The following is a 126323-nucleotide window of genomic DNA, read 5'->3' on the forward strand; positions in this document are numbered from 1 at the left end:
GGAGCAGCCATATTGAATTCCTTTCAGAAATGAAAATGAGGAAAGAAAAATAAGGCTTGAAGACTGCATCTTTTAACTCTGCCAATTTATGGAGGAAAAGTGAGGGCTGACATAGAACTGGGTTCACAGTCTCACAAGCAAGTTGGTCCTGAGCCAGCAGACCTCACGTCTCCTGATGTTCAAGGCAGACTTCAAAACAGTTGATTGCGTGAGTCTATCGAGAAATACTGGGAGGGCTGTTGAGCAACATTAAATGCTCTAAGTCCTCCGAATGAGTGGACTAGACCCACTGAAGTCTGCTGCTCTTGCATTGCATAGTTCTTCATCTTGCTGCCTTCAGATTAAGAAACTTCCCAAGGAGATGACTCCCCAGATAGAGTACTTAACCATACAAGCATGAGGACCTGAGTTCAAATTCCCCAGAGCCCACATAAAGACAAGGTGGGCAATGGAAGGGAACCTGAAATTCCAGTCCTCCAAATGTGAAGGTAGAATCTCCAGAAGCTGGCTGGCTAGATGAGCCCAATCAGCAAGTTCCGGCCCGGTTCATCTGAGAGTACCTCCACAGAGGAAGAGACCAGATCTCAGCTTCAGACCTTCACTTGCACACACACACACACACACACACACACACACACACACACACACACACACACACCCCGTGTGTGGGGGGGTAATGCCTATTTTTCTTTCCTTCTACTCTAAGCTTGGTGCACTTGAACTCCTAAGTGGCCCTCTCAGTCAAAAGGGAAAATAAGAAACGGAATGGTTTTCTTTGTAACTGGATGCTAGGACAGCTGAGGTGATCGATCGCAAGCGCCCACTGGAATCTATGACAACCTGAAACACTTGCTTCCCAAATGCTCGGCTGAGTATTTCTCAACTGTTGATTCTTCATACATTTCATAACTTGAGTCAGAAGTGTGGAAAGTGAAGGGGGCCCTTTCTTTTCAAGTTTTCCCAATAAACCAGCACTGGACCTGACCATTAAACCTTTGGAGAGAGGCATCTACCTTTGAGTTGAAAAGTAATCATGGTTGTTTCTCATTCTTCCTGGAGCTTTGTTTCTGGAAAATCTTGTGTAAAAGACTTCAAGGTGCCATTAGACTGAAGAAACGGCAGACAGATCCAGGATGTGCACAGTCAAGCTTATGGGGACTTGCTGACAGAGGGAGCAGAGAGGGTGGTGGCAAGATTGGTGGAAGTTAGAGGGAGGGTCAGGGTCAGGACAAAGTGACTTTCATCCAAGGTGCAACATAATGTGGTTTATCTTCAACTAACATCAAAACTGCTAAGCAGGTTCTTGGTGCCAGGGCCAGCACAAAGCGCTACATACCATGCTGGTAGCTTTGCTTATCTTAGTCTACTGAAAAACTGTGTAAGAAGATGGGCCAGAAACACTCAGGGACAATAACCTAAAATTTCTCACTCTCAGGCTGCTACATCCCTAAACTTAAAAACAGTAAGAAAGAAAATCCTACCAGGTGTGGTGGTGCACGCCTTTAATCCCAGCACTCAGGAGACAAAGGCAGGAGGATCTCTGTGAGTTTGAGGCCAACCTGGTCTAAAATTGAGTTCTAGAACAGCCAGGACTGTTACACAGAGAAACTCTGTCTCAAAAAAACCAAGAGAAAGAAAGGAAGGAAAGAAGGAAGGAAGGAAGGAAGGAAGGAAGGAAGGAAGGAAGGAAGGAAGTTCTAATGTTATTTCTTTGCTTGGTTTATTTTTTAATCAGCTGTTAAGTATTTGCAGTGTGCATATAGGACTTGCAAAAGCAGTAGTGCTCTTAATCATTAAGCCATTCTCCCATTTTTTTGTTTTGTTTTTGAGATAAGATCTCACAATGCTTCCCTGAGTGGCCTCGAACTTGCAGAGTATATCAGAATGGTCTTGAACTCACAGAGATCCATCTGCCTCTGCCTCTCAAGTATTAGAAGTTCAGGTAGGTGCTACCACACCCAGATCTGGGTGGCATTTTATAATGGGGTTACCTGGCTCTTCCAGGAGAAGAAAATTTGAGAATTTCTTTTCCCCCTTGAAGAACTTTTTTTTTTTTTTTCACATAAAGTTTGTGCCTAGGAGGCCTTAAGAAGAAGGATACCACACTCAACAGAGTGTTTCTGGAGGTAGAGTTGTCAGCATTCTTAGTGAAAAAATAAAATCCTCTGGCACATTGACTAGACCCAAAGGCTGGGTTTCCAACAGATCAAGATGGAAATGAATTGTGGTGTGGGCCAGGCTTTCCTCCAAAGGCTGAACCACAGTGTGGTCTCTAGAATCATGAAAGGTGTTTTAAAATCAGAATTGCATGGTAAAGGTAACATACTGATTCCTGCCAATCATCTTAACTTTAATTACAGACTTACCGGCTGCACAAATCAGGCATTCTTGTTGACGTTCTATTTTAAAGTATAACTCGGGATGTTGAACACATGCTCTTAGGAAATACTTGTCTCCTGGCACTCACATGGGTCAGGCAAAATCCGTGGTCCAGACCATGGAAAATACAAATATGCATCTTCTTGTGCTATTTGGCATGGCCCCATGTCTCCTGACAGCACTGAAGGGCCTTGGCAGCGTTTCTCTGAAGGGAGGCCAGCAATGTACATCACAACCCCAGGCTGCTTATGCAGGGGTACGTCCCAGACCCTGCATATACCTGCCCAGTCAAGCTCCAGAATGGGTACTGCTCTCTCCTTCCGGTGGCCTTCCTCCCCTTGGGTTTCACTTTTCAGCAGGAAACAGAACGAGTCTAAGATTGTCTTTGCACTTGGGCCCATTTCCTTTGCTGATGGGATTCAAGAATGGCGTTTTGTGCTGTGACTGTGGGCCCAGTGAATAGATCCCTTGTGTTCTAGAAGAAACACGGTGCCTGGTTGCTCATCATCACCATTGGCCCCAGCAGTTCTGAGGGGAAACCAGCTTGGATTTCTGCCTGGGGGATTAATACCTCAGAGGCACTTAAAACCAACTGAAAGTCAAGATGAGGCAGGGTAAGGATGCACTGGGCTGCTTGTGTGGTAGGTTGGTTAGTCTTTTGCCATTTGGGGCACAGCAGCTGAGGCTGATGAAGTGCAAGCAGTCACAAGCAGAACCCACTGAGATGCTTTCCTGGAGAGTGGAGGCCCCTGAGCCACTGCCTGCCCTCTCGAGGTCAACTCCACACGGCACGTGGAATCATGGAGAAGGAAGTTCACCTCTTCCCCTCTTATATGTAGTGCCTGGGAACCTGGAAATTAAATTAGTAAAAGGAGAAAGCATGCAATCTACTGACATTTTAATGTAATAGTAATGTGCCTGGAAGCTTCAAACACACAAAGTCAAAAGCCAGACAGAAATCTCAGCACTCAGGAGACTGAGACAGGAGAATCCAGAGTTCAGGGCCTGTGTGGACTACATAGCAAGTTACCATCAGGTCTAAGCTGAGTAGTGACACTTGTCTCAAAAAAAAAAAAAATGGATGAATAAAAATCAGTGAATCAAGACCGACTCTCTCTCTCTCTCTTCTCTCTCTCTCTCTCTCTCTCTCTCTCTCTCTCTCTCTCTCTCTCACACACACACACACACACACACACAGAGAGAGAGAGAGAGAGAGAGAGAGAGAGAGAGAGAGAGAGAGAAATAGCCAAGGGCAATTAGGTTGAGGGTGGAGGGACTTATTTATCTTTTTGACAGAAGGCATTGTTATGGAGTGACTAGACATAGGGACATGGATTGGGACCATTGGAAAGTGCCTGGCACAGATATTGGAGAAAAGCATGGAGGACAAGAACTCTGTTATTTGTTTATACAGCCAGCCACATCTCAGGATGAATTACTTCCCTGCACCAGTGGGAAGAGTCCTGCCTGGCTGGACAGGTGACATCCTCCTGTTATCCAGAAGAAAAGAAGAGAGACATAGAAGTTCCCTGTACTACAGCTGCTCCTCAATTTACGGCTTAGAACAATCCTCCTTGTAACTTATTGGGGTGAGGGTATATCCTGATGTCTTGGTAACTTATTGGGGTGAGACTGTATCCTGATGACTTGGTTAACTTATTGGGGTGAGGCTGTATCCTGATGCCTGGGTAACTTATTGAGGTGAGGCTGTATCCTGATGCCTGGGTAACTTATTGAGGTGAGTCTGTATCTGGGTTGTCTTCTGGGTCATTAGCAAACCAGTCAGAAAGAGACTGGACTGACCCAAAAGGATGTTTGGGGGGTCATTTTTATTGGTGCTAACAACTCTTGAAGAGGCTGCTCTCTTCACTGCTACACTACTGGGAACTAACTAATGGGGAAGCTTGAGAACCTACAGGAAACTAGATGGCAGAGCCTATGGACCCACCAGATGGAAGAGCTAGTTCTGCAAGAACACAATATTAGTGAAACTCAGACCTCACAGTTCAAACGGCTGAAAACTATATCATTTTTAAAGCATCTTGGTATGTAGCAAAGCCTTGTCTTCCAATGAGTCCAATACTATGAATAATAAGTAATAAACAAGTCTTGGTCATTCACAAGCTTCCTCGTTGGTCTCCAGCAATTCAGAGTGAAGATGGCAGCCCCTCCAAGGATTACTATTAGCAACAACAAAAATGCCCTAAACCTCCGGACAGTGGTGGTACACACCTTTGATCCCAACACTCAGGAGGCAGAGGCAGGTGGATCTCCATGAGTTTGAGGCCAGCCTGGTCTACAGAGTGGTTTCCAGGACAGGCTCCAAAACTACATAGAGAAACCCTGTCTTGAAAAACAAAAAACAAAACAAAACAAAAGCCCCAAAACATTCTTTCCAGAGCCAAGCTTGCTTCTTTGCAGCCAGCTGTGCAATTGTTTCAGGAGAGAATGAGGGGACGCCTCTCCCAAATGCAAGGAAATCTCTACCATTCACTAGAGGGCAGTATGGTGACTAGCTTCTAACCCCTTCTCAGGAGCACAGAGGAAGGGAATTTGCTATCAGTATTTTTGAGATGAGAGCCACTCTGAGAAAAACAAACATCAAACACCGTCTTTACTACAACAGGTGTCTCGATGTGATGTGAAACTTGAAGGTTCAGGGTTGGTGTTTTTTATTCTCGACGATATATTTTTAAAAAGCAAGCTGCCAGCCTCGGGAGGTGGGCCAGCTGTATTCGGTTGTTGCTCTGTTGCTATGCAATGTAGTAGAAGCTACAAACAAAATCAAGATCACATTTCCTCTGCCTCAGCCGTTGGAAAAGCTTCCCACACGTAGGGAGGCTGTCTCCCGTGGTGCCTGCAGCTCCAGGGTTTGCAGGGCAGTTAAATTGGGAAAGAGGACGACCGTGGTGGTCAGCTTTCTTGAACTCTGTACAGGGCTGCTTACCTCTTCAATAGTAAGGGCAACTCGGTGAGTTAGATGTTATTAGTGACATCTTCATTAGACAGAGAAGGAAACAGCCCCTAGAGGACTCTTTACCCACCGGACACAAGAGATCTTTGGTGACAGGGTTGAGATTTAAACTGCTCTGTTGGGAGCTGAAGAAATGGCTCAGCAGTTAAGAGCACATACTGTTCTTGCAAAATACCCCAATTCAGTTCATCAGGCAGCTCACAGACTCCTGTTAACTTCTGTTCCAGGAGAGCCAGTGCCCCCTCTGGTCTCCATGGGCACTCACACTCGTGTGTACATTCCCACACACAAAACCAATTTTTTTATAATTTATTTTTTTAATTTTATGTACATTGGTGTTTTGCCTATATGTATGTCTGTGAAAGGGTGTCAGGTTCCCTGGAACTGGAGTTACAGTTGTAAGCTATCATGTGGTTGCTGGGAATTGAACCCAGGTCCTCTGGAAGAATAGCCAGTGCTTTTATCTGCTGAGCTCTCTCTCCAGCCCCCACAAAAGCAATTTTTAATAAAACATTTTTAAGAAGCCAGGTGTGGTGGCGCACATCTTTAATCCCAGCACCCAGGAAACAAAGGCAGGGCATCTCTGAGTTTGAGACCAGCTGGGCTACCTAATGAGCTCCAAGACAGCCAGGGGCTACACAGAGAAACCGGGTCCAGGGTGTGGGGAAGAACCTAGCTGGATGAACTGTAGATATTTCTAGGCAATTGTAATGAAGACTATATAGCCCAGTTGCTTTTGTTACAAGTGAGAGTGATTTTAACATTGTAAAAGAAGAGCTGGGATGAGTAAGAGAAATTTTTAGTGAGGGAGAAAATGGACAGACACTAAGGGATGATTCGACAAGATCATGTCAAAAAACAAGAACATTCCAGGTGGAGCTTAAGCCAACTAGCAAGTGAAACAATATAATAGCAGCCAACACCCAGGGAGAATGGGTCTTCTCCCTCACCAAGGAATCCTCAGAGCCTGGAGCTTCAGGGACTGGTGGGCTTCCAAAAAACAAAAACAAAACAAAACAAAAATGTCTGCAAAAGGCTGCCTCTGGCTTTAGGGCCTGAGTCTAGGACATACAGAATTTTGCCCAAGTCCCCAGAGTTCTTAAGGTCATCCCAGGATTTTAAGAATCTTTGTAATTACTGTCACTAGAATAGTCAGATGCCAAGTGCTATGCAAAGCATTTCACTTGGATTAGCTTATGACAACTCTATGTAATGGGTGCAGTGTCCACCCCCTGGGAATGTCATGGGTTGGCCCATCTCCTGGGAGTTTCACCATGGGCATGAGCAAACTTGAGAGGGAAGATGAATCTTGCCCACCCTTCTTTGAGTAAGACAATCAATTCTGGTTTTAAAATGCAACCCCGTCTGAGTTAGCATGGTGTGCTGCTTACCTTCTAGAATCCTTATAGAGCTCTGGCAAATGGCAAATAAAGGCAAGAAGGATACATGAGCCCATGAGAGAATAAAATGAGGAAAGGGATGAATGTGGCCAAGAGCCTGTACCTCCAGCTCCAGAGCCTCTGCAGACACTGCACGTGTGTGTGTGTGTGTGTGTGTGTGTGTGTGTGTGTGTGTGTGTGGTGTTTACAAATGTGTATGTGCATGTTTACAAGTGTGTATGTCTGTTTACAAATGTGTGTGTGTATGTTTACAAATGTATGTGCATATTTACAAATGTGTGTGTATTCATACATACATTAGTCCTCCTCAGGGAAGATCATGCCAATTGCTTACCCATTACCAAATGGTTATCCCTGAAACTATACACACAAGTAGCATTATGCAAACTGAGATAGTTTATTTATTTGGGAACACACACACACATTTGTGAAAACAAAGAAAAAGAGGCCATGAATTTTAAATGGGAGGGGTTTAAGGGAGGAAAGGGAAGGGGGAAATGATGTAATTATAATCTTGAAAAAATTAAAAAGCCAACTTTCTACCCAGAGTTTGGTTCCTAATGCTCCCCCAAAGGCCTGTCTGTAAAGACTTGGTCTCCAGTCTGTGGCACTGTGGAGAGGCAGTGGAACCTTTAGGAGGTGGGACTTGACGGAAGAGGTCACTGAGGACATGCCCTTGAAGATGGTTTCAGAGCCCTGGATCCTTCCTCTCTCTGCTTCACACCTCCATGCAGCTCCACATGCACCACTGTCAGAATGCATGTGTCACACCTCCATGCACTGCCATCCACATGCACCACTGTCATAATGCACTGTGTCACACCTCCATGCAGCTCCACATGCACCACTGTCAGAATGCACTGTGTCACACCTCCATGCAGCTCCACATGCACCACTGTCAGAATGCACTGTGTCACACCTCCATGCAGCTCCACCATGCACTGTCATAATGCACTGTGTCACACCTCCATGCAGCTCCACATGCACCACTGTCATAATGCATTGTGTCACACCTCCATGCTGCCCCCCTATGCACTGTCATAATGTATTGTATTGCTCCAGGCCCAAAGTAACAGGACCCAATGACCAAGAAGTGAAACCTTTGATATTATGAGCCAAAATAAACCTTTTCTTATTACAAGTTGATTATCTTGGGTATTTTGTCACAATGACAGAAAGATGACCAACACAATCTACATCTTGTGGTGGAGACATTAATATTCAGATTGAATATGCCTCATCCAAAATGGTTAGACTGAAAATGTTTTAGGGGGGCCTTCATATTTTGGAATATTTGCATTGACTTGTTGACTAAAAATCCCTAATCTAAATTATTAAAACATAAAATGCCCCAATCATTCTGAGTGTCATGGGGGCTCTAATGCCGGATTTCAAACTTTCAGGTTAGGCATGTTCGACTTTTTACAGCTGAGAACAGATAACAATAAAGAACTAGCCAGGCGGTGGTGGCACACACCTTGAATCTCAGCACTCAGGAGGCAGAGGTTGATGGATTGAGTTTGAGGCCAGCCTGGTCTACAGAGTGAGTTCCAGGAGAGCTAAGGGCTACCCAGAGAAACTCGGTCTCAGAAAAAAATAAAAATAAAATTAAAATAATCACCAAGAAAGTCCAATTCCAACTAAAAATATTTTAATAGAAGAGAAAAAATGAAGGAAGGAATTATAATAAAGACAGTATTTAAACTGCATTGTTGTGAAGCAATTCCAACAGAGAACACACACAGGCACCCTTAAAGCTGAATAAAAAGTTTGTATTGCTGCATTCCTACATGGGGAATTTGCCCAAATCATGCCACCCTGTGCCTCACCAGGTGTTGAGGTCTGTGTGCTGAGTTCTAAGATCTGAACAGTGCCTCCAACATGGCTTCAGTTGTGCTACATACTGGAGACGTATTAAATTATTTCCCCCAAACTAAAAATACCCAGAAACCTCCAGATTGAAAGGCCCTACTATGTGGCTGACACACTTAAATGGAGACCCAAATAAAGACCAAGAGGTATGAGTACAAACTTCAGAGTACCCAAAATGAAGAAACGCTTTTAAAACACCAGAGAGGAATATACCAACAACCAGGAATCGGCTGGTGCTGGCCTTCTCAGTGGCCACACGGAAGTTAGAAAATTATCCTTTCAAAACTCAAGTTCGCAAACTCAAGTGCGAAAATTGTTTCCAGCCTAGAATACTTTTAACCAAATGATCAGTGTACTGTAAAGTGTGCACCCGTGGCAGGGTGATAAGCATAGGTGTTTCGTAACAGAATATGAAGGTGGAATAAAGCATTTCATGAAGCTGGAGAGACGGCCCAGTAGCTAATGGAAATTGCTGCTCTGCAGAAGACCCGGGTTCAATTTCCCAGCACCATTAGGCTGCTCACAACTGCTGGTAACTCCATTTCCAGACGATCTGATGCCCTCTTCTGGCTGACACAGGTACTGCATGCATGCGCTGCACATACAAATAAGCATACACACATACAAATTAATAAATAAAAATAATTTCATCAAAAAAGCTGCTGCAGGATGTGCACCAACAACATGAGAAAGTAAAGTAAGAGTGACTGCATGATTAAGGGTTGCTGGGCTATCACACCAAAGAGCAGTGAACTCTTTGGATGACAGCAGATAGAGAGCAGCCAGTCCAGAGGGGCAAGAAAATAGCAAATACCAGAAGAGAAGTGGCCAAGAGATTTAAGAAAATGACCTGTTTGAAGTGTAGGAGGCAGTACCCAGAAATGTTTAAATAATCTGGGGGTAGAATGAACAACTGACAATATTCTAGGTAATTTTTTAAGCAATAATAAAAAATAATTTGGGAAATACAGGCTAAAATTAACTCATACATAGGACCTAACAATGAAACAGGCTTAATGCATTCAAGGACTGTCAGGGAGGAGGGGCTGGGAATGACTGGGAAGGAGAGATGAGGGGTAAAGTCAGAGATCTGAGAGGCTAGATGTGTGCAGACCACAGTGAGACATTGTGGGGGACCAAAATAGTTCCCCTATGTAATATTTTGAGATCCAGCCTCCGGTTTCACCAAACAGGAGCACCTGAAAGCTCCGGCCCACTATTGTATTGCTAATGCCAGCAAGTCTACTATTGTTTGCCATGGCCTCAGTATAGGATGCCTCCTAGTTTGCATCTCTACAGGCCTAAGCCTCTGAAGAGGCCTGTACTTGGGCGGAGGTGCTAGGTGTGTAAGTAACAAGGACAGAGGGTTAGAAGCAATTGAGCAGAGAGGAAAAGAGAGGGACAGAAGTGATCTCCTTGTGGCCATGGAAGCACGGTTAAGAAACAGCTGAAAAGATGGTAAATAAAGAAAAGACTCTAGTTTTACAACATGGAACTGAGGGCTCTCTAAAGATGACAAGATGCCTATGTTTGGTCTTTATCGCTGCTGGGTTGCTAGGAGGTTCCAGGACCACGCTCCCCAACTCAGGCAGAACCTCATGGCTGTCGTGGCTTAGAGCTGAGACTTGCCGGGTGGAGTCAAGGCATTCTCTCTGAGATGAGAGCCACTGCAGTTGTGTGCACAGGGGTGATGTGACATGTTTAGAAAATACTCCAAGAGAGACGGGTGCAGCAGAATGTTGCAGATAGATGAAAGACGATAATGCTGTCTCAGTTGGATGATGGCAGCTTGGAAAAAGTTGCTAGCGTTGGAGAGAGGGAGATCCATAGATTGCCAATTGACTTTTAAAGGCAGAATCAAAATATTTTTTAACATATGGAGTGAGGGAAGAGTATGGACAATAGAGAGAAATGAGGGAGAGTATGAAAGAGAAAAATCAAAAATGACGTGAGCGAAAAGGATGGCGCCAGTCAAGGGAGATGGCGCGGCCACGGTTAGAGCTGTTGTTCCTGTTACCTGTGGATGAAACGATCCAAACTGAGAGACATAAAATGGAATCCGTGGTGACTGTTAGCTCTTATGGTCATGGCAGGTGCTAGGCAGTTGTCAGGGGAAGTAGGGCTGGGTCTTCTCAGAGCCTTTCTCATTCCCATATCTGATGTCACCACCAGAGAGTCTGGGAGCCAAAGGCAGGCCAGTGGGGCTCCTGGAGCATCTTTGTATCTTTATGTGATCTCCACCCATGACAACTCCAGTCTGATGGCTTCCAGGGAGCCAGACTTCTTCCCAGTGGCTCAGAACTCCAAACCAGCCTCTTAAAACCTGGTGTCCATCAGAACAATGCTACTTCAGCAAGATTCTGTCCCTCAGGATCCAGTGACCATGTTGAAAGGAGGGGACCAGATTCCCCCTCCAGATGGAGAATAGACACAGAACATGACGTGTTTTTAAACCAGCAGTAGCAGGTTTGGGGGAGAAGATAAGAGTTCCGTTGTAGGACATTTTGAAAACTCATAATAAAGCAAACACTATCAAATGAACCAGTGTCCTGATAGGACCACGGTTCGGGGAGCTGAGCGGAAGGAAGTGATGGGGTCACAGTGTAGGAGAGCCAAGCTCTCATCCCCCACAGCAGGAAACCAATGGGCGTCTACAAAGGAAAAACGGAGAAACACAAATAAAATAACATCAGCTGGACACAGGAATAACTACAAAGGCAAACACATAGAAAAGGTGAGACCAGCTTTTTCTAGGGCCCAGGTGAGAGAAGGAGAATAAAACGTTATTGTTTAATGTCTTCTGGCACTATTTTACTTCTATGTGCGTTATGAGTTTGATTTAAAAAAAACCTTAGTTTACGTGTTTGTTTTTTTCCTGCATGTACATCTGTGCACTGTGTGCATACCTAGTACCAGAGGGGGTCAGAAATGTCAGATCTCCAGGAACTGGAGTTACAGATGGTTGTGAGACATTGTATGAGTGCTGGGAATTGAATCCCAGACCTCTAGAAAAGCAGACAGTGCTCTTAACCACTGAGCCATCTCTCCAACCCCCAGATAATTAGTTTTTAAAAGGGTGTAAATTTTATATCTATGCCTTGATGCTGTAGATGGGGGAGGGTTTCAGGAATGGTTCATAGTGGTGGAACACTTGCCTAGCATGTGTGAGGCCTTGGACTTGATTCCCAGCACTAAAGACAAAAATAGAAGTAAATGATGAAAAACTGCCCCACCCACATGACAGGTATAATTTTGAGAAACAGCCCAGCATGACCTCCTTTCCAACTCTGTACTTTCCCTTTTGTATCTCTGGCCTAAAAAAGTGCTCAGACCACAGAGAGGCCACCCTGCACACACCAGGGACCTGATTACTTCGTGGTCTCCCAAGGAAAACCTCTGCCCTCCCAGGTCCCTGAAGCATCTCAGTGATGTCCTCCAGACAGTCCTGGAGGCTGGCGAGGCGGAGGCTCTTGGCAGGCAGGAGGGAACCATGGCTCCATGAGTTTACACGCCCATTAGGAGCTGAGGTAGAGATCAGAAGCCTGGCCTCCTGGTTTAGGGTTTTATAGTTCTTCTACAACCAAAATGGTGGCTGCCATCACCAGTGAGACAGACTGGAAGGATGGGGGAGGGAGATGTTTTGGAAGGGAAATCTAGCCTTCTAATTTCAGGGCTCTGTTTTTCCTGAATAAAAACACACCTGTCCTGAAATCCAGGGCACCAAAAAGACACTTGATCCAGCAACGATGATGGTCCCTGGCTGAAAATACTCCATTTCCCTTAGTCACCCTCTCCAAGCTGTGTAAGCCGGATAAAGTGACAGACAGAACCCAACAGATGGCCGGTGGAATGAAGCGCCTTGGCTAAGGGGGACTTTGGGGAGGGGCAGGGTGCAGGGGGGTGGGATCTGAGCCTCCCTCTTGCTCTCTGGGTGAGCCAGCTCTCCGGGTGAGCTAGCTCTCCGGGTGAGCAGCTCTGGAGCCTAGAGAACCAGATGCTGGTACTAGGGGTAGCCTGGGAGGGCAAAGGGAAACCTTGTAGCTGAGTATCCCAGTGCCATTAACCCTTTGCAGACCAGGAATCACACCACTGAGCCAACTAACTCTCAATTTGTGGTTAGTTGTGCCCCAAATCGTGTTCTGGTTCTGACAAAGCCCTTTTAAAGTGACTTCAGTGGGCTGGCAGATGATGTCTCACTGTTGCCATAGCGTGGGACAGTCTTATAGTGGATGAGACAATCATACAGGCCCCAGGATCCACAAACCAGCCACTCTGAACAAGCTGTGTTCCAAGACCCGGGTGGGCAGACATGAGCGAAGTCCACACCTTCGCCACACAGTGTGGTCTCTGTAGAATGAGGCACCTTCCCAACAGTCCCAGGTTGTATGCTCTGAGTCTGTCATGTGACTCAGCGTGGGACCCTCTTGTTTACTGGGCTAGGCAATGTTCTATCCACGAGAAAATACTGGGGCTGGAGAGACAGCTTGGAGGTTAAGAGCATTGGCGGCTCTTCCAAAATGCCTTTGGTTCAATTCCCAGCACCCGCACAACAGCTCACGATCATTAGTAACTCCGGTCTCTGTGGATCTGATGCCATTTTCTCGATCCTCAGACACTACGGGTGGGAGGTGCACAATGCATTCAGATGCATACATTCGGGCAAACATTCACATAAATAAAATTAAAATCAAAAAAAAAGAAGAAAGTGCTTCCCTTGTGAACATTCTGTGGTTCCCTAAGATGTGGGAGGCTGTCCTGCCCCCACTCCTGGGGGTGGGGGGCCGGGGGAGGTCTGTTTGCTGGCAGACCGTGGCAGTTTTCTGTAAGGTCTCTCACCACCCTTTTTTCTAAACTGAACTTGATTCCCATTCCCCCACTCCAACCTCATACGAATGATTGACGGGAGCAGGACTGGTGGTTTCTCTGGTGACTCTAATTGTACCTCCTGTCCACAGCCATGATGCTGCACTTTGGAGCTGAAATCTGAACCGTTTAGCTAGTGGGGTTCTGCCCAAGCATTCAGCAGCTAAGTTACAGCCTCTCCCACCCTCAGTTCCACTCGTGTGTACCTGCTGCGGGGACCGCCACTCGGATCCCCGGGAGCCTCCTCTCATCTCTCAAAACTCTCTGGCGGTTGGGAAGGAAGCAATATTGAACAAGACAGTCACACTAGAAAGAAACTAGATGGCACCTGACCAATTCTGAAAATGAGCATTTAACTTTCAGAAGGTCCAGCTGGGTCCTAGGCCAGTCAGAACACCCCATTCATTCTCTGCCTCCTGCTGTTGCCTGGCACCCAGCAATCTGCCGAGGGGAACGTGCTGGTCATCTGTTACACAAGGTTTAGAGAACTAAGCAAGAAAAGGTGCTTGCCAACAACCAAATGACCTAAATTAGATCCCCAAGACCCACATGGTAGAAGGAAAGAACCGATTCCCACAAGCTGCCCGTGGCATGAGCACCCCCTCCCAGATAAATGTTAATAATAGTAATAAAATCACTCGTTCAAACCCCCAACGCAGACCGGGGCGGGCGGGGGGGGGGGGGGGGGAGGTCCAGGTCAAGCAAATGACAGGAGACCAGGAGGAGATAATAGTTCTGACCCATCTGAGGGGTGGTAAGAGCCAAATCAGTGACAGCCAGTTTCCTAGTTTGCTTTCTGTTGCTGCGATAAACAGTAGCCAAAGGCAAGCTGAGGGAGGAAAGGGTTTCTTTAGCTTACAGGTTACATACAGTCTATCATCTAGGAAAGGCAAGGCCATAGCTCAAGGTGGGAATGTGGAGGCAGTAAATGAAGCAGAGACCCGGAGGGGAACACTGCTTACTAGCTTGCTGCCATGCTCACACCCTCTTATACAGCCCAGGCCTACCTGCCTAGGGATGGTACCACCCACCGTAGGCTGGGCCCTCCCACATCAACCAGCAATCAGAAAAATGCCCCCATAGACATGCCCAATGGCCAGTCTGATGGAAGTAATTCTTCACTTGAGATACCCTCTTCCCTGGTTTGTGTCAATAGATAACTGAAGCTAACAAAGACAGGCAGCATGGAGGGAGGGAGCTGAGCTCAAGAAGTACAGAACTCTCCAAATAAAAAAGAGCCTTGAAAATCAAAACAATGGACAAAAGCAAATGGTCCATTAAAAAAACAACCCCCCCACAAATATCCCATATCCATGAAAACACACATAGGAGAAATACAAATGACTATGCTGAGGCACCCATTAGCAGCAGGCCTGGAAACACCCACCACAGAGAGAAGTAGACTCTCCTATATTACTGGTGAGGGTCCAAAATGGTCCAACTCCTGTGCAGAGAATTTGACAATATCTAACAAAGCACTCAATTTTGGAAGTTAAACCTGACGCCTCCTCCCACAAATGCACAGCAACAAATGCAGAAAGCTACTCATCTCAGCACTGTTTGTCTGGTCAAACACTGGAAACAGGGGTTGGAGAGATGGCTCAGTGGTTAAGAGCACTGTTTGCTCTTCCAAGGGGACCTGGGTTCACTTCCCAGCACCCACATGGTGGTTCACAACTGTCTGTAACTCTAGTTCCAGGAAGTCTGATACCTTTTTCTGGTTTCTGTAAACACACATGTGGTGCACACATATAACACCCATACATACTTTTTAAAATTCAAAAGAAAAGGGCTGGAGAGATGGCTCAGAGGTTAAGAGCACCAACTTGCTCTTCCAGGGGTCCTGAGTTCAATTCCCAGCAACCACATGGTGGCTCACAACCATCCGTTATGAGATCTGGTGCCCTCTTCTGGTGTGCAGATATACATGGAAGCAGAATGTTGTATGCATAATAAATAAAATCTTAAAAAAATATAATAAACCTTTACAAAAAAATTCAAAAGAAAAAAACCATTGGAAACAATTAACCTAGAGACTTTCCACAGGTGACCGGGTGGATAAACTGCACAGTGGCACACACCACAATGCTGTAGGGGCATTGCCTAAAGATAACATGCCATTGTGATGATCTCACTGGTGAATAAGTAAGTATTAAGGGTCAGTTGCTATGGTTTGGGTCCGCATGCCCCTGAAGGCCTACATGTTAAAGACTTGGTCTCTGCCCCATGACACTAGTGGGAGGTGACAGAACCTTTAAAAGATAGGGCCTAATAGATCCTTCAGTCACTGGGTTTTATCTCTGGAAGAGGACCATGCAGCTGTGGCTCTTGCAGTCTCTGAGATGAGGGGCTCTTTTCTCCTTCAAGTCGTCCCTGCCATGATATGCTGTCTCCCCATAGACCCAAAAGCAGTGAGGCCAACTGGCCAGTGGCATTAACCATGGCCTAAATAAAACCTCCTCCAAAACTGTGAGCCAAAATAATCCCTTTCACTTCATAAATGTATTTACTCGGGCAACAGAAAGTTGACGAATACAACTGTCAGAATTAGTTGTCAGGGTGGAAGAAATGGCTCAGTGTTTAAGAATAAGTACTGCTCTTCCAGAGGACCAAGGCTTAGTTCCTAGCACCTACATCACAAAGCTTACAACTGCCTGTAACTCGGGCTCTGTGGAATCCAATGACCTGGTTGTCTAGGGCAACTATTCCAATGGGCATCTACTTGCATGCAAATACATACATATACATACAATTAAAAATAAAACAGAAAGAATTCAGTCATATCTTAGTTACACAGTGCCATTGAATTTGTTCTCTTCAGATCCTCAAAATCCACAGATCCACAAATTCCTTATATAAAATGGGGTAATATTTGCCTGTGACCTACACACAGCCCCATATACTTTAAATTGTCTATAGATTCCTTATACTACCTAATACCACGTAAATGTTATGCAAATAGTTGCACAATATTGTTCAGTGAACAACAAGGAAAAATGCTTAAATATGTTTGATACAGATAGAATTTTAAAAATATTTTCCGCCCATGTTTGTTTAAATACATGGATGCAGGATTCTCAGGTAACCACCTGTACCTATGCTGTTCTTTTATAAGGTTTTTTAAAAGTAGAAGGGAGGAAGAGAAAGGCACAGGATAAATCAGAGGAAAAGCAGAGGGTGGAAACAAACTGAGGAATGTGAACTCAGTGTACCTTCTGATAGCACTTTAACTTTGGGGGTAGTAAAGAACTCACACATACACAAAATAAATGATAGAGGTAATCCATCAGTAGACTAAATAGACACAAATGAATTTAACTGCATACCAAACTGCATACCAAGAAAAAGATGTCTTGACTCCACTATCCTGTGCACCTTTAGGGAAATAGTCTAAGGGAGTGGAGAGGAAAAAAAAAAACCCTCACATAGTAGGTGTGTTGTTAACGGTCTAACACTAAATCAGGTATGTTGGTGTAGGCCTATAATCCCAGAGACTTGGGAGACTCAGGCAGGAAGACCACAACTTCAAGTCTTGCCTGGGCTACCAAACAAGTTCAAAGCCAGTCTGGGTCATTTATCAAGACCGTATCTCAAAATGTTAAGACAATTTTAAGCCAGTGAGAAGGTTCAGAGGGTAAGAGTGCTTGCCACCAAGCCTGACCACCTGAGTTCGATCCCTAGAACCTCGTAGTAGAAGGAGAGAACCAACTCTTGCAAGTTGTCCCCTGACTTTCCATGTGTGCACTGTGGCCGGTGCATTTGCACACATACCCACCCACACACATAAATGCAAAAAATAGAAACATTTTTAAAAGGCTGACTACGTGGCTCAGTGGGAGAGTACTTACCCAGTAAGTGTAAGGCACTGAGTTCCAATACCACTAAATAAAAATTCCGATACCATTGTTGCGTGTTATAGCAGAAATTCATAAATGGAGGGAATCTAAATTATTGTAGAAAAAGAACAATAAACTGAATAAAATACAGATGAAGTATTGGGGTTGTTGCTGTTGGTCCATACACTTGAAACCTTTCTATATAAAATATCTTAGCTGTATTCTCCCATGAGCATGAATCGAAGTGGAAATGAGTACACCTAGGTCTTTGGGTCTTAATTCCCCAGCAAAGGACGCTAGGGCTACTTGATAAAATGGCTGGTTCCAGGGAGGGGCGAGGAAAGGGCCAGCCCAGAGCATCTTAGAAGGGCTCATAGAGTCAAGAGGACATGGCAAAAAGCACAAGATCTGTCTTTTCTCACTGGACCAACTTTAGACATGTTTTAGCATCAAGAAGAATTGACAATAGGATATTACAATACAAAATAAAAAATAAGTCCACAGGGCCAGCAAAATAGCTCTCTTGTAAAGAAAACCCCTTTCTATGCAAAGGCCTGATGATCTGACCAAGGTCAGAACCCATCTAAAGACAGGAGAGAACCAACTCTACATAGTTGACCTCTGACCTCCACATGCATGTCATGACACACACAAACACCCACACAATAATAAATAAAAATAATCCACTAGAAAAAATATAGAATTTTTAAATAATTCTAGCTAGCTAGCTAGCTAGCTTTTGTTTGTTTTGTTTTTGAAGACAGGGTTTCTCTGTGCAACAGCCTGGGTGTCCTGGAACTAGCTTTGTGGATCAGACTGGCTTTGAACTCACAGAGATCTGTCTGCCTCTGTTGGAACTAAAGACTTACACGACCACACCCAGCTTTTAAATCATAATTTTCAACCCCCAATATAACTCTAGACTCAGGCAAACAATAAAAACTGATGGTACTGGTTGAAAGGTTATTGGAGAAAAAGGCACAAGGTCTCAAGCCTCACAGGGTCAGGGTTCTAATCACAGGAGAAAGGGTACATTGAAGCAAGGCTGAGCACACTCAAGTGACCAGGCAACAGCAGGCAAATCCACCCTGTCTGTGCCTCATGTGCTACTACAGAAATACCCAGGGTCTGGGCAGTATTGGTGTCCAACATGGTCACCCAAATCCATGTATTCTGGAGGAAACAGACAAATACAGTGTGGGATGATCTACAGGGCACCAGGCTAGAGTTCTACAAGAGTCCAACTCTGGCCGGGCATTGGGGGTGCACACCTTTAGTTCCAGCACTCAGGAAGCAGAGGCAGGGGGATCTCTGTGAGTTCAAGGCCAGCCTGGTCTACAGAGTGAGTTCCAGGACAGGCTCCAAAGCTACGAAAAAAACCCTGTCTTGAAAAACAAAAACAACAACAAAGAGTCCAACTCTGAGTTCAAAACCAGCCAGAATTACATGGTAAGAAAGGATCTAATCCAGATTAAAAGAAAATAAAGAGTTATCACAACCAGTGCATTGTGTACACTCCGCTTGGATCCTAGACATTCTAACAGCCATAGTTACATGTAGGAATAACTGGAGCAGTTGGCACATTAAAAGACAGTGTTGGGGCTGAAGAGATAGCTCAGTGGTTAAGAGCACTGGTTTCTCCTACAGGGAACCCAGGTCCTATCCCCAGCATCCATGTGGTGGCTGATAGCATCTGTAACTCCAGTCCCAGGGGGGGCAATACCCTCTTCTGCCCTCCCTGGACAATACATGCATGAGGTAAACACACACACAAAACAAGCAAGCAAACAAACAAAAAAACACCCATATACATAACATACAGGTTTTTTTTAATTTAAAGATTTTTAATTTTTTTATATTTAAAAATTTAAAGGATGTTTGGGGCTATTCCATCAGAGGACCTGAGTTCAGATACCAGCACCCACATCAGGTGGCTTACAATCAAGGGATCCGACATCCTCTTCCAGCCTCCAGAGGCACTATAGACATATGCATAGTCCCACATACATATACACATAACTAGAAATTAAACTGTTTATAAAAAAACCTTGGTTTTAAAAAAAAGAACAGATGTTCAGTTTCTTAAATACAAGGATACACTGCTTGCATGAGGTGTGTGTGTGTGTGTGTGTGTGTGTGTGTGTGTGTGTGAGTGTGTGTGTGTTGTGTGTGTGTGTTGCTAGGGATTAAAGCCAGGGCCTTGTACTTGCAAGGCAAGCATTGTATCGTTGAGCTGTATCTCCATCCCAGACAACACTGAGTATCTTTGCCAACACACCCAGAGGTGAATTTCATGATGTCTGTATTTTACTTCCAAATAGCTCAGTAAAAGCTGACAAGACAGCTGTATATTGAGAAACAGAACACAAATCAGCAGAATGTGAACTATAAGACAGAGATGTTTGCGACATGATTCAACAGTTCTGTAAATCACAAATGTCACAATGAAGTCTTGAAAAATGCAGTTGGCTTGGATGCTTCAGGACTTCAGAAGCCCATGTCACAGTGCACAGAGGCAAACACAGTGCACAGTGCATAGAGGCAAACTGTCTTGGGAGCAGGACCAAGATGCCCAGGTGACAAGGAACCTGCAAGGTCCCATCATGGACACCCAGGCAGTAATGTTGCTGCCACTGGCTGAAATGATGACCCCTGGAGGAAGCCAGGATTTAGGTACGATGGTGGAGAGGAGGAGATAAAATATTCAATTTAGGCATTAACAAACTCCCCAAAGTTCACATGAAGAATGAGTTATAAACCCTTGACCTAAGAGAAGCACAAGCCTGGGGAGGGGGCAGCAAGACAGCTCAGTGGATAGAGATGCTTGCTGCAAGCCTGAGTTTGATTCCTGGGACCCACACTGGAAGAAGAGAACTCCCATGGTCGTCCTCTGACCACTCTCCCAAAACACACATAGATACGATTTTTAAAAAAGATGAATCAGAGAGAGAGAAATGTACAAAACTATGGGGTTTGTGAGAACTAGATTTTACCTCTACCTATGTGGTAGTACAAAGCTAGGTTGCCTTAGAGGAGGGAAGAGAGAATATGAACAGCCTTGGCAGCAGGACCAAGATACTCAGGTGACAAGGAATCTCCAAGATTCCAGCATGGACACCAAGGCAGTGATGTCTGACTTGTCTCTGGTGCTGTGGACCACAGCACTGGCCCCCCTAGTCCCCACTCTATCTGCTTGGACCTCCCCTCAGATGCCCTGGGGAACACAGATCGGAGCACCCTTAGATTCCATCTTCCCAGATGCTCTTCCCCAACTGGAGCTTTCCAGGGAGAAGGTGAGCCTTAGGATTTTTAGCATGCTCTTTCAAAGAAGGACAAGGGCCATTTGGTGTCCAAACAGCAAGAGATAAGCGATCAAAGGCTCCAAAGGCAAGTCCAAACCTAACATTAAAAGCAAGAAAGATCAGAAATGACCATATCGGACACATCCAGGCAGATATTGACCTCAAAGATATGAGAGTACAGCTGGGAAGGGGAAAGTGGGAATCAAGGTGCAGCCCAAATGAGTGTGATGTCACCAGGACAAAAACAGATTGTCACCAACTGGAGAAACCCAAACTACAGTGGGCTCTACACCATCAGTAGATGCACCATCCTGAACAGACCGACCAAGTCAACACTTTCACCTTTCTATCAAGCTGATTGCAGACACATCAACAGATCATCATGGCAGAAATAAAATGTTCTCTCACACTGGTCTCCTCCGGTTACAGAAGTTACAGAGTCTGACCACACCAATGGGAAAGCCGAGAACTTTTCATCATCGAACACATTTGCGAAACTCGTTGGCTTTAACAAACTGTTCCCCACACACCTGGCCTACGTGGTCTCCTCTGACCAGAGCATGCTATATCATATCCAGAAAGCGCTTATAGGCTCCCACTTGCAATGGAAAAACACTAGCAGCTGACAGAAAACTGAAACCCCATCTTGGCTTTGGAGAAATGGTCCCGCCAGGGAAACACATAAGACTATTTGATCAGATTTAATAAGCTTTAACAAAATCCAGGTGAGGGCTCTATCTGAAGAAAAAAAAAAAAAACAAACAGATGACTCTAGTGAACAGCTCCAGGAAATCATTCAGGAAAGGAAAAAGGATGCAAAGCCCTGTGTCACCACAGGAAAAGGCAACCAGGCATCAGTCTCCACAAATAGAGAATTGAAGATGCCTGTCTCAAGTGTCATGTTTTCTCTCGAGTGTGGTTACTGGATTTTACTTAGTCACATAAAACCATGTGTGTACATACTAAATGAAGGTAGAAGTGAAGCTGCCTAGGGAATCGATGGAAAGGGGTGGGGGTAAAAAGAGGAAGGGAGGAATATACTCAACACACGACATAAACAGTTTTAAAAGACAGAAATCTCAGAATGTCTTAAGGTTGAGAGGATTTTTTCCATTTCCCTCCATGCCTTGAAGCTTCATGCTTTGTCTTTGATGTAATCAACTTTAAAATCTCCCTCTCCAGGGAGAAGGCGGTGTTGACACACCCTTCAATCCCAGCACTTGGGAGGCAGAGACAGGAGGATCTCTGTGAGTCCTAGGCCCATCTGGTTTACAAAGCAAGTTCCAGCACAGCCAGAACTACTCAGAGAAACCCTGTCTTGAAAAACAACAAAAAATACCCACTGCTTCTCTGAGACACGGTCTTAATATGTAGCACAAGCTGGACTGAAACTCAGAATCCCCTTTCTCTATCTCCTGAGTGTTGGGATTACAAGTGTGCACCACCATACCAGACCCAAAACATTATTTTATAATCCTTTACACACAAACTGTAAAGAAGATCATCATGGAACCAAGCCTAAATATATCTAGTCTGTAATATTCTGAAGGTGGGGTATAGGGACACCATTCCTGAGAAGCAGTCCCAATAAGACCTGCTGTTATTTTATGTGCAAAGGTACAAGGCCATGTCTGCCACTCAGGAGCGCTTGGTTTGCCATGTGTGAGTACTCAGCAACATATAGGCATGCTGTTTATAGAGCCCTAGTGTGCCCTCATTGGCTTTAAGTTTGAAACTCTATGCCCCAGAATGTGTCTCTGCTAAGAATAGGGCTCTCCAAGCCTACAAATGCTGAGAGCCAGGAAGGGAATGGTTCCCACTGTGGGAAAACCCAAAGGATGGACCAAGGCTGCAGCCTGAGCAAATAGATGCACTGAAAATACTATTCAAGTCATCCACAAGTTCTGCCATAGAGCCCCAGGGGTCCTGAGGACATTCTGTCCTAAATACCCAACACCTGGAACACAGGGGTGACCCCACAAAAGCATACTGACACTTAGAGGGGGTTGCAGAAATGAGGGAACAGTATTAGGTCCTTCAAGGAAGGTTTTAAAGTTTGTGGCTAAAATCCAACTCAAGTATAAAATGATTCTTCACTCTTGGGGAAGAATAAGCTAAGGGCTGCAGTGTTATGGAATCTAATGGTTTTTCTATTCAAATTCCACTGCCACACATCTGTGAAATGAAACCAGCACTCCTTGATGGGCTTCCATGAAAGGGACCACCCCAGGTGTAAGAGGTGGGGCTCAGTGGTGAGAGCTTTCCTGCATTGTCAAGGACCTATGGTTCCCACCCTCCAGCCCCAGCCCCCAGCCCCTTACATTGTAAGAATAAAACAAAAGAAACACACAAAAAAACAACCATCACTCAGAATCATCATCAACCCTGGGCCACTTTTTATTTGCCAACATCTAAGGGACAGATCTGCAGGGGGTAAATTTTCTGTTCACAATCCTTCAACAACATAGAGATGGCTGAGGGACAAGCACATTGGTAGACAGAAAATGTCATTTTTCAGCCTCCCAGGTAAGTGGTTTTAAACACATAAACAATTAAGGTATGATTTCAGTAGATCTTTGTTTAAATCTATACAGTCTCTTATTGCCCAACCCTCCTCCCATCTCCCCAACAGAAATAACAAACCCAAGAGAAGGTTGACACATCTTTTATGTACAAACAGGCTGGTGATACATATGAAATTCTTCTTATAAATACCTCGAGCAAATGGGAACTCAGTGAGTGCGATGAATCTAACATTTCCTCCCTGGTACTGCCCAGGTAACCTACTCTTAACAGAACACTTGTGGGGTCTCCTGGGAATCCCTGAAGCCCCTCTGGACCTAGGCAGGAACCTTGTCACTTCCCCACAGAGGAGAGGTGACATGAAGGCCATCTGCTACCCAAGACCTGGGCGTGATTAACTGTTCTTCCCCAACAACTTGAGTCTGTTTCCTAGCAACGGCCCAGACGGAGGGGGAAAGGGGACCCAAAATAGTGGAGGAAATAAAAAAAAAACTCTGGGTATTTTGATTAAAAAAGAAGAAAACTTGATAATCAGTGAAACCCTGTCAAGCCAATGTATTAAATTCATCAAAGGGAAAAATACTAACATTCCCTGTAGGAAGATCATCACTTAGCACCAATTTCTCTGACTCTATAGAGTTTTTCCTTTTCCTTCGAGCCCTTGGCTGTGAGAGGCTGTGGGGCTCAGCTTAGCCTCATCAATACTTTTAATCAGTAACTGAGCGTGAGAGGCAGTGGTCACATGCCATAGAACAAATAGCAGCTCACACCACAGAAGCCCTGGGGTGTCATGCTGCCTGGGGGAAGTGAATGACCCCACAGTCTTCTTCCTGGCCTCTCCAGGCTTCCAGCTTCACTCAAAGCGACGCAGGTGGTTGTAGAGTGACTGCACGTAGGTGAAGACACACATAGGGTCCGGCTTGCGGCCCATCACCATCATATCCTCCACTTCAATGAGACGCTCACAGTTGGCCAGATTCCTGAAACATAGAAGACGCATCAGACCACGGTCCCAGTGAACAACCAGCCCAACAACAGGGCAGTTGTCACTGTCCCCAAACTGAATTTGCCAAGAGCCTGAGAGGTTCAAGGGCACACCAAAAGAGAGTATGAGTACTCCAAGAGAGCTTTGGGAGCTGCTGAGTTCACGCCTCATTTCCCAGAAGCCCATATCCACAAACCCCCTAAGCAGTTCATATAGAAGGAAGGATCTTACCCATGTATCACAGGGCAAATTGGCAAGAACTGTGAAAGCAAATGTAAAAGCAAAGCAAAATTTAGTTAGTTTTGGTTTTTTGAGATGGGAATTTGCTGTGTAGCCCAGCCTAGACCAAAACTCTGATCCTCCTGTCTCAACCTCCTAAACGATGGGATCATGATCATGTGCCTTCATGCCTAGCTCTGAAATAGTCAAAAAAAAAAAAAAATGACCCAGGGACCCCGGAATAGAGAAATGGCTCAGAGGTTAAGAAAATTTACTGCTCTTCCAGAGAACCTTAGCTCAATTCCCAGTGCCCACATCAAATGACTCAACCATCTGTAACTCCAGGGTATCTGACTGCTTCTGGTCTCCTGGGGCACCTGCACTCATGGGCACATAACCACATGCAGACATACACACAAACACATCTATACATAATTTTAAAAAATTAAAAAAAACCAAAAACCTTGATCCAGCCAGGCATTGTGGCCCACAACTTTAATCCTAGCACTTGGAAGGCTGACACAGATGGATCTCTTCTAAGAATGAGACCAGCCTGGTCTACATAGTGAGTTCTAGACCATCCAGAGTTACACAATGAGACCCTGTCTTAAAAAAAAAAAAAAAAAAAAAACGCACATGACTCTCAGGGCTGGAGAGATAGCTCTTTCAGTGCTTGTCTTGCAAACACAAGGACCTGCTGAAATCCCCAAAACCCACATTTAAAGAAAAGACCAGGCATGGTGGTGCACACTTGTAATCCCAACACTGGAAGGGGGGATGGGAGAGGAGGTTAGAGACAAGCAAATCCCTGGGGCTCCCTGGCCAGCCAGCCTAGCCTGCGTGATGAGCTCCAGGCACCTGAGGAATGATAACAGAGTTGTCCTTTGGCCTACACACATGCGTGCACACACGCACACATGCGCGCGCGCGCACGCGCGCACACACACACACACAACCCAGAGTGAGGAAGGTGATTTTAACCATGATTCAGCAAACACATAATGCTATTGACCCTCTGTAACCACAGACTGTGCATTCAAGGTGTCAACACACCTTATATCAAAAATACTAAAAACACTAAAGATACCTGATGCCCTCGTCTTTGGGCACTTGCATACATATGAGCAGGCACACACAAAGACACATACATGCACATAAATAAAAATAAATCTAAAATACATATATTAAAGAAAAAACGTATCAGTACTAAAAAATGTAAACCCATTAAGAATAGTTCCTGGGGAGATGGCTCAGTGGCTAACAGTTTTCTATGAAAGCATGAAGCCCTGAGTTCAAATCCCCAACACCCCATCTGAGCAAAGACAGGCAGATCCCAGGAGTTCATTGTCTAACCAGCCTAGCTGAAACAGTGAGCTGGCAGTTCAGTGAGAGACCCTGTCTCAAGTCACTAAGGCAGAAAGTAATAGAGGAAGACACCATTATCTACCTCTGGCATCTGCATGCACACACGTGGGCACACACAACCATACATTCATATGCATCCCCTCCTCCTCTCTCTCTCCTCTCTGTGGAGCAGATAATGGGAGAAAGAGGCCTGGATGTGAACTATAAACTGCTAGCTCAGATGCCAACGCTGACAAACCTTCCACCTGTCAGTGTCCATTTCCTGGGCAGTTGGTCAGAATGCACCTCTGCTTCGCCCGACTCCCAGCAGGCTTGTTGGGAAGCTATGATTTCATATTGTCTTTATGCACCTTGCTCCCCAGAGCCCAGCCAGATGGGAGACCCCAGCAGGCAAGCCGGGGATCCTCAGACCCAGCCCAGAACTTGCAGCCAGCTCAATACAATTCATGCAATTCTTTTACAGGACAGCTCCCTGAGCTGCATGACCCCCAGACAAAGACTGTAACATTAGCACCACTGGGCTCTGCTCTGGAAAGCTGGCCAGAGACCAAATGTCAAGGCGAAATGGAGACATCTGTCCCGGATCCCATTCCCGCCTCTCACCTTCCCCTAGGGCTGCAGAGAGTGGCTTGTATGGGAACCCAGAGGTTACATGGAGGTGACAAGTGAGTTTGGCACCCTTTCTCCCAAAAACAGACAAAGGCTGGGCTTGGTGTCAGAGAGGTAGGCATGCAAGGGTGCTCTGTGGCCAAGAATTGAAATTCTTGGGTTCTTCAAAGGCTGGAGACCTGAGTTCACCTTTCATAGCCGCTATCACTTGTCATCTGGTGCTCCACCCCCATGTTGCAGGGAGAACCCCAGCTTCCTACACTCTCTCTCTCAGGTCTGCTGCGCAGAAACTCGCAGGGGCATTCAGGTCATCCCTGCATGCATCCATAGGGTCATCACTGTCAGTGATAGCTTCAGTGGCCACTGTGGTGATCACTTTGATGATCTCTCATGTTAAGTGAAGACAGCCCTAGAATCCCAGGACCTCTGCTTTGGAGGAGAACTCACACACTGCCTTGTCCCCACAAAGGTTCTCCCTCCATGTGTTCCCCCTCCCCCAGGACTGGACTGACCCCTACTGCAGGAAGCAAGCTTTAGCCACCAGAACTTGCCCCTTAAGGCACGGATGTTCCTTTGCTTCCTTGTACATTTTACCTCTTACTCCCAAAGACTGTTCTCGGCTAACTTTCCCCTACCACTAAAAAGTCCTTCACATGTTGGAAGGACTTCACCTCTGCACCTGTGTCATTGTCCCTCACAGGGCATGGAGGAAACTCAGTGCCTTCTGACTCCTCTCTAGCCCACTTCGGGATTATTCAGAGTTGCTTGTTTGTTCCAGATGTTCCTGACCTGTGCAAAATACACCAAGCAAACCCCTCCTTCCTTCTTGGGCTTCGAACACGCTCCAACCAACACCCCCATGCCCTGCCCAGGAAGCAAGTCTTCCAAATAAGGGTAGCCACAAAGATAGAAGGGGAGGCCTCACCCTGGTGTCACCCTCTACTGCCCTGATGGGAAGTCACTGACAAAATGCTGGTCTTTCCTGCAGGCAGGCAGAGGACCAGTCCCCACGCCATTCCACTGTTGTTTCTAAGTTGAACAGATGAGGGTGGGTGCACTTTCTAAGAGAATCTCAGCATGCAACACCATCTCTCGGGACTCTTTCCTGGACCACCTCTGCCCTTCACTCACTTCCTTCTCTGAGGAGTCCCAAATTCTCCAGCTGCCAGGTCCAACACCCTTAGAGACACTCTGCTTTCACCCCAATTTGTCCCTGCTGATAGAACATGGTCCTTCAGAGATACTGTGGTGCCAGCTACAATGGCAACAATACTCCCTGAACTGCCAAATAGGAAAGCACAGGGACACTTGATTGTGTGTCCATCCATCTGTCTCTCAGGAGACAGAACTCAAGATAGTGATGGTCACCTCTGACTTTTATCAAAAGATGCAAGACTCAAAATATTAGAGAGGCCCCAACTGGCCTTTACATTTAAAAAAAAGAAAGAGAGAGAGTGATTTGTTAAAATGATCCAGGCTTCTTTTAAATAATCCAAACTACATGGAGAAGTCCACAAAGCAAGGATGATTTCAAATCATCCCCACAGCCTGAAGCAAGGATGACACTGGCTTATTAATATGCACTTTGAAGGGTTTCTTTTACTCTTTATTGTATCTTCAGCTACCTCGGGCCATGGAGGAGGGGCTGGGGGTAATTTTTAAGACTGTCCTAAATGCAGACCAGGGGTGGGACTGCTGCCTCCTATCTTGTTTTAGACAGAGACACATGGGCACTACAAATAGCGCTCAAGCCCCTTCTGCTGGGTGTAACTGGAGAGCAGGCGCATTCCGCACAGGGCAAGTGGGACGCCTTGGGCTTCGAGATCCTTCGGCTTCCTGTGCTATGGGCAGGGTGGGAAGGAAAGGTGCAGAAGGGTCAAGCACCCGCCCTACTTTGCCCCTTCCATAAAAGGAACTACTCTGCCCTTGTTCCAGGCCCTAAACACCTGTCAGGCAAGGGACGCTTTTGCTGTCAGCAAGGCATCACTCACACAGATTAGGAGGACACAGGAACCTCTGGGCCCAGAAATTACGGCGGGGAGGGGCAGCATACACATTTACTCCCAGGGTTCCTGGTGCATTTTGTGCCCTGAAGATACTTGCTCATGGAAGGATCTGGAAGCATTCCTTTCCTGGATGAATCCTTTGAAAACATGATGAGGTCCTTTCTCTTCTAAAGGTCATGCCGTGGTTGGACACCAGGCTCCTCTCAGCTCAGGCTGTCTGCTCCCAAAACAGTTTTTTTGGGCCACCCTCTGTACTAGCGGCTCTTGATGACTTTCAAAGGTACCATGTATCCACCCAGATGTTGCTGGCTAACCTAAGATGCTGACATTGGCTCCAATATCCTCAGGCAGGTGTCCCATGAAGCTATTCTAGCCAGTTATTTATTGTCCAAAAACCAGGGATCCAAGCAGCTGCCTTCCCAGCAGGCCCTGGGGAGAGAGCCCACCTCCACAGCCCTCTCTCCCTTGTACCTGAGAGATAATCTCACAGATGACTCATAAGGGGAGGTACCGGCCCGGGCTCTGAGTAAGCTCCCCACACAGACTCTGATGGCCCTCCCTACTCTTTATAGTCAATAACAACAACAACAAAAAACAGAACTCACCTAGAGGCCCCATCATACCCTGAATCTCTTCCCCAACTGGGAGCAGACTCAGGCCACAGGGAAGCAGGGCCAAGGTCCTATCCTGCTGTTTGCTTGGGGAGAGAAGGGAGCCAAAGCTTGGCCCAGCCACTACCCTCCCCCCAGGTTGAGAATAGAAGAAACATCTGTGTGGAGTCTGGAGACTCTAGGCTCGAAAACCTCCTGCTGGGAAAGCACTTCCTGGAGGCATTCTGCCTTAACTGCCTAGGGAAGCTGTGCTCCTTAGAACCAGGGGCACAGGGCCACCACCACAATGCCCATCCCTCTCCCAACTACAGGCCAGTTGGATCCTGGGCTATAGGTGACCAGGGCTTAAGCTGACATTGCTTAGACTTCTAGGCTTCAAGAATTCTGTAAGCCAAGCCTGGACTCTCTGACTGGGGTAAGTTTTGGGGTACCAAAGTGGGAGCCCTGATCCCACACATTCTAGTCTGATGTTTGACAGCCGCCATTCCTGAGTTTCAGGCAGCTGGGCCTCTTCCTATGAACCAACCCCTCCCGACATCATGCCGCGACACTTGGCTTGAGTCCACCATCGTCTGGATCCAGTTGCATAACACACTCGTCCAAGCTGTTTCTGCTATTAGGATGACAGCTAATCCCAAGCAGCCAAGAAAGGGAAGGCTTTGAAAGTACACAAGGCGTTCCCCTGACCCCAAAGGGACCTAGAATTCAAATCAACACAACAAGCATGGACCCCTTTCCCTAAGCCTCAGGTTGAGGATCTCCAAGCCAGAGCTCCCATTCTGCCCGTATAGTGAGTGAGCACTTCTACCCTAGAGAGGGACAGCGGCTGTGGCTCCAAGCAGGCTTCCAATACCAAACATGGGTTATGAGACCTCTTGTCTCCACTTTCTCCTTCCCTAACCAGGCTCAGGTCCTAGTGTGAAGAACCAGGACTGGGTGCTTGGGCTGGAAATAGGATGAAGATAGCAAGAAAAACCTGGGGTGGGGCCTCCTTCAACCCCATCACTTGAGGACAAGTAAAGATGGGGGACCTGAAAGCTCAGTCAGGCAGGACAAACATGGTCCCTCAGAGGCTGCAACATGCAGCACAAAGGCATAATGAATAGTAACTTTGGAGCTGCCCTTCCTTTCCTCTCTGCCTCAGCAGTCTGTGACACTGTCCTGACCCTCTTGCCCTCTGACTGGGGTTAACCAACAAGAGGCCCTGGGGCAAAGACAGGAGGGGCAATGAGGTCAGAGGTTTATCTGGGCAGGCTCCTCCCAGCCAGGTCATACTGAGCTGGATGCATCCTCATGTCCACAGCTTAGATTGTCTCAGGTAGCCTCAGCACCAACAGGCCCAAGGCTTGTAGCACTCTTCCCCAATTTACCCCTAGGAGTAATACATAAAAGGCTGGTGCCAGAGTTTGCATATGGCTTGTGTTCGCCCAAACGGTGTTGAGGGGTAGTGTGGCTTTTGAGAAGGTGCTGCCCCGCCACACCTGTCCCTGTCTCGTGTTCCTGCCCACACCCTCAGAGTCTTTATAAGAAACACCCCGGGGACTGTTCTTCCCTGCTGTTAACTTGACTGGATTTAGAATCCCCACGGCAGCACACCCCTTTGAGTGTGTCTGTGAGAGTGTTTCCACAGAGGTATAAATGAGAAGGGAAAACCCATCCTGAAAGAGGGTGGCTCAGCCTCATAGGTTGGGGTCCCAGTATCAAGTAAAAAGGAGAAAATGCACCAGCTCTCTCTCTCTGCTTCCTGCCTGTGGATACAATGTTATCAGCTGCCTCATACTCCTGGTTGCCTTGCTTCCCTCAAACTGTGAGCCACTTAATAAATAAAAATTTTAAAAAAGAAGTTCCTTTAAAACCTTCTTTAAAAAAACAAAAACAAAACAAAACAAAAACACTTCTTTCCTTGGATGCTTTTATCAGATATTTTGTCATAGCAATAAAAAAAAAGTAATACACACCCTGCTCACCTGGAATACACGCCCTACCCAGCTGGAATACACACCTGTATCCCACAGGGTCCTGACAACTCTCAACATCTGAGGGTTGCTCTTAGCCATAAACCAGATCCCAAACGGGTTTTCCAGGCACATCCTGATCCCAGAACTGCACTCCCTCCCCCCGATCCTCTCCCTATGAGTGGGACATACAAGACAAGTGTCCTGGTTTGAATGTGGCTTGCCCCCACCCAAACACGTCGAGGCCTGATCCCTGCTATGATGGTGTTGAAAGGCAGTGGGCCCTTAGGAGTGATTTAGATCATCAGGAATCCACCCTTATGCAGGGATTAATGTGGTTCTCACAGAGCTGGTTAGTTATCTCAAGAAGAGGTTGTTATAAAGTGCCATGTGCCCTTTGTCCCCTCCTCTCTGGCAGAGGTGACACCTGGCTTTCCGCTTTCCATCATGAATTGAAGCAGCATGCAACCCTCATCAGAAGCCAAGCAGACCCCAGCACCATGATCCTCAACGTCCAGCCTACAGAACCAGGTACCAAAATAAACCTCTTTATGAGTCACCTAGCCTCTAATGTTCTGTTACAACAACAAAGAACAAGCTTTAGGCCAGAGGTAATTTCACAGTCCGTCCTATGACAGTATTTCAGGAAACACAATCTACTTTTAAAATATACTAGGCAATCCCAGCTTTCTGCTGAGACCCTGACGACAGTGCTTCTACCCCACTGCCCCCCAGGCTCTGTCTGTGGCTGGTTTCCCAAACAGTAGAGCAGAGGCTAAACACCCAGCAAGCAGGCAGGAACAGCTTCAGCACTAAGTAAAATGTGACCCTGGGCACATCCTTCACCAGCCTCAGTCTTCCCATTCATATAAGAGAAAGACAGACAGACTGGATGGCCTCACGGTCCCTCAGCTTACTTTAAAGTACTGTCCTGTGTGCACTGACTTTACCCAGGGCAGAAGCTGTGCTCAGGGTCTGGGCTGGGACCAACAGCCAGTGGGACCTGCCATACTTACTCAGCCATGGTAAAGGCCAGTTCAAAGTTCTTCTGCCGCTGTGTGGGGCTCAGGGCATTATAGTCAAAGGCATCAGGGAAGAATGAGTGCACCAGGGCACAGAAGGCCATTCCATCACTCCAGCTAGAGGAGAAGTTCTGCAGGTCCACATGCTGCAAGCAGAGAAAGTGGAGGTCAGCAGGAACCCCCACCCCTGGCACCCAATTCACCTCTCTGAGCAGATTTTTCCAGGCCTAACTCACTGAGCAACAAACCATTGCTGCTGGACCTCACCCCTTGAGGTACACAGCACCAGTCTGCTCAGGCAGAATTTCTATGCACATGTTGTGGGTGGCTTGGGTACCACTCAGAAGGCATGAGCTCCCTGGCTCCCAACCCTCGCCAGCCTGGCTTGCCTTGGCCCACTCACCTGGTAGCCCACAGTCTTGCTTCGGCACCACTCTAGCAGGATCTGCTTGATGCTGCTGGCACTGGCCACACCGAAACTCTGCGACCTCTTTAATTTGGCCCTGGTCTCACCTTTGCCCCTGTGGAGAGAGGGCAAGCCTGCTGTGGGAGCCAATGGAGAGAACATTCCTATACTTTCTGGTCAGTACTCAACCCACATGCTACAAGCTGAGTCCACAGCACAGTGCCACACACCAGCCATGCAGCCTCCTAACCACACCCAGCATTCTAGGACCCCCGTGAACAGTCCCACGTGAAACAGGGATCACTGGGTAACCCTAAGACAGAGCATGTGAATGGCATGGACCTCTCATCCTCTTCCTGAACACCCTTTCCAATCCCTTCCACCCTGCCTTCCTTCTTGGCTTCGGTAGCATCCAAGGGCAGGTTGCTGGGGCAGTGGCACTTCCTGGACCTGATTCTTTCTTTCCCTAGAGTTGAGCATCATCACAGAAGCACGAGCAGCCACATGTACTCTGAAGGCATCAATGCCGTGCACTATCTAGAACACTAAATAAATCTGCATTAGAGGCTGTAGTCTAAGGACCTCATCTCTAATAAGGAGTGAGTGGTGAGCCCTTGAGTCCACCGAGTCATTTCTTCAATCCTCAAGCAAAACCAGCCCCACAGCTAGACCTCCCCTGTCATGCCCAGAAAATGAAGAAGCAACAATTTAAGTACAAGGTTGGCCTAGGAACACTGGAGGAGCAGAAGACTGGGGTACCTGCAAATGGAGGGGAGTATCTCTCACTAGCCTGGCCTGGTCCCAAGCCCCACAGCCCTCTTCTCCCTAGAAAAGGAACCCCTCAACCTCAGTCAGGCCTATGAAACAGCCCTGACCTTGAACTCTGCATGACAGATCTGATCTTCTGAACACCCCAGTGGGAAATAGCCAGGGCCCAGCTAGCCTTGCTCCACCATGCCTGCATGACCATGACTGTGGCTGGGCCTGCTCTGGGAGCCCATCAAGCTAGTTTGGAGGCGAATATAATATCCATACTTGCTTGCTGTATCCTGCTCCCACTTCTCAAACAACGCCTTCCGAGCCTGTGCCCCTGAGGTACGAGGCAGCGTCTGCGACCTCACCAATTCCCTTCGACGCTCTCCCTGGCGAGGGGCTTGAGTCATAGCTGGAGGCTGCGAGGATGGGGGTGACTGTGGTGGGGTCACCAATGGAGGGCTGAGGAGAAAATCATGAAGTCAGAAACACAGAACTGGTCTTCACTAGGCTCTCCCCTGGGCCCCAGATGGAACATACATACTGAGAGTGCATAAGGCAGTGGGGTAGACAAACCCCTAGACCTTGGAGGGGCAGTGGGGGAGCAGGTCCCACCTGCTCAAGTCCCAACTGGTTTTGCAGGTTTTCTGAACTGAGCTGCAGCAGCTGCTGGTGTACCTGGCAAGTGAGCCTAACTGGGGAGGCAGAGTGGGCCCCTCTCAGGGCACAACAACCACCCCTTGGTAGATGTCAATGACTGGGGAGGGTAAGGGGTATACCCATTGCCAGACCCAGGCCCCTCCTCCACCACATCTAGATAGGACCCTCTTTGTTCTCCCCCTGGAACAATCTCCTTTTATTATTTTAAAAAAAAAAATTGCCATCTTGCTACCCTGCCTCCTTTCTCATATCCAGTCAGTCAACTGAAGTTAGGCTCACCCCAAGGTAAGGCCCTGCTATCCACCTAACCCTGGGCCTCTCTAGGCACCTGCTCTTCCTATGGCAGAAAGTACCTCACTCAGAGGTCCCCCAGCCAGAATGGAGAACAGAAAGTCAAATGTCATCCAGCCCAACTTCCTCCCAGAGAGGCTGAGACTCCCCCCCCCCCTCACACACACACACCTGCAACTTTTTAATGGCCTTGCTTTGAAGGTGAGAGAAGCAGACCATGCTGTAACCAAGCATCTACATACTAACCTCAGTCTCCTCCCTCCTCAGCTCCAACCCTGTCTGCCAGCACACTGCTCTAGTTCTGCAGAGTCCCTAGACAGTCATCCCAGAGAGAGACCCTTGCAGCTCAGTCCCAGGCACAGCAGAGCAGCCTGGAGAGCCACAGACTCACCTGTCCTTGTGCTTGCCTGCTGTCACTGCTCCATACCCAGAGCCAGACAAAGACCGCATGAAAGAGGAATTTTTCTCTACAGGACCAAGGAAAGAAAGAAACAAGGGGGAATGTGGTGGCAGACATGGGTTGGGTCTCACCTGGGTGTCCTGAGTCTCCTGCCAACCCCCACCCAGTCCCTGTCCTCTCTCATCCACCCTAAGGTGGGGTTGGCCCCATACCGCCATCTTGTCATACCAGTGGGACTAGGAGTCCAGGGGCTGATGGCCTCACTAGGGCTTGGGCTAAAGCCCCCCAGAATGGCAGCAGATGTGGGTGATAGAGCTGAAGCTGAGGTCTCCCCAGAGAATTTCTCAGACACTCGGGTGACAGCTGTGACCGGCTGGTGGGGCTGCCGCAAGGAGAGGCTCTCAGGGCGTGGCCTAGGGGGATCCGGGGAGGTTTGAACCTCAGACGCTCCATTGGCTGAACCTGTAACCCAATGATCAATCAGGATCAGTCAGCTATGGCAACCACATAAGTCTCAAATTCCCCCACATTCAGGCAAGGAGGGCTCTAGGCTCCCTGAGCCTTCCTCCCAGCTCCTTCAGGAAGCCTCCCTGACACTCCAGCCTCCTTTACCTCCATTGCCACCTAAGTCTTACTGCACCATCCAGACCTGATTCTCCTCAAATTCCCCAGATGCCAGCGCGGTAAACCCTAAATTGCCTGTCAGTCCACCCACATCCATGAATGGGTGATTTCTCAGCCTCTACTTGCTTTCTTCCAGAAATAGGGAAGCTCACTCCCTTGAATTCCCATTTCTTTGTGCATTTTATTTATTTTGTTTTGTTTTGCTTTGTTTGGTTGAGATAGGTTCTTACTATGAGGTCCTGCCTGCCCTGGAACTCGTTATGTGGACCAGGCAGGTTCAAACTCACAGAGATCCATCTGCCTCAGCCTCCAAGTGCTGGTGTGTACCACCATGCCTAGCTCTCTTTATTTTAAAAGTTTTCCCCTGCAGTCTCTCTGCCTGGTGGGGTTCAGTCTCAAGCACTTGTTCCCACAGGCAAGAGATGGCTGGCACATACACCTGGCTGAGGCCCTGAACCTCAAACCTACCCAGCCACCTCCCTTCTGCCATAGGCTCCTACCTGCACCCAGCTGGTGTCCATTCTCCATGGTGCATGAGTTCGAAGTTCGTCTCACCTCAAGATCACCGACTTCATCATGTTCCAGGCTCTGTGGAGTCACCAACACCACCACCTGTCAGTGGGAGCCAGCTTCCCACCCCAAAACCCCATCAATTGCCCACCCTAAAGGCACTTCCCAAATCCCTTCTGGCTCTGGTAGTGAAAACCTCCCTCATTTGGGGAAGAAAGGATTCCCCGGGAGGTACAATGGTGAGCAATGGTTCAGAGAAAAATGATGAACCCACCTAGCTCCAGGAACTCCAAAAACCTGAGAGGCTGGTCTCAGAGCCCAAGAAGGCTGAGGATAAAGGTTGTTCAGAAGCAGTGTGTTAGACAGACAGACAGACAGACAGACAGACAGACAGACAGACAGACACACACACACACACACACATACACACACACACACACCAGACCTCTGCCTGCCACAGTTAGGACTGTCCACATAGAAGAAGCAGATATGGTGAGGTGCAAGGCCTTTGGGGCCAAAGATGGACAAGGAGCCAAGTAACCCCGAGGCTTTTCTACCAGACACAGCAACGCAAGAGTTCCCCAGAGATACGGTGTGTGCAGATCTGGTTGCCTCTACACACCATCCAGCCTCACAGGGCTACATCAGGGCTGGGACATAGAAACAAACACCAAGAGGGGAGTGTCAGGGGAAATCCTGGGATCTTGGCTGAGCTACATGGGCCCTAGCCCATCTCCTCTGGTTCACAGATCAAGAGCAGGGACAGGCTATCTATGTAAGTGGCACTTGGATATCTAACAAACATCAGATCCATTTTACAGATGCTACCCTCAGGGTTCAGAGAGGGTACCCACTGCCTATGGAAGTTATTGGGGGTGGGGAGACAGCCAGAATGTGTAGTCAGAGGAGAATGCCCCCACCTCTTCCCAGAAAAGGTGTGACAGGTTTAGAGTGTCTATGGAGCTGAGGATAGCGAGATCATCCTAGCAAAGGGGGACAGAAGCTGTCCCTAACCTGGAGTTCTGCTAAAATCCCATACTGGGTAGCTTGAGTGGTTGGTTGGCTATGCCTCTCCGATCCTTCCAGGCTATTTCTCTGATCCACAAGTGTCCCAGACAACAGTTTGTCCCTGACTCCAGATAAATCAGGTCCTCCTAAAGCCAGTGTTGGAGGTGCCCACCCATCCAAGTGGGGAACTGGGCGAGCAGGTACACAGACAGACGGTACTGAGTCAGCATGGAATACCCAAGGCAGTCTGTCTCCCAGGGGCCAGGAGGGTTCTCTGAAGCAATGTACCCAAAGTGAGTCCTCAGTGAGCTAGGTACCCAATGACAGAAGCTATCCCCAAGAGAATGACTGGTGGCAACAGAAGCAAAGAAGCAAAAAGACCCCAGTATTGTGACCCCACATAATAGTGTAGCTCAAGCTACTTGTCTGGGGCCGTTGGACTTAAATAAGGAGCCTGCAGTGTGATTTAGGAGCATACTTCAGAAGCCAGCAAAGGCAGCAATAAAAAAGACAGATAACAAGTCAACATCATGGTCCCTGAAGGAGAGCTGGGGGGCAAAGGTGTGAGAAGGCCAAGGGCAATGTGCTCTGTGCTTTGGAGAAAAAGGAAACTGGCTGGCAGAGTGAGCAGATGTGAAGGGAGGAAAGACAGCAAACTTCTTCCAAGCTCAAGCTTCGGGCCTGCTTGACAAGAAGGTCTACTGAGGAATACCGGGAGGGGTGGGCCAGGATTTCTATTCTGGGCAAGATGGCATAAGGAGCACCTGGGACATCAGGTAGCATATCTGAGACCAAGTGTAAAACAAAGGAAGGATGGATGATAAGGAAACGACGATGGCCTCCACCAGCTCCCGGGAGCCTTGCAGATAAGCACCTGCATCTCCGGGAGCAGAGAACCTGCCTGCCAGAAGAGAGCACAGCCAAGAGGTGGGAAGAAACGCAGCAGGAGGTTGAGAGAGCCAGGGAAGGAAGCCGTCCAAAGGGAGCCTGAGGTCAAGGAAAAGAAAGTCAAGCTGAGAAAATGTGTTCATTGTGTTTAGCCAAGGAGAGGTCACTGGTGATGGTAGAAACTGAATCAGAGGTATGGAGGGCAGGGAAAGAGACAGGCTGAGAGTCACACTGCCAGACTCTGGGAAAGTGAGGCAACCATCTGTAGGGTGAGGTCTTGGGAAGGCAACAGAGGGCAGAACCCAGAGCCCCGGGTTTTGGACAGGAGGAGACCCCTCAATCTCTGACCTAAGATGGGAGAGGCAAGCCCACCCTCAGGATCACAGAATTTGGCATCTCTTGCACTCCAGAACTTGTGGAGAAGGGCGCCTCTAGAAGCCTGGTGCTAAGTCAGCAGTGGGAAGAGAACCAGCCATTCCAGCTGGAAGCCCAGCCTCCAGTCACCAAGGCCAACCAAGCAACAGCTCTGGGGTCTCTGTATCCCCCACCCCGACCCACCCCACTCTTGTCCAACAGGTTCCACAGGTCTAGAGAGGGGCCTCAAAGGACAGACTGGTGGTGAAATCATTTTCCCAGGAATGAAAGTATCTACAACCCCCCCCACCTATACACACCTGTCCCTGCACATTACAGGTCCCCAACCCCCATGGTACCCCAGGGGATTGAACAGAAGTAGCTCCTACATCTCAGTATTGGCCAGATTCCTGCTAAAGGGTCTCTACAAAGAGGAGGGTGAAGTATAGGGCTGAACCAGGACACCCAGGTTCCCCTACTTCTGACTCCTCTAGTCCCAAACTGCAACCACTTCTGGCCTGGGGAAAGGGCTCTGCTATGCTTCAGACCGAGGAGCTATTCTAATACAACCTCTCTAATCCATCACCACACAGAGGGAACTCAGCCTGGTGTAGTAGAAAGAGGCTCTCAAACTTACACAATGGCTGAGGGCAATGATCAAATTAACATCTGAGACCAGGGGTCCCTTCCCGCCATCCAGGGCTCGGTCCACAAAGCATTCTGGCCTTGCAGAGGATAACTTATGACAAGTGTTATATCCCAGGGGATGAGCCTCACTGGATGCATCCCAGCCAGATGGCAGGAAGAAAAAGGCATAAAGCCTGAGATGAACACCCAGTGGGACTTTCACAGATGGCAGAGCCCTGAAAGGAAAGGACTGAGCCCAGCTGCGCTGGAGCAAGCTCTTCTCCTAAGCCCTTGCCTACTCTGAGGCTGCTAATCTGTTCAGTGGGTAGCCACTGCCTTCCACTGTTTGAGGCAGCCTGACCCAGACATAGCTGGGAGAACCCTCTGTGTGCTTACACCGAGGCAGAAATCACACTAGAGCCCCAGGGCTGGGGATGGGTCCTGTTGAGCTGGCCTCCTACTCCCACAGTCTCAGTTCTGTTTTAGTGAAGGGGAGGTGCCCGGTAAGGGAGCCCAGGCCTGGGAATTCAGCGGGGGAGGCAGGGGATGAGGAAAATGTGGCTTCAGAGACTTAGAGATGGGACCCCTCTTGTTGGAAAGTTTTGACATTTTTTTCGAGGGAAGCAATAGCATTGCAAGACTAATCCACAGGGACACAGGAGCTCACATGTGGGCTCAGCCCAACCCACATAGGGCAGAACCCCTGTCTCGGATGGCTAAAGCTGCTGCCCCAGCCCATCTCCACTCACACCACAGCTTTTGAGGACTCAATCCAAACTTCTCCCCAAAGCATTAAGCCCCTTATCACACTGGCTCTGGGAAAGGCGGGCAGATAAGGTGAGTCTGCTTTCTCTCACCATGGGGCCTCTGACACCCGGCTCTTGGCAGTTATTACCGAGGGACTGTATTGCTTTGACCATGGGGACCCAGAGGCTCCAGCTTAGCTGAGGATGACATCTCTAGGGAACAATTCACTGGCAGCCTCCTGGGGCCTAGGTCTGACCTCAGGCTGCAGCTATCCACCCCAGTCTCCTGGTTCCCTCCTCTGGGATGGACAACAGCAATGGTTCTTCAGAGAGTTTTGTTAACCAGATCCACTAGCCTGTTCACTGCACTGGGCCAATAGGCTGGGCCAATTCCCCTCAGTTTATTATTTTACTTTTAATTATATGTAAGGGAAGGAGGAGGTGCCAGTGCCTGCAAAGGACAGAGCCATTGGATCCCCCTGGAGCTAGAATTACAGGCAATTGTGAGCTGCCTGGTATGGGTACTGGAAACGGAAATCAGGTCCTTTGAAAGAGCAGCATGTACTCTTTGTTTATTCTGTTTTGTTTTTGTTTTTGAGACAGGGTATCTCTGTGTAACAGCCCTGGAAATCCTGGATCTCACGTTATAGACCAGACTGGCCTTGAACTCACAGAGATCCACCTGCCTCTGCCTCCTGAGAGCGGGTACTAAAGGTGTACGCCATCACTGCCCAACTCACACCTTGGTTTAAACATTGGGGAACTGAGGCCCCGTGACAGCAAATGTTTCAAAGTCCCTCCTGTCTTCTCTAAGCAAAGTGCTTGTCTCTCAAACCTCCTGCAGAGTCCTCCCTAGTCATTTCAACAGACTGCCCAGTCCTCTCCCTCTTCCAAGGCTTCCTTAACGGCCTCACAGTCTATTAATCACATGCCCCCATTGCTCCTATAAGAGGGATGGTAGAATATCTGCCTCCACAAGGTCTGGTCACTAACCAAGAGGGGCAGCCACCACTGGCTTGTAGTTACAGGATGAGACCCTCACACCAAGGCCCCTTGACACAGACACGGAATCTGAGAAACCACACAGCCCTCCTTCAGACACCCATCTGGGACTCACAAACACCCATCTGGGACTCTGTCTATCATCCTTGTTTATGACCAAGCTGTACTCTCTACCACCAACTAGCTCAGAGCCTGTGTGGGTGCTCCTGTAAGGATGGACAGCCATAGTACATCTGGGGATCAGACAAAGGGAAGTAGCCTCAGCCCCAAAGAGCTGGTGACCAAGGTCTGTGCAGCCTCTACGGTCATCCTCCACCCACAATGCACAGCTATACTTTCTGCTCACCGCCCCAGGGCCTTTCTCAGGTCCTCAGACTGCTCTGCAACTCCTGGGCCTTTGTCCTCAGTCCCAGCAGGCTGGAGCATCCCTGCAGACCTCAGCTTCTTCCATAAGTCTCTCCAGCACAAGTCTCTGCCTCTGTTTCATGTCCAATAAGCACTTGCCTGCTGACTCCTACTCTGGAACTCCTGCCCCAGACAGTTCACCCACACAGCACAGCCCCAACTCAGACCCATCCTTTCCGCTTGGACCATCACAGTTAAGTTGCCTATAGGGGCTAATTCCCCAGAATTGAGACATTCCCTCTTAGAGGGAAGGGGCTCATAAACCTCCTCTCTGAACATAGGAGGCTTGGAAGCTAAGGAAGTTTCCTGAGGTTATTATATGAACAGTAAACAGCTGATGGAGAGAGGACTCTCTGGTGGAGCTGCCTGCAAGCTGCTGGGAACCTCCGTGGAAGCAACTTTTGGGAGTCATCACCCAAGCTAGCGTGGGTTTTTGATGTCATAGCTGCCTTTGAGTCACCCATGCTCCTGTAAATAACCTCAATAAACTAACTTGTTCACCGCCAGTCTCGGGTGCTCTCTGGAGTGAATAGATGTTGTTCACATCTTCTGGGGAAAAGTCACAGACTCATCTCCATTCACCCTCTAACCCACCATCCATCCCTGAGGGAGGAACCAGGTCCAGAGGACCCCACCCAGCTCCCTGCTCCCCTACTTGATGAATAATGGCAAATCCCCATTTTTTAAAAAAGTCATAGCTGAGCTGGGTGGTGGTGGTGTACACCTTTAGTTCCAACACTTGGGAGGTGAGGCAGGCAGATCTCTGTGAGTTTGAGACCAGCCTGGTCTACAAGAGCTAGTTCCAGGACAGCCTCCAAATCCACAGGGAAACCCTGTCTCAGGAGGGGAGAAATAAGTCATAGCTGGAGAAACACACACAAGTGTTCTTGCACACACACTCATACAGAACTCAGATTATGTTTCTTAACAGCTTGAACAGCTGTCTTTGTAAGTTACAAATGGGTGTTAAAACTTCCGAAGCAAATGATGGCACAGTATAGTAAGCACATGTGAACTCATGGTAGCAGTTTTATACCAGGGACATGTGACTCATATTCATAGGACAGATTTAAATGTTTCCATGTTTCTAGACACTTCATATGGAACACTGGGACACCAGTTCTGCCTCCAGGAAGTCTATCTCCTCTGCCTATCATCAAGGGCTTTCACAACCCATACCTCCCTTATATACCCGAAGGCTCCACTCCAGCTTGTGAGCACTTTTGGCCACTCTGAAGCAGCATGCACAGTGCCCCATTTGCAGCAGGAGAGCAAGACCAGAGCCTCCATCACCAAGCCCTCCTTAAATACCCACTGCAAAAGGACCAGAGTCTAGATCAGGGCATCTCTCTGCTCACACTATTGCCACTGCTCGGTCTGGGGCCATCTCCACCCAGGCTGAGACCTCCAGGGGCAAGGACTTATCTGATCCCCTCCTCCTGCGACCCACAACAGATCTGAGGGCCTGAGAGAATGCACTGAGGCTGGGAGCAGGTACAGGATACTCACACCAAGGCCCTGGAAATCCACCCCCAGAGCACATACCGGGTCAAGATGGAAAATCCCACCTAAGGGCCACTGCACACACCATGGAAACATTCTAACCAGGCTCTGTCACTCCAGGAGGCCATGCCCAAGGTAGTAAGACTGGTCCACACCGGCCTCTGCCCAGTCACTGACCCCAGAAACCTAGACACAGCTAAAGGCCAGTCTCCCCCCCCACCACACCCCCCCGTTCCCAGTAAAGGATCTGCCCCCTGCAATGTGAATTCCCAAACACAGTTGCTGAACAGCCTGGACCAGACTGCACCCACATGCATACCCACACACACCGGCAACTCAATCGAGGTTAATCTACAACCCAAGCGGTCAGGCCTCAGTGAAGCAGCAACACCGGACGCGTGAATAGAACCGGTGTAGGGGGCAGGTAAAGGGGTGCTGACCATTCCAGGCTCAGGCGACAGTGAACCATCAAAGACCGAACCTTGGCGTCCAATTTCTTAAAGTCTTGGGACAGAGGGGTGAGGGCAGAGATCTCAAGGCAAACACCACCTGGCTCCAAAGAAAGAAGCGGTGCAAGACAGGTGCAGAGGGCCAACTAAAACAATGTTTCTCCTGTTCTTTCCAGTTCTGGAGTGCTGGTGTAACCCCTGTTACCATGTCCTAGCGGCAGGTGGAGGCATAGCTCTCAGACCAGAGGACGCTCGCTGGCGCACGCACTCGTAGCTGAGAGGCGGCACTTACCAACCCAATCCCACTCCCCCAGGCACGCTCTCCCGCTACGCTCACACCCGGCGCGCTGCGCCCCGGGAGCTCACCTGGCTGCGACCGGACAACGAGAAGGTGGCGTGGCTGGAGAAGCGTGCGGTGCCCAGGCGGGGCGCGCGCTCTGTAACTGTGGCCGCCGGAGGGGGACTGGGCGTGCCCGGTGCAGGGGACACACCAGTCGCCAAGCCCAGCGCCTCCACCTGGCGCGTCAAGCGTTCGAGCTGCGCCTGCAGCCGCTGGTTGTCCCGCTGCAGCTCGGCCACGGTGCGAGCCAAGGGGCCGGCCAGGCGCAGAGCCTCGGCCACGCGCCGCTCCACGCCGCGCTGCAGCCCCTGCATGTCCTCGTGCAGCGCACGCACCGCACCCTCCAGCGCCGCCTCGTAGCGGCCCAGCGCCTCGCGCACCGAGTGCGCCTCCTCGGCGTCGGGGGTCGGCTCCATGGCCAAGAGGCGCGCACCGATCCGACAGCAGGTAGGACGCGAGGAACGACGAACGATCTGAAGCTCCTAGCGGCGACTGGAGGGCCGCGGCTGGCTGCGCCTGAGGGGCGGCCAGAGGGGCGGGAGCAGGGCGGGGCAGACCCCGAGAGTCCCGGGACTGGGTGCCGCGTGGGGAGGCGGGGCCGAGGGGGCGGGACAGCCCGCTCCCGGACATCCCGCCCCTAAGGGACTCTTCCCCCCCCCCGCCCCCCAGCTGATAAGGGATGGCTGGCCCTGGAGGCACCGATGGAGAGCTTACCCTCTCTCTTTTGCACGGATGCGGATCCCTGGAGGAGTAAGGAATACTATACTCCCTTGCCCCAAGAGGAGTGGTGTACGACCGGGGGAAAGAACTGAGACCCACCGGAAGAAGGTCCTCAAATGGACGTTACTCTAAGAACCCAACCAAGAGAGTTAAGCCTTCCCTCTAGATTCTCACCTGCAGGACATGGATTCTGTTTTGGTTGGTACCTTTCTCCCTGTTCAGGTAACCGAAGCAGCTGTACACACACACACACTCCCCGAATAACCTCTCGGACTCACCTTTGTATACATCTCCAATCGCCACCCGGTACCATCAGGTTAGCAAATATCTGTGAGAGGTCTGTTTTTTTTTAATATTTATTTTATTTTATGTGTATAAGTGTTTTACCTGTTTGTATTTACACAGCGTGCGTGCCTGGTGCCCACAGAAATCGCTAGAAAGTGTCAGAATCCTCTGGAACTGGAGTTCCCAACAGTTGTTTGCGGCCATGTGTGTCTTGGGAGTCGAGCTCAGGGGGTTCTCTGCAACAGCAACAGTGTTCTTAACTGCAGAGCCATCACTTCAGCCCCTCACCTATGAGACTTTCGCCTGGAATTTCTTTCACCAGTTCTGAGATTTCAGGGAGGGGGAGGCAGATGGTGAAATGCCCTCTCATCTTTACAGGCTGAGGATAAACTGGGAGCAGGTTAGGAACATGTTTCCAAAGTCTTGCTATGAGGGAGGAGCTTTGAGACCAAAAGCCAATCCATGTCCTCCCAATCCATGCGCGGCAGAAGTTAGGGGCCCACCATCCAGGTGTCACCTTTAACCTCTCTTTTTCTTCAATACTCTTATCCCTGATTCCAAAGAGTCCAGTTACTACAAACCCCACCAAAAGAAGGAAGGATGGCAGCAACTGTTGCTTGGGATAACAGTATGATAGACACTGTAAACATTTAAAATAAATGTTTATATTTAACATTGAGAATGAACATCTCATTCTCATTTTATTTAACAATGAGAATGAAACATCTCATTCTTTGTAGGGAAAGGCTTCCCTAATTAGCTGTCTCGGGCCTGGGCTGTGGAAGGAGGCCCAAAGACTGGACAGGCTTAGTGAGATGATCCACAGGAATAGGCTGGAAGGCTTGTTCCCATAATCATGTTCTGTTTCCAAGGATGTCTGGGAGCCTCCAGATCCTCCTGAACTGGCCTTTTCCTCCCCCTTAGGAGCTGGGTCAGCCTACCAGATGCTAAAGGCTGATCCCCTCCCCCGAGCAGGGACAGGAAGGAACACTGGGTTACCTAATCCAAGGAGCTTTCCAGCAATTATTTCATGGGAAAGTCAAGTGCCAAAAGGCAAGCATGTTGCATGTCTGTGTGTGTGTTCCAAGCAGCCGTCTGGACAGGGTGAGCCAAACCACTCCTTGCATTCTTTCGCTGGGTGTAATCTTTGATAGAGACCTGGAGAGGGGCCACTACAACAACTTATGCCCCAGATAGAGCTGCCCACCACACAGGTCTGAGCTCTGGAGTCGGAGAAGTTCCTTTGCAGAACCCAGGCAAAGAGAGAATGTTTTGGAAGGACCCAGACAGGTTAGTCCCTGACCTCCTGGGCATGCCTCTGGGCAGCAGCATAGACGGCGTTTGGGAGTAGGAGATGATCAGGGGTCCAGGCTTCTCTCCAACCTTCCAGGAGAAAGTGAATAGGCCTCTTTGGTGGAAACCCTAACCAGGAGTAGGTCAAAGATGTAGAGATCTGCCACAGACCCAGACATACTATGCAACCTCAGCTAAGTTATCTGGTCCCTCCGAGACATTGTGAGAAGACCTAAGAGTTGCTTGGGTAGGAGGGCAGAGCAGGTCTTCTCCTGGGGACAGAAGTAGGGGCTCTGCCAAAGGCAGAAATTAGGGCTCACTGTAGGTTAGAGGGTACAGGACTCAAATCATTGTCCCCACCCTCCAGAGTCTTGTCCCTCAGCAAACTATCATCAGTAGTCAGTAATTAGAGATAAGTCTGGGATGTTAGTGGGGTGAAGAAGATGGGGTGGGGGTGAGGGAGAAGTGAATCTTGAGCCTGGACAGAGGACCAACACCACCCTAGAACCTGGCTCCAACCCAGATGGGGGAGGCAAAGTTCTGATCGCAGCCCTAGGATCCTCTCAATCCCTCCTTGGAAGCCCCTCTCTCACCCTCCCCTGGACAGCTCCTGGCCTGTACTAGGCTGTGAGGGAGGTGAGGGCAGACCTTTGTGGCTGAATTCCTCCACATTCACCAGCCCTGATGTCAGAGCCATGGAGGCCAACCTCCCACAGAGTGCCCTGGTACCTGCCCTCCATCTCCCCTCACTGACCCCACAGCCTGTTATTCCCTCGCTCAGCTCAGGCTCTAGGCTGCATCAGAGCTCCTATCAGTCACCTCACAAAATCAAATCCTTGCCAGGCCTAAACCACGAAGTTAGAGAAGTTAGAGAAGTTAGAGTCATGGACCCAATATGGGGAAACTGAGGCCAGGAGATCGGCAGAGACTGGCGCAAGACAAAGACACAGTAGAACTAAGAAGGACCATAGCTTAATTGAATTACTTTCCCCTCGCCTCTCAGGGCACAGATTCAGTGGGTTCTAAGCATCCCTTCTCTCCTCTCTGGGTCGCCTAGAAGCTCAAATCCCCTGAAGTTGTTCCTCTTAGGTTTCCTAGGCTTTTTCTCCACCTGGTGGCACTCCTCCACCCCAGCTTCTGTATTCATGGGTGCATTTATATGCACAGAAATAGGTCTTCCAACATTTCCTCTGCCTCCACACCTGGTGTGGCAACTGCCAAAAATAAGTGCTTTAAAAGCATTGGATGATGGGATGTCTGGGAAGAGGGGACCCAAATTCTGGCTTTGGTGATATAGGGACAACAGTCACTCAAATGAGGCCCAGAGAAAGTGTTGTGTTCCAGAGATTTGTAGAGGCCCTTGAGCCAGTCTCCAAGGTCACACTCAGCCTTAGCACAGGGTCAGAGGCAGTTGTATGTCTCACTGGAGTACTCCCGAGCCCCACTGCTAGGGAAGACTCTGGAGGATCATGGGCCAGGCTAGCCTTGTTATATGCCCCACTTAACAGCTAACAGCCTAAGGAGCAGGCTTCACACCTGGGAGGTACATGCAATCAGCCAGGCCCCACTCCTCACAACCTTCTGCTATATTAATGCCCCAAGCGTAAAAGCAGCCAGCTCTAGGGCTATGCCCGTCACACCTGGCAAATATACAACCCCCATTCCTCCTGAATCCCCAAATCCAGCCTCGGCCCCTGGAGCCCATTCCTTGTTATATGATCCATACTGATTGGGAGGTGGGGCTTCCATTTATCTTTTCCTGCCAGGCTGCTGGGTTCAGGAGCCAAGTGGAGGGAGATAAGGAGGGGGTAGAGATGTGGTGGGCTGAAGAGGCGGAGGCCTCCACATGGGAAAATCTTGGCGTCTCCAGGTCTTATCACCCTCCGGGGGTGGGGGGAACCTAGGCAGTATACTCAGGAGAGAGATACATGGGCCACTGCTCTCTTCCCCTCAGCTCTACCTACCTAACACAGAGCCCTGGAGACTCAGTCCGGAACCCATAGACCTCCAGCCAATTGGGAAGAGACCCTCCTACCCTACCTAGCAAACCCCACCCCTCCCACCAAACTCTGCTTAAATCTCACTCCTTTCTCCTGAGAAACACTCTGCTACACACTAATGGACATTTTTAAATATTTATTTTATTTTTAATCTCTCCCTCCCTCTTTCCCTCTCTCCTTCCCTCCCTCCCTCACTGGTTTGTGTAGATGAGTGTAGATGAGTATAGTGCCCCTAGAGGTCAGGTCTGGAGTTGAAGTTACAGGCAGTTGCCTGATGTGAATGCAGGCAAATGAACTGTTTCTCTGTGTAGCCCTGGCTGTCCTGGAACTCACTCTGTAGACCACGATGGCTCGAACTCAGAGCCTCTGCCTCCCAAGTGCTGGGATTTAAAGGCATGCACCACTATCCAGCTAACAAAGTTTTTGTTGTTTTAAGTCGGTTTTTTTGTTTGTTTGTTTGTGGGTAGACTTTTGTTTTGTTTTGTGTTTTTTAGGCTTTTGGACTTTTTTTTTTTTTTTTTTTTTTTTGAGACAGGGTTTCCCTGTGGCTTTGGAGGCTGTCCTGGAACAGCTCTTGTAGACCAGACTGGTTTCGAATTCACAGAGATCTGCCTCCTCTGCCTCCTGGGATTAAAGGTGTGTGCCACCAACACGTGGCACTTTTGGACATTTTTACTGTTCATCTTTTTCCCATATATCTGAGGGTGTGTCTGCATGTATCATGGGTAGAGGAAAGATGAGGGAATTGTGCAGTCTACCATCTTCACACATGTCTGCTCATATATGTGGGATGTGGGTGTTGAACACATTTGTAAGAACACATATTTGTAGGAGGATTTTTTTTTTCCTTTTGAAACAGGGTTTTATGTAGTCCAAGCTGGCCTCAAATGCTCTACACAACTGAAGATAACCTTGAACTCTTCTTGGTCTTTGCTTCCTAAGTGCTGGGTTTAAGCAAATCTCACCATTGCCCACCTTTGTAGGAGAGATTTGTTCATAGGTGGTCAGTGTAGGTTGATACACACACATATGTAGGTAGGTCAGCATTACATAAACCAGTATAAACATGAGATGTGAGGACATATATGGCCTATATTGCCCATGTGTTTGGACATATGTGAAACACACACACACACACACACACACACACACACACACACATATGCATAATTATGTGCTTGCTTGTCTATCTTCAGGTGAGTCTGCCTTTGGACAAACATTCTTCATTCCTTCTTTCTGGCTGACTCTAATCAAATCTAGAAGACTCTCTGGAAGGCAAAGATTTTGAGTTCTATGGGACCTACCTGCTCTAAAGAGATTCTGGTGTATCAAATTCTGAGGGAAAACATGTTTTGGGAAGGGGGTGAGAGAGAATTGAACTTCGCTGCCCTCCTGAACCAACACTGGGCTTCTTGACCCAAAAAGGGAAGAATTTCCTATAGGCCTCTCCAGACACCCAGGTTACACTGAGGACAAACACCACTCATTCCAGCCTGAAGTGTGAGGATTGCAGTACTGTGCCACCCCACCCCTGGCAAGCGCTCTCTGGAGCAAGCACACACACACACACACACACAGAGAGAGAGAGAGAGAGAGAGAGAGCTGCGCAGGGTGTGGAGACAGCTGCTTCCAGCCCAGATAAGGCTGTTGGGCTCACATTTTCCACTTCCAAGATCCTCCACTTGGTCCCAAGCCCCGGCTCTGGCCCCCTGGCCTGGGGAGGTCCCAGTACTGATTTACCTCATTTCCTCACCCTCACCACCCTGAGAACACGAGAGCCAGGAACGGAAACTGAGGTACAAGGTCAGCAAGCCATGACCTCAGCAAACAGGTGGGGCAGGCACCTACTGAAAGTCGCTCTGAGCCTGAGGACTGGGAAAGGGGTCTCTAAAGCAGGCCAAGCCTAGACTAAAAGGACCCACAGCTCATATCCAGACTCTTGGGCTTCTTGGAAACCTGCCCAGATACTCATCAATAACTCCTGAGTATACACACTGCTTGCCCACCCAGACGGGCTGCCTTAGCCAAGAGGCCCCGAGACCCAAGATCCAAGTGGTCATTGGTTGAGATCAGAACTAAACCTCAAACTCTAGGCTCCAATTCCCTCTCAGCCTTTTCTACGCCCTCCACAATGTCCTACAAAGAGGCCTGGTCCCTCTAGTCCCACATTAGCCTGTCTCCCCTCCCCCTTCCCAAGGAAGGGGCAGGGGGAGGGGTTATTTATAGGGCCTGGCTCAGTAGCCTCCAAGACAAGAGGAGCCAGGCTGCAGAGCTCCAGCTCACCAGGCCTTCCCTAGGGGCCCAGCAGGACGGCCAGTGTCTGCTTTCAGCCCAGCAAAAGGCCATGTCAGTCAGAATGGGCAGTGGGGGTAGGGAGGCCAAAGCAGGGGGCTGGGCCTCAGCATGGTAGGGTCACTAATAGCCCTTTACAGAGGGTAGACAAGTTGGTCATGCTTGGATGCCTTTGGGGAACTCACTGGAGCTGGGAGTGGGAGTTAGGAAGAAAAGTCTAGAGGACACAGACCCATTCTCAGCCACTATACAGTCATTCATTTCCCCAACAAGCCATCTAAGGACCCCTCCTCCTGACCCATGTTTCTCTCTGGCTACATGGGTCTCAGGAATCCACGTCAGGCTCTTCTGACCAGCCCCGAGTGCCCCTCTCTCAGCTGCCCTTATGGAACTCTGCCATAGTTCTGTGCCTATCTCTGAGCCAGTTCCTATGTGCAGAAGCAAGCCTTCTGCTTGTCACACTGTGTGACAAACTGCCACCCATCTCTCAGGGTCCCAGAGCCTCTCACTTTAACAACCTCTAACCTACACCCTTACTCCCTCCGGTCTCCCTGCCCCTGTATTTCTCTCTAGCTGTTGTCTGTTTCAAATGTGGTTGGATGCTTTGCCATAGGATGCGCCTAAAGGTCACTAGCCTGTCTCACTTGTACCTCTGTCCCTATCACTTAGCAGAACCTGCCCTTAATCCCCAACAGTGCTTGTTGGGTGACTGAAGGAAGAAGAGCAGAAGGAAGGAGTGAACGAGGCCATGAATGAGTGACTTGGAGAACAAGGGAGTTTGGGGAAGCAAGAAAGCCCCCCTCTGCTGCCCTCCTAACCCATGGCAACTGCTTGGTGTCCCATGAGTGGAAAGGTAACAGGGGCAGCCCAGGCCAGGTCTCAGTGACACGGCTGGGCCTTGGGCAGCAGCCAGATCGGTCATTCTCATTCTTTCCAGATCAAAGTTCCCCCAGGGAACTGCCTGGAACCTGACACTAGCATGTGGGGGGGGGGGTGGCCTTGCACAGGGGAGGGCAGAGAGAGACTGGGCACCTGTCCTCTGCTGCAGGGATACCAGCAGACACGTTTACATTCTCATCCAGCCCCAGCCCCCAAAAGGAGCCACACAGTGGGTATGGGATCCTCTACTCCGTCTCCAGGCCTCCAAGCCCCCGGGCATCCCCAAGGTACAGTGCCTTGCACTGGAGCCCTCCTGTATGAACCTTGATGCCTCCTAACCCTGCATCCTGGCCATTTTACTACTAAGTCATCCTCTAGACACCTTCCTGGGTCTCCGAAGCCCAGAGTTTTTTATTTATCTGCACTTTTTTATTTCTGCATATTCATCGTTCCTCTCTGGATCCTTGTGCCCCAACTTTGTTTCTCTGAGCACTGATAAGTGTGTTGTTTGTGATTTTGGTTTTGGTTTAGGGTTTTGTTGTAGGAGGTAGGGGGGGTTCAGTGCTGGGTGAGGGCCTTGTGCATATACAGTAGACAAATGCTCTATCTTAAAGCTATACCCAGCACATGAGTGTGTTTCTGTAAGAAAGGAACTTTGTGCACACTCCCCCTCCTTTCCAGCCCTGGTACCCTCGTGTGCACAAGGACTTTTTCAGATAGTAGGGTGTGTTCAAAAGAGAATGGAAAGAGCAGAACCTAAGGCCTCAGCTATAGCTAGGCTTCCTTTATACCCTCCAACAGATAGGTAGAATGCAGGCAAAGTTGGGAGTTGGAGGTTGGTGCCACTTGGTGAGTTCCTTGATTCTTCCACCCTCTTTTCTTCACTAATTCAGTCCTGGATATAGAACAACACCCCTCATCATGGTTCTGATTCCAAGGTTTCAGCTACCTACTGTCAACAAGAAGGTTGAGACTGGGTGGGGTGGCACTGCACTGTAATGCTAGCACCAGGATACTGAGGCAGGAGGGTCATGAATTCAAGGCCAGCCTGGGCTCCATAATGAGGCGCCGTCTCTATGAAGTGTTATTGTCTAGGGGTCTTGATCCAGTTCATTTTCTCTGCCAGCTAAAGAATTAAAAGGCAGGAAACATCTCACACTCAGCAAGTAGCAGCAGGGAGATCTCAGGCACAGCAGACAGCATCAGCTGGTAAAGAAAGGCTTTTATTGGGGGTAAAGAAACACACAGCAAGTCAGGCAGAGAAGGAAGAAAGACCGGGGGGTGGGGGGGGATTCAGGCAGAGGATAAGGAAGAGGAGGAAACAAAAAGAACAGATACAGTATCATATTTTGAAAGACCATATTCATATAAATTTTTATTACTTTATTGTTCTATTTTATGGCTAGCTGTTGTTATTAATCTGTTACTGTATCTAACATAAATTATATTTTATTATAGAAAAACAGGATATAGAAACTCATTGGGTAAAGTGCTTGCCAGGTGAACATGAGGACCTAAGTTTAGATTCCTAGCACCCATGAAAAGCTAGTGCTTGGGGTAAGGGGGCAGAGACAGGCAGATCCTAGGATTTTGCTGACCAGTTAAGCTAGCCAAAATGGTTCAGTGAAAGACTGTCTAAAAAACAATAGAGAGTGATAGAAAACACCCAATGTTGATCTCTAGTTTATACTCTCACGTGCACACATACATGGCACACAAATAAAAAGAAGAGAAAACAAAACATAGGACAGGTGTGGTAGTTCATACCTGTAGGACTAGCACTAAAGCCTAGAGGTGGTGGCAATTGCCTTTAATCCCAGCACTCGGGAGGCAGAGGCAGGCGGATCTATGTGAGTTCGAGACCAGCCTGGTCTACAAGAGCTAGTTTCAGGACAGCCTCCAAAGCCACAGAGAAACCCTGTCTCGAAAAACCAAAAAAAAAAAAAAAAAAAAAAAAAAAAAGACTAGCCCAGGGCAGGATGACTGCCATGAGTTCAAGGCCAGCTTATGCTACATAGTAGACCCTCTCTTAAAGAAAAGCAACCATCTAGAATTCAGTACAATCCTTGTGGGTATTTTTTTGTTGTTACTGCCATTTGTTTTTTGTTGTTGTTGTTTTTGTTTTTCACAATCCATGTGTTTTTAAGCACCCACTGACAACAACCATTACAGATAAAAGGGGACTTCCATATACATATGAAATGGGGACAGAGTGTAACCCAGTACAACTTCCCTAGTGTGCCTGAGGCCCAGGATCTAGCTAGCCCCTTGCACCACTAAAAGCAGAGGTCCTGTTGCCTGGGACTAAGCAGTACCCTAGTCAACAGCAAGTCCAAACAGGCTTGAGGTGAGTAATTGTAAAGACAAAATGTCGCAGGGGTGACATCAGCTCAAGGATTACTAGGAGCTGAATTACATGTAGAAAAGTCTCACTGATTCTGGTCAAAGATGATTGAAGCCACCTCCTGCTTCAAGCACAAATAAATAAATAAATAATAAATAAATAAGCAAACGAATAAATGCAATAAAGTTTGAAAAGGGCTAATGAGATGGCTCACGAGGCAAAGGTGCTTGCCACCAAGTCTGAGCCCAATCCCCAGGGCCCATGATGGAAGGAAGAAACCAAACTCCACAAGCTGTCTCTGACCTTCACATACATAACTGGTGTGTGTGTGTGTGTGTGTGTGTGTGTGTGTGTGTGTGTGTGTGTGTGTGTGTGGACATACACATGCAAAAAGACACAAATGAATGTAATAGTTTTGAAAATAATAATGATAGATACATGTATACATAAGAAGTGGCGATTTCTGTTTTGTATTTTGAGACAGTTTTGATATACAGCCCAGGTTGACCTCAAACTTGAAGCAATCCTTCTGTCTCAGCTTCCCACTTGCTGGGATTAAAAAAGAGTTGCTACCACACCTGGTGAGAGATGTCTTAAAAGGAGGCAGAAGCCCTCAGGAGAGGTCAGAGACAGGCATAAGAAGGCTGAAAACACAGGGTATGTATGGGCTACACTACAAATGAGAAGCAGGCCTGAGGCCTGAGCCTGGCTAGCTTGGGGACCTTGCTGTCACTTGGGGAGCATAAACCAGAGTAGTCCACAAGTTCACCACAAAAATTAAGCAACGTGCCTGCGGTTGGATCCACCACTAAGCCACCAACCTCATGGGAACTGTCCCAGAATTGGATTATTCACAGGAGGTGGAGGCCACAGTAGACACTTCTGAGAAAACCCTAGTCTGGAGTTCAGCCCAACAGAGACAAGTCAAGGCCATTAGCAGCCAGCCTTGAGCTTTATGGACTCTATAGACAACTTTAAAATGAGGAACCAGAGTCTCCGAGATGGCTCAGCAGGTAATGGTGCTTGCTTCTAAGCTCTATAACCTGAGTTCAATCCCCAGGACTCACATGGAAGAAGGAGAGAAGGGATGGCCATGATTTGCCCTCTGACCTCCACCTGTGCACGGTGATAGGCACACACCTATCCAATGCCTTCATGCACACACACATACACACGTAAGTCAACTCAAAGGTTTTGTTTGTTTTTTAATTAAAAAAATAAGATCAAGGGCTAGAGAGATGGCTCAGCAGTTAAGTTTAGGAGCTAGAGAGATGGTTCCACAGGTAAGAGCACTGGCTGCTCTTCAGAGGCCCCTGGTTCAATTCCCAGCACCCACATAGCGGTCCATAACTGTCTGTAACTCCTGTTCCGAAGGATTTGGTGCTCTCTTCTAGCTTCCTCTGCCACCAGGAATGCATGGGATACACAGACATATATGCAGGCAAAACATCCAGACATATATAAAAAGAAAAATAACTTTAAAAAAAAAGTACTGCATACCTGAGTGTCTCCTGTACTCAAGAGGCAGAGGCAGGTGGATCTCTGTAAATTCAAAGCCAGCCTAGTCTACATAGTGAGTTCCAGAACATCCCGGGCTATGCAGAGAGATCCTGTCTCAAAACCAAACAAATGGAAAAAAAGGTAAGGGAGAAAGCATGTACACAGCTGTGAGAATTTCTTTCCTTTAAAAAAAAAATATGGCCAGGCAATGGTGGTACGTACCTTTAATCCCAGCACTTGGGAGGCAGAGGCAGGCGGATCTCCATGAGTGTGAGGCCAGCTGGTCTACAGAGCTAGTTTCAGGACAGCTAGGGCTGTTACACAGAGAAACCCTGTCCCAACAAAACAATACAAAAAAATTAAAGATGTATTTATTTTTATGTGTATTAGTGTTTTGTCTGTATGTATGCATACCACATGCATATGGTACCCACAGAGGCCAGAAGAGAGCATCAGGTTTCCTGGAGTTGGAGTTATAGATGGTTGTGTGTTACTTTATGGATTCTGGGAACTGAACTCACGTCTGCAAAGGCAGCAAATGCTCTTAATAACTGAGTCACCTCTCCAGCTTTTTCTGAGCCAGTGAATCTATTGCTGTAGTTCATCACTGACATCAACCCCAGATTCTTCAGCCTTTCCACACAGGCTCAATACAGAAACTCTCCAAGGAGGTTCCAGGCTTTTAGTACCTGACTGGGCTACCTGGATCCAGAAGCTCCATGGTTCTTGCCACTCTAGATTGTGGGTGGACATTGTTGCATTATTCAGCCCTTATCATGTAAGCCAACATAAAAAAAAAAAACTTTTATAGCATACATACATACATACATTCTGTTGCTTATATTCCTCTAAAGAATCCTTCATAAGGCTGGAGAGATGGCTCAGAGGTTAAGAGCACTGGCTGCTCTTCCAGAGGTCCTGAGTTCAATTCCCAGCAACCACATGGTGGCTCACAACCATCTGTTATGAGATCTGGTTCCCTCTTCTGGTGTGCAGATATACATGGAAGCAGAATATTGTATACATAATAAATAAATAAAATCTGTTTTAAAAAAGTATCTATTGTCACACTTAATTAAGAAAAGCATTACATTTAAAAAGAACCCTTCATAATAGAGTGCTCAAAGAAATATAGGGAGAATAGCAACCATGAAACAAGAAGTGAAGGTAGTGAGATAAAACAGGACAAATGACAAATGTCATTAAAAATCTGAGGAATTAAAATTATAGTGAAAAACAAAAATCTCAGGGCTGGAGAGATGACTCAGTGGTTAGGAGCACTGGCTACTCTTCCAGAAGTCTTGAATTCAATTCCCAGCACCCACATGTCAGCAAAAAACCATCTATAACTGTAGTCCTGTGGGATCTGATGTCTTCTTCTGGCATGCAGACATACATGCAGGCAGAGCACTCATGCATTAAAAAAAAAACATAAGTAAATAACATTTAAAAAAAAAAAAAAAGGATAAACACCAGTACCCAGGAGGCAAAGGAAGAAGATCAGTTTGAGGCGGGTCTTGGTCTGCCTGGCAATTTCAGGGCAGATGATTGCGTGCACAAGGCTCTGGATTTGATCCCCTATGCTGCAAAAAAAAAAGAAAAAAAGCCACTTCTGTTTCACACATTACTGAAATTTAAGAACAGAAAGGAGTGAGGGGAGATTAAAATTATAGTGCCAGAGGCAGCGGTGGGGTAGGTAGATTATCTAAAGGCAAAAGATAAGAATCTAACATCTGAATCTTTATCAGCAATATTGGAAGAAAAGAAAATAATATTTATGGAGCTAAAGGAAAATAAACTCACACTTAGAGCTGTATACACAGCTGTATGCTCCAAGAGCAAATGGCAAATTAAATACATTCTCAGTCATCACTGAGAAGAATCTAGAAGGAAGCAAGGAACTGCAGAAGCAACTGAGTGAGGGCCTCCGTTGAACACATGGGCAAGGCTCAGTACCTGCCAACTGGGATTACTGATTTGGGGGTTTGTCTGCTGACTCTAAAACTGCAGCATGTGGGAGTTGGGAGGACAGTCAAGGTCCCAGCCTAGCGTAAGCTGCAGGAGTCCTAACACACATTGTCTCAGCTTCACCCCTGGTTTCAGCCAACATTCCTGGAGACCATGCTTTCACTTTCTGCTCCAGGATTTAGGGTAAGGCCCCAGCTGAGGGGTTTGACTACTCTAGAAAGGAACTGCATAATATTTGTGTTTTCGTAGCCGGCTTACTTAGAATAATATTCCCAGCGTTAGCCCATGTTGCCTCAAAGGACAGGATGTCTTCCCTGTTTAAATCTAAGTGACCTGCCACCCAGTTTTTCTATTATCAACCAGTGGTCACTTAGGTCACATCCGACCCTTGACTGTTGTAAGGGCACTGCTGTGACCGTGGGCATACTTGAACATATTAGTTAACTTAGTCACCAATCATTTACAGAACCCTTACTGTCTTCTAGGGACTGTAACAAGGTCTGGAAAAACGGCAATAAACAAGACAAACACATTGGCTTTGAGGAGCTTGTGCTCCAGTGCAGATAGGCCATGTTCATACAAGTCACTATCCTCTGAATGCAAGTGCCCGGTAGTGACATGCCAAGATGGGGACAGGATATGTGGCTCATAGTAACAGGAAAGGTGAGACCTGCTTTACCCAGGGTGGTCTCAGCAGGGATGTCCACAGGTGGATGTAACTGGAAGAAACAACATAAGGCTTGAAAGGTTTATGGTTCATGATTTCGTGGGATTTCACGTGGCAGGGAAGGCATGGCTGTGTTCACAGCAGCAGGTGCATGAAGTAGAAGCATGACATCATAGCAGGTGACCCCTATTAAGCTAATTCTGCCATGTAGAACTCACCTTCTAATGGCTCCACGACCTCCCAAAAACAGTACTATCAGCTTGGCAACAAGTGCTCAAAACATGAGTCTGTTGGGGACATTTCACATTCAAGTCCTATAGCTCAGGACATTTTCCCACTTCCCAAATGGTCTGTTACATTGCCTGCTCAAATATGTGCACAGAACAGACAAGGTTTGAGGCACACTCTATCACCTCTAGACCAAATGACAAGGAAAGGTGTAGTCCTCCAGCTCTCACACTTCCCACCCCCAGGTGGGACAGCCCATCTGGCAACCTATGAAGATCTCAGCAGTTGTAATTCACACAGCCAGAATGAGTGTGGCATCTGCTGTGTAGAGGGACTGTGGCTTTGTAAATGGGCTAGCCTTATGTTCCCCTTTTCCCATCTATTCCATCATTACCCAGTGCCCTCGATGCCTCTCTCATTATAGCCAGGTCCCCTAGTTCCTCCTAGTCCTGCCCATGCTCTCAGAAGGACTTCCCAGCTTCTCCTCCACCGGTGGAGCACTCCTCCTTCCCTCCCTTCAACACCTTCACAAAGGACAAGGACATCATGCCTTAAATTTTCTTCTATATAAGAGGAAATATAGAATAGAGGTGACCAGGGGCTTAATAGGCAAGAGAGGATTCTTTTTGATGCTTACAGAACTCATTATATTGGTCTCTGGTTCATGTCTCAAAAACCTATTGAGTGACTTCCACGTCTGGTTTTGAAGAATTAACTGCTTTTGGAATCTTCCAGCTGCAAGAAATTACAAAGCTAGAAAAAATGTTTACCACTGAAAGAAAGAGAAAAGGAAGGAAATCTGGAGAAAATACATGAGCCATGTTTTTAGAGACTGATTGAACAACAGGTAGCCCAGATCCCTGTTAGAGAGGAATTAATTGTGTGAGACCCTAGCTCATAGCCTCACAGCCTCAGGGAATGCTTGATCACAATACAATGAGGAAGACCCCAAATCAAGCATGGAAGTCTCACTGAGCTATGGGGGGAAAGACTGGAGTTCTAAATGTAAAGCAGCTTGTAAGACAAAAAACTGAGAAAATACAAGCATCATAGACTAAAGCTCCAGATGTCTACAGAAGAGTATTGACAGCCTCCAAAGCCACAGAAAAACCCTGTCTCAAAAAAAAAAAAAAGTATCCTAGAGGGCTGAACCAAGAACCGATACATTCAGGTGTGAACAAAACATATCCAAGGCCAGGAAAAGGGCTGACATGAAGTACTAGGCCAAACAATGTGTGGGATTCACACAAGACTAGAAATAGTCTAATGAAAAGCTCTTGTCACCCATCAATCACTAGATAGAATCTTCAGAAAGATCACACATTAGTAGCAGAGTTAATTAACCTCAAAATAGAGTCTTCCAACCATAATAAGGCTTCAAAGGAAGCCTACATGGATCAAGATTATTCACAAGTGTTTTACTACATGCCAGAACAAAATCCAACACTCCACAAGGGAATATATCAAAATACAGCACTCAACAACATAAAATTTAGAGCATCTAGTACCCATTTAAAAATTACCAGATAGGGTGAGGATATAGCTCAGTTGGTACAGCATTTGACTAGTGTGCACAAAACTCTGCATTATGGGCTGGAGAGATGGTTGCTCTGACAGAGGACCCAGATTCAATTCCCAGCACCCACATAGTGGCTCACAACCATCTGTTCATCCAGTTCCAGGGGATCCAATGCCTACGTCTGGCCTCTGTGGGCATAAGGTACCTATAAGGTGCACAGATATACATGCAGGCAAAGAACACATGGACATTAAATACATTTTAAAGCATTGCATTCATTCAATCCCCAATTCATCATCTGAGTGTAGGGACACTTGTCTGTAATCCCAGGAAATGGAGGCAGGAGGATTAGAGTTCAAGATCATTCCTGGCTACATTGTGAGTTTGATTCCAGCCTGGGATAAAGGAGATCCCATCTCAAAAAGGAAGGAAGGAAAGAACCACACACACAAAGAAGAAAAAAGGTTTACCCATTACCTGGGGAAAATACAATGTCTGGGTTGAAGAGATGGCTCAGAGGTTAAGAGTATTTGCTGCCCTTGCAGAGGGCCTGAGTTCAGATCCCAAGACCCTCACTGGGCATCCCACAAACACCTGTAACTCCATCTCCAGGAGATCCAACAGGCACCTACACGCATGTGCACACACATATACAGACACACATAAATAAAACATGTTTTTAAAAATACATTCCAGCAGGCGGTGGTGGTGCACACCTTTAGTCCCAGCACTAGGGAGACAAAGGCAGGCAGATTTCTGTAAGTTCAAGACCAGCCTGGTCTACAAGAGCTAGTTCCAGGACAGCCTCCAAAGCCACAGAGAAACCCTGTCTTGAAAAAACAAAACAAAAAAAAGAGAAAAAAGAACAAATAAATAAATATACATTCCAGAGCTACTACCAAAAAATATTTCATTAAAAACAACAAACAAAAAACAATTGACCGTGAGTGAAAAGCCCATTTCTGTACTGTCACATTCCATTGTCATCTCTGTCCACAGGTACTTAGCAAACACACTGCATCAATTACTAAATTTTGTAATGTCAAAAAATCAGATGGCTTTGATCTCACATATTTCTTTTTCAAAGACATTTGGGACTGGACTTTAGAATCAGCTTGTCAACTCACATGAATTTTTATCAAGACTATGATTCCCTACTGACAATATTGAGTTTCAAAATCCATGAACATGGTATGTCTCTTCACTCATTTAGGTGTTTTATTTTATTTTATGCAGCTAGGAGTTGATTGTTGGGCCTCACTTATACTAGGCCAGCACTACCACTGATATATATTTTTTTTTCTTAAAGACTTTATACTAATTGCAAGAAACCAGATATACACAAGCACACATTGTATGACTTTTATAATATTCAAGCCCTCAAAACATGATTCCTATAAGCATATAGGAATAGAACTAAGATTAGCAGTTTTCAAAGGTTGGAAATATTAATAAAAAGTGAGGAAAACAGTATGAGAAACTTTGTGGATGTTGAAAATGGCTGTGGAGTTGATTGATACAGGTGAATGCTGAATTTTACATTATGCAAAGTATACTTTAATAAATTTGATTTTAAAAACCCAGGTCAGGTGTGGCACATACCGTTAATCCCAGCACTCGGGAGGCAGAGGCAGGAGGATCCCTGTGGGTTCGAGGACCGGCCTGGTCTATATAGTAAGTTCTACCAGCCACAGGGTTGAGAGCATCTGAAAAAATAAACAAAAACTCCAATCAGTCAAATACTTGTTAACTAATAATGGCTTTGATAATAAAATGAAGAACGTTGCCTGCCTGATTGAAAACTGGTACCCCTAAAATCTGTCAGGGTCTGAAACGTGATTGTAGCCTACAAAGCAAATTTGAGCTAGGGGCCCTAATAAAGGCTTCTCGAGAGCGCCACCTGGAGGCAAAGTAGACTCAACAACAGCCTCCAACACCCGGGGAGTTCTGAGTAACAAACGTTTGTTTTCCTCGTGAAGGTTGGGGTTGGGGTCCTGGAAGAAAGCACCGAAGCGCCCACTAGATAAAGAGTCCACCCCACACATGCGCAAAGCACGAGAAGACGCTGTGCCAGCTCACACGGGCCTGGGCTTGGCTGCCCGTTCCTCCTTCTGCCAGTCACTGGGGAAACAAAAGACCCAGGTAGAATCCCAGAACAGATAAACAAATCTGCCCCCCTCTTCTCCTCTCTCTCTCTCTCTCTCTCTCTCTCTCTCTCTCTCTCTCTCTCTCTCTCTCTCTCTCTCTCTCTCTCTCTCTCTCTCTCTCTCTCTCTCTCTCTCTCTCTCTCCTCTCCCCTCTACCTCCCTTTCTTTCCATTACCTGCTGCCTGCTCAAACAGAGCAAATAATTTTTTTAACTTTAATTAATCACAAGTTTGGGAAGATTTGGGCAATTTCTTGGCCTGTTGTCGTTAAATTGTTATTTATTTTCCTTGCGCTTTTTGTTGTTGTTGTTGCTTGTTTTATTGTGGTAAATATACACAGCACAAGCTGTTCTGTTCTAACCACACAACAGTTCTACAGAGCCCAGGACACTGCTGCCCTTGAGTTCTTTCTCTTCACCCAGACGTGGAATTCCCTCTCTGATCCCTCTCTTCCCTTCTCTTCACTTTCTGGATGGTGGCCCTGAAGTGCCTTCTCTAGAAGGTTGCCTGCTGGGAGGGACTTCTCTTGGACAGTCAGGTCCAAGCTCCACCCAAACCAGGCCTCACTGTGTGCCACTGCCATCTTGTGGCCAATTTCTAGCAATTTCAACTCTCACCTGGGTAAAAGAAGAATCATCAGCCAGGCAGTGGTAAGGCACCCCTTTAATCCCAGCACACAGGAGACAGAGGCAGGCAGATCCCTGTGAGTTCGAGACCAGCCTTGTCCACAAGAGGGAGTTCCAGTTCAGGTTCCGAAGCTACACAGAGAAATCCTGCCTCGAAAAAAAACCAAAAAAAAAAAAAAAAAAATCATCTTTGTAAGCAGATCTTGCTTCTGACAGAGAGGAGACCGTAGAGGAGGCTGCCAGAAGCCCAACAAACAGCTACTTCCATAGTGTTCATATCAAAAAGAAAGACGTGAGCCAGGCATGGTAGGGCACATCTGTAAACCCAGCCCTCAGGAAGTTAATACAAGAGGATCACGAGTTCAAGGCCAGCATATGCTATCATAGTGAGATCCTTTCTCAAAAGAATAAAGGAGGACCTGAAGACATGGCTCAATGGTTAAGAGCACTGGCTGTTCTTCCCGAGTTCAATTCCCAGCATCCATATGGCAGCCCACAACTGTCTGTAACTCCAGTTCCAGGAGATCCAACATCATCACACAGACACACATGCAGGCAAGATACCAATGCATATAAAATAAACATAAAAAATAAAAAAGATGGTTCAGTGGTATAAACATACTGCTCTTGCAGAGGACCCTAGTTGATGGGTGGCTCCTAACCATCTGTAACTCCAGCTCCAGGATAACCTGACACCTCTGGCCTCAGGCACTCACACTTACATGTGCATGCACAGAGAGACATACATACATGCACAAAAAACAAAATAATAAAAACAAATCTTAAATAAGTAGTCGGATAAGATGGCTCAGTGTATATATGGGGACCTGAGCTCAACCCCAGGAATCCATGTAAATATGAAAGGAGAGACTGGTCAAAGTTGTCTCTGGCTTCCCCCCACACACGCACCTCCCCACATATGCATGTGCATATACACACAATAATAAGTAAGAAAGAAAAGGCAACTTGGAAGCTTTAGATAAGAGATAAAGCAAGGCTGGAAAGCCAGGCAGTGGTGGCACACACCTTTAATCCCAGCACTTGGGAGACAGAGGCAGGCGGATCTTTATGAGTTCAAGGCCAGCCTGGTCTATAGAGCTAGTTCCAGGACAGACTCCAAAGCTACACAGAGAAACACTGTCTCAAAAAACCAAACCAAAAGAAAGGAAGGAAGGAAGAAAGAAAGGAAGGAAGAAAGAAAGAAAGAAAGAAAGAAAGAAAGAAAGAAAGAAGGAAAGAAAGCCATGTCTTGCCTCCTCCCCCAAAAAAGCAAGGCTGGAGATGGTTCAGTAGTTAAGAGCACCAAGTTCAGGTCCCAGCACCCACATGGTGGCTCACAATCATCTGTAACTCCAGCTCCAATGGATTCAATACCATCTCTCAGCCTTTTTGAGTAAACACACGCACACACACACACACACACACACACACACACACACACACACACACTAAAATAACTCTTTTTATATATTTTTAATTTTTTGAGATTATAATATAATTACATCATTCCCCCTTTCATCCCTCTAACTCCTTCCATGTACTCTCTGTACATCTTTAACAATGAATGAAGAACTAGGTACTACTACTAGGAGAGGCTCATGGGTGGGATGGGATCACCCCTTCTGCTTTAGACTTATGAAGAAGAGAAATTGACAATGTAATACCTCCTTACTGGATTTGAACTTCCATCCTGTATGGGTCTAACACACACATTCAGGAAACAAGCAAAGGCAGGGCAGGACAATGTCTTTTCTGCCCTCTTGAAATTCTCAAGGACCTCAGCCATGGTCAAATGTGCTAAGATACTGTCTCTACCTCCCATATGTGTATAAATTTGTGTGTGTATCAAACTGTGAAAGAATGTTTTTAATAACCAGGTATGGTGGTTCACATCTATAATCTCAGCACTCAGCATACTGAGGAGGAAGACTATAAATCCCAGGCCACTGTGGACCATGCAGTGAGTTGCTCTCTCTCTCTCTCTCTCTCTCTCTCTCTCTCTCTCTCTCTCTCTCTCTCTCTCTCTTGGATTTTTTGTTTCTTTGTTTGTTTTTTTTGGGGGGGGGTTGAGACAGGGTTTCTCTGTGTAGCTTTGGAGCCTGTCCTGGAACTAGCTCTTGTAGACCAGGCTGGTCTCGAACTCACAGAGATCCGCCTGCCTCTGCCTCCCGAGTGCTGGGATTAAAGGCGTGTGCCACCAACACCCGGCTGTTTTTGTTTTTTGAGACAGGGTTTTTCTGTAGCTTTGGAAGCTGGCTGGCCTTGAACTCACAGAGATCCCCTGCCTCTGCCTCCTGAGTGCTGGGATTAAAGGCATGCGCCACCAATGCCCGGCCTGGGTGCCTCTTTTATGTGTATGACTGTTTTGCCTGTATGTTCATATGTGTACATCTGCCTGAGCATAACCTCTCAGGAGTTATACTGGTTGTGAGCCACCATGTGGGTGCTAGGAACTGAACCCAGGTTCTCTGCAGGAGCAAGTGTTCTTAACTTCTGGGACTACTGACAAGGTCTCTGCATAGCCCTGGCTGTCCTGGGACTCATTCTGTAGATCAGGCTGGCCTCAAACTCACAGATAACTATCTGCCTCTGCCTCCAAAGTGCTGGGATCAAAGACTTGCACACCATAGTTGGCTATTTGGGAAGTTTTGAGACAAGTTCTTATTATATAGCCCAGACTGACCATGAGCACATAGCCTTCCTATTCCAATCTTCTGAGTGCTGGAGTAACAGGCATGTATGAAAACATTGGAAGAAACAATTTTTTTTCTGGAGCTCAGATTGAAATTCAGGGCCTTGTGCATTTGAAGCAGAGCACCCTCTGCCTTGTATTTACAACCCCAGCTTGCTTTTGTTTGTTTTGTTTTGAGACAATGTCTCAGACAACCCAGACTGGCCTTGAACTCCTGATCCTCTTGCCTCCACCTCCTCAGTGCAGGGATTATATGCCTATGCTACTATGCTTTGCTTCCCAAGCCTACTTCCTTTTTATTTTAATTATGTGCACATGTGTATTTGGGTATGTGCCTATGTGTTCAAGTAGGTACATGTGTCCTCAGAAACCAAAAGAGGGTGTTTGATCCCCTCAAAAAACATTTTAATTTACTAAACATTAGTAATAGGTTTTTTGTTTGTTTGTTTTTTAAAAAAAGGATAAGACAGCCAGGTGTAGTGACATACATGCCTTTAATCCCTGCACTGGGAAGCAGAGGCAAGTGGATCTCTGTGAGTTAAAGGTAAGCCTGGTCTACATGGTGAGTTCTAGTACAGCCAGAGCCATGTAGACCCTGTCTCAGAAAAAGAAACAAAGAAGGACAGAAAATATGAAGGGAGGAGGAAGGGAGAGAGGGAGGGAAGGAGGGAGGGAGGGAGGGAGGAAGGAAGGAAGACATCTCCAGCTTCCCAGATGCCCTGTTCCTAGTCCCTACTCCAGCCACATTGACTCTTCTAGTCCTGCCCAGTTTTAAGCCTTGCATAAAACACACAATGTGTGCCCTTTCCTGCCTGGCCTCTTTCACTCACCGTGTTCCTTCTGATTCATGTACAATATTACACATGGCTGTAGCTTGCTCATTCTTTCTGCTATAGATACCTCATTGACTGAATAGTGGCTGACATGGTTCATTTCCCGGCAATGGGTGTTTGAATAGTTTCTCCTGTTGGACTATTGCAAATAGCACTGCTTTCCCCTGGAGCACGACCTTGGTGTGAATTCCAGGGAGACGGAATTGGAACCATGTTTCCCCATGGATGATGTCTCTAATGCTGCCTGCTGGACAGGAGCCACATGACAGATCCAGGGGTGTCCTTCAAAAGAGTTGTCTCAAGATCTCACAATAGCATAAGACTGGACCATGACCCTACCTGGAAGCCACACCCCTGACAATATAACCTGGTTGATGTTGCTAAGCCAACACCCAAGCCACCCTTGTACTTCTAATTCTAATTCATGTCCATGGTCCCTAGAGACCTGGGTAGGTTAGGGATCTCAAAGGTCAAGAGGGAGCGCCACCCCCCATCCCCCTACCCCGTGGTCTATGGCTATGGTGTTGGGCTCATCCTAGATCTGGATAAACTGTGACCCCTGTGCGGCAGCTGCTTGGGGAACTTTTATGAGAGCCTCATGTCCTGATGAGGCAGGCTCATAGCAGCCTCCCCAGTCCCCACCCTGCCCAGACCTGTTCTCTGTTTCACCACCTCCCTTCCCCAAGGCCACACAGCAGCCGTCACAGCCTGCTTGCCTACCTACCTGGCAGTCTCAACTGCCAGGGCTCTCAGCAGAGAGACCTGAGGCAGCACAGGCCATGGATACCACCACAGAAGCTGTGCTCTACCACAAGCTGCAACTCTGGGAGCCTGGCATGGAGTCGGAGGAGGAGGAAGAGGAAGAAATAGCAGAGCCACTGGTCCTCTCCCTAAGGAGATCCCAAAACACCCCCCGGTGAGTCATCAAGGGGCCTGGGAACCCCATAACTCAGGCTAGAAGGCTGGCAAGGTCCTCTCTCTGGAACCCCTAAGCTGGGTCAGGCAATCCCGTACTCGGCTGAGCTCCAGGGACTTTCTAGATGAGTAGGGGAGAGGGGCTCTGGGCTGCAGATCCAACCTGGGACTGAAGCAATCAATCAAAAGTCTGTATATCTGAAGGGACATTTGTATCAAGCCGGTCCCTATCCTGTCCCAGCTTTGCCAGCCACACCCCACCCCCATGCCATAGCACCTGCTAGGCAGGTTGGGACCTGGTTACACCTGGCTGAACCCTGCTGCTCAGCCTCCTCTCTCCCTCCCTTATGCCAAGCTCCTTCCAGGCCTCTCTCTGACTGATTGGCATCTGCCTCCACCAGCTGTTCTGTAGACATGCCCTCCAAGCCAGCCTCAGTTTTTCCAGCTTTTTCCTACCTCTGTGTTTTTGCCAACGCAGTGTCCTGGGCCTGGAATCTCTCTGCTTAGCCAATTTATACTCTTGCAAAATCAAACCTTTTGGGGAAAGATTCCTTGGATCCTCTTGGGGTTCTTGGGTGCTCCTCCACCCCATCCCTGGCTCAGGACTCCCCTTTCTGCAGGAACAAGGTGAGTGGGCTGCCAGGAGCCTGGGCCCGCCTGCTTGCAAGCCTGCTGTTGCTAGCTGTTAGCAGCTCCCTGACTCTGAGGCAGCTGCACAGTAGGGACAGTCCAAAAGGAAACTTGGGCTCTGCAGCCCCTCCAGCCAGCAGACACTCCCATCACCCTGGTGTGTACCACCATGGAGCCATTATCAGCCCTGCAGGTCAGTGCTTGGGAAGGGGCTAGGGGTCAATGGTCCAGGGTGCCTCCCCATCACACATAGACCTTTTCTTACTGCAGCCACATGTTCTCAGCTGGGCCAAGAGCTACTTGTCGCTGGGGGGAATGTCGTGGATGCTGGAGTTGGAGCAGCTTTGTGTCTGGCAGTGGTACATCCTCATGCAACAGGGCTAGGTTAGTGGGATCTGTGTGCCCTGGACAGATACTCCAACCTGGGACCTAATCAGTGGCCATTACCTCAAGACTAGCTAGTGAGAAGGGCATAGTATCTGAGCACCAGCCCTAGTCTTGAATGACTTCTGACACCAGGCTGGTCAGTAATTCCTGATTCTCCACCTGGGACTGTGGGAGGATCCTGACCCTAATCCTGGCCAATGCCTCTGACCCGTGTGTGGTCTCGTTGTCTCCCAACAGGTGCCATGTTCTGGGGCCTCTTCTACAACAGCTCCTCAGGAAACACAACTGCCCTGACAGCAGGCCCAGCCCAAGCCCTGGCTCCTGGCCTGGGGCTGCCCACAGCTCTGCCTGCCCTTCATTTGCTTCACACACGTTTCGGCCGCCTGCCCTGGTCACACCTCCTGGCCAAGGCCACCATGCTGGCTCAAAAGGGCTTTGAGGTAGATGCACCCCTGGCAAGTGCACTAGCAGCCCGGGGCACAAAGGGGCTCTGTCCACTATTCTGCCATACCAACGGGACCCCACTGGGTCTTGGGGCTCAAGCCACCAACCCCAACCTGGCAGCTGTGTTGCACCGGGAAGCCCTGGCCTCCAGCCCAGATCTTGCTGGGGATGCCTTGCTGAGTCTGCTGGTCAGAGACCTGGGACTAAAGGAGCCCCCTGCTCAGCCCATGCCCTCCTTAGAGCCTGCACTGCAGCTTTCCATACCACAGGGTGTCCTCTTTACTACTCCTGGTCCCTCAGCTGGCCCAGAACTTCTGGAACTGCTGGAGTCTGCCCTTCACTCCAGGACACCCAGCCCTACTTCCTGTCTGTCTCTCCTGCAAACAGCCATGACCTCAGTGAATAGTGCCCTGGCCACCGTGGACAGCAGTGGTTCTATGCTCCTTCTAACCTCTTCAATCAACAGCACCTTTGGTTCTGGACACCTGTCCCCAAGCACTGGTGTTCTGCTCAGCGACCTGGTGGCCAGATCTGAACCTAGTGCCTGGGCCTGCCCACTCATTCTCCGTGGCAGCCTGGATGACACAGAAGCCGATATGTTGGGGCTACTGGCTTCAGGGACGCCCAGAGGAGCCAAAGCCATGGCTTGCACCTTGCTCAATCATCTGGCAGCACCCCAAATCCAACAGCAGTCCCAGCATCAAGCTCAACAAAGACCCACAGAAAGCCCTGGAGGATGTGGCCAAGGGAACCTACTCCAGGTGGTAGTCCATGCAGAACATGCCCATGTCTCCAGTGTCCCCAGTGGCTGCTGTCCTTTCCATGGGTATTAACAGAAGGACAAAGTCTGGAGAGGGCAGAGTTGTCTGGAGCCTGAGTGCCAAAACAGAGAAGGCCTAGCAGCAATGAGTGCATAAAGAGAATGTATCTGTGATGTGTTCACTGCTCCATCAGCCTGCCCTCCATCGTGTTCTGTCACCTGGCATCCAGGGCTAGTCCAACCGTGTTTCCAAGAACCCACACTGATGGAATTATTGGTTTTTCTATCAGATAAGGACCTAGAGAGGATGATGAAAACGAGACTCAGTGCAACTCACCTTCAGGAAAGTCCAGTGGAGCGTTGTTGGCAGTCTTTGGGCGGGGCAGACAGCGCCACCTTCCATTGGACCATTCCCTGTTCATCTATATCAGTTGGAATGGAAGCTTATAAAGTCCAAATCTTCTAGGAACCAAGGACATTCCTGGTTTTTGGTTAACTTTCCCATTACCCCTTGAGATCTCTAATGCCAAGGTATCCACCATGTGCAACACAAATGATGAACAGCAGACACAGGTGGAGCCTGGACTGGTGTCTTTCAACTTTCCCCTGCTCCACCCACCTTCTGCCTCCTGGGGTTCCATCTGTGCAAGGTAAATCTTAGTTTCACATGTGGAACAGATGGCAGAGCAGAGAAGGGTTGGGAAAGTGAGTAAGAGGTGCTGCTGGTTACAAAAGGGCTGGAACTGGGTTGGCCATGACCTTCCCTCTAGGATTGAGATCTCTGGGCTTCCCTCTAGAAATAGTTCCTCAGGTCAACGGCAGGGACAGTCAATAGCACTTCCCCTACCTGACAAAGTAAAAGGCAATTCTGATGTAATGTTTTGAGGGTTTAATTTGGGGGGGGGGCAGGGACAGGTTTGAGACAGGATTTCTCTGTAGCTTTGGAGGCTGTCATGGAACTAGGTCACAGAGATCCTCCTGCCTCTGCCTCCCGAGTGCTGGGATTAAAGGCGTGTGCCACCACCACCCAACTTAATTTTTTTAATTAAAAAAGATATTTTTATTTTATGTGAGTGTTTTGACTTCATATGTGTATATAAACCACAAACATCTTGTGTTTGAGGAGGCCAGAAGGGGGGCTTTGGATCCTCTGGAACTGGGGTTATAGTTGTGAGCTGCTATATGGGTTCTGGGAACTGAACTTAGGTCCTTGGCAAGAGTAGTAAGTGCTCTTAAGCAATCAGCCATCTCCCAGTCCCCATAATTTGTTTTTTAAGGCAGTGTCTCACTAGGTAATCCAGTCTGACCCAGGCACATGGACCACCACACACTCAGCTAATTGTTTTGTTGAGCTGGGATCAAATTTAGAGCTTCAAGTGCTCTACTACTGCTCCATATCCCCAGTCCCAAGCCAGTAGAACTCTTGATTTCACCACCTCCATCTCTGTCTCAAACAAAACACCCCTAAGCTCAATTATCCCACTACCTACTCAACTATTTTAGATTTCGACTGGTATCCTCTCCTTTGACCCAGTTCATCAGCCGCCACGACCAGCTCCAGATTAGGCCAGCCAAATTCACTGTCTCTGTACTTAGAGCCACAGGCCATGCCCACTCAGCCAACAGTTGATCTTTTAAAAATGTAAATCCGATGTAAATCTTTCCCTGCATACTCAGAAGAAAGTCTGAACTTTTGACCCTGGCCTGGGGTCCTATACAACCTTGCTTTCCCTTCCTAGCATCTGTGTCCCTGTGCCCTCATTGGCCTCATTCCCTTATCTTTGAAGAAGAAATGTCCTTGGTCTGCTCTTTTGTCCCCTCTTCCCAGTGGGACAGTTGAGTCCATCTTGTAACCTCAGCTGTCAAACCCACATGTCACAGTTTCGTTACAGTCTCATCGAGTCTCATACTCTTCTTAGCGGGCTCTGCTCCTTACAGTCCTTATTTTCATCATAATTACCGTTTTAAATGTATTTGGCTATTTGTTCATCAACTATCTCCTCCCACAAGAAAGGAAGTCCTCGGAAGCCGTGACTATGTGCCCAAGCTGCACGGGTATCACGGAATAGCTGGCGAGCAGACAGAGGTCTGGGAGGGGGCCGTACCGCGGCTTTTTAGTGGATTTGTTTGAGCCGCGCGGGCCGTCAAGGACGAATCCAGCGTAAAGAAAGGTACCAAAGAAGCAGCCACCCAACACGCGTGTGTGAGAACCGGACGCTGCTCCACCCACAGCCAGGCCGGAAAGGCGGGACGTCCCGCCCCGACCCCACCCCATCCCACCCAGGACCTGCCAGACCCCGCCCTCAGCAGGCCGGCCCAGTGCGCACGCGCCGGGACCTGACCTGGAAGAGACCGTCTTCCGAGCCCACGTGTTCCGTGTAGCATGGCGGAGATGAAGAGCCCCGCGAAAGCTGAATCTGCGTCTCCCACCGAAACGACGCAAGATGAACGCCGTGGCCTGCTGGAGCACAGCCGCGAGTTCTTGGACTTCTTCTGGGACATCGCGAAGCCGGAGCAGGAAACGCGGCTCCAGGCCACGGAGAAGCTGCTGGAGTACTTGCGCACAAGGCCGAGTGTATGATGGCGGGGCCCAGACACAGTCGTGGCTCTAGATGCAAGGGGGCAGGGGCGGGCCCTCAGGTCACTGTTGAACACGAGGGATGCTCTTGGTTCCACAGGGTTCAGAGATGAAATATGCCCTGAAGCGTCTGATCACTGGGCTTGGGGTGGGCCGAGAAACCGCTCGGCCCTGCTACAGTCTGGCGCTGGCACAGGTAAGGCGGTGCGTCTGGTAAGGGCTTAACAACGCTGGGCCAAAAGGTGGGGTGTAAGGATAGGGGGGCACTGCAGCTGCTGGGTAAGGAGAAATCCGAGAGTCTCCTTAAGTTTACTTTCTGATACCTGTTTAGCAAGCGTGTTTGCTACAGTTACTGGAAGTAGTGAACTTTGAGGTTGGCTTCTGGAAGGTTGGGGACCCCTCTCTAGGTTAGGAAAATAACTGATGACAGGCCACTCAGATATTTGTATAACAAAGAGCGGTGAAGACTATCCCTTAGGGTCCACCTCAAGGCATCTTGGAGCAGGTTGTGTGGATAGGATGGGTTTTTCAGGAGGTAAAGATGAGCAGTCTAGGCCTTCAAAAGTCCTGGTGGAGATGGGGCTGAGTGCAAGATTTGGTCCAATGAAAGCAGTAGATTATCCTTACCACTTGTGAGAGATGGGAGGAGTGACCAAGATTATGTCGAGGGAAAGCTGAAGAAGGGAAGTTGACTTGTCTTAGTGTCACTTCCCTGAACCTTTCCTGTGAGCTCCTTTTGGTTTTGCTGGCAGCTGTTGCAGGCTTTTGAAGACATTCCTTTGTGCAGCATCCTGGGTCAGATCCAAGAAAAATACAATCTGCAGACAGTGAACAAGGTGAGTGTGGTCCCAGACAGACTAGCCTGCCCCTGAAATGGGTGTGGGTGAGGTGATGGATCCTCCTCACCAGTGTTTGGGATCTTTTTCTAGGGGATGATGAGACCTGCTCTCTTTGCAAACCTATTTGGAGTGCTAGCTCTCTTTCAGTCAGGCCGCCTGGTGAAGGTAAGAAATATGGGAACAGGAGGCAAGGGGACTAGTTTTTGGGCTGGTGGGGGACAGACAATAGTGTGCCCTCTTCACACTCTTCTGTTTTTTTGTGGGCACTAGGACCAGGAGGCTCTGATGAAGTCGGTGAAATTGCTGAAGATCCTGTCCCATCACTACAATCACTTACAGGGGCAGCCAATAAAGGTCTTGGTGGACATCCTCTCCCAGGTAAGGGGTCATACATGGGTCATGACATCTGGTTTTGGAAACATTAAGAAGAGTTGGGTTAGAAGTATTTAACTGGGCAGTGGTGGCACACGCCTGTAATCCCAGCACTCGTGAGGTAGAGGCAGGTGGATCTGTGAGTTCGAGGCCAGCCTGGTCTGGACAACCTCCAAAACAATACAGAGAAACCCTGTCTCAACCCCCCAACCACCAGGGGAAAAAAAAAAAATCCAACTATTTGCTGGGCGTTGGTGGTGCATGACTGTAATCCCAGCACTCGGGAGGCAGAGGCAGAGGATCTCTGTGAATTCGAGACCAGCCTGGTCTACAAGAGCTAGTTCCAGGACAGCCTCCAAAGCCACAGAGAAACCCTGTCTCAAAAAAACAAAAACAACCCCCCCCCAAAAAAAAAACCAAAAAAACAAAAAAAAAAGAGTTGGGTTAGAACATAAGAACACCAAGACAGATGGTTTGACTATACAACTGGTTTAAAGAGCTATGGAGATAGTTTTGGTTTCCTTTCTTTTTGGTCACCAGATATCTTAAATCCTGCCCGTCTTTGAGGTTACACCCTATCTCCATTCAGCTAGGCACTTCAAATGCTCCATAGCTCTATTGTGGTTTCTGTGTTGGATAGTGAGGGTCTGGAACAGTATTTGTCAATGCCTGAATGTGCAGAAGGCAGTCCAAATACATTTGCCAACCCTGGGTCTGTGTTGTCCTACTTGGGAGATGGAGGCAGGTTCAGATTTAGAATCATTTGCTACTAGCTCATCCCTGTTTGGGCCTTTCTGCATGAATAGAGAAGGACCAGAATTCAAGTTGCAATTCCTCTAAAAAACAAAAGGAATAATTTTAAATATAGCCCCAGGCTAGTTAGCCATCTAAGGTGCTAGGCATGGGTAGCCAGCACTTTCTTACAGGTCTGACACTCAGTTGGCTGACTGGAGCTGTATCAAAAGCCCATGGGTAGAACAAAACCCAGAGGAGAAATAAAGGTGCTAAGAGCCACCCTCTCCTATGCTCCCACTCCAGGTCCCAGAGTCCATGTTCCAGGAGATCCTGCCAAAGATCCTCAAGGGTGGTGACTTGAACGTGATCCTCAGCTCCCCTAAGTACCTGGAGCTCTTCCTCTTGGCTCAGCAGAGGGTGCCAGCGAAACTTGAGTCACTGATGGGCTCGGTTGACCTGTTCTCAGAAGAGAATATTCCCAGGTTTGAGGAGAGTGGGTGGGCTCACCCGGGGGGTGTCCTGAACCCTAGACCTCTAGGCAATGTTGACTGAGGCCCCTCCCACCCCTCCATAGTCTGGTGAATGTGCTGAAGACAGCAGCCAACTCCGTGAGGAAGGAGCATAAGCTGCCAGAAGTGGCTCTGGACCTGCTCCGCCTGGCACTTAAGGAGAACAAATTCACATTGTTCTGGAAGGAGGTTTTGGAGCAGAGACTGCTGAACAAGCCATGCTGGTCAGCCAGGTGTGTGTGACACTTAATATCCACTCCAGTCTGGGTGGGACATGTCCGGAAGCCCACCCCAAAGAACAGGGTCTCTGACCAGGCTCTGTCCCAACCCTCCTTAGCTACATGTGTTTCCGCCTGCTGGGTGCATCCCTGCCCCTGCTGTCAGAAGAGCAGCTGCGCCTGGTGATGCGGGGAGACCTGATCCGACATTTTGGGGAGCACATGGTCATTTCTAAGGTAGGTGTCATCTCATGTGGTTCGGCACTGCCCAAAAGGGCAGATAGTGTGTTCTTCCTCTGAAGATGTATGACACAGCACTGGGGACCATAGGAGAGTCTGACCAGTGATCAGGCCCTTTGTCCTGAGGCCCACTCACCAGCAGGCCCAACAAGCCCTCTATCTGGAACACTCTTCTGGGGGTCACATTGGTGAGAATAGTTATTGTCCCCAGTGTGCTCTGCAATCACGTGCCTGGTAATCATTAAATGTGCCTGTTGTCCATATGACAATGGTAGCAGGGGCCCAGTGCAAAGGGTTTGTTATAAGAAAACAAGTGCGTGGCATATGACAATCACATGGAAATTGGTAGGTTTTGAGTCCCAGGGTGACACAGCCAGGTGGTACTGTCAGGATTTGAACCCAGGTTCCCCTCACGCCACATCAAACCAGGAAAACATCTTGTCCTCAATCTTCAAGGCAGAATAGGGACTTTCTTGAGCTGAGGTGTAGGAATTTGAGAGGTAAAAGATTAGAGCGGCCTCGATGGAGCTATGGTAACATTAGATTCAGCTCTGCTGTGGACTTGGAGGGGATTCCTAGCTCCAGGTTTAACCTAGAAAGGGAGAGGGAGGAAGGTGGTAATGTTCTGTTCACACTGGTCACCTGACCTCGTGCTCATCTCTTGCAGCCCCAAAACCTGTTCAAGATCATCCCAGAGATAAGTTCGTATGTGAGTACCTTCCTAGAAGGGTGCCAGGATGACCCTAAGCGGCAGTTTGCCATGATGGTGGCCTTCACATCCATCACCAACCAAGGTCTCCCTGTGATGCCTACCTTCTGGCGTGTCACACGGTTATTGAGTAGTGAAGCCCTGCAGAGCTATGTGACCTGGTTGCGGGACATGTTCCTCCAGCCTGACCTGGACTCCTTGGTTGACTTCAGCACTGCCAACCAGAAGAGAGCACAGGATGCTTCCTTTAATGTGTGAGTAGAAGGTGTCAGAGCGCTGAGAACCCAAACCCCTAAGTGGTGTGGCTTCGAACTAGAATGGGGAGGGAGGAAAGTTAGCTCTTGAAGGTGGCCATGATGTTTCCTGATTGGTATTTGAAGGTTGTGGTGGAGTGTACGTGGTCCTGCCACAGTGGGACAAAAGAGCACCCTGTTTTTCATGTTTGTTTGTCATGTATTGTCATTTTTGACTTATGTGACCTGCTCATGTTCCCAGGCCAGAGAGATCTGTATTCCGTCTCCGGAAATGGATCATCCACCGCCTGGTCAGCCTTGTGGAACATCTGCACCTGGAGAAAGATGATGCCGTGGTCGAACAAGTAGCCAGGTGTGTGAGGAACTAGCTTCCCTGTGGGGGGACATGGCCATGGAACTAGGCCCATTGCCTCCTGGTCCTTGTTTGGGTCCTCCTGGAGCCAGTTTTCAGTAGAGCCAGGGGGTGGTGGCACACACCTTTAATCTCAGAAGGTAGCTCTCTAAGTTCGAGGCCAGCCTGGTCTACAGAGCGAGTGCCAGGATAGGCTCCAAAGCAATACAGAGAAACCTGGTCTGGGGGGGCGAAACTGTTGGTAGAATAGGCCCAAGGGAATCTACAGGGTACCTTAGCCTGTGACAGAAAAAGACCTAGAATTTGTAGAACCATGGGATCCCAAAGGTTCAGATTTGATCTATGGATTCTACAGGCAGTCATTGCTCATCAGTATCTGTGAGCCTTTTCCCCACAATAGCCGGCATCTGTTGGCTCCAGGGGAGCAGCTCTGGTTCTGCTGCTCCAACTCAGGTCACTCACCTGTGTTCGAAGGGTCAAACCAGAGAAGTGGGCCTTACATGGTACAGATGAGGGGAGTCTAGCTGTGCCAATGCTGGTTGTGCTCCCAGGTTTTGCTTCTTCCACGCCTTCTTTAAGACAAAGAAAGCTACTCCGCAGATCCCAGAGACAAAGCAGCACTTTTCCTTCCCCTTGGACGACCGGAACCGAAGTGTCATCATTGGTGCCTTCTTCAGGTAGGCCTGCGCCACTTAGGAAATGGGGACACATGTTCTTTCCTGAGCTGTGAGCAAGGTCAGAGAACCTTGTTGATTGGTTGGGGGCTGAACCCCAGAGTAGGCAGGGGGCACTGGGTATGCTAGTGCAATCTTGTGAACCCTACCGCCTCCCTTCCCAGCCTGCTACAGACCCTCAGTATGAAGTCTAGACAGACACCAGACCTGAATGAATGTGCGAAGCCCTGGACTTACCGCCTGGTGCAGTTGGCAGACATGCTGTTGAACCACAGCCGCAACGTGACCGTTGTGACACCCTTCACAACACAGCAGCGCCAGGCCTGGGACCAGTAAGGGCATGGGATTTCCGGAGGTGGAAGAGGGTGCCCTGTCTGCCACTGGGACCTGTTAATGCCTTTGTCCTCGCCCCAGGATGATGAGTACTCTGAAGGAACTAGAGGCCCGCTCCTCAGAGACCAGAGCCCTTGCCTTCCAGCACCTGCTGCTTCTGGTGGGCCTCCACCTCTTTAAGGTATTGTGGTCTGCAGAGAAAGGGACAAGCATTTCTGAGGCACCATGGGGATACCCCTGCTGAGAGACTTTGGGGGCATTGGGAGATGGAGATTGAAGGTGGATTCCCTAACCTTAACCCAGTCCTGCATACCAACTTACTGTGCAAGGGCTTCCATGTGTTTGCCAGGTGACAGAAGCTGAGTATCCTACTTTGGGCCATACCTCCAGTAGCTGAGATTGAGAGTCCCACAGTCCCTCCTAGATGTGAAAGTGCTGCCCCCTGCAGGAGGGAGGCCAGTGTGACACCCATGATACTTGTCAATTAGTAGTCATTTGGAAATGGGGCCCAGGCTTTCATATGTAACCCCAAGGGCTTCCCTTTGCCCCAAAGCAAGAAACAGTCATACCTGAGGCTGGTGGTGTTCCCAACAGAGGGTCTATGGCTTGTCACAGTTTCCCACTGCAGTTTTTATGCTTCCTAGTCCTGAGCCTTCTAGAACCTTTCCCTACTCCCCTCTTCTTACAAGAAGCTTTCAACATTCTAAAATTTATTTTGTGTGCTATTCTGTGCCATAGCACACATGCAGAAGTCAGAGGACAATTTGGGGGATTTAATTCTTCTGTGTGGGTCATGGGGATTAAATTCATGATGTTGGGTTTGACAACAGGTGCCATTGCCCTCTTGGGTTATCTCACTAGACCCCTGAGGCTCTTTTATCAAGACTGCTTCAGGTCTTAATGGCCTGGGTATACAGGACCCTTGTTGGCAACAAGCCTGTGGTTTTCAGATATATGTCCCCAAGCCCAGACCCCTGCACCTCCCAACTTGATTGGCAGAAGAAATTTCAGTTCAGGTTTAGCAGACCCATGGGAAAAAGGTACAGCCTAGAGGGCAGGCACCTACCAGTTCTCAAAACCAGGGAGCTAGAGACCACTGGCTAAGGCCTGGGCTCCTGCCTCTCGACCCACAGCATTGTCAGGCAAAATACTGCTTTCTAGGTACCCAGGTTATCCCCAGTAAGATGCATTTAAATCTAATTAAAACTAATGGTTTTCAAGTTGTATCGAAAACCAGCAGTGCACGGATAGCCCAACAACGTGAGGTTGGCATTTGCTGATCCTGTGGCCCTGGGTGTCCTTGTCAGCCTTGATTGCAACTATCGATGGGGAACTTGGGCTCTGTGATCTCATGACTGTGTACAAGGTGTGAAAAGGCTCCTGGGCAGCTCCCAGGTGCCCATTCTGAGTGGTGAGATTACCTGGCATACCTCAGAGCTCTGGTTCCAGTTCCTTTTTGACTTCTGCCTTACCCTGCCCACAGTCCCCTACAGAGAGTTGTGATGTCCTAGGTGACATTCAGACCTGCATCAAAAAAAGTATGGAGCAGAATCCCCGTCGATCACGCTCTAGAGCCAAAGGTATGTCATTGCTCCTGGGGCAGACCTGGCAATCAGACTATCTGTATCCTGCTCAGCCTAAATCTGCTTTCCCACTTGCAGCCTCCCAGGAACCTGCGTGGGTGGAGGTGATGGTCGAGATCTTGCTGTCCCTGCTGGCTCAACCCAGCAACTTGATGCGCAAGGTGGTCCGGAACGTCTTTGGCCATATCTGTTCCCACCTTACTCCCCGTGGTCTGCAGCTAATCCTGGCTGTGAGTTGGGGCCCTTGGAGAAATAAGATTGTAAGATGGGTCTGCTGAGATGTAGTGGAGTGTGTGACATCTTACCCTGGGGTGATGGGAGCCTTTGGCCAAGATAGAAGAGACTGCAAGAGTGACCTGAGGAAGGTAGGCACTCGGGACAGCAAGTGCAACAGTGGTCTGGGACTTCTCCTCAGGTGCTCAACCCTGAGACAAATGAGGATGAGGATGACAACGTGGTGGTCACTGATGATACCAATGAGAAGCAGCTGAAGCGTGGAGAGGTACTTGGTGATGTGCAGGGTAGGGTGTGGGTGGCTGAAGATAAGTCACATGGTGTCATTGAGAGGGTGTGATTTGCCTGCCTCCCACCCATAGGATGAGGACTCCGATAGTGAGGACAATAAAAACTCTGACAGTGATGTGGATAGTGAGGATGGAGCAGAGAGTGAAGAGGAGGACCGTGACAAGGATGTGGACCCAGGCTTTCGTCAGCAGCTGATGGAAGTGTTACAAGCTGGGAATGCACTGGTGAGCAGGAGCCAAGGGAGAGGGGGTTTGTCCACCTACCTGAGGCCAGGCTGATGGCTGTGCTTCTGTACCTCAGGGTGGAGTGGACAGTGAGGACGAGGAGGAGCTTGGGGATGAGGCTATGATGGCCCTGGACCAGAACCTGGCCAGCCTATTTGCAGAGCAAAAGCTGCGCATCCAGGCCCGGCAAGAGGAGAAGAACAAGCTGCAGAAGGAGAAGCAGCTCCGACGGGACTTCCAAATCCGAGTGAGTGTGCATGTGGTTGTCAGGCACCCTGAGCTGCCCCTGCCTCCCCTGTGCTTCTGCTTGGGCTGATTCCCAGTCTTCTGGCCACAGGTACTGGACCTGATAGAAGTGCTGGTGACCAAACAGCCTGAGCACCCCCTGATCCTGGAACTGCTTGAGCCACTGCTGAGCATCATCCAACGCAGCATGCGCAGCAAAGGCTCCACCAAGCAGGAGCAAGACCTCCTGCACAAGACCGCCCGCATCTTCATGTGAGTGCCCATTCCCCTGGGTAGCACCTCACTCCTGACTGATCTTTCCATCTTCTTCATGCTCCGTGCTCCCTGGGCTTAGAGCAGGGGGTCTTGAAGCTCTGGTCCCAACCCAGCCAGCAGTGTTGTAATAGTTGGGAATTCTGACAAGGGTAGGGCTGTCTCTCACAGAACAGTATGCCAGTCCAGATCACCTGTTGACTGGTTTGTCCTTGCCCCTGCTCTGTCCATATCCCTGAGCACACAGAACTTGGTCTTACCTTACAGAGTCTGAGGCCACTGTCCTGCAAAACAGGTACAGACAAGAGAGGTAGGCCGGCCAGATCAGAGGTGCTTGGCCCCTGGGTCAAGTCCCTGTCCTCTCTTGAGTCAGTTTTCTAACTTATGCAATGATACTTAGGACAGCTCTTCTTGCTGGGCGTGGCAGAGCAAGGTGGAGAGCACCTTTTGACCAGCTTGCCTTGTCCACCCACAGGCACCATCTATGCCGTGCCCGCCACTACTGCCACGAGGTAGGGCCCTGTGCAGAGGGTCTGCATGCCCAGGTGGAACGGCTTGTGCAGCAGGCTGGCAGTCAGGCTGACGCCTCCGTCGCCCTTTACTACTTCAATGCCTCTCTGTACCTGCTGCGAGTACTCAAGGGCAACACTGCTAAGAGATACGAGGATGGTCAGAATCTACCGGGAGCTGAACCCAAGGACTCAGAGGTGAGCCCCAGGGGCCAGCCCACTCAATTTCCAGAGAATTTAAGCCAGCCTTTGCCCGGGACCCACCTTCAGTCTTCTGTGACTTGCATCCTATCTTACAACAGCTCTCTCACCAGGCCCAGACTGCCAATTGCTTGGACTTGGATTTCGTGACCCGGGTGTACTCGGCAGCACTGGAGTCTTTTCTGACTAAGCGTAACAGCCCACTCACTGTCCCCATGTTCCTCAGCCTCTTCTCCCGATACCCAGTAAGTGCAGGAGCCAGCCTGCCTCTTGGGAACCCTGCTCAGCCCAGCCCCCAACTAATGGTCCCTGTCCTTCCTTAACCCCCAGGTAATCTGTAAGAACCTGCTTCCTGTCCTGGTCCAGCATGTGTCTGGCCCATTGCGGCCCCGCCATCAGGTAAGGTTCTGTCTGAATCACCTGTGCAGATCTTCTCACTGGCACCTAAGGGGCCTGCTTCACTGACCTTGGCTTTGCTTGTACACATGGTAGGCACAGAGGAATTTCAGGAACCTTGCTGTCTTGCTCAAGACCTCCAGCACTGCTAAGACCTCATCTCTGACCTGACCTGCACTAGAGGGAGCCCCCTGTCTTAGATGCCAGGGCTGTCAGGCAGACTAGAGGGCACAGCATTATGTTAGTAAGAGCCAAGGACTGTCCCAGCATGAGGTCTTACTTGTATTCAGTTGGGACCATTGCCTCTTCAGGTCTCAGCAGCCCTTTACCCATATAAATAAGAAGAGAGGAACTGATGATTGTAGGCCCTAGCACGGACAGCGTCCTAAGCTTGTGTGGTTCCTGAGCCTTTAGCTGGCATGCTGGGGCTCCTGCTGACTACATTCTCCTTAATGCAGGCCCAGGCGTGCCTGCTGCTCCAGAAGACCCTGTCTGCACGGGAGCTGAGAGTGTGTTTTGAGGATCCTGAGTGGGAGCAGCTGATTGGCCAGGTCTTGGGAAAGCTCACCCAGGTAACAAATTAGCTGTGAAGCTCTCACCCATGAACTCATCCTAGGTTTCTGGAAACCAGAATGCTTGGAACTTGAGGTTCCAGAGTGGATGGTGTAAGTTAGCTAGTCTCCAGAGACATTTCCTCTCTCTGGGCCACTACTATGTGGGAGATGTAGAAGGACCTTGGGCAGTTCTCAGGAGTGCCTCAGTGTTGGCCTTTCTCCATAGACCCTGCAGACACTGGGGGATGCACAGAGCAAGGGGGAGCAGCAGAGGGAGTTCTCCACCTTGGAGCTACTGAACATTCTCTTCAAGACAGTCAATCATGAGGTAAGGCAGCCAGCCACCTGACAATCTGTGCCCTAGATGGAATCGCCATCACACCATGGTTCTGGAAGTGGTCCTTTGTTGATATAAGTGATTGACTTCAAAGGGTAAAAAGCCACATCTGGACCTGGCAGACTGGGGGTGAGGCTGTGTCACCATGCATCAGAAAACTGAAAAATGAGACTTAGTGATAGTGAGATGAGCTAGAGATGATCCCAGGTGGGCAGCCATTTGAAAGGATGCCAGGTTTCCAGGCAGGGAGGGGTGTAAAAGTGAGGCCAGTAAAGGGTAAGAGTTACTCATGGGTAGAAGGCAAGGAAGCCACTGGAAATGGGTTCCCTAGTCTAGAATCGCTTTTACAGGGGACAGCGGAGCTGAAAAAGCAGAGACCTGGGCTCCTGGCTCTGGAAAGGGAAACAGGGGCCTTGCTTCCTCCACAATGGAGACTAGTGATTTAGAGACAGGAGTGGCTAAGGACCCAGGAGCAGGTGGAAGACCCCAAATCTGGTGAGAGCGCATGTCACCACTACTGTTCCTCTATCCTGCCATTCCTCTGTAGAAGCTGTCTGTGGACCTCACTTCTGTCTTGGGCCTGCTGCAAAGCAAGCAGCAGAAGCTACAGCAGAGCTTGCAGCAGGGGAACCACTCTTCTGGCTCCAACCGCCTCTACGACCTCTACTGGCAGGCCATGAGGATGCTGGGAGTCCAGTATGTTCTTGGAGAGGGAGCCACCCTTAGGAGGGGGTCAGTATTGCCTTCTGTCATTTCACTCCTGTGTTTTACTGCTTCCTTACAGACGTCCCAAGTCAGAAAAGAAGAATGTCAAGGATGTTCCTAGCGACTCCCAGAGCCCCATTAGCCAGAAGCGGAAGAAAAAGGGATTCTTGCCTGAGACCAAGAAACGAAAAAAAGTTAAATCTGAGGACACCACACCGGGAAAGGATGCTACATCAGGGCAGGAGGTAGTGACAGCGGGTGCCACGCCTGCTGCTGCTGGTGAAGGCCAGCCCCCCAGCACAGGCAAGAAGAAAAGGAAGAGGGTGAAGGCCAACACTCCATCCCAGGTGAATGGTACACCTGTCACCAAGAGTCCAGCTCCCAACAACCCCACCCTAAGCCCCAGCACCCCTTTTAAGTCCCCAAAACTACAGAAGAAGAAAGAGAAGCTTTCACAGGTGAATGGAGGCACTCCTGTGTCCCCTATAGAGCCTGAAGGCAAAGAGCATCACCAGAAGGCTCTTCCCACAAAGGAGGTCTTGAGAAAGTCCCCCCAGTCTGCCCTACCACGAAAAAGGGCAAGACTGTCTCTGGTTAGCAGGAGCCCCAGCCTGTTACAGAGTGTGGTTAAGAAAAGGAAAGTGGCCCGGAGGAAAATGCAGACACCTTGAGTGTGGTGTGGTCTGTTTTCCCCCTCCCACCTTCAGCAGCCCCAGAGACTCCTATTTTTTCACCAGTATTTTAATAAATATTGCCATGGTATATGACACCAGTCTCTGGCTTTGGCCAGTGGTTCTATTACCAACCTTCTGGGGGCAGGATCTATCTACTGCAGGCCTGGCGCTAGCTGTGTGGCCAGGCTCCAGGCTAAGGTACTCAGTTCTGTCCCTCCCCTGTTCCAATGGAGAGCCACCAAAACATTTAAATAGGTTTATTTCTTCATTTACAAGAGGAATATATATTTGGCTTCTCTCTTAAGACTCTGAGATTCACAATCAGCAGCTCTAAAAAATAAAGGAGCGGTTCAGCTTCCGGAAGGAAGAGGAGGCAACACTTGGACCTGGTTCTTGTACAACAAGAAAACATCTCTGGGGCCCCTGCTGGGGTTAGGGTGGGGGCCAGGCTGGTCATAAGGGATAGCACCCTCTGCCCACCCACATCCAAACCCCCAGGGTGCTCCAGAGCTTGGGTGGAGTGGGTACCACTAACTAACACCACTGAAGCCACAGCCAGCAAGTGGGGGACAGCCATGGGGACTGTTGTCCTAGCTGGTTCTGGAAGTTTCCTGTAGGTTACAATGATACCCCAGGATCAGAGCCACCTTGGTCACAACGTGCAAGGAATGTGAAGCTGAGGAAAGTGTCCAGAGGTGACTAAGGTGGCTGCAGGGAAGTGAGGCGATCTATGTGTGTGGGAACAGGGTGATCAAAGGCTGAGGTGAAGGCCTGCCTCCTCTCCCCCAAGAGTCAGTTGGGGTATACCTACAGGCACTGGTGGGCAATCTCCAGCAATTTCATACCCTAAGACAAGAAGCAGTATGGACAGCTGCTAGATACAGCTTTCAGCAGCCAAATCTGACTCCTCATTGAAAAGGTCATCCTGTAGGGAAGGAGTGGCTTCCGGGGGATGATAGGAATTGGCGGGTAGGGTGAGGAAATAGATTCTCACGGTCTCAGCCCCTGGTGCAGGCCTGCCAGGGCCTTTACCCCTAGTGCTGCAGCTTCTAAGAGGTGATCCCACCTGGGAAAAACCTCCAGGCAAAGAACCAGCTGAAGACAACAGAGACATCCTCCAGGGCAACTGTCTCAGCCAGGGAACCCCCCAGCAGTGGGTACCCAGCTCCATGTATCAGGGTGAATTTGATGGCCCCAAGGTCAGAGCCTAAGAATGGGAAAGTGGCTCCCATATACCAGAGCCTTTGGGGGACCTCAGAACCAGAACTGAGGTCCTGAGACTTGAGCCATGTCTTCTGTGTACAGCCTAGGACTTGTTTCTTCAAAGCTGTGGAGGGTGCCTTGCAAGGCACGTAATGGAGGAAGCTCCAGCTCCTTGGCTCCACTGTCCAGCGAGGATAGGGGCTCCCTTAATATCACATGAGCTAGGGACTGGCCAGACTTTCCCCAAATACCCACTGCAGGCTGGCTTCTCTCTTGGCCCTTCAGCCCCCAACCAGGGCTGTAACTGTGTCCAACTGAGTGGCTCCAGCATACACAGCCCTCCGTGTTAATGGAGGATGCAGCTTCTTCTTGGAGATAGGGCCACTCAGTTCTTCGCCAAAGAGGGTGGGTACCCAGCTGTGAGTCACTCGGGAAGCTTTGGGACAGTCCTGCAGATCCAGGATGCTGGAGGACCTCTCCTAATCTAAACTGCAGATCATTGCTGTCCCAGCGGCACCTGTGGGAAGGGTGCCAGGTCAGAGGTGGAGCTTTGGGAATTGTTCCAAAGCTTTCACCACCACTGTGGTATTGGGGGCTATGACCCCAGTTTTACATTGACAGGAAGCTTTAGCCTCCAAGGGCTAGGCCACTGGGAAGGTCAGGGTGAGAGTTGCACCCTGACACGTCTAGGACTTAGAGGAGGAAAGCAGGAGTTTCTGGCAAGATCCAGGGCTGACCTATGTTCCCAGCCATTAGAGGGAAGGGAGGGAACTGATTTACTGGAAGAAGCCAGCTCCCAAAAATCCACAGATTCCATGTCAACATCTCAGAGGGCAGACCCAGGGCACTGGGGAATCTGCTCAGGAAGGAGATGGTTTGGAAGGTGTTTTATTCCCCGTTCCTTCATGGCCAATCCCACCATAGGGCCGTCCTGACCTGTACTCACCACCTCAGACTTTCACGGATGCAGGCGGTATCACCAGCTGGTTCACCCTGAGGGAGAGACGGGCGGGGGTCAGGGTGGCACATCAGCGGGGATTGGGCCCAGGCACGGCTCTGGCACATCGCATCACTGGGGCCGGTAGACCGGAGGCGCTGGGCAGGGACCTCGTCAGCCCCAGGGGGAGGTGGGAAAGCCCAGGGGTAGGGAAAGGAGAGAGAAAGGAATAGAGAAAAGAGGAGAAAGAAGTCAGAAAATGAGAGGGGGAGAAGGAATTGGGACTCTCAGTTCTAAAACCTTGTTAACTCCAGAGAAAAACCCATGTCTAGGGCTACAAAAAGGTCTGGTATCTGGACCACCATGGGCTGGACCCACCACATGCTGGCTGGGGACATGAGAAGACTGAGCCAAGTGTTACAGAGCTGGTTCTGGCCTCCAGCAGGTCACCTAGCCCTAAGGGTACAAAGTAACCCACTGTCTCCTCCACCCTAGTGTAAAAAGCTGTCACAGTCCCTGCTTCACAGTGTGCCCACCCCCACCCTACTCACTGCTGTTCAGCCTTGGCACGGTCGCTGAGGAAGAAGAGAGCAGTGGCAAGGAAGAACATGCCACCCAGGACCACAACGAAAGGGCACAGCATGAGGGCATAGCCCAGGCTCAGAAACTCCCAGAGCGGGGAGTCCTTGGTGCTCTGGCGAATTAGGTCCGAGATCTGTGGGAATTGGGGTTCAGGTATCAGGACATGACAATTCTTCTGTGCCCCACCCCAGGCAAGCCCCACCTTCAGCCACTCACAAAGCCAATGAGGTAGGGGCTTCCAGCATCCCCCAGCAGATGGGAGGTGAAGCTCTGCAAGGCCACAGCAGTGGCTCTTCGGGTGGGGATGACCACATACTGCAGGAGAAAGGGTGGGTCAGTGCCAGAAGGACCACGCCTGTGGACTAGGCTAATCCCTGTGGCTATGACACTTCTGAAGCCCCCACAGCCTTAACTTCCTGTCCTGGTAGATACTCCTCCCACCATGCAGAAATGGCTGCTTCTGTCAGGGGCTCTTCTTTACTCCATCTGTCCCTCCTATCCAGAGCCTGGAAGCATCCACATAGAGCTTCAGTCCCCATCACCCCGATGGCCCTGACAGGCCCCAGACCTCAGCCTTAGTGATGGGAATCTGTACCTCCCTCCCCACCACATTGAGCCATGGAGCACAACTTCGGTACCAGTTGGCACAGGTCTTCCAAGGCCAGAGCTCTTGGAGCATGGAGGAGCTGCGCTAAAAGGCCCAGGGAACTTTTTCTTTTTGTTTTTTAAAGATAAGGCCTTACTGCTTACCCCAGGCTGACCTCAACATGCTATGCTTCTGGAGAGAACCCTCATCTCTGAGGGATCACGTGTGGAGTTGTGCAACTCTGGATGTAAGATTCTAGCCTCTAGGCTTCCCGTCCTCCGTTTCTATAAGCTAAACATCAGTCTTGTTCCCTTCCGTGAGGACTTAGCAAGCGTGAGGTTGGCTGAGGTGGAGAGGATATGAACTAGAATCCTACCCCCCAAAGAGCTTTACTTGAACTCAAGCACCCTGACACCAGGAGCTAAGAGCCACTGGGCCCTGGGTCATCCTGAACTAGACAGAACAGGCCCTGACCCCGCTTGAAGATAGATAGGTGAGACTAGGAGCTTGCCCTGAGCTCCAGCTACTCTCACTGTCCATGACACCTGTCATTGTGGACAGTGGGAGGAGGCAGCATCCTCAAAATACCTGCTGGTGGTGAGGTGACAGGGAGGGATCTGGATCCAAGGAAATTGCATGGCCCAATTTCTAGCACTAATTAGTCACTTAGCTGGGACACTTAATAAAACTGGGACATGATTTCCCTGGGACCCAGACCCTGCCAACAGCCCTCAGGGGTTGCTGGGGGTGGGGTTGTCGGGGGAGGGCATGCTGCCCGGCACCAAAGACACTTGATTCAGTCTTGCCACAGTTACGTAGCTACTGATCCCTGCCTTTGTTCTTGCCCAGCCCCTTGTTGAGGCACTTAGCACAGTGCATGGATGGGTAGAGAACAAAGGCACTGGCGGGAGACACAGGTACTTGAGCAAGGCAGGGTGGAGCAAGGCAGGCTTCCAGAAATGGACAGACTACAGAAGCCCCCAGACTCTGGCCTCCTGACCTAAACACCAGCCCCTAAACACCCAGAGGATATTTATTCCCCTGCCTTACACACTCCAGCTCCAGTCCTCTGTAGTCTTCTGACCCTAATCAGGAGGTCCCTTGAGGGCCAAGTGCAGGAGTCACAGTCCTCCTGCCATCCCCACCCCCACTTCACTCAGAGATACAAGTCACTAGGCCCATAGCCCCTCCCCTGTTCTCCTGTCCCCACCCAGGAACACAAGCCCAAGCAGACTGCTCAGACAGCCCTTTGTCTCTGGCCTGCTGGTCTGGAGGCCATTGTTAGTACCGTAAAGACAGCCTCTGTCTGTCCATCCAGCCGCAGGCACTCGACAGGCACGCCTGGGACCCAGCCTGAGCTGGCAAGGCAGAATGCACGGACACTCAACTCCTGGGGGAGGAGTGTTGGCAGGCAGCACCACCTCAGTGCCAGCCTGGCACCACCAGCCTCTTAGCCACAAACCTGAAACTAGAAACAACCCTGCCCCTGCACCCCAACATCTGCCTGCTCTCTTAGCCACAAACTGGAAACTGGAGACAACCCTGGCCCTGTACTCCAACATCTATATGCTCAGTCCTATTTCCAGGCCCTTCCCAGATCTGATCCACATCTGATCCCCCCCCTTGCCTCTGAGTTCACCTCTCCCACCAACAATTGATGCTTACTCTTCGCCCACCCTCCCCAGTGAAATTCAGCAGGTGGCTGTGGACGTCTTGGGCTTACCATGAGGATGTCTGCAGTGATGGCCCAGTTAGAAAACAGCAGTGTCTCCCCAACAAAGATGCAGATCTATTCATAGAGAAGAGAGCACCATGAGGGGCATTGGGCAGGGACACAGGACCCTTCCTATGGGGATAGAGGACCCAGCAAGTCAGACTACATCTCTAGCCCATCTTCCCCAACTTCGCAAGGACTCACATAAGCTCCCACAATGCTGGTCTTGGCAGCCACAAAGATGAGGCAGATGAAGATGGCAGATCCCAGCATGCCCACAGCACACACCAATGGGTCAGCGCGCTGAGTCCGCAGGCGGCACCAGCGAGTGGCTCCCGCACCTGTGACCACGCCCAGAAAGCCAGTAAAGCAGGTAATGGCCCCAAAGATGAGGCTGTGGGGAGAAAGGACAGTAGAGTGTGATTTGAATAAGATCATGGTTGGGACATGGTTGAGACACCCAGTCCCTTGTGTCCAGGTTTTACCTGTCTTTGGCTCCACAGGGTGGGCTGTTGCATGTCTCTGCTGTCTTTTGTACAACTTGAGCACGATGCAGGTAGAGGGGAATCCACATGCCCAGGGCCCCTGTGGCGAAGGACACAGCAGATGTGGCCAGGGAGGAGAAGACATAGCTGCGGCTGGGAAGAATCCAGGGAGGGACACTGAGTTGGTGCAGCAGGAGGAGGCAGCCTATTCTCCCACAGATATAAATGCTCTTTCACTGGCCCAGGTGAGGATTCAGGATGCAGGAACAATAAACTCTCAAGCCAAAATGTCATTCAGCACTACAGGCAGTGGAGATGGCAGGTGAGTGTGGGTGGACCTCTTGGGGCCTCTCTTCTAGGCCTCCTCCTACCACACCCTGCACAGTGGCACTCACTTTCGGATCAGAGCCTTCATGTCTCGAAGCCATGAGGTCCGTGCTTTGAGCTGCCCCCCAAGTTGATCAGCATGGCCTCTCTTAGTGGCTGGGACCAGGATGAGGATGAGAGTTCCTGTGATCATGCCCAGGACAGGGGATACCTGGTAGGACAGGAAATGTAACGTTTGAATGCCAAATAGACTTTCTGTGTTGCACAGGAGGGCCCAAGCCACTGTTCCTTATCTGAGCTCCAAGCCATTTTCTTAGGCTTATATTTGCTCAGATGAGTAACAGAAAGGCCAAGCAAAGCCACTGAGGATGAGGCCAGGGAAAGGGTTAGGGGGTTCAAAGTGGACAGTCCAGACCAAAGGCAAAGCAGGAAAACATGTTCAAGGAGGACTGACAGACTTCAGGGAAGACAGGAAGGGAGGTGGATAGAGAAGAGGGAAAAGGGAAGGAAGTGAGAGAGATGGCTCAACAGATGAAGAGAGGGGAAAACAAGAGGATGGGTAGGTAAATGCATGGATGTATGGACAAGTAGGTGAACGGGTGGGTGGCTGGCTGAATGGGTAGATGGAAAGAAAGACAGGTAGAAGAAAAGCAGAGTGAATGATGTCTTTGAGTAGAAGAGTTCATTTGTAAGGGCAGAGAGCCATATGCCAACTTGCCTAACCCCTAGGGCTAGGAACGTTCCCAGGTGTGTCCCTCGAATATGAACATTAGGTAGGGATTGGCCAGACAGGTGGCCTGTTCTTTACAGGGTCCTATATGAATTTTGGGTCTTCCCTGTGTCCAGCCTCATGGTAAGAATGGAACCTGCAAGGCTCCAGGCCTCTCTCTACACAGAACCAAATACCAGCCCAGAAGAAAAGAGAAGTTTGCTTCTCCCAGGCCTGGGAGTTGTGGGCTGGGGAGCTCTTCTACATGCAATCCCTCCACCCTATGGCTCACCCCCCCCATCATGGAATTCTACGGTGGCTGCTTCCTTCCTGCTTTTGAGGAAAAAACACTTTGTCTTGAGCTTCCGTTCCTCTGAGAGACGGGGGATCTCTGTTTCCTCCGATTGCACTGTCCTGGGGCCTTGGTGACTTGCCCCAACCCTCCAACAGAACAGGAAGTGGCTCCAGACCCTACGGGCCCCCACAAAGAGATCTTGTCCCAACATCGCCCTAGAACAGAGCCAGGGCTGGAAGCAGGAAGCTGTGCTGTGGACCTGGAATTTCCTGATGTGGTGAGAGAATCCTCATCCTATCCAGTCCTGGGAGTTGGGGGTAGGGTTCCAATTCTGGACTGAGGCTTTGAGGGTGACAGGACTGTCTAACTCCCTGGCACCCTCAACCTGAACTGATTTAGAGGGACAAGACCTCAGAGCCCAGGCTAGAGAGGGAGGAAGCCTGGAGGTTAAAGCCTGGTCTCTGGGCTGAGCTGCTCCCTGGGGCTAAAGGCTGGAATGGGGAGCCTAAACAGGAGGGGATCTAGGCCTTACCCGCAGTGCCCAATGCCAGTCTCCAGCTGCCTGCTTCACACTGGAACCTGTGATGTAGCCTAGGCCGCTACAGAGAAGACAGACACACATCAGAGCAAGCAACTGGGCTGAGTGGGAAGTTCTTGTGGGCCTCCCACCCAGAGAGCCTGTGGAAGAGCATGTCCAGGAGTTCTCTACAGCTAGCTACCTGTCTCCATGTCTGCTTAGTTCAGGGTTGGGTGAGTTCAAGGGGACCTTGGCGCTCTTCCCACAAGTCATGGTGCTCCACACTTACCTGCCCAGTGGGATGGCAAAATAGAAGACTGATAGCATAAGTGTGCGTGTGTTCTTGGTAAACAAGTCGCCGATGATGGTGGGTGCTATGGTGGAGTAGCTGGCTTCACCGATACCTACTAGCCCTCGGGACAGGACCAGCAACCAGAAGTACTGTGGAGGAGGACAGAGAATGCTGGGGGACAGGCCATTTCCAGGCTTGCTCATCCCTATCCCATTATACCCTAGCCTGGCAGGGTCCAGGAGCCAGGAGAGAGGATGGAGCCCAGTATTAGCCTCAGCAGCCACAGGCCACATAAGACCCTGGGATACCCCTCAAAATGATGGATCTGACTAGGACTTATCAATTCCAGGTTGGGAGAAGACAAGGTTCTGTGTCCCCACAAGCACTGGGGACTATGTTCTTGGGACATCTTGGTGTCTCTGGCCTCACTTCAGGATCCAAAAGTCACCTTTGCTCTGTACCCTCCCCCAAGTATGGAGGCTAGACAGCCTGATCACATTGAAGACCTAGTGTGTATGGGGAGTGGGCACAGTTGCCTAGTAGGCTCTGAGTCCCTCTTTGATGCACACTTCAAAGGCCAACATGGGGGGAAGGGTGTGGCCATGCCAGCTGCCAGTGGTCCAACCCCTTTGATGTGGACCTGCCTTCCTCTGGCCCCTAACTGCCCGGGGCCAGAGAACCCAGTGTGGCCATGGTTTCCCTGCCCCACCTTACCACCCATCCGGCCAGCATTGCCCACATCCAGCTGTCCCTATTGTCTCTCTCCAGCCATCTCCTGCCACCTCTCTGGCCCCTGGCTGTCTCTGCTGGGAGCTGCTGACCCTGCCTTGACCTTGTCTCACTCTCCCTGGTTCCTGGCATTTCTTTCTGTGCAGACCAACCACCCACAGCCTTTCCTTATTTTTCTATTTTGTTGTCTTGTCTTTTTTGTATAGATTTATATTAGCTTTTTCTACACCACAGGGATACATCCCTTGTCATCTGTGTCACCACTGTTCTCAGCCTTCTTTCTCTCCTCTTTGTTTACTCGGTTTCACCATTCACAGGCTTCCTGATGTCTAATCTGATGCTGTCAAATCTTGATTTTTTTTCCTCCATTCCTTGTTCAAGAAAAACTATTCCAGCCCCAAAGTATAAAAATATCCTCTTCTATTTCATGTTTGAAACAATTTGGAGAGAGGCATCAGTTCTGTTCAGCACTCTAGCATGCTAAAGTGACTCTGTCCCCACCCCACACAGGGGTCAGCCAGGTTGATGCTGTGTCTGTCCTATGCTGCACACATAAGTACCAAGAAACAGCATTTTAGTGTCCTCTCTGTTTGCAACAAGTGGACAGAAAGGGGGCTGCTCCAGTTGCTTTAATCCACTACTTGCTTTCTTATCTTTTGAGATATATGCATGATGGCTGACATTGAGCTAGCTCGTTCTTCCACTGGCCACTCAGTATGAATATACCTAGAATATCTATGCTGGCCCAGTGGTGGTCATTTGAATAGTTTCCTTCCTTCCTTCCTTCCTTCCTTCCTTCCTTCCTTCCTTCCTTCCTTTTCTTTGTGTGTGTGTGTTTGTGTGTGTGCACACACGTGCACAAGAAGTATGTGCATGAGTGTGTGCAGGAACACAGAGGCCAGGAGTTAATGCTGGGCATCTTCCTCTATTATTGCTCTCCATCTTATTCATAGAAACAGGGTCTCTCACTGGACCTGGAGCCCACCAAGTAGCTATACAGTTAGCTCCTAGGAGCCAGCCATCCTCACTCCCCTGGCCCTGGGGTTACAAGAGCACACCACCACACTTGGCTTTTAGACAGGTTGCTGGAGATCTAACTGAGGCCTCACAGGAAGCACTCCTATCCACCAACCCATCTTTTCAGCCTCTCTTTCTTTCTTTTGTTTTTTAACATATTTATTTTTTAATTGTGTGTGTGTGTGTGTGTGTGTGTGTGTGTGTGTGTGTGTGTGTGTGCAGTGCCAGAGTCCAGAAGAGGAAGTTAGATCCCCTGGAGCTGGAGTCAAAGGTGGTTGAGAACCACCCTATATGGGAGCTAAGAACCAAAGTTGGGTCCTCTAGAAGAGCAGTAAGTACTCTCAACCACTGAGCCATCTTTCCAGCCTTCCCTGACCACAGGAGGATCCTCACCTTTGTCTGTCCACATGCTGGAGTTTTTCTAGGCTGTGTCCCTCCAGACAGAAGCTGGGACACAGCAGAGATTTACAGTATCTTGCCATTCTGATCTCCAAAGAGGTTCCACCAATTTAAACTCCCATCAACATCTAGGCATCTCTGGGATCCCCACAGCTGTGCTTTTTAATTGTTGCCAATCTGATGGATTGTTGTTTTGTTTTGCATTTCTCTGATTCCTCTGGAGGCTGAGGTATCTCTTCCTCCATTCATTGGCCATTGGTCATGTTCTGGAATGCCTTGACAACCGTTTGCTTATTTTCCTACATTATTGTCTTTCTCTTGTTTGTTTATAGTTTAGGTCTCTCAGTCTTGCTTTGGTTTTCACTTCCCCATTCGTAGTTTATTCTGCCCAGTGGTTGACATAGTACCCTTTCCCCCTGAGCTACTGGTGAGAGATGTGCCTTCAGCCAGCACTGGCTCCCCACTCCTTGGGGCCTTGCTTCATAGATCTACCATCGCTTAGTCTGTCCCTTGGCTCCTTTAGTCAGAATGGCCATTGTTTTGACAACTGATAGGGCAAACCCCATTCACTGTTATCTTTTACATTGTTCTTGGCTGTTTGGAACATTTTCTCTGCCAAATTAACTTTAAAATCACATTGCCAATGTCCCCCCAAAAGCCCCTGTGGGGCTTGAATGGTGATCACAATGAGTGCACAAAGCAATTGAAAGTGGTCTGTTTGTTTCTCTCTTTGACTCTTGTCTCTTCTCCCTTATACAGAAGGATCAAGGCCTAGACTTATTCATTGATCAGTCCCAGAAGCAGCCCCAGGGGCCCAGTCAGGGGCACGGCAAGGCACAGAGGGCTCTGAAGGCTCCTAGCTTGGTCTTTTTGTTTCTATGGTGACCATCAGGCCCCATCCTGCACTGGGCCTGGAATTGCCTTGGACCTGACCCACCTCCCTGAAGCAAAGTCAGCTCCTGCACACCTGTGTGGTCCACCAGTCAGCATCTGGCTCATCCCTGTCCTTCAGACTCTTCCAGGGCTCAGAGCTGCTATAGGAAGAAGGACTGTGCCTCATGCCAGGCACGCAAGACCTTCCTTGACCTGGTCTCTGCTTTCCTTTCCAGCCACAACACCCTTCTCTTTCTCTCAACACAATCCACTATCTCTGCATTTTTGGGTATGGCCCCCTGCCTGTGCCAGCTTCACCATAAATCCTGGCTTCTCAGTCATGTCTGCTAGATTCATGTGTCACCTCCTCCAGGAAGCCTTCTTAGAACCTATGGACCACAAGGGCCAGTTCCTCTTCAGTGTTCAGCACTTTCCATAATTTGAAGGCTATGAGCCTGATGCTCCTGTCACATCTTCCCACCCCCATCTCTCAGGGACAGGGACAGACAGAAAGCTCTTGAGGTGTTGGTTCTTCCTCCATCGATCCCCACAGAGACTATCACATGGCTGACTAATCCTAGCCATGAGAAGCTCACTGCCCTCATGAGACCACACAGGCCTTCTTGGAAAGAACGAACAGAAAAGAGGATTTGCTGGACACTGCCCATGCTACACAGCTGGATGTGCATCAACTCAGTTGCCTCTCACAGAGGATCAGCCCGAGTAGGATTATTCCCATTTTAACAATGAGGAAACTGAGGCTCAGAGAGGTGAAAAACATTTCTCCAGGTCACAAAGTTGGGATATTCAAACCCAGGACTGTGAAAGCCAAGGGTATTTCTTCTTTCTTTCTTTCTTTCTTTCTTTCTTTCTTTCTTTCTTTCTTTTGCCAAGGGCATTTCTTAAAAGAAACACCTTGATGTTGAATTGCCACTTGCTGTTCTGGGACTTGGATTCAAGGAGATGACTGGTCATCAAAGAGCTAAGTGAGCCAGAAACAGAGAGATTCGGAGACTAGACTAGGTTTGCACAGCAAGGGAACTTGCAGGGGTGGGGGGAGGGGGAGTAGGACAGGAGGCCAAGGCCCTTATACGTAGGGCAGACTTATTCCCTGTTCCTGACATCCTGCCAAGCTAGAGGCTGCTCAGAGAGTCAAGTTGCCACGCAGGGCTGCAAGCCTCTTAGTTCAGGTCAGTACAGAGGAGACCCTGTCTGCAGGGCTGGTTTATAATTGAACCCAAAGATACCTGCTATGGCTTTGCCTTGGGGATGGAGCTCAGGAGCAGGCCTCAGACTACAGCACAGACCAGCCCTCCTTGAGGGACCTGTACACTGGACAAGGCAGGGGGAGGGGGAAGCAGGAGAACCATGGGGACCTCACCTGCTGAGGGATGAAAGAGCTAGAGAAGGTGACGGCTGACCAGAAGAAGATACCACAGCTGAGGATCACCTTCCTATTGAATCGGTCACCCAGGTAGCCGAAGATGGGGGCAGCCACCATGAAGCTGCAGATGAACACTGTGGAAAGAAGAGAGGAGAACTGGAGGGTGTGCACGTCCTGGCTAAGGCCAAGTGCAATGAGACACAGCTGAGCCTGGATCCAGACAGAGGAAGCAGCTTTGGGAAGACAACTTCAGCACCTGGTACACAGAGCAGGCAGGGGGATGCATGGGATTAGGGAATATGGGGCTCTATCTCTTCTATCACCACCGGCTTATTCTATGTCCTGTGAGCCTTGGAATACTCAGTCACACAGAGTGACAGCCCAAAGCTTACCATAACACCTCCAGGAGCTTCCCATCTCATAGATGAGGTTGAGATTCAGAGGGAAAGTGACTTGCCAAGGCCCCACAGGTAGAAATGCCTAGCCACTGAGTCTGAGTTTATGTGCTGTTGGGGATCAAACCCAGGGCTTCATGTATGACAAGTAAGCACTCTACCAACTGAGCTACATCCCCAGCCCATATTGTTTTAAGACAAGCCCTGGCTGGCATGGAGCATGCTATGAAAACCAGGCTGGCCTCAAACTCACAGAGTTCTTCCTGCCTCTGCCTCCCAACTGATGGGATTAAAAGTGTGCACCACTGCGCCTGGCCTGCATTGCTTTCTATATTATATCTGAGAAAGGGGCCGGAGAGATGGCTCAGATGTTAAGAGCAATTTTTGTTCTTGCAGAAGACTCAGGTTCAGTTCCCAGCACCTGCATGGCAGCTCACAACTATCTGTAACTCCAGTTAAAAGGGAATTTGATGTCCTCTTCTGACCTTTGCAGTCACCAAACACGCATGCAGTACTTGCACGTATACAAAAACATTCATATACATAAAATAATAAAGAAAAACCCTTTACAAGCACTTAAGAGAAAGAGAGATTCAGAGAAGGCAAGGGATCTGATACCCTAAGGTCATGCAGCAAATCAGGGCAAACTTGAGCCTGGAACTCCAGGTCTTACCCTCTGCCAGGTGGCTCAGCCACCTTTACTCCCAGCAGGCTGTAGAGGCTCTCCTGAACACAGGAAACCTTGCCACTCACTTATTCACTGATGCACGCATGTAGTTATCCATTTAGAAAGTAGGGGGAGGAACATGTCTAAGTTACTGTCCTAATGCTATAAAGAGACACTGTGACAAAGGTAAATTATAAAGGAAACTGGGGACTTCCTTACAGTTTTAGAGGGTGAGTTCATGGCCATCATGGTGGGGAATGTGGCAGCAGGCAGGCAGGCATGATGCTGGAGCAGTAACTGAGAGCTTACATCTTATCCAAAGGTTGGAGGCAGAGAGGGAGCTAAAGGGGATGCTGTAAGCTTTTGAACCCTCAAGGCCCACCCCCACGGCACACCTCCTCCAAAGCCACGCCTCTTAATTCTTCCTAAACAGCCAACTGGGAACCAAGCACTCAAGTCCATGAGCCTGTGGGGTCATCCTCATTCAAACCACCACACTTTTATAAGTCACCTTGGTCATGGTGTCTCTCCACAGCAACAGAACAGTAACTAAGACAGGACATCTACAACATACTAACATTAGGTATCTGGGATTCATGAGTGAATGAACACAAGATTCCTGCCTGCTTAGGACTTACATTCTAAGGAAGAAAAACACATAGATAACACAATAGCAGTAATGACTAATAAGCTGTGTAAGATGGTGAGAAATACTAGGGAGGATCAAAGGGAAGGGACAGATTACAGTCTGGGAAGTTTCGCCTTAGCAAAGGCCTGCAGGAGGCAAGGAAACATTTACAGAAATACTGGGGAGAGCAGGCAGGAGTGCACTTAGCATGTCTGTGGGGCAGGAAAGAGACCAGAGTGTCTGCAGCAAAAGGATGGAGTGGGGAGGGGTGGAGGACAAGGTTGAGAGGCCAGATGGAGTGGGATCCTCCATGTCAAAGTCAGAAGGGTACAGAGCAAAGAATTAATGACTAAGGACAAGAACACAGTATAAAATCTTGTGGGACTTGCAGAGAATACCACTGTTAGTGGTGGGAGGGGCTTTGCATTCCAGGTGAGATAAAGAGGCTCAGGTAAGGCAGGTAGGGGTCAACCACACCACAAGGCAGGCAGTCCCCTCTGTTCCACGGAAGGCAGTCCCACCACCAGCATGCAGATAGCCAGACAACACTGGCCTCTGCCTGCTGGTCTCATGTGTGCTGGCTTAGTAGCCCCTGGCAGAGGGGGTGTGTGTGCAGCATTTAGGAAGAAGGAGTAATGAAGAGAGGAGGGACGTGAGCAGGGCAAAGTGAGCTGTGGAGGAACATGAAAGATCCTTCTCTCTGCTGAACTTGAAAACACAGGACAGAGGACCTGGTAATTCAGGTCTGTAATTTAGGCCTTGAGCAGAATCAGTCATGTGCCTCAGACACACTGTCCAGGGTTCAAGCTTAGATCTGCACCTTCTGAGCTAGACCCTTTGCCAGGTCACATCTACGTCCCAGCTTCATAGATGAACTGATAAATGTGTAAAAACAGGTTCTCTAGAAGGGGGCAGAGGAGGGGCCCCATGATGCCTGGAGATTGTACATCTCCATAGTACAAACACTCCCTGGGGCCAAGCCACCAAGTATATATGAAGCTCAGAGCTCAGTACCTTCCCAATCACAGGCGTTCCCCACCATTCAGTTACAAGGAGTTCACCTCAAGCATACTGGCAATAGTCTGATGTAGTAGTAATTAGGAAGTGATGGCTTCTGAGCATTTATCAGCTTCTTTTAATACAAATCACTCAGTTGTAAGTTTATATAATTTAGTTCTGAACAATGGCTCTGTCTAACAAGAAGCTCACACAATTCCTAAAAATTTAACAATCAACTCTCATGAGCCAGTCTGAGCCAGCTCTCCACGCCAACTTCCTCATCTGTAAAATGAAGATAAAAATAGCTGCTGCTCTGGGTGGCTTGAGTATTGGATGAGGCAGTGCGGGGGAAGGTGCTTCACGCCCTGCCTCCCTGGGTCAACAAGGCTCTTGTTTACATTAGCCAGGGCCAATATTATTTCCTTACATCTACAGAAAGAATGCTTTCTTGTCAGTCCCGCCTCCCAAGACCTGCCCAAGATCAGATCAGAATGTGGACAAGGAAAAGCTTAGTGGCAAGGAGCTTATGCGTGTTTGGGGAAGAGGAACAACTGCCTTCTGTATGCCTGTCTGAGCTGGGTGGGGAGTGGGCAGAGAAAATCAGAGTAGGACACGGCTCTTGTCTGGCCAAAGTGCAGTTCTATCCATGAATTGCACAGCTCTAAGTATTTAAAGCCTGGGAACCAGCAAGGAGCATCAAATCCTGGTGATGTCAAAGCAGGCAATAAAACATGCTTAGTATTCACCATGAGGATAAGGATAACACTTCGTGTGTGTGTGTGTGTGTGTGTGTGTGTGTGTGTGTGTGTGTGTGTGTGTACATATATATATATATGTATAAACTTTATATTATATGTAAATTTCAAGTCTTCTAATCATATTGTCTGATAGTTAACGAAGCATGACACTTATTATTGATAATGCCTGCCATTGTCATTGATGGATCACTTATTACAGGCCAGGCCTTGGACACACTCTCAGCATATGCATTCATCATCTCAGTCAGATTCTTGCTATTAACGTCATTTTACAGAGGAGACAGCACGGCTGAAAGAAGTGATGTCACATGGCAAGTGTGTGGCTGAACCAGAATTAAACCTCAGTTTAGCTGACTCTAAAGCCCTTGCTCTAAATCACATCACTTGCTGCCAGACTAGGAAGGAGATAGTCCCCACAGAAACCCCTGAGGTCAGAGAACGATCAGGGTGTAGTGGGACAGCAGGAGATGGGTCAGACTGTAGTATGAGAAGGACACAGAGGGTCCCTAGACATCAGGACTGGGCTTGCATTCTGAGCCATAGCATGGTCTCACCCACCTTTGTGAGGAGGAGCACTTGGAAAAGTTCCCATTGGGTGACTAAAGGAACCTGAAGCAAGCAGCCAGGCCTTAGCCATATCACACTGTCTTCAACAGGGCAGTCTTCTGGCTCTCCCACCGCTGATTTTTTGCTCATGCGGTGGGCAGGAACACAGGGGCTGAGTAGGCTCCTGTAAAGCAGCAGTGCACCTGTTCCCACTGCCAGTCTAGCCTGCCACTCCCTCAAGCTCAACTCCATCAGAAATCTTGAGCTCTACTTTTCTGTACCCACATTACAGCTGGGACCACTGAGGTCCCACGGGATAGAGGAACACACTCTGAATGACATAGCAAGACCAGCATGGGCTTCAGTGCCTTCCCCTTAGGAACAAAGGAATCCAGGGTCAGGAATGTGTGGGTCATCTTTGCAGCCTCATCCCTTAGGCTCCTCCTAGTCCTCAGAAACATCACTGGCCAGCGGCAGGCCTTGTGCCCTGTCAGGATAGAGACTGGAGGAACAGTCCAGGCAAAGGCCTGGACAGTGAACTATATCCCACGGGAACAATGGGCACTGAGAGGCTTTCAAAGCCAGCAGGCTGCTCTGCTGGAAATAAAGACCAGCAACAGCTAGAAGCTTCCTGTGCCTTCCACCCCTGCCCCATGGTCTTTGTGGGAGAAGAGCTTTCAGACCAGGCGGCTGCCCCACCCCCAACCTCAATGTAGACACAGTGGCTTTCCCGGCAGTTCCCGCATACACGAGGACATCCTGTGGCCAGGGTGTGGGGAAGACCTCACTCAGCTCACGCTTGCTGAGCCCACAGGTCTCGGACAATGGAGCTGTAGGGCAAGGAGCCAGGCAGAGGGGGCAGGGTAACTGGGCTACTGCTGATGGGAGGAGTCTAGCTTAGTATCGGAACTCAGGCGCCAAGCTTCACTCTCTCTCCTTCGCAGAGCTGGCTCAAGGCCATCAGAAAAAAATGGAAGGGAGCCTGGGAGTGGGAGGGGTGTGGAGGGGAAAGGGGTGCCAGGCATCATGGATGATTCATGTAACCCTAGCACTCAAGAGACTGAAGCAGGAGGATTACATGTTTGAGACCAATTTGAGCTATATAGCTGGTTCTAGGCCAGCCTGGGATTACATAGCAAGACTTTGTTTCAAAGTAAAATGAAAAGTGCTTAGGATACAGCTCAGTGGTGGAGCACTTCCCTAGCAAGTGTTAGGTACTGGGTTTGATTCCCAGTACCACAAAAGAAAAATAAAACAGATGGCTGGCTCAATGACATGTCTGAGGTGTCATCTACCTCCTGTGGCTGACACAAGGCTCAGAGTGCTAACAACATTCAGAAGGTGGGAGCAAGCCTCACAGGGAGTCTACATGCTAACAGGCAACCACAGCTGTAGCCCTATCCATGGTAGGAGATACCACTCTCACTATACATGGGACCTGCCTGACCAGAGAAAGTGGCATCAGAGTAGGAGATGCCAAGGTGGTTGCTAGGGGAGTTCTGTGGCCATGCACTCTATCTCCTGCCCCTGCCTGGCCTGGCTGAACCAGGGCTGTTTCCCAAGTCCAAATTCCAGCTGGTTGCTATTTCAAGAAGACACAGAACCCTCCACATCCTGTGGGCAGGGAGGATGCTCAGACAGATGTGGGCAGCCTCTGCCATCCAGGCACAGCCCAGGCCACCCTAGCCGATGGGGTAGACACGGGACACACATGGCTCCACTGGTGGCATCTGGGATTCCTTTACATTCAGCCCGCAGGCAGGAAGAACCCACCACTGCTCTCTTTATACTCTACTTTGGACAGAAAGCCTGCGCTGGCCGCTCCAGTCAAAGGTGGGTGGCTTCTTGGGCCTCCTTTGGAAGCAGACCCAGGGATGGTAGCTGAGGGGATGCCTAGCTTTGCCTGTGGAACCTGAGTCTACTGAAGCAGAGCATGTTGCTGGGCTGATCAAGATGGGAGAGGAGCAAGACATTGTCTGGTTTCAGTTTGAGCCAGTTCTTCCTCCAAATCTACCCAATCCTGGCACTTCCTGTGGCCCCACAAATTCAAGCCCTGAGCAGCCTCCAGCCTCCTCTGCCATCCATTCCTGCGCTGGGCAGCAGTGTGAATACATTGATGCATGCAACTACAGGGACTGCCAAGTCTTCTCTGGCTCCCTACTACTCCAAGACAAACCCAGGAACCTTAGCCCAGCCTTCAAGGCCTTCACAGGAATGTCATACTGATTCTTCTGCCTCCTCTTCTTCCATTCTCCCCATACTGAAGCTATGACCAATCACAGGTCATAAAGACCAGGTTCCATCACAAACAAGCATCACACCCACTGTCCCTCCCCTGTGTTACATTGACACTGATTCCCTCAGATCCATCTTCTAATTTGTTTTTTTCTTCAACTGGGACTAGATTGCTCATTAACTCATCTCATTGTCACCTTATTTTACACTTTTAATTTTTTTTTTTACTTCTAGTAGTTTCAGGTAAGTTAAACATCTTCCTGTTATCTTTTCATTGGGTGATATATATATATATATATATATATATATATATATATATATATATATATTTCTTCCTCTGAACTTTGCAAACTAAGCATTCCTAGGGCTTTTGTTTGTTTTCTTGAGACAGGGTCTCAGTCTAGCTCAGGCTGTCCTGGGATTTGTTCCGTAGCCTAGGCTAGTCCAAAACTCATAGTAAGCCTCTTGCCCCAGTCTCTTAAGGGCTTGGGATTTCAGATGTGAGTTACCATGCTAATTATGGCTATTTTTTTTAAATCATTTAAAAACCAGATTATTCTCTGTAGTTCTCCAGGGTGTTTCTAGGACCAGCTGTCTGCTTCTCACAAAGATGAGTTGCCTGTAGCCTCTATTTTCTTCCCTGGTACTGGGGATGGAACCTAAGGCCTTGCATCTGTGAAGCAAGCACTCCACCACTACATCGCATACTCAGCACACACTCTCTCTTTCTGTGTGCACTATTCATTTTGAATGTGAGTTTGTCTTCAGGGAGAGCTGTCACCTGTGTCCATGCCAGCTCTACATCATGAAGGCTTCCCTAAAGAGCCACTTGGATTTGCTTTTGCTGGGGTCCCTGGAAACAGATGGCTTCCATGGAAAAAGGAGTAAGTGGCAGGCCTGAGGGCGCCAGGACTGGCACCAGGCTCTGTGCAGAAAGTCAGAGGCAGGCAGGGAACATCTGCCTGGAGTGGGAACACTACCAGCTGAGTTGTTCACCAGCCTAGGCAAGCTTGGGGTCAGACAGCCTGCCTGAGTGCTGAGGGAAAACTGAGTCAGTCTCGTGACCCTGGAAGCTCACACCAGCACTGTCCTGAGCCCCCAGTCTAGAAGGTGACCAGCACTTCACTGAGGAAGCCATAGAACTAGCATATAGAGGAAGCATGTTGTGATATTCTGCTTTTGTGTATGTTTGTAATTTTGTGAAAGTGTCATTACAAACACTGCCAACTGCCCAACACATACAAGTGTCCAGTGCTCTGAAGCACATGACTTCAGCTCCATCTCCCTGTCCAGATTTTGGCTTCAGCTCTTTGCTTCTGGCACCTGGGAATTCCCTGTTAGCTTTAGCTTTCAAGTGCAGCTATGTAATTTAAACAGGTTTTCTCTGCATATTTCTTCTAGCTAGAAGAGCAAGGTGTGTGGGGTGGGAGTAGGGGTGGAGGTAGAGGTGAGGCTCTGACATCTACTGACAAACTGACCAGATGTCCTTTCCCATGAATGAAAAAGCCCCATTGAAATATTCCCTCTTCAGGGAAACCTTGCTACCAGCTAAAGCAAGGAGCACACTCTGCCATTTATCCAGGCTCCCACACTGAGCCCTGGACCTGAACAGTAACTGAATGGCATTTTCTCCTCCCATTGACAGGGGGAATCTGCTTGCTAGAAGGGCTAAGCATGATCAACATCCAGCCAAGGGCATGCCAAGCAATAGGTTGAGTAGCTGGCATCCCTTTCAACGTGAGCTATGGGGGCTCCCCCAATGGCTAGAATTCTACTGTGGTCTGCCACAGAGGGCAAGCTGAGCCAGCAGCAATGTACAAGGGGATGCTGACAGTGGTCCCCTTCCCAGGGTGTAACAGAAAGGGCAGGCCCAAACCAAACCCTCTATCTACTCACATGCCTCCCAGCCCCAAAGCCCCTGAAGTCCACAAATAAGCTGGCACTGTTCTCAGCCCTGGCCCTTTGATCCAGGCAAGCAGCAACAACTAACTGGCGCCCTCCACCAACTCTGACCTTATCAGGCTCAGGGGAGAGACAGGTGCCTGGGGCACAGGCCAATTAGGTGCCTTGCTCTGGTGCCTACTGAGTCACATCCTTGTTGAGCTTGCCCAGCTTCTTAGCTAAAATGGCCAACAGGGTGAGGACACTGTAGGGAGCCATCCCAGATGTGTCACAGTAAACAACAGGGTTAAGGCCATGGGGCGAGGACTCACGAGACTGAGAAGGCTGGGAATTCTCACGTGGGCCCAGAGGCACCCATTGTGGGGACACTGGGATGCCAGACACTCAAACTCCAAAAGCCAAGAGGGCAGCAGGATGCAGAGGCAGTATCCCTCTGCCACAAGCTCTCAGGGAGTTGCTCCCCTCCCTTGTCCCACACCTCTTTCACCAGCAAGTGAACTTGGCAAAGGGAGCCTGTAGGGTTCTGGAAGAATCAAAGGAAACTGTATTTGTAGGGGCCTGTCCACTTCCAACCAGGTCTTTGGAGGTTAGGAACCATGTGCCCTCTCATGAAGCAATAATCCAGCCTGGGAGGTACTGCTGAAGGAAATAAGGCCTTACCTCCCACATTCTCTGGGACTGGAAGGAAAATGGGGTACAGCCTCCCTCCAGATCACCAGCAAGATTAGGACCAGAGGTATAAGGTTTATCCAGGTTCTTGGGGACTCAGGGACCATGTGGGGGTAGGGGCCAGGATCTAAGAAAGCTGTGCAGTCCACTCTTCCCATACTACCACTGGCCAGGACCCCTTCCTCTGGTGATCACTGTGCACAGAGCAGGGCAACCCAGACAGGGAGGTGAGGAAGGGGGAACAAAAAGCCTGGGCTCACTTGGAGGCCACAGCTGTTGGGGTAAGGTCCTGACCACTATGTGGACATGAGACCATTCAGTCTTGCCCCTCCTTAATTCAGTGTCACTTGTTAAGAAGGAGTAGGGAGTCAGTAAAAGATCTCTCACAAAGCCACAAGACCCTATCCAGGATCTTTGCCCAGGGACAAAGGTTTGGGTGTTCATTGAGGGGCCTGAGCAGTAGTGTACTGTGTGCCCGTACTGTGCCATGTCATTCCATGAGCTCTAGGGGCCATTGTGCATATGGAATGCCACCTAGACAGGTCAGGCAGGTTCCAGGGCAGATTCCCTCCACCCCCACCCTCCCAGAATAGCTAGGCTGGGGAAGGGTTCATGGTCTGGAATGCAAACCAGAGCTCCCCACACCAGTCTGCCTCGGGTTCACAGCCAGATGAACTCCAGGACCAAAGGACCAAAGACAGGCTGGGTCACATGACAAGGTTGGAGCCCAGTCAAGACCAGGCATCCTGGGATCCCACACTGGACTGAGTCTCCAGCAGACCTTTGAGAGCCAGCCTAGGTCATGGTGGTATAACCAAAGCCAGTAGAGAGGCCAGGGAGTCAAGAGTACAGATCCTATGGGGCCCTGAAGAATAGGACAAGGAAAAGGGAAACATGGTCTGTTTCCAGAAGGGAAACTGAGGGGCTAGGGCAGCTGCACAGTGGTCCCCTGTGGCCTCTGTGGTATGTACCACAGCCCAGAAGATCTCAGGTCCTGCCTCTGATGTCCCATGGGGAGGCTCTGATCCCAGGAAGGAGGGGCAGAGACCCTCAAACTGAGCCTAGGACCCAGAACCTCAGACTCCCTCAGACAGGTGGTGGCATCTCTTGTCATTTAAGAGGTGATTGCTAAGTGGATCAGAATGAAGGAGTGGAGGGATGTGCAGTGACAGGAACAGGTCACCAAAGCTTAGCTGGCATCACCCAGATCACTGGCTCCCCTTACCAAGTGGGCCAAGACACTGGGTACAGATGATTTCTTAGAACCTAAAAAAAGGGTCCCTTGGTGAGGGCTTCAGCTCCAACCCTGTGCTCATCCTTGTCTCTTCTACCCACCAGGGGCAGGCACATGCATTGTGTTTTTCAAGAAAAGAAGCTGGGGCATAGAAAGACAGGGTCCATGTTGGATGGCAATAGTGGGATTTTGCTGCAATGTCCCCCCTCATTCTGATTTGAGGACAGAAGAGAACAGGAGAACAAAGGCTGAGCAGACCCACCACCCCGGGCAGATAGTGAGGTAGGAATTGGACTCACCTGACTGCAGCAAGCCAGCGCCCCGGTCCTTGACCCCAAAGTGCTGCTGGATGTCCAGAAGAACACCTGGAGGGGAGACAGAGGGTGCTTACTACAAAATCAAACGCAAGGGCATTCCCATTAGCTGCCCCAGTCTCAGACCAGCCTGGTCCATCTCCCCCATTCCTGCCCTGCTGTGACCTCCACTTTGCCCAGGCTATCCAGACCACTGGGAAGCTTGGGGTGCCAGCCTTCCCTCCTATCCCTACTGAGGACGTCCCATGCTCAGACCTGGGCATGATATCCACCCACAGCCAGGGCAGAAGCTGAGTGAGGCTTTCCTGTGGTCACTCATAAGGTCTGTGCTCCACCCTGGGTGAGACAGCAGGACCTGAACCATAGGCCTGGGTCCTCTTCTCTGCCATTCACAAAGTCCCCAGCAAAGTGCCAGTTGTGGAGACAACCAGTAGCTAGGAACAAGGACTAGGTGGCTTAAGGCAACATTTGCATAGGCTCTCGTACCCATGTGTAAGCAGACACACACACACACACACACACACACACACACACACACACACACACACGAAAGCACACACCATTCATGCTTTCATGCTAGCTGCCTTCATGACCAGGACTCCAGTTTCCAGACATAGGAAGCAAGCCTCAGGGAAACAGGTCCTAGGCCTAGAGGCCTAGAGGCCCCAATCTGCCACCTTTGCTCTCCACTAGGGCTCTGACTGTCAACAGAAGCAAAAGAAAACCCACAAATCATCCACTGCTGACAGCCATCGATGTGTTGAGGCTATAGACCCCAGCCTAGTCCCAGCCACAACCCCCCAGGCTTATCTCTGTGGACAGAAGGACCACCACCACAGTCCTTTACCACAGAGAAGGGGTTAGGGAGAGGAAGAGACGACGCCCTGCCTTCAAGAGCTGCCTGCACAGGGAGCGGAGGCCCTTGGGGACCCTAGAGCTTTCTCTGAAAATAGCAGCATTACTGGTGACTGGCAGTTTATGTTGCTGGGGGTGAAATTCCTTGTTTGTTTTCTCCCCATATAGCCCTGTGAGAATACACTGCTATCCCACTGGACAGGTAAAGAAACTGAGGCACAGGAGATTGAGCCATAAGTTCAAAATTGCCAACATGGAGGGTGGAATCAGGAATTACTGAGCACTGTCTCTAGGTCTAGTAAGGCAGATGAAATGGGGGCACCAAATGTCTTTGTCCCTCTTTCGACCCTTCTAGGAAGCTGAGGGATCTCCGGGGATGTAGGACCAGGCTTGCAGCCTGACAGTCGGGAGAAAGCATCTTCCTCTCCAATTCCCTGAGTGGATTCTCCATAATTACGCTAATGAAGAGGCAGTGTGAGGCCCAGCTAATGACTTAATAACCAACGTCTAATGGGGCAATGCCCTTGCCACAAAGCTGGATAGTAGGAGCTAGGCCTATAGATGGTCATAGTTACTATGTGGGACCAGTGGTGTCCTGACCAGCCCCAGAGGCAACACCAATGGGTTCAACGTTGGATAACTGTCCACACTCACCTCCCAGGCCCCAGCCCATTTCCTCCTCTGAGTCGGCTCCCTCCCTCAGTCACTTTCACCTTTGGCTCCACAGTGTACAAGCCCTTCCTCAGGTCACAGACAACAGGTCCACAGTTCTGCCAACTCTGCCCTCCTGCCTCGACAGTCCCACCTCTCAAACTACCCCAAAGCCTACTTCCACACTCCAAACACCTCTTCTCTAGCCTGGCCCTTGGCTCACTATACTGATCCCTGCCACTCCTCCAAGACTGGCATCTAGGCCTTCTCTTCTAAGCAGTCTTCCCTCGTTTCTCCCCCTTCTGCCACCCTAAGTCAGTCAGTGCCCAGTGTTTCCTAGTCCATCCTGATATTAGCACCAATCCCAAGGATGGGTTAGGATGAGTTCAGTGGGAAAGACACATGGGATTGTAGGGGTAAGCTCCTGGTACCCACCATGACTGGGGGCTAATGCCATTAGTAATTGCTTTCTGGTAAATTCTGGTATTGTGAGGCTCTCATGGCAACTCTGATCTTAACACTTGACTGGTGTGAGTTGCCACCTCCATTCTGCACAAGAATAAACCAAGGCTAAAGGGAAGGAAGTCATTGTCGCATAGCACCTCAGGCTCTGGACATGGGCTTTGAAACCAGGTCTTGAAATACTGAAGGGAAAAAACAAGTTTTGTCTCTGTCAATGTACTCTCATAACAGATAACTTCTGTGAGCAAAGGTCAAGGCATGGGAGTCCCCCTACAACACACAAGTCATGGTGGCTGCAGCAGACACAAATAGGGAAACAGTCATTTCAGCTCTGACAGTATTCATCTAAGGAGGCATCAGACTCCCCAGGGTGAAGACTCAGTCTCAAGGTTGCTCCCCATTGCAGGTGCCCATCATAAGCCCCAGGCTGTCCTGCGGGGCTCCCACAATCCACTCAAGTTCAATTCATTTACTAGCACCACTCACAGAACTCAGGAGAACACACTTGCACAAGCATGCATGCATGCATGAACACACACACACACACACACACACACACACACACACACACCTATAACAAAGATTTCAGAGTACCCACAGAACTATGTTGAGACACATAGGGAGGGGCATGGGGCCTCCTCACCCCCTAAAACATCACCTACAAAAAATACATACAAGAACCTCCCAGCAACCTGCTCTCCAGTCCTTTGGGATTTTGTGGAAGCCTTGTTATATAGCCCTGACTCACTGAACCCTTGACTAGTGGTGATCAACTCAACCCTTGGCTCCTCCCTCTTTGCTCCCAGCTTTCCAACCTTGCCTTCAGTGAACAGCCCCTACACTGATGCTCTGCAGGGGCATGATCATCAGTCAACTCATTAGCATGCCAAATATGCTAATCCTTCTGAAAATTCCGACGATTTTGTTTAAAAGTAAACAGGCTCTCTTGCTGCCCTGCCTCTTCCTGCTTCCCTAGCTCAGGGCCCAGCACAGAACTGGTCCCCAGGGACAGTAGGGGGGTGGGGTGGATGTATATTGATGGGTGGCCATGGTAGGCTCCAGAGTCATCCAGAATTGACTCTGGAGCCTACAACAGTGGCAGTCACAGCCTCAGTACTAGGTAGATAAAAGGTGGGTATCAGGAGGGAGTGGGAGAATGAACTGTCCCCACTTCCCTCAGCCTGAGTCGATGGCTGTCTGCCCATTGCCAAAGGAAGGGCCTGGGTCTAAAGTTAAGAGAGCCCTCTTTTAGGGAAGGAAGTTGTATCAAAACCTGTAAAACTTTCCAGTTAGTCACTCCCATCCAGCGGTTTTCCAGCTTGACCTTTGCCTCTGCCTCCAGGAAGCTTTCCCTGACTTCTCCATTTCCCCACACACAGACAGGCATCCAAGGTCCCTAGGAACTCTAGGGAAGTTTAGAAGCCTGGGCACAGGAAGTTTGGGATCCCCTTCGCCTGCCCTCAAGCCGTGGGTGTAAGGGTAGAGTAAACTTGCAAAGCAGGGGCTACATCAAAAAAGGTCAGGCCCCTGGGAGCCTTTCTAGGTCATTCTCTCTCTTTCCGGCCTGGAGAGAGGCAGGGTGTCAGGAAAGCAGGATCCCGATAGCAACTGGCACGGGAATCATGTGTCACAGAGCTCACAGCTGGCTCACATTTTCCTCTGGGCTCCAGCCTGGCGCAGGCACATACATCCTCCCTTTTTACCACAGCCTTACATTTACTCTTTCCTGGAGGCTGAGGTTTGATGGGTCACAGGATGGGCCTCACGCCCAGGAGCAGCTTCCCATAGCTCACGCCAAGCCCAGCCCCCCTGGCACACCAGTTCCAGCCAGGGATTGGGCAAGGTGGTCCCTACCTATTCCAGTCAGAGGCCAGCCTCTCCAGGAGGCCACCCAACCCACATTCACAAGAGCCACGGGGTCTCCATCCCCAAGGACACATAACCTGGAATAACAGGATCCCTGAATTCTCAATACCACTCACAGCCATCACACCCCTCATAAATCTCTGGGGGAGGCTCTCCTCTCCTCAGAGGATCCTGCATCTGTCAACCTCTGTCTGGTACCTCGGCTTTCAGCTTCTTCCTGGCCTCTGACTCCACCTGGGACTCCATGCCTTGTGTGTCCTGGTTGTGGGTGCACCCCAACTTGTCCCCTTGGCCAGCACCCCCCCTCCTTCACAGCAGTAGCTCTTGAAATTCTGACCCCGAGCCGGGCAGTGGTGGCGCATGCCTTTAATCCCAGCACTCGGGAGGCAGAGGAAGGCGGATCTCTGTGAGTTCGAGACCAGCCTGGTCTACAAGAGCTAGTTCCAGGACAGCCTCCAAAGCCACAGAGAAACCCTATCTTGAAACCACTCCCCCCAAAAGATTCTGCCCCCCCCCATGGGCCTAGGAGTGTGGCTCAGTTACTAGACTGCCCGCCTAGCACACACAACACCCTGAATCTGATCCCCAACACCTAATATACTAAGTGTGGTGGTGCATGATGCCTCTAATCCCATCTCTCAAGAGGTAGAGAGACAGGAGATCATTAGTTCAAGATATCCTTGACTACATAGCAAGTTCAAGACCAGCCTAGGCTATATGAGACCCTCCAAACAAAACAAGACAAAGAGAGTTCCGGCCTCCCATTTGTGACCTCATTCAGCATGGACAACCCTCAGTTGTTTTCCCCTAGACTCTCTTCTCACCCTTCAGTTTCCCAGCTTCTTTCCACAGCTCCATGCCTAAGCAGCACCGCTGAACACCCAGGCTACCCTGGGGGTCACCCTGGTAAGCTCTTCTTACCATCCTTAGCCTCATGAACAAGCCTCTCTTCTTCTTCACCACCCAGCCTAGCCAGCAGCTTCCCTGCTTCTAGTTCTTGTTTGCCCCTGTTCACTGCTCCTGCAGTCAGACCTCAGAAGAACTTAGCAATCACTGTCTAGGTTCTAGGTACTAGAATGAGGCTCTAGAACCCTCAAAGCTATTCCTGCACTCAAGAAGCTACTGCTGCAGCCTGGTGGGTGTCAGCTCTGACCATGCTTCAGAATCACTCACAACTTCCTCAAGACCAGCTGACTCAGCCTCTGGCTTGGTGACACTACAACAGACAAGAGCAAGGTTAAGAGTGCTTGCCATGAACTAGGTCCAGCTCTGAGGGTGTTACTGTCCATGGCTGCCCGGAGCCTTCTGTGGTTCTCCATTGCAGCCCTAATAAAGTCTAGGTGTCCAGCACTCAAGATTTCTGTGATCTGAGCTGACTTGGCATGCATGCACACACACATGCACATCCACACATTCACACATGTGCACACAGAGCACCAAGTTCTAGTGACCACTCACTTCCCTGGGCCTCCATTTCTTTCCTGAGTAAATGGACAGAATGGAGAAACTAGGCTGGTCACAAAATTGCTCAAGACTTTCAGTCATTCTCAGAGAGGGTGCCTGCTTTACAACACTGCCTCCCTTACCAGGCCTGGTGGTATATACCTGTAAGCCCATTTACTTGGGAAGCTGGAACAGGAAGATTAAAAGTTTAAAGCCAATTTAGAAACTTAGTGTCTCAAAATAAAAGTAAAAAGAGAGCCAGGCACACTGGTGAACGCCTTTAATCTCAGCACTTGAGAGGCAGAGGCAAATGGATCTCTGTGAGTTTGAGGCCAGACTGGTCTAAAGATTGAGTCCCAGGACAGCCAGGGAGAGACACAGTCGTAAAAAAAAAAAAAAGAAAAAGAAAAAAAAAAAAAAAGGAAAAAGAGGGCTGAGGGTGTAGCGTAGCTTGGTGATAGCACAGTTGCCTAGCACGCACAAGTTCCAGGTTGACTTCCCAGGACCAAGAATCTATAAACACACTAGCCAAAAACCACTGGCCAGGCAAATCAGAAGCCCCGATGACTGCCTACTCACAGCAAGTACCACTCCTGTGCCCCTTCCAGTGATGTCCGGTGCTACCTGTTATGATCCACTTTATAGCCGGGTGGTGGTTGAGCACGCTTTTAATCCCAGCACTTGGGAGGCAGAGGCAGGCGGATCTCTGTGAGTTCGAGACCAGCTTGGTCTACAAGAGCTAGTTCCAGGACAGCCTCCAAAGCAACAGAGAAACCCTGTCTCGGAAAACAAAAACAAAAACAACAACAACAACAACAAAATCCACTTTATCCTTCAAAGTCCAGAACCAAGGTCGCATCCACCAGAGTATGCTTTTCACCTCTGAGGCTCTTGGTGAGGTGTAGCCTGTAACCCTTAGGAGACCCTAGAGCTGGACACCCTCCGGCCCTACTTATATTCCAGCTGTGTCAGAGGCTCCTGGTGAGTCCCCATCATGGTCAGTGGCCCCCAGAGACTAGCCCCTGACCTAGGATGCCAGGCCTCCTCCAGCCAATCCCATCCCGTGGACCATAGAGTCCTCAAAAGGCCAAATGTAAGAAAAGGCCACATTGCTGGGTGTGGTGGTGTACCCTTTTAAACCCAGCTTGCTCTACAAGCATCCCCATCCCCCAAGAAGGAAAAGAAAAATGACTTTATTGCCCTTGGGAACCCTGCCTTAGGCAGCCTCAGATACAAGGCCAAGGCAGAGTGACCTTGAGGGGTCTTCCTGCTTAGTTATCCAGAACAGTCCCTGTGGCTCTCAAACCTGTCCCCCAAGCCACATTCACCTGCCTTAGCCTCTTCTGAAACAGCAGTCAGCTTAGATGAATCCTTAGAAGCAAAGACTCCTAGGCCAGACCATTTGGGTTTAAATTCTAGCTTTTCTACCTTCCCTGCTGTGTGACTTTAGGCAAGCTACTTAACTGCTCTGAGGTAGTTTCCATCTTTATCACTTGATTTTGTTTCCCGTGCTTGTCAGGCTTGAGCAGGTTAATCCATTTGAAATGTTTATAACAGAGTCTGCCACATGGGAGGTACTCCATACATATCATATGGTCACCCCTGATCATTAACTAGCAGGGCAGGATGCAGCTGCAGCCCAGACAGCTGTCCTTTCAGTTTTCTTTTCTCTGAAATGAGGCAGGTCCTAGGGATCTGAAGGGATGGACACATTGCCCTTGGCCAGTCCCTCTCAGAAGCCTGGCCCTCTTGTGGAGGCCTCAGCACTGGCTCCCTGTGGGAGTATTTCCCATCCTGTGCTTGGCAGCTTCTACCCTGGTAATTATAGGGGCTCAAGAGCCTGGATCTGGGTGGCTACAGCCAGGAAGCCACAGCCTGAGGACCCAGCCCAGAGGCATACACTCTCAGATCAACTCCCCCGCCTTGTCCTTCAGGAGCAAGCTGACCAACACATCTGCCCCCCTTCTCAGAGCCTCAGTTGCTGATTGAAAAGGCGGCCTAGCATCCCAAAACATCTTCACTGAGTATGTTCTAGATTCACATATGTAGAGCCTGCTTTTCCAACACCATCTTGCAAAGCTAGGCTGTTAATATCCAGACAGTCTACAGTGAGTTTTGGCTAGGACCATGTTGGTAAAGAGCCCCAGGCTGGAGTCTTGTCCTCTGTAGGAAAACCCTTCCTTCTCAAGAGACCTGCCATAGACCTCCAACAGCCCCAAGGATGCCCCTCCTCATCAAACTCTTGCCAGGGTGGGTGGGACCAGCCACTGGCCTGTGGTTCTACTCTATCATTTGGGGCTGCCTTTCCTGGAACCAGACTCAGCCTTAGCAATTTAGGGGCACTGCATAGCCACTCCTTCCCAGCTCAGTCACACAGCCCTGGTCTGGCCCGGCTACTCCCCAGATCATCAGGGGCCAGGGACAAGGTGGCCACAGCTTTATCTTGACCCTCAGAGGTGTGGCAATATGACCATCAGAGGTGATAGGAGGCCAAGGTGTGGGGCAGAGAACAGAGGGAAGAGATAAGAGGCCAGGGCTGTGTTGGCTAAAGCCCACACACCCTCAACCTTCTGTGTCCGGCACCAGTTGCCACAGAACCTGGAGGACTTCTGCCTCCATATCTCAGAGGTACATGGGACAACAGCCAGGGACCAAGCAGGTTTGGGCTGAGCTGGCTTCCAACCTCCAGGGCTTTGCCTGGGGTCATATTGTCAACCCAAGTGTCCCCTCAACCACCCACACCAGTTGTCCTCACATGGGTGACAGAAGCCACACCCTCTGCCTAGGCCCACTCAGCCAAATCCAGATCCTTGCCTGGGAGTCTCACTCAACAGTGACATAGAGACCACAGCTGGGTGCAGGGAGACTTGACCAAGGTCTGTCACTGAGCTAAGGGCAGAAGGAAAGCAGGAGACCAGGACTGTGTCCCCTGCACCCCCAGCTCCGGCAGTGTGCTTGTTATTTTTGCCTGCTTGCTCACACCCTAGCCAACAGGAGAGCACTGGATTTCAAGCAGACCAGCTCTCTGCTTTACAGGATCTCACTGCAGGGCCAGGTGAGGCAGGGAAAGCCACCACAGTGCCCTCCTCTCCTGAATGTCCTCCTGAATGCACAGAAGTGACTCCACCTGGGGTGAGGCGATCTCCATTGTCCAGGCTGAAGACTGGACAGACAGGACAGGCTTGCCCCACTCCTCTCATTTCCTTCCAGGAAATGCCAGCCCAGAAGTTCATTGTGCACCCTGGCCTGGATACAAGGGCAGAATCCACCAACAACTATGGCCATAAGAGGCCCAAGCCTCCACACATGGGCTTGATCCTCCATCTGTCCAGCTAACTAGAGACTGCCCATCACAAGGAAGATGTTCTGGCTCTGGCCAAGCTGGATCATCTAACTGCTACCCAAGCCTCTGTCAGCCTCCCATGCATGCTGTGATCACAGATATGTCAGTCTCTTGAGGCTGGAAGGAGATAATGACCCTGCTGAGGGGACATGCGTCATGATGAGGAAAAAAAAAAAAAAAAAAAAAAGCAGTTTAAAACTAGGAGCTATGGCCCAGCAGGTAAAGCTGCTGGCACCAAGCTCTAAGTTCAAACCCTGGCATTCATGTTGTGGAAGGAAAGAATCAATTCCCACAAGTTGTCCTCTGACTTCCTCAAGCATGCTATGGCACATGTACACACATGATACATAAATGTACAATTTTAAATTAAATAAAATAAATAAAACCCAGAGCTAGGATGAGGATGTAACTCAGCTGGTAGAGTGCTTGCCTAGCATGCTGAAGCCCTGGGTTTGATCCCTAGTACCACTTTAACCATGGATGGTGGCACACAACTATAATCCCAGCACTTGGGAGATAGAGGCAAGAGGATCAGGAACTCAAAGTCATCCTCAGCTACATAGCAGGTTTAATGCCAGCCTCGGCTGCATGAGAATCTGTCTCAAAAAGGGGGAAAGGGCTGCTTGAGAGATTGCTCAGTGGTTGAAAGCACTTGTTGCCCTTGCATTGCAGAGGACCCGGGTTTAGTTCCCAGTTCACAAGTATCTTTAACTCCAGGACCAGGGTATCTGAGCCCCTATTCTTACCCCACAGAGTGTGAGGCATGGATGTGATATACACACAAGCCAAAAGAAAAAAATTTTTTAAATAACTACAGCTAAAGTTTAAAAAAAGTGTCAGACTAGAGAATAGGGAGACTTTCTAGAACAAGAGTAGACACCAACAAGATCCACGGGGAACCAGAGGCCTGTGACTGAAGTTCCTGGGGACCACTACTGATGGTCCTAGGAGAGGGAGGACCAAGGGGAAAGAGCCAGGACCAAAAGACAAGCATTCCTGAGAACAAGAGCCCAAACGTCCTTGGAATGACACAGTGAGAAAGACAAAATCATTGAATATAGATTCAGGGATAAGAGACCTTGAATCACGCAGCAAAGATGGTGAAGTCTATCTAGCAAAGCCAATAAATAGCAGAACATTTAGCCAGGAGCCACTCAGAGCCTGGGGATGAGGCCAGTATTCAGTTTGCCTTCTTCGTTCTTATCTCTGTCTATCCTTGAGATTTCAGGTCCTCCAGCCCAGGAAGAAACAAAAACCACTTCCTCTTGCCTAAGGATCTGGGGGAGGGATGAGGGTCTCTTTCCTCCAAACAGTTCATCCATCCACAGCAGTTTTCATCTCACACCAGACTGTGACCTGCAGCCCTTGCAGCCTTCCTGCCCCAACCACAAAAGGGGGGGGCACTGAAGTCTAATCAGGGTTTTAAGGGCCCTGGGTATTTCCTCTGAGAGGTACTAACCTCTGAGAGGTCAAAGGTAGAGGTCTGGCAGGAGCAACAGGAAGAGCCTCAAGGGAGGAGGCAGGGGCATGGGGCTGGACAGATGGCCTTAAGTCACCTGGTATTCCAGGACTCTAAAGGTCTGGGCATGACTGCCAGACAGGTGCTCTGGTTACCACACCCAGAGCACTAATGGGGATTTCCCCACGGTGCAGACTTGGCCAGGTGAACTACCAAGACAGGGCTACCCAAGGTGTCAAGAACTGTATTTATCCTTAGGGAGACCATCTCTATCCAGAGTGGCAGTCACAGAGCCACAAGACCCTGAAATGTGGCTTGATACCCTGGATCTCAGTTTTCTCATGTATCTGCCCTAAACAGACTCAACTAGACAGAGGAACAAAGAACTTGGGGGAGAGTGAGCCCCAGCCTGGCACCACAGCTCAGGACCCAGCCTGGAGGCTCAAGGGAAGCCCCACACCTGCCAGGCTTGTATTCCTGGCGGGTCCCTGGGCTTATCACTCCTTCTGGGCTTGTGTTAGTGAGTGGTTGCCATGGATACTGGTCTCAGCTTCTTTGGCAGAAAAGGACTCCCCCAGGGCAAGGCTGTGTCTCTTCTCATCAGCCCCCACAATGATGAACAACTCCAGGTTAGGGAGAGTGCCACGGGCTGGATCGAAGGGATAGAAAATAGGTCTTGGGAAGGGCACAGGTGCTCTGAAGAAGCTGGGGAAGGATGTTGGTTATCAAATAGTCATTCATCAACCACAATTAGAGCCCAGGCCAGCCCTCTTTGGTTAGGCCTGCTTCCAGGAGCCAAGCATGACCATCCTTGGCGCTGAGGGGCAGAGGTCACTCTAGCTCCAAGATGCAGAGACAGAAAGGGAACTTCCCAGCTTGGAAGCCACAGGTATCTCTGTTCTCCTTTTCCCTATATGCACAAGAAGGTGGAGGTAAGGATTTGACCACATTGCTGGGCTCCATGTTCTTCAAGTGAAGCAGTACTGTAGGAGCAGAGAATGGGGGCCCAGCCTTCCTTCCCAAGTCTGAGGCTGGCTACCCTCAGGGGGTTCCCATGGGGTGGACAGCCCATAATTACCTGGATCACTGGGTGGCACTGGAAATGCTAGCACAGAGGCAGAAGCCACTGGAGTTCCCAGGCAGAGACCAACCCTGGTGCAGAAGGGAAGTGCTCTCACAAAGGTATCCCAAAGGACAGCCTGAAAGGGACTGTCACATACACAGAGAATGAGGAAGAACATACTGGTTAGGGGCACAGCTTGGGCCTCTGCATGAAAAAGCAGACAGCTGATATTTTGTGAAGCCCTCCCAGGTATCTGGCCGCCACCCAGGTGCTGCTGGTACATTATCATTCATTCCACAGAAGGCTCAGACAATGGCTGCAAGGTCACACAACTAGCAAGCTGGTAAACTGATGCAGCTGGATACAAACTCTGGTGGCAAAGACTCTAACCCTGCACTGTATCTTCCTGTGACCCCAGTCATTGTGAGTCTGACCCAGGCTGTGATGCTAAATTCAAATCATCCAATGATTTGGAAGACAATATGAGAAGAAATGCAAAATATCCCAGAATAACATAACAATTTCTTGAACAAATTTATTAATGAGGGCTGGGGAGATCGCTTGGTCTGGTAAAGTGCTTAATTCATGAAGGCCTGAAGCATGAGGAGCTGTCCCTAGAACCCATCGTGTGGGGAGTGGGGGCAGCCTCAGACCACTGAGATGATTGGAGAACAAGGGCTTTTGCTGTCAAGACTAATGACCTGAGTCCAATTCCCAGAACTCATGGTGGAAGGAGACAACCAATTCCTGTTAGTGGACCTCTGACCTCCATACTCACCCACATACAAAATAAATAATTTTTAAAAAGCCAGGCTCAACAACATGCAGTTGTGCTTGTAATTATAGTACTGGTGAGGAACAGACAGGCGACTCCATAGAATTCACTAGCTTGCCAGTCTAGCCTAAGCCACAAGCTCCAGGCCAACGAGAGACCCTGTCTCAAAAATCAGAGTGGACAGTTGCTGAAGAATCACACATGAGGCTGAGGTTTCCACACCCACCCACATTCATATATGCACCCACAGGAGCATGTACCCCACGTGATGCATACACATAGAATATATTAATTGCACCTGTTCCGTCTTTGCCTGAAGACCAGACATTTTGGCATTTATAGTTAGCTTGCATTATACTCCTCTGGACAGAACTGGCTATGCAATGAGAAAACAGGAATGTACAGGGGAGATATAAAGAAAAGCAGGAACTCCCTGTGCTTTGATGAGGCTGCTGGGGCCAGACTGTGAGGTTCTTAGGGGCCAAGTGGGCACAATCATCAAAAGTGCCCACACAGCAGAGTGTCTTATGACTGCCTCTGTCCCAGCAGGACCAACAAGCAACAGGTGGACTCAGGTCCTGGCACAAGACCTGAAAGCCACAGTAGTCACCATAGAGATTGTAAATATTCCTAAAAACTGAACTCCGGGGCAGGGGGAGGGAAGGCCATCATGAAAAAGAGAGGCAGGCTTATCCGGAGAGGAAATGATGCATGCTGTGTTGGGGATGGGGTGGGGGTAGTGCACAAGCTCACACCCTGGGCAGGACAGTGAGGGATGCACAGCTCAGGAGGGTGCCTGTCTAGAGCTTTCCAGGTCTTCCTCCTCACTGTGCCTCCCTAACCAGTTCACCAGAAACCGGTTATCTCAGTCTCCCACTCTGACCCAAGTATTGGTGGAGGGAGATAACCCCCACCATCACTTCCCTAATTTCACCTTCCCCTCTGCCCTTGGCCATGCTTCTCTGGGAACCTCAGAATGGTGGTCTGGGGCCAGAATAAAACACATTGAAAAGCATGACAACACTAAAAGCCACACCAATATTTCCTACCTAAGAGAGAGAGAAGAGACCTCTGTCCAGGCCAGGCTGAGAAGGTCTAACACCTGCTTTGCTGATCATCCTCTGGGCCATCTTGGACATGGGTGTCTATGGGCCTAGGTTCCCCCAGCTGCACAGATCCTGTTTTGGAAAGTGAAGGCCCCCAATGTTCTCTGACTTGTTTTCTCATGGTGGCACCTAAGATCTTGAGTCCCCAGCAGCACATTACATGCGTGGTAGGTTGGCACACTTGAGGGTACATTGTGCTCTTGCCTATTAGAACAAGGGAACAAACAGTATCTTGGGACAACCTGACCCAAAAATTGATGCCACTGGCACCTACTTCAAGTTCACCCCCATGGAGGGATGGAGAGCCAAGGGGTGGGTGGGTGTACAAAGAGGAGTGGGGGAAGGGCAGTTTCTGCTCTCCGGTTAGTTCTTACCTTCTCCTTGACTATTCAACGCAGGAAAAGACTGAGGCCCAAAGAAGAGCACCCAGGTACCCACGTGTCATGTGGCTTATGCCAGGGCTCCTCCCCCCACCCCCGCCCCGTCATCCCTGAGTTTTCTTTAGTGTTGCGCAGAATACCCAATTCATGCTCTCTCCTGTTCCCTCTCCCCTCTCTCTCATTAGGGTCTACACTAGAATGGTTAGGTCCCCAGAACTGTTCTCCCTAGGGAGCCCTGAGGCCAACCTGGCCAGATTCTTTTCTTTTCAAGGCTGCATTATCCTCAGGCAGACCAGCTCTAGGACAAGTCTCTACCTCTTGACCCCTGCGAAGACAGGGAGAGAAGCCAGCAGAATAGAATCCCAGAACCACATCCATCCTCAGAGGCCCAAGATCAATCAATTCACAAACGGAAACAGACCTAAACACAAGCTGAAACTGGCCCAAGGTCACACATCAAGCACATCCAGGATAGAAACCCAGTTGTGTCCATTTCAGTCCCAAACCTGGGGTTGATTCCCAGAGAAGCGCAAGGAGCATGAGGCTGCTTCCCTTTAGACATACCCCCGCCCCGCACGCGCGCGCCCCCAGGCCTATGCCCTGCCCCAGGCTCCAAGCGCCATGGAGCAGAAGGAGGCGTCTCCAGGCCTCAAGCCAGAGCCAGCTGCAAACCGCATCCTAGGTCCCTAGGCGGCACAGACCCGCCCCGCCCCTCCCTCGGCTCCCCGCAGGCCCGAGCCTTTGTCAGCCACGCGCTTACAAGCACACACACACACACACACACACACACACACACACACACACACACGCACACATCACACACACACACACACACCACACACACACACACACACACACACACACACACACACACACATCTGCGCCGCCACGCGCGCACACACTCTCGGGCTGCCTGGCGCACACCCGCAAGGGGCGCACACACTGGCCGCACGCATGCAGGGGGGTGGTGGCGGCCGAGGAAAGAAGGAACAAACGGGCGGTGCACGCATAGACGGCCTGGGCTAGGGAAAGAGGAGGAGAGGCCCGGGAACCTGCGGCTGCGGAGGGAGGGGGCGCACAGGCGAAAAGGCAAGAGGGACGCAGAGGAGATTCTGAGAGGACAACGGATGGGCCGTTAAGGGCTGGCGAGGACTCACTGGCTTCTCCGGAGGTGGAAACTCCTCCAACCCCTAGCACGGGGAAGGTGGGGTGCTCTGGATTGGACCCGTGGAGCAGGAGAGCATCGCTAGAACATAGATAGGGTCCTCAGGGACTCTCCAGAGGGCTTGGATCTAGCGATCTGGCGACCAAAAGCTCCCTACCGCATCTGGGGTGGAGGGGCCCTGGTCCTTTGGCTGGATGGGGCACTTGCTCACCTGCTACGGTGTACCTGTCCAGATAGTTGAGCACGTTGCCCAAGCTCAGGATGGCAGCGGCTGCCCCCCGCCCTCGGCCCAGGCTGGCGGGTTTGGGCTGCGGCGCGCCGGGGCCCTTGGCAGCGGCTGCGCAGCCCGGGGTGCTGGGGATGCTGGGGAGTCCGGACGGGACCCGCCTCACGCTGCCGGACAACGTCTGCACCTCTTCGTCGGCGGACACGACTCCAGAGCCCCCCGCGCCCCGCGCCCCGCAGCAAGCGCTACCGCCAGTCCCTGGCTGTGCCCCCCGGCGCCGGCGCCTCCGCTCGGCGTCCGCCTCCTCCTCCTCCGCGCCGCCCGCCGCCGCCGAGGCGCATTCCAGGCACATCATGCCGGCCGGGGCCGGGGCGGCGGGGGGCGCGGGGGAAGCGAGGCCCAGCCCGGGCCCGCTCAGTGCGTGCACGCGCCGCGGAGCCGCCGCTGCACCATCCCGGCCCGGCCCGTCGGCTTCTGCACTCGGGCTCCAGTCCCGGCTGCGGCGCTGCTACTGTTCAGTCAGTCAGACGCGCGGCCCCGGCAGCTCTGACAGCTGCGGCCGGCCCCGCCCACCAGGCTCTTGCCCAATCACCTCCAGGCTTAGGCCACAGCCCCGCCCCGCACGTGCTGCCCCGGGGGGTGCGGGGGAGCCTGGCCGCAGAGCCCCACCCGCCTGACGGGGGCGCAAGTCACGCAGGAGCGGTGCGGCCGAGGAACCTGCGGGGATCAGGAAAGGATTGCGGGGAACTGCGGCACTAATCAGGATTTAGGTGAGGCAAGTAGGAAGCCCCAAACCCTACTTAACTTCCCCCTGTCCCTGCGGCGGGAGAGGACCCCTGGCTGAGGCCGAAGGAAGCCCACGGCACAAGCTACGCATTTGAAGAAAAAGGTCTCAGATGGTCAAAACAGGCACCTGTTGGAGAGCTAGTGGCTCGCTCCAACCGTTACCTAGATTCAGTCAGTTTAGGTAGGGCTGCCTAAGAAACCTAACTGGTGGACCCAAGGTGGAGAACTCATAAGAGGCATATTGCTCTCCAGAGAAGCAGCTGCAGGCCACCACCTACCCTGGGCCCACTCCCGTGTGGGCACCCTGACCTATCCTACCCCCAGAGTGGAGCTCGTGAAAGCCGGGCCTCGAATTCGAAAACAGGAGGGATTCCTCAAAGCCAGGCATGGTGCCCCACACCTGTAACCCCAGCACTCGGGAGGTTGAGTCAGGAAAGATCAGGGGAGAAGAGATGAGGGGGGTGCCATCGCCTTAAAACCCTTAGTGTAAGTTGGAAAGCTGGCGCTTAGGCCAGGTCTGCTCTGGTGTATGGCTTAACTCTGGACAAGACCTCTACTGTCTTTATGGGGGAGATGGGAAGGTCAGACAATCTTGAGACTAAGAGTTGGGAGGGGGTTTCTGTCCACTCTGAAGAATTGCTGAATAGCTTCTGTGTACAGAACAGTTTTTACCACTCTGACAGAGATGTGGCCTGAGTCTGAGGAGCTCCCCCAAAACTCATTCATATCTTAGGGGCTTTAATTAAAAACAACATCAATGCTGTCCTTGCAAGTACACTCTTATAATTCCATCATTTGGGAGGCAGAGGGAGGAAGGTGGATCTCTGTGAGTTTAAAGCCAACTCCCATGTTCAGACCAGTGAGTACAGGCCAACAGGTCTCTAAGTAAATAAATATTTAAAAAGAAAGAAATTAAAACCCAGTATATTGTATTCATCCTGTGCCAAGTCCTTGGTTCAAATGAGAAGTGGGGGGGGATAAGAATTAATTCAGACTCTCAGAAATCTAGTGGTTTCGGTCTGTGATTCCAGGTCACCAAAGTGACCCATCATAAACAGACAACTAGTCAATGGTCTGGTTGGTACTAATCCAGGGCTCTGAAATCATCATCTAGGCTGGGAGCTTCCGTGCTATTGCAGGCTGCTCCAGAGCCCACGTCCACAACAGGAACACCTTGTGAAGGTGTTGGCCACAGTGAGTCACAGCATAGCCAATGGATGACAAAGCATGAGGTGCACGCGCTCCAACGAACACACACACACACACACACACACACACACACCAGTCTTAGTGAGCAAAGTTAATCCCCAAGCTGGTGTTTCTTGGCGCCTTCAAGGTGTCTTTTAAATTCTGTGAAGTGACTAAAAATATGCTTCACTGTGTTGAGTATGAATGACTGTGACGGGAAGGTTAGGAAAACAGATTTCATTCTGAAAGTTGCCTGCTGCCTCTTTCCAGTTGGCTGAATTCAGGCCTGAAAAGTCAGTCAGGGGGAATTTCAGTGGGAAGCCAGGGATAACAGGTGATTAGCAGACAAGTACAGACCCAGAAGCTCCATGTGGCTAGACTGGGACCCCCCACAATGATTCCCAGAACTGTGTGATGGTGCCAGCTAAAGGACAGTGTCTGCTGTGGATGCTGTCTAGCTGTGGACCTGAGAGGGAGAGTCAGCCATGGCTTTGCACTCTGCCCATGTTGTGGGTCCTACCCATAAACTCCCACCTTTTCATAGTCCTGCCTAGGGAGTCAAGTTTTGGTCTTTGATCCATTGCCTTCATCTCCACCCTGGCTGAATTCTAGAGCAGGGAAAGATGGCAGACTTTTTAAGTCTTTCATATTTGGGGCAGGGGGAAGAACTTGTTTGCCACCAAGCAACCATCCATTCCTACTATGGGGCTTGTAACTTAAAGGCAGTTTCTGGAGTTAATCCTGTGCATGATAAAGGGTTCCTATCCATGGGCAGGGTGATAGAAACAGCAATGTCCTTTCTGGCTATGTGGCTGAGAGTACTTGAGGGCTTTGTGAGAACTCCTGGAAGCATCCTAGGGTCATAGGTCAGGGGGCCTGTGGGGTATTGTTTGTGGAGGGCAGGGGAGGCACTAAGACAGGGTCCTGGCTGTCCTGGAACTCACTATGTAAACCAGGCTGGCCTCAAACTCACAGAGGTCTGCCTGTCTCTCTCTCCCAATTTAAAGATTAAAGGTGTGAGCCACCATGACCATCAGACTTGTGGGTTATCATTTCTATCTCTGTGGTGAGGAAACTGAGAGGCCCCTAGGAAAGAAGCAATCCACCCAAGGCAGGGTATGGCTACCTCCTAAGTCAGTACTTCCTGGTTCTCCACCACTCTGCCCATAGCTTCTGCAACCCCAGAACCTGAGAAACTGAGTCTAGAGGCTCACAAGTTCCAGGCCAGTGTGATCTACACAGTGAGACCTTGTCTCAACAACAAATTCTAAAACAAGTGAGACACAGAACATTAGTGCAGTTATCCCAAGAATAACTATATTTGGGAAATGGTGGGGTAAACAAAGACATTTCCATATTGAGAGACCTCTCAGATCCTTTGCTATGAGTGTGCTGGCTAATTTTATGTCAATTTAATATAGGCTACAGTCAACTGAGAACTACCCCTACTAGACTGGTATGTGGGCAAGCCTATGGTACATTTTCTTGATTAAGGGCTGCCCATGATGGGTGGTGCCATCCCTGGGCAGGTGGTCCTGGTTGTTGTTAGAAAGCAAGTTGACCAATCCATAAAGAACAAGCCAGTAAGAAGCGTTTCTCCGTGGTATGCCTCCAGGTTCCTGCCTTGAGTTCCTGCCCTGACTTCCTTCAATGATGGGCTGTGATATGTAAGTGTAAGTGAAATAAACCCTTTCTTCCACAAGTTGCCTTTGGCCATGATCTTTTTTGTCATAGTAATAGAAACTCTAACCAAGACAATGAATATGTACATTATGAGTCTCCCAGAGGCAGGGAGAAGCTGCCATATTCCCACAGAACACTTTGTAAGACTATGGCTCTACAGACCATTCTGTGGGAGCATACAATGAGCTCCACCAAGCCTGATGATAGGCATGGAGGTCAGTCCCTCTCACCTCTGCCATCCCCACAGGGAGCATTTTCCTGGATCAGGCTGTGGTAGCTTCCCTTGTCACTTAGTACCCTGTTTGGGCAGCCTCCACTTACACATGGGCTCTCAGTGATCATGCATTGTTTACAACACCCTGACCTCCACCTCTAGATGGAACCAAGTTCCAGTTTTACATCCAATCTCCCATACATTCTCCTAACAATCCCAGGCACACTCTAAGCTCAGCATATCCTGAATGGAACTCACCATCCTCCCCTCAGATCTGCTTCTTACCATAGATAGCATCATATCTCCTGACCCACAATGAACCAAGGAGAAGCCCTAGGGACCATTTATGACTGTTTTACTTGAACCACTTATCTAGCTATACCCTGCTGAGTCTCACTTGCAGTGTTCCCCATTGCCCACTGATATATTTCAGATGTCTAGCTTGAATTGCCTGCTCTCACATCTACCTCCAAGCTTCCCCCCACAGTGATTGTTAGTAATTTTTCAAACCATACCTGTGACCCCATCACTGTCTGGCATGAAATCTATCCATAGATCTCTCTGTAGCTTCACAACCCTTCCTGACCCTTGTGTTTCTGTCCCCAGAGCCTCATACATATCTCTAACACACTATCTCATGATAAAGGATCTGAGAAGTCCTTCCAAGGACACAGGACTCCCAGGACAGACAGATACTTCCTGGAGCCTGGGCAAGTGGAGAAAATTGGGTCATTTGTTTGTAGTCCCTGTCTGCCCTTCTCCAGAAAAGTAGTGATGGTTCTGCCAATGCAATGATGGTTCAGGACCACGGAGAGCGTCACATGCTCAAACGCCCCCCTCCTCTTCCCCTGACCCCTTAGTTGGGTTCTGCCTATAAAGCCTTCCAGGCTAGCTTCTATAGCTGGTCCTTCACAAATCCAGGACAGGCTTGACTTCCTCATGGAAGCCTTCCCTGACCCACCTGGATGACCAATCATTTCCTCCTTGGGGCTATTTTGTAGCATTCATATTCCTCCATCATGCCAAACTCATTATTCTGATTATGTTTGTATGATTCCACCACCACTCCACCCCCAAAAGACATGAGCCTCAAGGGCTCATGCCCTGTCTGATTCATCTTCACTATCCAGTGCAGAGGAGTTGCTTAGAGAATGTTTGTTGATTGAATGAGCAAATGACATTTAGCAGGTGCAGGAAATATGTGTTGATTTGTATTGTATATCTGTTGATCTGGGTGACTCAGAAACAAGCCAGATTTCAGTCCTGCCGCCTGTAGAAAAGGCATTTTTTCCCCTAATGGCACCTCCCTCCATCCTTGGAGCAGCTTTCCTGCAGGTCACCACCTTAGCTGGGGAAAAGGCATCCTTACTCTGCTCTTGCTGTTACCACACCAGAGACTCACTGCAGTCTCCCCATCCCCCAGCTTGGCCTGCCACATGAGTTTCCCTGTGAACATTTCATCTCTGCTTCTCTCCTCCTCAGAACAGATGGCTCTGAATCCCTACTCATACAGAAGTTCCTGTTCCATCATTTGAACAGTTTCCCTCCCCCAACCCACCCAGACAGTTTCTCTGTGTAACCTTGACTGTCCTGGAACTTACTCTGTAGACTAGGATGGCTCTACTCAGAGATCTGCCTGACTCTGCTTCCCAAGTGCTAGGATTAAAGGTGTGTGCATCACTATATACATGGCTCGTTTGAACATTTTTAACACTTTCTAAATTATAGATGCTTCAGTCACCTTTGGTCATGGCCTGAGACCATCAGAAACAAAGAGTCTCTGGAAGGACATTGAGTGATGCCTCTTCCTCACCCTGTGGGGAGGCCAGTGGCCTGCCCCAAATCATTATAGTACATACTGCCACTGTTTGAGGAAGGGGGATGTTTTATTTTTTAACTTTCATTGTTTTGGCAAAGGGAATCAAACTTGGGATCTGCTAAGAAAGCACTGAGCTGCACCCCTGGTCATTTGGTTTTGATGATCAGAATTAATTCATTCCTCTTCCTAGCAGTTTTCATAGCTTCCTGGTCTTAATGGAGCCATGAATCAAGGCCCAGGCAGAGGATCCAAGCTAACCCAACTGACTCTTATGCTTATAGCATTAAATCTTGAGTAAGTGGGAAAAGAATAGGGAAAAATGTCTGGAGCTCTGAAAAGTTAAAAGACGAGGTAAAAAAAAAAAAAAACCTCTGGCTCTTAAACCTTCCTACCAATTCAGTGAGCTCTTCTTACACAGCCAATGAGTCCTTTGCCTCCTTAAGGTAGTCAGCCTGTCTCTGTTGCATGCAGCTCCATAGCCCAAACTGCTGTGGGCACCCAGAGGAGCAAGTACAAACCCATCCTCTTGGCATTGGGGTAAATCGAAGCTTCAACAAGCACCAGTGCTTCTTATCATACTCTCTGATAGAAGCTTTGTGAGCTTACTACCTCACAAGCTCACCCAGACACAGCAGGAAGTCACCCACTTAGGATTGGGACAGCCTGGGCAATGGCTGGTTGCAAGGGAACAAGCCAGGGTCAAGGTACAGGAGCCTACATACATGCTCAACCCTCCAAACTGAAAGACACCAACCTACAGAACAAGCTGGCCTCATGGGCACACGCATAGGCATAGACACAGACAGACACATCTTTCTGTCAGGATGTCTCGTGGAAGCTGAGTCATTCACACATGAAGTGAGCAGGGTCAGGCTTGGGGACTCATCTTGCTGAATAGTATTTTCACTGCTGTTGACATTCCCAACAAACAAGTCCAGAGTGTCAATAACCAGGATTACTCAACAAGCGCCCTTGGGTGATGAAGGTGTATTCTGTTTATTATTCTCCTTTACTCTTCGTAGTGGGGCACTGGGGGCCTCTCACAGGTTTGCACCTGTGACCGCATCTACTGGGACTAGCCCCCAACAGGGAGGAGGTAGGACCCGAGGGAAGCTGAGGCCTAGTGTGACTGTAGATGAGGTGTGGCCTTCTCCTCCCAAGGCCCCTCAGTCTCAGAACTCTGGCATTCCCCAAACTCATCCAGAAAATAATATCATGTAAATCCCTGGCTGAGCATTGCATCCTCGTTGAGTCCTGGGAACTCAAGCTTCAGAATGTACTAGAAGATGTGACCCCAGACTGTGGATGAAAGCTACAGAGCTGTGGCAGGCAATTGAGGCCCCATTCCCAGCCAATCCTGCCACCTCTTCTCACCAGCAGCGTGCACCCCTCCTCTCTGGCCACTCTAT

The 126323-nt window shown here is 49.5% G+C and overlaps 4 protein-coding genes across 6 annotated transcripts; 2 read left to right on the forward strand and 2 right to left on the reverse strand.

Annotated features, from left to right (window-relative positions):
* Nucleotides 1-24002: 24002 nt before the first annotated feature.
* Smtnl2 (smoothelin like 2) lies at nucleotides 24003-43303 on the reverse strand. 2 transcript variants are annotated; one of them, XM_027426827.2, is made up of 8 exons: nucleotides 42914-43303; nucleotides 35556-35643; nucleotides 34660-34893; nucleotides 34423-34498; nucleotides 33363-33542; nucleotides 32325-32442; nucleotides 31916-32067; nucleotides 24003-24129 (listed from the first exon to the last, which is right to left on the reverse strand). In XM_027426827.2, exons 1-8 carry the CDS (start codon nucleotides 43301-43303, stop codon nucleotides 24003-24005), a joined length of 1365 nt encoding a protein of 454 aa, XP_027282628.1. The 2 variants fall into 2 exon arrangements, with proteins under 2 accessions (XP_027282628.1, XP_035303234.1); XM_035447343.1 differs by lacking the exon at nucleotides 34660-34893.
* A 16926-nt stretch (nucleotides 43304-60229) lies between these two features.
* On the forward strand, nucleotides 60230-68967 carry Ggt6 (gamma-glutamyltransferase 6). Its single transcript, XM_027426826.2, has 5 exons — nucleotides 60230-60724; nucleotides 65566-65795; nucleotides 66415-66617; nucleotides 66695-66808; nucleotides 67049-68967. The coding sequence occupies exons 1-5, from the start codon at nucleotides 60626-60628 to the stop codon at nucleotides 68086-68088; spliced, it is 1686 nt and encodes a 561-aa protein (XP_027282627.2). The 5' UTR covers nucleotides 60230-60625; the 3' UTR covers nucleotides 68089-68967.
* Nucleotides 68968-70340: 1373 nt separating this feature from the next.
* Mybbp1a (MYB binding protein 1a) lies at nucleotides 70341-82132 on the forward strand. Of its 2 annotated transcripts, none has more exons than XM_027426821.2 (26): nucleotides 70341-70590; nucleotides 70694-70789; nucleotides 71346-71429; nucleotides 71523-71597; nucleotides 71703-71810; nucleotides 72843-73021; nucleotides 73114-73281; nucleotides 73386-73503; nucleotides 74174-74469; nucleotides 74711-74821; nucleotides 75373-75498; nucleotides 75660-75827; nucleotides 75910-76009; nucleotides 77312-77408; nucleotides 77490-77641; nucleotides 77827-77913; nucleotides 78008-78160; nucleotides 78237-78407; nucleotides 78498-78658; nucleotides 79134-79365; nucleotides 79470-79613; nucleotides 79699-79767; nucleotides 80223-80336; nucleotides 80545-80646; nucleotides 81203-81351; nucleotides 81440-82132. In XM_027426821.2, exons 1-26 carry the CDS (start codon nucleotides 70399-70401, stop codon nucleotides 82029-82031), a joined length of 4044 nt encoding a protein of 1347 aa, XP_027282622.1. In that variant the 5' UTR covers nucleotides 70341-70398; the 3' UTR covers nucleotides 82032-82132. The 2 variants fall into 2 exon arrangements, with proteins under 2 accessions (XP_027282622.1, XP_027282623.1); XM_027426822.1 differs by having other exon boundaries at nucleotides 70399-70590; nucleotides 79482-79613; nucleotides 81440-82031.
* Nucleotides 82133-82295: 163 nt separating this feature from the next.
* Spns2 (sphingolipid transporter 2) lies at nucleotides 82296-119594 on the reverse strand. Its single transcript, XM_027426825.2, has 13 exons — nucleotides 119210-119594; nucleotides 104416-104481; nucleotides 94081-94217; nucleotides 89679-89830; nucleotides 89405-89471; nucleotides 87937-88079; nucleotides 87542-87694; nucleotides 87261-87450; nucleotides 87066-87131; nucleotides 84973-85071; nucleotides 84726-84889; nucleotides 84184-84230; nucleotides 82296-83754 (listed from the first exon to the last, which is right to left on the reverse strand). The coding sequence occupies exons 1-12, from the start codon at nucleotides 119577-119579 to the stop codon at nucleotides 84188-84190; spliced, it is 1650 nt and encodes a 549-aa protein (XP_027282626.1). The 5' UTR covers nucleotides 119580-119594; the 3' UTR covers nucleotides 82296-83754; nucleotides 84184-84187.
* Between the last annotated feature and the right edge of the window lie 6729 nt (nucleotides 119595-126323).

Source organism: Cricetulus griseus, chromosome 7, assembly GCF_003668045.3.
Source record: "Cricetulus griseus strain 17A/GY chromosome 7, alternate assembly CriGri-PICRH-1.0, whole genome shotgun sequence".
Lineage (NCBI taxonomy): Eukaryota > Metazoa > Chordata > Mammalia > Rodentia > Cricetidae > Cricetulus > Cricetulus griseus.

What these genes read in the sequence shown, in the direction of transcription:
- Spns2 (XM_027426825.2), bottom strand. Translation starts at nt 119,579, where the DNA reads ATGATGTGCCTGGAATGCGCCTCGGCGGCGGCGGGCGGCGCGGAGGAG. An exon ending in ATGAAGGCTCTGATCCGAAA is followed by an intron (nt 87,695 to 87,936) that starts GTGAGTGCCACT and finishes GATTCTTCCCAG; the next exon opens with CCGCAGCTATGTCTTCTCCT. An exon ending in CGTGCCAAGGCTGAACAGCA is followed by an intron (nt 84,231 to 84,725) that starts GTGAGTAGGGTG and finishes TCTCTCCCTCAG; the next exon opens with GGTGAACCAGCTGGTGATAC.
- Ggt6 (XM_027426826.2), top strand. Translation starts at nt 60,626, where the DNA reads ATGCGCAAAGCACGAGAAGACGCTGTGCCAGCTCACACGGGCCTGGGC. An exon ending in AGCCATTATCAGCCCTGCAG is followed by an intron (nt 66,618 to 66,694) that starts GTCAGTGCTTGG and finishes TTCTTACTGCAG; the next exon opens with CCACATGTTCTCAGCTGGGC. An exon ending in TCCTCATGCAACAGGGCTAG is followed by an intron (nt 66,809 to 67,048) that starts GTTAGTGGGATC and finishes GTCTCCCAACAG; the next exon opens with GTGCCATGTTCTGGGGCCTC.
- Smtnl2 (XM_027426827.2), bottom strand. Translation starts at nt 43,303, where the DNA reads ATGGAGCCGACCCCCGACGCCGAGGAGGCGCACTCGGTGCGCGAGGCG. An exon ending in CTGGACTCCTAGTCCCACTG is followed by an intron (nt 34,499 to 34,659) that starts GTATGACAAGAT and finishes TTGGTCCTGTAG; the next exon opens with AGAAAAATTCCTCTTTCATG. An exon ending in CTGGCCTTTACCATGGCTGA is followed by an intron (nt 24,130 to 31,915) that starts GTAAGTATGGCA and finishes TCTATGTTTCAG; the next exon opens with GAATCTGGCCAACTGTGAGC.
- Mybbp1a (XM_027426821.2), top strand. Translation starts at nt 70,399, where the DNA reads ATGGCGGAGATGAAGAGCCCCGCGAAAGCTGAATCTGCGTCTCCCACC. An exon ending in AGCAGCTGAAGCGTGGAGAG is followed by an intron (nt 77,914 to 78,007) that starts GTACTTGGTGAT and finishes TCCCACCCATAG; the next exon opens with GATGAGGACTCCGATAGTGA. An exon ending in TACAAGCTGGGAATGCACTG is followed by an intron (nt 78,161 to 78,236) that starts GTGAGCAGGAGC and finishes TCTGTACCTCAG; the next exon opens with GGTGGAGTGGACAGTGAGGA.